Source organism: Camelus ferus, chromosome X (genome assembly GCF_009834535.1).
Source record: "Camelus ferus isolate YT-003-E chromosome X, BCGSAC_Cfer_1.0, whole genome shotgun sequence".
In the NCBI taxonomy this organism is placed as follows: Eukaryota; Metazoa; Chordata; class Mammalia; order Artiodactyla; family Camelidae; genus Camelus; species Camelus ferus.
Window position 1 is genome coordinate 9,581,818 of NC_045732.1, and position 144,179 is coordinate 9,725,996.

At 42.9% G+C, this 144,179-nt stretch overlaps 2 long non-coding RNA genes across 2 annotated transcripts; both read left to right on the plus strand.

Moving 5' to 3' along the window:
- Positions 1-4,834: 4,834 nt before the first annotated feature.
- On the plus strand, positions 4,835-12,536 carry LOC116662071. Its single transcript, XR_004318065.1, has 3 exons — positions 4,835-4,847; positions 6,983-6,984; positions 12,317-12,536. It is a non-coding gene; the product is annotated as an uncharacterized LOC116662071 (long non-coding RNA).
- Positions 12,537-28,541: 16,005 nt separating this feature from the next.
- Positions 28,542-61,264, plus strand: LOC116662069. Its single transcript, XR_004318063.1, has 3 exons — positions 28,542-28,754; positions 29,593-29,680; positions 61,184-61,264. It is a non-coding gene; the product is annotated as an uncharacterized LOC116662069 (long non-coding RNA).
- The last annotated feature ends 82,915 nt before the right edge of the window (positions 61,265-144,179 follow it).

The following is a 144,179-nucleotide window of genomic DNA, read 5'->3' on the forward strand; positions in this document are numbered from 1 at the left end:
CGCCCAGCCAGGCACAGTGTGGTGACAATATTTTTTGCAGGCAGTGTCTCTTACTTACATCGTGTATAGTTGGGTAGAATCTTCAGCGCCAGCTGGAATGAAGCTGCGTGCACATTTGCAGAACCTTCCTATGACATGTCTGCCAGTGCTGGTTTTCTGACTTAAAGTATTAAGACTTTAATTCCCTGTAAATGTCAACGTGGTATCAATGATACAGGGAAAGGTTTACAGTTGTGAAGTTTTCAAAACCTTCAGTTACAAGGCTCAAGGAAACAGTTACAAGTGAAGATATTTCTTCCTAGGGAAAGGGAAAAAAAAAAAAAAGAACACATTTAGTTAGGAGGTTCTCCTGATACCCAAGAATTATTTTATTGACCCCACTTCTAATACTTAAGAGGTGCGTGTGCATTTTTGTGTTTGTACTTCCTGTCCCAGATTGTGAGCAAAAATGTCTTCTAATTCAGTCTCTTGTTAAAAGCTTAATGTCCCATTTTTTTAAAGTCATCGGGCGGGACTCATTGGCTTCCGATGCGGTAAATAAACTGCTGGTCCTGGAAAATGTTCCCATGAATGTGGTCTCAGGAACGGTCTTGAAAACGGGAGTCCTTAGAAGCTGTGGACAGAAAGGTCTTTTAGTTCCATGTTAGTTCCTTCCTAACACATTCTCGCTCTTTTTTTTTTTTTTTTGGTAGGGGACGTATTTAGGTTTATTTGTTTATTCTTAGAGGAGGTGCTGGGGATTGAACCCAGGACCTCATGCATGCTAAGCACACGCCCTACCACTTGAGCTGTACTCTCCCCACCCCCCAACACATTCTTTTATTGAGAATATGGACGCGATGTATATAGAATGGAGCTGGAGGTATTTATTTGTTCTACAGTGTGTCTTTCTTCCATTGCTGTTTCTACTGGACACCTTTGACTTCCCTCTTCTCTGGGCAGAGGTATCATTTTCATTCGCAGTCCCTCTCCCCTCCTCTCCAGCAATACACACCCAAGGAAGAAGCCAGGTAGGGCAGCCGGTGATGCAAACTTGTGGGAGATCTCAGGAAGGTGACCCTCTACTGCAAAATGTCAGAGACGTGCACAGATGGGCAACCCAACCCTCGTTAGGCAGACGTCAAGAAAGAGACCAAAAGGCAGGAAGCATTAGCAACTTTGAGCATAGAAATCTCTCAAAAGGCCATGAAATAAATCACCTCTAAGGCCAATGGGATGAAACAAGAGTGTTCCGTGTGTCAGGCCACCACAGCCAAACCCCTTCCTGCGTTTCTCCAAATCGCATGGCATCCTAACCACTGCAGGATTCAAACATGGACACGTGGCATCCGTCTATGCAGGGATGTAAAATGCAACACACATAGTATGGGATACATTTACCTGCTGCTGTGAACTGTGGGGCAACTTCTCAGGGATGCAGGAGAACCTTTCCCTCTTGTGGCGGCTCTTGAAAACAGAGAGGTCACGTCCTCTGCTCTCTGCCCGACTTCTGCTATTCTTAAAAATTCAGGACATGAATTTTCCAGGAATTTTTTTTTTCCAGAATTCCAAGACATGAAATAATGCGACAAAGGGGAAAACATTCTATGGGAATTAATGAATGTCTTTTTATTAAACTTTATAGTGAAATGTTCCAGTTTTATGTCAGCAGATTCCGTGTTATGCACGGTTTATTTGCCAGCGATTTATAAGCATTGCATAGCTTAACGGCAAAACTAAATGGCTGTTATTAAGTAAACGGATTGGAGGCAGGACTTTTTCTTACCTCCCTTTGCATGATTTTGATTCTCAAGTTTAAACCGGATCTTTGGGTGCAACTGACATAATGAGAACTTTGGAGTGTTTGGGTTTCCTGTGTAAAGACACACGTGTTCCCATTACTGAGATTTTCCCTCTGTCCTTCTTTATCTATTCAAATTCCAGCTGTACTTGAAGGCATTCATTTCTTGGCTGTTCCTGTCTGCTGGTATTTCTCTCATGTGTGCTAACAGAATTCTCACTCCTTGGAACCTGCTCTGCTTTTTGACTTTTTACAAATCTGTTTTGCATTTATACTGTAAGATCTTGAGCTTTTAAGGTGGGCCCCCTGTCTTATTTATTGATTTTTTTTTAATCCTCCTACGACCCAAAGAATGCATAACGTTGACTGAATTGTAACATTACCCAACCATGTGGTGCCTAGCTTCTTGGGACCTTAGGATAAAAATGAAATCTGGATAAATAAATATATTTATTTATTCATTCTTTTTCTTTTTTTGGCCCTTTTATAGTTGCTTTCTAGATTTGAAAATGATAACATGATTATACATTTTAACAACAGGATTACGGTACGTGTTTCTTACATTGAAAAATGACATTTAATTAACAGTTATAAGAATGTGTATCATTCATGGAATTTAAGATTTCAACTCATACTAATAATTCTAATTGCTGAAACTAGAAAAAATATTAATATTAAAATTAAATATTAATCAGTAAAGGGCATCGATAGAAAACTACCTGTATTGTAATTCCAGGCATTTGCAATTAAATCCCATTTTTTAAATACGCCAGGAAAACGGAATACAGAGGGTAGTGAGTGTTGACTGATGTGCTATTCATCATGATAAGCTACTTAAGTCTAAGATTCATGTTGCCATACAGATGTAACTCACTGGAAGATGTATTACTGAGATTAAAATTCAGTCTTTCCCTTGCCTTCCCAAAAAATGAAGAAGAAATCAAACTCAATTGCACCTTGGACGTTTAATAACAAATAGCAATAACAAATATTTATTTTAACTAGGCAGTAATCCATCTGGGAAAATGAGTATGAACACTGATAAAGAAGAATATGAATTACAGAAACAAAAGAAGACAAGACACCCCCCCCCCCACTTTGAGATGTATCATTTGCCATGATTTATGCACACTTGCTGTTCACGTAAGGTTGACAGCTCCTCAGACCCCACAAGGCATAAGTAGGGAGTGAACATGCGTGAGAAACTCACCAGACATCTGTGATTATCCAGCAAGAATACGCTCGCTAACAATGCGGTTCAGAGACCCTTCCAGGAAGGATCAACTTTATTTTTTTTAATTCAAGTACAGTCAGTTACAATGTGTCAATTTCTAGTGTACAGCATAGTGTCCCAGTCATGCATATACGTACAGATATTAGTTTTCATATTCTTTTTCATGAAAGGGGTTTTTGTTTGTTTTTTAAATTTTTATTTATTTACTTTTATTATTTTAGGGGGGTAGTCAATTCGTTTTATTTATTTATTTATCTTTGGAGAGGGTACTGGGGATTGAACCCAGAACCTTGTGCATGCTAAACATGTGCTCTACCACTTCAGCTGTACCCTTTCACCAAAGGTCATTATGAAATATTGAATACAGTTCCCCGTGCTATACAGAAGAAATTTGTTCATTTTTGAAAATCTGTTTTTATATATAATGGCTAACATTTGCAAATCTGAAACTCCCAAATTTATCCCTTCCCACCCCTTTTCCCCTGTAACCATAAGATTGTTTACTGTGTCTGGGAGTCTGTTTCTATTTTGTAGATGAGTTCATAGTGTCCTTTTTTTTTCTTTTTTCTTTTCTTTAGATTCCACATATGAGTAATATCATATGGTATTTTTCTTTTTCTTTCTGGCTTACTTCACTTAGAATAACAATCTCTAGGTCCATTCGTGTTGCTGCATGTGGCATTATTTTATTCTTTTTTATGGCTGAGTAGTATTCCATCGTATAAATATACAGCAGCTTCTTTATCCAGTCGTCTGTCAGTGGACATTTATGTTGTTTCCATGTCTTGGCTATTGTAAATAGTGCTGCTATGAACATTGGGGTGCAGTAGGACTTTTTGAAGTAGGATCCCTTCTGGATATATGCCCAGGAGCATGATTCTTGGGTCGTATGGTAGCTCTACTTTTGGTTTTTTGAGGAATCTCCAGAAGGATCAACTTTAGATGGTGTTCATGACGGACAGGAAATCCATGTATAGGAATTTATGGAAATCATGCAAGAGTATATACCAGTGTGGTAAGAAGCTCCATTCTTGCCAGCCTGTTCTCATGATGATTTTTGAAAACAAACTGATCTATCCCATTGAGTGCCGGTAATTATTCATTGTCAGACAGTTAATATGCTTCTCTAATATTGAGAGTACAAATACTATGAGAATAATTGATATATTGTATTTGTTTTCCGTTAGGAAAGAGGAGGGAACTTAGGAAAAACTGATTTTTATCCACAGCTCTGAGTATATTGAGTCATTTTAAGAAATGGGTTTATTTCTTGAAAGCTATTACAATGCAGATAAGGGCAGGAACCTATCCTTTGGCCATAGCCATTGGAAAACTGGGAGAGGAAATTGAAAGTTTCTTCAGTGGGGCAATAAAATTGATAAGAACTCGGGGGGAGAGTACAGTTCAGTGGTAGAGCACATGCTTAGCATGCACGAGGTCATGGGTTCAATCCCCAGTACCTCCGTTAAAGAAGAAATAATAGTGATAATAAATAAAAGTAAATAAATATTACCCTACCCCCCAAAATGGATGAGAACTAAGAAAAGATAATTGCGCCTCTTTAGATTTGCATACTCGATCAGGAAGATCGTTTTTAATCTTATAAAAGGGTGTTTTACAGTAAGGTCAGTCACTGACCATATGCATTACTGAGTCCAAACTCTTACTGCTCACCGCACAACAGGCCAGTATGTCGAGAGACCAAGTGTTGGGGAAAGGAATAGCGATTGTGTTAGGAAAGCCAGCAGACCGAGAAGATGGTGGACTAGTGTCCCAAAGAACCATCTTCCCCAATTTAGAATTCAGGTTTCCTTTATACTAAAAGGGGAGGGAGTAAAGTAAAACATTTCCTGGTTCCAGTCAGCCTCCACAGGGGATGTGTTAACGTCTTCCTTCCTGCAGTCATTTACAGGTGGGCGGGGTCAGGATGCTTTAAAATACACAAATATTTTAGCTTAGCACTCATTACCTGGGAGGCAGGGTTCCCAGAGATGGACCATTATGTATAATTTAAGCTTATAGGCAACATACCTTTAGTGATTAATTTGTAGCAAAAGCAATAGACTACAAAGGTGGAAGTAAAAGAAACAGGTCCAATGTGGAGTCAGATTTGTTCTTCCTGTTACATCTATACTCAGAAATACATACAAAAGATAATATTTTGGCACTACGGTCAATGAATTAGCACATACACTCAGAAATGTGTTCAATTAAGAAAATGGCTGAAAGACATAAATGTATTGACTGAAAAGAGACTGGGAGTTGGAGAAATATTTCAAAAGTTACCCAGTCTTAAATGATTAAAAGACACATGAAAAAATGCTCAATATCACTAATTATCAGAGAAATGCAAATCAAAACTACAATGAGGTATCACCTCACACCAGTCAGAATGGCCATCATTCAAAAGTCCACAAATGACAAATGCTGGAGAGGCTGTGGAGAAAAGGGAACCCTCCTTCACTCCTGGTGGGAATGCAGTTTGGTGCAGCCACTGTGGAAAATAGTATGGAGATTCCTCAAAAGACTAGGAGTAGACTTACCGTATGACTCAGGAATCCTGCTCCTGAGCATATATCCAGAAGGAACCCTACTTCAAAAAGACACCTGCACCCCAATGTTCAGAGCAGCACTATTTACAATAGCCAAGACATGGAAACAGCCTAAATGTCCATCAACAGATGACTGGATAAAGAAGAGGTGGTATATTTATACAATGGAATACTACTCAGCCATAAAAACTGACAGCATAACGCCATTTGCAGCAGCATGCATGTTCCTGGAGAATGTCACTCTAAGTGAAGCAAGCCAGAAAGAGAATGAAAAATACCATATGAGATCACTCATATGTGGAATCTAAAAAAAAAAAAAAAAAAAGGAACATAAATACAAAACAGAAACAGACTCATAGACATAGAATACAAACTTGTGGTCGCCAAGGGGGCGGGGGTGGGAAGGGACAGAGTGGGAGTCTGAAATTTGTAGATACTGACAGGCATATGCAGAATAGATAAACAAGATTATACTGTATAGCACAGGGAAATATATACAAGATCTTGTGGTAGCTCACAGCGAAAAAAAATGTGACAATGAATATATGTATGTTCATGTATAACTGAAAAATTGTGCTCTACACTGGAATTTGACACAACATTGTAAAATGACTGTAACTCAATAAAAAAAAAATATTGAAAAAAAAAAGTTCCCCAGTCTTTGAAACAATATTATCTCAGAAAGGCTACAGTAAAAAGTGTTTGTTCTAAGTATTTCTCTCCTTGCCTGAGTATATGCATGGCTTCAGCTTTTGGAAAACAAGAGATGACAGGAACCATAAGACAGGCATGCACATGATTTTAGAAATGTCCACTGGACTGAGTCATTAGGGGACATTGGTCTGTTCATGTAAATGTGATGGAGACCCAATTCACTACTGAGCGATTCATCACCTAAAAGGTGTTGGAAAACATGCCCAGTTTATGAGTGGCATACCATTAACCCTTTTGAGTTAGCTGTGTCCTTTATGTTTGCGACTAGGAATGACATCCAAGGAGTTTTGACTCCTCTTACTACTTCGTAAGTAAAATGATGCTCTGTATTAATAAATTAAAAATCAACATTTAAATCCACCCGTGTGCCAAGTATGAACATTAGTCTACAGGCTCAGGAAGGCAGAGGCAGGAAGATGGAAGTAGGTAACTGTCCACATTTCCATCTGCCATTCCTGACAACTAAAGTGAATATAGTGGCTTCCTTTTTCCATCCGCTTATTATATTTTTGTTTCTCTTTAATATCTCCAAAAGCATCTACTTGGTAACCCTAGCCATATGCCCTTACCTACGTGAAAAACCTACGTAACAAGCCTGTGAATTTATGCGTCTTTGGGGGTTTGTGCTACAAACTGTGAAATTGTAATATATCAACCGTGAACACCACCTTGGACCCTCAGCATCAAAAACCACACCAGAAGATGTTGGCCTTTTAGACTAAAGATTTATAAATACCTGGAGGATGAACTGGACGATCTGATTTACATTGACTGGTCACAATGTCACGATCTGTGCAAAATGACTGTGTTTTGAATGTGAACGTCTTCATCTCAAAATACTGACATCGAGAGTAGAGTAAAACTGAACCTTGCCTAACATCTTTTGCTACTTTTTTCTTTTGGTTTTGTTTGTTTGTTTATTTGTTTTTTGGTTTCAGTAACAATGCTAGGATTAGACGGTGTTAAAAATAAACAACGTGGGGGAGGGTGTAGCTCAGTGGCAGAGTGCACGCTTAGCTTGCATGAGGTTCTGGGTTCAATCCCCAGTAACTCCATTAAAAAGTAAGTAAATAAACAAACCTAATTACCTCCCCCTTCAAAAAATAAGTGAAATAAAGATAAAGTAAATACATCTATTTTTAAAACAAACAAACAAACAACGCAGTTGTTATTATAATTTGGAAAACTTTGGAAATGTTTAGTGCTGTACTTTTGAAAGAGGATTATGTGACGGTCAAGACACATTTTATTCTTTGGAAACAGGTCCTGTAATCTGTGTCCAGTCGCGCTTCGTTTTTCCCTGGAGGGATCTTGCCCGCGTCTGTATCCCAGAAGCGTAGTTGGTTCAGTCACCGTGATAGCCAGTGTCCTCATAACTGGGCAGGAAAAAACATCCCGTTAGGATAGAGCTTTCTGCTTGAAACATAGCAGATGGTATGCGCTCTCCAAGAGGTGAAGTGGGGTGGGGGAGGGATTGGAGAGGAAAGCAGAAATAAAGACCAGAGATTACAGGAGCATCAGATAGCAACGTGCTTCTGGATTTTGCTTCTCTCCTCTCACTTTCCTGGGGTCATACAATGTGCTTTTCTTAAAACAAATATAATAAAGAAACGCACTGTGCCCCAAGGAGATGGAGAACGGAGATGATCGTTCTCAACTTTCTCCTGGCGGCTCCCTTGTAAAGTTGCCGTTGGCGCACTGCGGCCGTCCCAGCACGCAGTACAGATCAGAGTCATTTAATCAGTGAAGTCTGCTTTAGACACATCTCTGTCATCCCCTAAATATTATTTGGGGAGGGGACGGTAGAACATGGTCAGCATTCAGCCATGGCCATTTTGTACAGCTCATTGTGTCTCTCTACAAGTAAGTTGAGTTAATTCTGAGAAATACATGAATGGTCTTTTTTAAAAAACGGACTAGGGGACTTCAGGGCAGTTGCGTTTTGCTCACCGTCGTGGTCCAGGCATGCTCGCTGTTCCTTGCCCTGGCTGATTTGCATCATTAATAGCCCTACCTCTGCTTCTCCTCTTCTTCTGGGAACATGGAAGGAAAAGTCCATGCCTCTGAAGGCACACTTGCTCAGGTGACTCCCTCGGACTTTTCGTGATGAAACACAACGGGAAGTGACGGGCATCACTTCTGGGCTGACGTAATCACCGTTCCTTGCCTCTCTGGTCGTCTGCCACTGCAACGCCTGGTGCTTCATGCTGAGATGCAGCATCGTAAGATGGTAACACCTCCTCAGTCAGGCCTGTGAGTGGTAAGGATGAGCAGACTCTTTCTGCCCGCCACACTGGGGACGGAGTCTCAGCAAGAAAGAAACCTTTGTTTTACACCAGTGAGATTGCAGAGTGGTTAGACACTGTCGTGTGACCTGGCTAATTGTGGCTAAGAGAATCTTTGCAGAAAATTATGAAAGAAGGCGATACTCGATAATGCTTTCCACTGATGATAAGTTTAGGGTAGGGATTTCTCTACGTAAAATTTGCGGGGTATAAATTGGCATTCCAAAATCTCTGGCTGGTCCCGGAGATTACTACCCACTAGGAATCCTATTTGGAAATACCTTTTCCTGGGAGGTTATCAAAACTCCCGACATGAACTCTGAAGTTGTTGGCCCCTTCCTGGCTGAATACATGGCTGTGGTGCTTTTCATGAAGTCAGAAAACCTGAGACGGTAGGGTCTAGGTCTTTGCGGTGATACACAGTTCCTGGCTACGTCTGAGCCATCAGATGCCGCAGTAAAAACATCTTGAGCATTTATAAGCACTCCCAGGACCGCTAGCAATTAATAATAAATGACACCCAGAACTGACTATCCAAAGTCAATACACAGAAATGTCATCTCTTTGGAGTGAAGCTGTTTTGATATGTTAAGTCTCAGTATTAAACACAGCTGTCATTTAAGTACGCGTGGCTGAGGACGCAGGTAAAGTCAGAATGTCGACCAAAAGGGGGAAATTAAGACAGGCTTGATGCAAAGAGTTGATCTCAGTAGGAAAATAGGAGAAAGGGTGAATTGATGCAGAGAATACCCTCCACGTCATGCCTTTTATCCGCCAGGGGAGAATACAGCTTTCAACGACTATGTTTATAGGTACAATTATAAATGTCATTTAATCCTCTTGAATTTTAAGAAATCCAGGAGACGAAATCTGTCGCAAACACAGCGACAATAAGCCGAAGCTGCATCGTTTAGGGCAGATAAAAGGCTTTTGCACAGAACAACCAGAAAGAAACAACATAAGCTTTGGTACTTTTTTTAAGCCAAGCTGTAGATCTCACAGGCAACTTTTGCTAAAGTTCCCGTTTTGTGATAATAACGTTTATTGATGACATTTATTTTGATGTTGCACTAATCTCGTTTTAAATTAAGTAACAGTAATTCTAAAAGAAGAAAAGAAGAACAGGGCATACAGTGAGTTAGAACTGTTTCATCCGTACCTGGCTTTCTTTTTCAAGAAATCTGATTTTGTATGAAGAGAATTATTTGCTGCTTTGAACAGAAGTAGTGGATGGACATGCTTTAGTCATTTGCGTCAAATTTAAAGAAATAGTTTAGTGGATTCAAAACTTTAGTTCATGAAAATCAAGTGACCGCGTGACCTTGGAGAGAGAGACAGTTTGGTGATCTATAAAGAATGTCAAGGTCATGACACCGGCAGAATTTGTCTTTTCTTTCATTCCCCTTCATTTCTCCACCCAGCGTCTGTGCCTTAAGTCCTGTCCCTAAACACCCCAAGCTGTGTTTCCCTGCCCTGGAATCTGACTTTTTCTCTGGTCTCCAGCCCCTTCCTACCTCCCCTCAGGGTCCTGTTTGAACGAGGATGACGCCAGGGTGAGGTGAGACATAAGCACTGCGATGAGTGCTCTGCTGACCTCAGGGCAGTGAGGCTTCTCCCTGATGGAATTTGCCAGTCTTTGGGGCTCTGAGGTTTTAACAGCATTTCTGGCTTCTGACAAGGAACTGGGACCCACCTTGTCCCCTGGAGAGCAATGCTCTACCTATCTCCCCATCGCTGCGAAGTAGATCTTAGGGGCGCCGGCTGGAGGGGCAGGGGAATTGCACTAAAGGCACTTGTCTTGTGCCTCAGGCTCTGGTCTGTGTAACCCCGGAGGGAGAGAAATGAGCAAGATGATGAGGAAACAGAGGAAGACGAGAGATAGAACGTGTAGACAAGGGCCACGACCGAGAATGGAGGGCGTGTTCATTAGAGCGGTGCTTTGCCATTCCCAGGGAACGGGGTGGGTGCCACGTGGGAAGAGGCAAGGAGGAAGAGCATGACACCTTGCAAACGGGTGGGCGGAAACCATGGAAACATGCACCTTCAGTGCCCTGAAGCTGTCTGGCGTCTCATCCACGCGGCCTTGCCTGGGCTTACAAGCTATGATGAAGGGCTTGATGTAAGCAGTATGGATATGAGTCTAACTCATTTCAGTGCCAAGTGGATTCCAATCAGCTGCCTCCTCCATCTTTCTTAGTTTACTCAAAATGCCACTGCCTTTCACTGCAACTTTTTTTCTCTGTCTGCAAATGAGACAGTCTCTCTTTTCAAACTCCTAACTGTCGGCCCTCCAAGCATCCCATTTTCCCCTCCTCCTTGGTTCCTATCAAAGCTGACGCTGCTACTTTATCCAAATCGACTGCACTGAGCACCTGATAAAGGTCTCACATTGTCCTGCACAACAACACAGCGACAAAAATCTTAAGACCTGGTTAGGTTTTTTTTTCTTCCTTCTTCCAGATTTACGTTAATCATTACTTTACACAGCCTTTATTTACTCTTAATAAGGATTCCGGCATGAAATCAATATGATATGATAGACTTGAAGTCAAGTGGGTTTTGAATATGTTCCAAATTGTGAATGTGATGGCTGTCTGAGGTGACAGCTGGTTGGTTTGTTTGTTTTTGTTTTTGTGTTTTTTATGGGGGGGGGAGTAATGAGGTTTATTTATTTATTTATTTTTAATGGAGGCACTGGGGATTGAACCCAGGACCTCGTGTATGCTAGGCATGTGCGCTACCACTGAGCTCTACCCTGCCCCAAGTGGCCGCTGGTTTGGACAGCTGGTTAGTGCCCCCTTCTAAAATAACAAGGTTGAGGGTCAAACACGGTGCGTGCTGGTGGGTGTCTCTACCCACAATCCCAACCCTAACCCTGGAATCTGTCTCCTTTTTTTTTTTTTTTTTTGTAATTTTTGTTGGGGAGGAGGTAATTAGGTTTGTTTATTTATTTATGTATTTATTTTTGATGGAGGTGCTGGGGATCCAACCCAGGACCTCGTGCATGCTAGGCATACACTCTACCACAGAGCTATACCCTCCCCACTGGAATCTGTCTTTAAACACACAGCAGGTCTCACTCAAGGGCCCAAACTCTCATGCCAGTTTGATTCCACTGTGGGGGCAAGGGCTCAGAGCCCTGGCCTCATGCCTGGTGGGTGTGCAGCCTCCTTCAGAGGAAGGACAGAACCAATCCAGGCGGCTGACACAGAACCTAAGATCCATGTCTGTGATTATGCAAATCCATCCGATGTTGACACAAACAGAAGCTACAGACTATTGCTGTAGGACTTTGCATTTGAATACTTGAGAGTCCTCTTCTCTGTTTACGGCTACCTTTGTTCCTCTGCTTCCTCCGAAGCCCTTTCCAGCTAATTGGCTTTCCTTGTACTGTAATCTGACATCAGAGAGTAACTCGAGTACAAATTGCCCCACTTCTCAAGAAACGCGTGCTACCATATAATTGAAACTGTTTCAAGTCTTTTGCAAAGCTATTATGAAGCACTCGGTCTGAGTCTATTTTTATTTATTGCAGGGACTGGCTTGTCTCTTTAAGAGCCTCCCTGTGTCCCCAGCAGGGGGAGGGGGTCCTTTTGCAGGAGGAAAGAGCAGAGATACCTGCAGTGTGACTGAGGCTGGAAAAGCCTTCCTTCCTTGATGCAAATGGGAGTGCGGCTTTAAAGACAGTTTCGCTGGTGCCTAGAATTGGTCACAAGCAGTCTATAATGAGTGATGGGAGGGGGGAAGTTAGAGCTCAAGTGTTAGAGCTCATGCTCAGCATACACAAGGTCCTGGGTTCAATCCCCAGTACCTCCTCTAAAAATTAATTAATTAATTATCTCCCCTCACCAAAAAAAAAAAAAAGAGTGATGGGGACAAGGTCACTGACAAGGCCCTTCCTCTATGGTACCAGCTGAGTTATATCTCCCTAAAATTCATCAGGACCGCAGAATAATAAGATTGTATTTGGAGATGGGGTCCCTAAAAAGGTAATGAAGTCCTAGCCCTAATGCTGGGTGTCCTTAGGAGAAGAGGACACTGGGACACAGACATGCACAGAAGTGATGAAAAAAATGTCCGTAAGGAAATAAACGTCTGTTGGTTAAATCCTTCAGCCCGTGACATCTGGATGTGGCAGCTGAAGCAAAGTGATGCCCTGTGAAAGGGCACATGTCATGTGTGCGGGCACCCGTGTGCGCGTGCGTGCATGCTGCGTCTGCGTGTCTTTCGGGTAAACCCAGAGAACTGGCACACACCTGCCCGCTGATGAAGTGAGGAGAAGGACCTCAAGGTGGTCATGGTGTGGCACCGTGAGGCACGGTGGAAGGCAGAAGGACGGCTGCCCAGTGAGTCCCACGCCCTCATTCCCAGCACCAGGGAAGACGTTGCATCCCACGGCAAAAGGGACTTTGCAGATGTGATTAAAGCCACGGGCCTTCAAGTAGGGAGATTATCCTGGATTATCTGAATGGGCTCTGTTGAATCTCTTGATCTCTTTAAAGTCCGGACGGGAAGGCAGAAATGTCAGTCGGAGAGATACAGCAGCAGAAGAAGAGGAAGAAATACAGAGGCGTGAGAAGGAAGCCAGGCGTCCTTGGTGCTTCTGAGATGCAGGCGACTTCATTCCAGGACCCAAGAGGTGCCTCTAGGTGGGAAGTGTGGCCAGAAAGACAACAGGGATCTCCGTCCTGCAACTGCAGGGGACTGGATTCTGCCAACCAGCGGAGTGAGCTCGGATAGGGACCCTCCCCCAGAGGCTCCAGATAAGAACCCAGCCCGGTGTGCACCTTAATGTCACCCTTGGGAGACCCTGAGCAGAGAACTTCATGGAGCCTCCTGGACTTGTGACCCTCAAAGCCATCAACTAGTACATGGGCCCTGTTTCAGTGAAGCTGCTCAATCTTCAGTGATCTGTTACAGCCGTGGTAGGGAACTAATACAGCTGCATGTCACTGTGAATTCGGATCTCTGCCTGCTGACCCCCGGTGACTCTGAGCCTTATCCCACAGGATGGGGTCTTTGGAGCAGCACCATGGACATCCCTGGGGGCTTGTGGGGAGCACAGAACTTGGACCTGCGGGATCACCACCCGCATTTGGACAAGACGCTCTGGGAGTCTGTGGGCCACGCAGCTCCGACCTCTGCCCGTTCAGAGATCCGACCACAATGACAGGACTTACTTCTTAGGGTACGTTGTTTTCTATTTAACGACATTGTGAGAGGTTTCCAGCATTCTGTAGAGAAAATAAATCTTTCAGCTTCACCCCGGTTGTAGACTGTCTCTGAAACCTCACCTATTTGAAGCCCTGTTTGAATAGATGTAATTCACGTGATCTGTTTCACGGATGGCAGGTTTGTTCCTGCGGGAGTGACAGGAACCTTCCTGTGATCCAAACCGACTTCAGCCCGACTCTTGGCATTTTCTGTTTCAAGCTCTCTTCTCGGTGAGCGTTAATCCAGGCAGAGCCGGCCAGCAGCTGTTCCACAGGAGTGATGCCAAGATGAGAACTTGGAGAGTATTAGACATTTATAAAACTGCCTCAATATCCTCCGTTTCATCATGGAAACCTGTCCTCTTCCTGAAGTCTCTCTCTCTGTCTCTTCCTCTTGTCAGCTGGTGGAGTTTATTATCCTCTGAATCCAGCCAGCATCTCTCTTCTCCCTTTGCCAACTTCTTAAACCCGGAGTGATGGCCACTCATTGACAGCTGCTCTGGGGAACTGGTGGGCATGTTAATCATTGCAGCTTCTTTTCTCTCCTCTGCCTTCTGTCGCCTTTAGAACAGTCTCTGCCGTGCTTTTCCCACCCAGATCCTTGATGTCACCAGCAGCAGTAGTCACCGTAATAGTAGTGTGGTCAGTCCCTGTTCTTATCCTGTGCGAGATGTTAGCAGCTCAGATTTCCCCACCCTTCAGTTTCGTCTTCTCCATTCACTACTGCACCAACTGGGCAGTTTAGCTTTTAACTATGCTCTCAAGCATCCTGATTGTGAAAGGTTCGGTGAAAAATGCTGCCTTTACCTAGCATTTCAAGAGCTAGCATATTCCTAATGGTAGTTTCCTAGGGGCAAACCCAGATAGATGTCTTGAATAAAAGCAAACTGACTGCAGCTCAATGAGTAAATGTGATGAGTAATTCGGGTAAATTTGGGATTAATCTATTGAACAAAAAATGACCGCTAGTGCATCGAGAGGAAACTCATTTGATATGAAATTATCCTATGATTTCAAATATTGTAAACTTCCTGCTGAATTTTTTTTTTGTACTAAACAACTGGTGTTGCTTAAATCGTCACGTTTATTAAGAATAGAAACCAAGAGTTACTAACATTTACTAAAAGTAGAAACCAGAGAGTTACTATGATGTTACTACTATGATGAAGAAGACGGTCCTTTCCAGGTAGAGGTCCTGTTCTATGTATGATGATTGAAATAGACAAATATACAAGGTGCAACTTGTTGGAAACGCATCTTGGATGCGTTCAGTGAAGACTGTGGCTGAAATGAGTGCTTCTGAGTACCTGTGGGTGGGAAGTGGAGTCACCAAGCAGATTTAGGTTATACCACAATCAAAGATAAAAATATTTACGACTTGTCTTCATCACAACACAACAGTAAATGAGTGAGAAGGCCAGTTAGAGAGTTGGAGAAAGTTGTTGCAACGTGTATCTGAGATATATATATATATATACACACATATAGATAGATAGATAGACAGATAGATAGATAGATAGATAGATAGAATATATAAAAACTATATAAGTCAATATCAAAAATGCAGAAAACCCAATTGTAAGGCGGATGGAATAGGCACTTTAAAAAGAGAGTTCAGGGGTATAGCTCAGTGGTAAAGTGTGTGCTTGGCATACACAAGTTCCTGGGTTCAATCCTCTGTTAAGGCAGGAAAAAAAGGAGATTGTCTAAATAACCAGTAAACATACTAAAAGCTTCCCAGGTTTATCAGTCATCAGGGAAAGGCAAATTGAAACCACAGCGTGATCCCACTATGCAACCGCCAGCATCTGCTAAAATGAAAAAAGACAACTTCAAGTGTTGGTGAAGCCATGGACCAATGGGAACTCCGTCAGGGGGTATGAACTGGTCGTCGGGGAAATTGCTTGTCGGTCCGCACTTAAGTGGAATGTTCACCCTAAAAACTGAGCAGTCCCACGCTTGGAAGTCCACGTATTTTCTCACTATCAACATGGAAAAGAAAAAAAACATTTTTAACAGTACTGTTTATAAGCCCCTCAAAGAAGCAGCAGCCCAAATGTTCCTCCATAGTAAAGAAGAGAAGGGAGCGTTCGGGAAGCCTTGACGAAGGCAGAGTCTTGTGGACCAGGTGGTGATGAGCTGAGTTTCATCCGTGGAGGGGTCTGAGTTGGCTTCTGCTCACGTCGGCACCATGCATACTCCTTTAGTGTCACGTGCCTCTTGGCGCCCTGAGCTTGCCCGGCCGTGTCTCTGGTTAATCACTGGTCCGCTTCCCCCTGCCAAACCCAGTGCCCCGCACAGACTGGATGCCTGTGAAGCTGCCCACGTGCATGTCTACCGGCAGGAAAGTAAAACTGCTTCTCGGACCGTGGAAACACGGCCTGCTGTTTCTCCCCCTGAGGTTTATTCAAAGGGTCCTTTCACGTCTTGAAAAAAGGAGATTTAATTACAAGAGAGCATATCTTCCCTGTGAAATCTCTAACACTTTTGTGGGCTAATTGGATTTGGCCGCTGAGAAGGATGAATGGGCTTTGGAGAATGAGAATTGTAGGCCCCACCCCCATGTTAAAAGGCTGGTGGTGAGAGGCACCTTGGACAGCGAAGTCCTTGGCCATGATCCTTGACCTCTGTTTACTTCTTCTAAGAGACAGACTCTTCAACATAGGACCCTCATTTCTGAAAACTTCTATTATTCCTCACAGTCTGTACGAAAGCCAGCTTTCTTTTAGAGGAAGAGGTGATAATGATCACTGTTTGTTAAATAATAACGGTAATAATGAAGACCCTTGAGCTGTCTACTCTGGAGATACAGAATTCACAGCCCTGGCATGAAAAACACACACACACACACATACATTTATAAAGAAATCCTTTCAGAGAATACTTGTGCTTAATTTGAGGCATAAAAAAGCCTTTTTAAAAAAAGAAATCCTTACATAGAATCCTTGTGTTTAATCTGCAGCTACAACCACAAGAACAGGGAATGAGGACATATATCTTGTCATGGGGTGAGCCCTTGTTCTCACATTTCCAGTCTCTGCACCCACCCTCTTCTCCGATGTGGTCGGCAGCGGTTTTATGACTTCTCCTCAATGTCCTACCCTTGAAAATACATTTCAAGACCTCACGTGCAGGGGGAGACCCTTTGTGGTTCTCCTGATCTGCTCTCAGTGGAAAGCAGGTGCAAGCTTAGCCCTGATTCTGGCTTGTTTCTGGAGTTGTTGGTTTGACGTGTGAGCCCAGGCAAGCGGGTGAATCCTTGTGACCACTCGTGTAAGGAAGGTCCTTAACTAAAGGGTGTGACTCCATTCTCTTGACATTGGGCTGCGGACTACTACCAAGGCCACCTGTCCCCTTTCGCCTTCTGTCCACACCCGGGCAAGCTGGTGGGGCGCCCAGGTGTCCCCTCCTTGCTCATGGTGGGAGGTTTAAACGGTGCAAGCTCCAGCCCCTGTGGAGAAACCCTCACCCCGGGCTCATGCCCTAACCTCATAAAGGCTCTCATCTCCTTTCCCTGCTCTCTCGAGCCTTTTTGTACCATACCAGAAAGCCTCATCATGCGAGTGATAAACCTTTCCAAGCATTCTTGACGTTCGTGGCATCAACCATCTTGATCTCTAAACCAAACTGTGGGTGGGAGGAGGGGGTCCAGCCACCCTTGTGGAATGATTCTAACAGATGCTCAGTCCCAGCCCCGAGCGATGCCATGGATGAGTCCAGGATCATTTTGCAAAACAAGCAGAACTTTACTCCTTTGTGCCAAATAATGCGTTCACCCATCGATATTTGAATAACTTGCTTTTTATGGACTTTCCAATAGTGATGTGTTTCATTTACTGTCCTCTCCTGAGATGCTGCCTCCGTGGAACTTTCAGCCTCAAGTGATTCTCTTGCCCTGTGAACTGCCAAAGTGCCTTGGTCATCAATCTCTGAATGGATTACGGTTTTCCCTCTGTTACAGTTACGGGACACACTGCAGTGCTTGGGGCACGGCGGTTCCCTGCTCTCTGTGGGACAGAACCTCACACTGCGTGGAAGAGTGATTCTGCTTTGAGCCCCCACAGCAAAGACGTGATAGGAGCTCACTGCTGTTCATTTTACACCAAGCGTTTTAGAGGACACGTTTAAGAAGGCCCCTTAGCTCCGTCCGCCACAGCCTCCTACACCCCCGTGTACAAGAATGCATGTTCTCTTGTCCGCGAACACTGGACAGGCAAGAGAATGGGCCCTGAATATGGCATAACCAAGTGTCTTCCAGAAATAACGGCCGTGCTAACTTCTTATTTATGGGAACTGGCCATTTGGCCAAGCTCACCGCAAGTAGTGGTTCCAATGTCCGTCACAACAACTTTATAAAGTGTATACCATTTTTAACCCGGTTGGGCAGATCTGTAGGCTGAGGATCCGTGGAGCTCAGGAGAGGTCAGGGTTATTATGTTGGTGAGCTGGGATGAGCCCTGGTGTTCTGACAGTTCTGAAGAAGGCAGCTGCCACATCTCAGGGGCCCACGTGGCGAGGAACTGAGGGCCGTCTTCAGCCAACAGCCAGCAAGAAGCTGAGGCCTTCAGTCCTCTGCTTCACAAGGAGCTGGATTCCGCCGGCCACCATGTGAGCTTAGAAGAGAATGCTCCCCCATGTGACCCTCGGATGAGAACACAGCTGTGGCCGACACCTTGATTTCAGGCTTAGAGCAGAAGGCCCAGCCAAGCCACGCCCAGATTCCGGATCCACAGGAACTCTGAGATGATGGACGTGAGCTGCTTGACGCCACTAAGCTTATGGTAATTTGTTGCACAAATATAGATAATTAATGCAAGAGGGTTAGTGTGTTTAGAGAACAGCTTGACTCTCAGAGAGTCTTTTATCGCTGGCAGCTTCATGGCTGATCACTTTTTTTCCTGCTTCTTCCCTCTCCATTCGTCTTAAAGTAGTGCTTCCTACATGCTCCTCATCTTAAGGATAACCTTGGGGTGCTTGTGAAATGTGCAGAATTCTAACCTTTTAGGACTCAGTTAATTCGGTGCAGCGCCTTGAATTTCAGTCAGAGGCTTGTGGTTTCCTGTTGCGCAGGCAAGGCTGCAAAAAGCAGAGATTGATGCGGTTGGACTTGACCTTGGTTGTAGTTTGGGCGCCTGTAGCATTTGGAGTGCCTCGTCTGGGGTGAGGTCTGCCGCCTGGTAATTTTTTTTAAGAGCTTACTCAGGTGATTTTAATATGTAAACTCTGTATCAACAACCGCCAAGAGCTCTATCGAACATCCATGCTGCTTGTCTAATGGAGAAGAGGGATGGAGGCAGGTAATATTCTAGCAAATGTCTACTTTCCTACAAGACTGACTTCCTCAAAACAAGATGGCCTGCTCCTCTTTCAAGTCCATCTTGTTAGTGACTCCTTCTGAAATTTCCCGGCAGGTCAGCGTCATCGCACAGTGTTTGCTTGCGTGATTTTCCAAGTGACGAAATAAAAGCCACCAATGACAAGAACTGAAGGATTTCTTTTTATGTATATATATATATATTTTTTTTTTTAATTGAAGAACAGTCAGTTTACAATGTTGTGCCAATTTCTGGTGTACAGCACAATGCTTCAGTCATACATGAACATACATATGTTCGTTTTCACATTCTTTTTCACCATAAGTTACTACAAGATATTGAATATGTCCTGTACAGTAGGACCTTGTTGTTTATCTGTTTTATATGCAGTAGTTGGTATCTGCAAATCTCAAACTGCCAATTTATCCCTTCCCACCCCCTTCCCCCCTGGTAACCATAAGTTTATTTTCTATGTCTGAGTCTGTTTCTGTTTTGTAAGTAAATTTGTTTGCCTTTTTTTTTTTTTTTTTAGATTCCACATATGAGCAATCTCATACGGTATTTTTCTTTCTCTTTCTGGCTTACTTCACTGAGAATGACATTCTCCAGGAGCATCCCTGTTGCTGCAAATGGCATTATGTTGTCGGTTTTTGTGGCTGGAATAGTATTCCATTGTATAAATATACCACATCTTCTTTATCCAGTCATCTGTCGGTGGACATTTAGGCTGTTTCCATGTCTTGGCTCTTGTAAATAGTGCTGCTATGAACGTTGGGGTGCAGGTGTCTTTTTGAAGTAGGGCTCCTTCTGGATATATGCCCAGGAGTAGGATTGCTGGATCATAGGGTAAGTCTATGTTTAGTCTTTTGAGGAATCTCCATGTGGTCGAGCTGAGATCTTACTATTGTAATGAGGTGGTAATGAGCTGCAGGGCAACCTTCGTCCACTTTTGGAGCTGAACCGACTTGCACAGTTTATCTTTGGTTAGACTCTCCTTGTCCTGCGGTGTAAACGCAGCTGGAAGACGTGGTTGGTTTCCGTTTTCTGCAAGTTTACCTGGAGGCAGGGGCAGAAGTCTGGTTCCGGGGCAGGAGCCTTGGTAACAATACCTGGGAGGCTTGCCCGTGTCTGGCACTGGATAAAGAAACAGTCCACTACCTTCCTTTTCCTTCTTACCTTCAGAGCCCTGCCGATCCTGGGACTATCATCAATTTTTTTTTTTTTTTTTTGAAACAGTGCTCTCCCCTCGAGCAGCACACCCATCTAGGGATCCTGCCTGACCTTGGCCCATACGTCCAGCTTAACAGACCGTGGACCATTTGTCCTGCGAGGCTCTGCTCTGCAGGTGCATTTGTGGTCGGTCACGGACGTGCTTCCCGCAGGAAGCCTTGAGGCAACCGCAGTGGGGAACACAGCACAGCGATGACAGGTCCTCCCCCTGTCCAAAGGTGGAGCATTCCTGAGACACCATTTGTAAGCCAAAACGCTGTGAAGTGGGGAAGCAGTTACCTTAGGACACGTCTTGCCAATGGAGGCACTAAGTAAGCACAAAGTATAGGTGCTCACAGACTCAGCCCACAGCCCTGGCGGCAGGATGCTCAGATGCTGAGTGTGGTTCCAGGGGAAGGAGCTCGGGGGGGCCACGCTCTCTCCACTGGGCGTGCGAGCTGCCTCTGTGACGGCTGCAGCCAAGCACATGCTGGACACATCTTAGCTTTTCAAAAGTAAAATCGAGAATCCTGTTAGGATTTCTTCCGGTTGGTGAAAACAGGTAGCAGTCTCAGGTCTCTCGCGAAAGCAGAGCGAACTTTGGAAAGGGCGGCGGGGGCGGAGCAGACCGTTATCTAATGAACACGTCCTTCTAGTCAAATACTTTAAACCCATTAAATACTGACTCTAAGCTCTTAAAACCGTATCGTGTCTCTAATGTACTGACGCTTATGAAGAGTAAATTTGCTTAAGAGTAAACTCAGCTTGAGGCTTTTTTTTTGAAGGAACTGTTGGCAGTCCTGTGAGCTCCATTTACAGATATAACCCCAGTCTTATTGCCTTGTCTTGAAAAACTCAGGCCGCTGTATCCCATTAGCAATTATCTTGCACTCGTAATAATTAGATTTAGTTCATTAACCTGGATGTCTTAGGTTTTTTTTTTTTTTTTTTTAATCACAAATTTTGCATTTACTGATGCCCAGAAAAGAAAATGGAAACCTCAAAAAAAAAAAACAAAAAAAAAACACCCTCAAGCTGCTCTCATGCAGGGCCCCTCGGTTTAATTTTCTTTCCCTGTTTTCAAATTTGGGGAAGAAAAACTTTTCCTCTCTCATTTTAGGTTCGTAAACTGGGAGGGTGTGCATTAAACATAACAGAAGAAAGAGGGACAGGAGAAAAGACACACCATTTTTATTAGTATTTATGTGCACAGAAAAGTAGTGAGACACAAAGAAATGGTTAGACTCCAGGCCTTATACACTGGTTTTTGTTGTTGTTGTTTGTTTGTTTTTTGTTTTAACTGGAGATGGTTTGGGCTCCAAGGGACGGTCAGTTGTGGGAACCAGGAAATGGGTGATGAGCTAATGCAAGATGCAGGCTGTTTTATGGGGAGGGTATAGCTCGCATGCACAGGGTGCTGGGTTCAATCCCTAGTACCTCTCTAAAAGTAAGTAAATAACCCTAATTAACCTCCTCCCCCCAAAAAGAAAAAGATACAGGCTGTTTTAGTAAGTTCTGTTTACACAAACTCATCTTGTTTTTCTTGATACGAGACACTCTCTCCCTGACGTGCGCCTGCTTCTAGGCAGGTAACTCTCCCTGCATCTCATGGTTCTCAAGTGCCTGTGGCTCAAAGAGGTCTTTCGGTGAACGGGGCATATTTGGGAGAGCTGTATTCTGACTCCCCTCCCGTTTTTCCCTCTGTACACAGTTGGTAGCTGCACACTCTGTTTTTAATCTTTCAGTCAACATGTTTAGCTATAAAAATCTACTATGAATTAAAATCTTTCCTACCATTGGACTCTCTTAACTGTTCAGCTCCATGCTTTAAACAGAACATCTTCTCCCCACTCCGCAAACAGCAGTGACACCTTTGCCCCAGACCAAGCAGGGGTCTCTTTCTGGACTCCCCAGTCTTTTGTGTTTGTCCGTTCTTGACCCAGAGCCACACGCTCCTAATTCCTGGGGCTTTACCCTGAGAGTTTGAGTATCACGTGGACAATGCCCAGCTCACATACAAAAACAGAGCTTGAACCAACCCAGAAGTCAAGCCAGAGTTTCTGCAGAAATTGACCCAGAATGGTCAGGACCTGGTCAGTGTCTGCCAGTTTCCCTAACGTCTCCCTTCTTCCAACTCAGAACCAACTGGAGAAAGTCAAACAGGCTCTGTCTCCAAGTTCCTCATACAAGAGCCTCCAATCAGAGCTCACCTGAAGCCTTCCCTGCAGTCCCTGGAAAGCTTTCCCACTTCCCTGCTTGCTCTGGGGAGGAGGGGGTCCTCAGCTAAATGCAGATATTGGCGGCTGACTCCCTTTTGCCGTAGCAACCTGTCAATAAACAGCCTCTGCTGGTTCTCATTTAGAATTAGAGGATGTTTATTTCCACAGTTTTAATCCCAAATTGGGATAGTAAGTCTTCCATCTTTATTCTTCAAGAATGTCTCGATTCTGCGAGGTCCTTTGAATTTCCACATACATTTTAAAACCAGCTTATCCGTCTCCACAAAAGTCTGCTTGTTGTTTTGATTGGGATTTAATTCAGTTTATACACCAACTTGGGGGGGGGGACAGCAGAAGTCTTAGTAATACTGAGTCTTCCAATCCATGAAAATGGTATATATTTCCATCCGTGTGTATCTTCTTAAATTTCTCTCAGTGGTATTTTGGAAGTTTTGGTGTAGAAATTTTATATATCTTCTCTTAAATTTATTTGAAGATATTTGATGGTTTTTTTGATGCTCTTATGAAGTGCACTTGAAAATTTAGAAAGTTCTCTGATTTTCTAGATTTCTTGTGTATTTCATAATTATGTGTGTGAACGAGAGACAATTCATATGCATTGGAACTGGAATATGATTTGCAGAAAGTCTGCATTTTTAAATGATTTCTTCAGTGATGGTCTGTGTTTGCGTCCACCAGGCACCTCCTGACACTTACAGATTTGTGGACGTTGTAAAGAAATTGTGACTTGGCCACACGGGTGGTGTAATTCCCAGTGACGAACTTACCACGGAGGCTGTGATGGTTAGGGAGAGTTGGCTTTTTGCAAGAATTTCAAACGGCCCTTTCATTTTTCACACCGAATCCTTGGACTTCTGTCCTCAGCACAGAGACCCCTGGCATGACAGATTTGCGGCAGCTGGAGGGAGACTGGAAGACATCTTCGGGGCAAGCAGGCTTCCTCGTGTTAGTGCAGTCATTTGTGGGCTTCCATAGTATTTGATTCTTAGTCACCAGCTCAGATTTGCTTTAAGGAAAAAAACATTTAAAAAGGATGCTTACATTTCATCTGTCATTTTATAGTTTCTATACTGGGAGAGGTTGTTACAATGGACAGTTGGACCTAATGCTGGAAATGGAGACTCTAGACTGTTAAAAATGTTCTTTAATTAATGCTGCTAAGTTTTGCAGTCAATTAGGTAACCCTGTACCACATCATTACTGGATTTCCCCCCTCTAATTTCTTCTTCTTTCTTTAATACTGGGTCTCTAAGTGAAAAGAAATGGTTGTACCCGGAACTAAAAAAAGATATTTATAAAACTGAAGAAAAATTATTGACAGAATTTTCTTCTATAAAGAAGTTTGCTTGGATTTACATTTAGTAGTGTATATTACCAAAAAAAAAAAAATATATATATATATTTTTTCTTACCTATGTGAGTAAAGGTAATTAGAAAAAGTTTTCACAAAATTATTTTTGTAGAAAGAGCTACACACCTCTAACAAATTAAGATGTGTAGAGTCTTTTGGACTTTAAAATTACATTGCAAATACGGAGAGATAGACACATGTTGTTAATTTGACGTTTTATAAAAATTTAGCAGCATTCTTCTTTATAGACAAAGATATCTTTATAGCCCTCTGAGTTTTCTCTTTCTGGGTTCCAATAACAGTGGTGATTAATCCGACAGCTCAGAACATTACCTCTTCAATGAGTAATATCAGTGTTATAAATCATATTTTCATATTTTTATTTTCCGTTCACTGACTTTTCAAATATTTCTGGCCTAGAATACGTTCTTTCCGTGTATTTCTTTCAGCGTCTCTGTGAAATGTTCGCCACGGCTTGTAAATCCTGACAAATGGTGGAGAAGTTGGCTTTGCCTCTGGTGTCATGATGGGCAATGTGTGCATACTAGCATTTATATTATTCTGTTTCCTCCCTCCCCTCCCTCCCTCCCTTCCTTCCTCCTTCCACCCTCTCTCCCTTTTCCATCATCACAACAAGAGGGTCGTTCACTGAGTAGCTCTAAGTCCATTGTGGTTTGGGTACCATATTCAGGAGGCTGAGCCTTGCAGACAGTTCATTATGCTCTGTCGTGTGGTTAAAGCCTCCATCTACATCGTGGTTAGTGACCGTGGTCTCTGTTTCATTGGCTGTAAAGTGCTTTTGTTGTATCAGTACACCACGGGCACAAATCACGCTTCTCCATCATGTACCAAGGTGACGCACCTCCTCCAAAGGGAAAGCACACAGGAGTGCACACTCTCTGCAGTTACGCACACGGCACCTGCTAGGTGCTCAAATATCTGTGTCGTGGGTGCATGGGACGTTGACTAGCCAAGGATTTCCGGCCCTCACATAAACTTTTCTTTTCTTCCTAACTGGGGAAAAGAGGGGGCACTTCTCCGTGCCTGGTGTGTCCTGCCAACGGCTGATGTAGCACTGCCAACTTCTGTTGCCTCTCACCTACTGCTGGCCTCCCTCCCACCCCCGTGAGAAGTGGACTGACTTGCCTGAGTCCTCAGGGCCAGCATCGTCTTTTCTTCTTTCTCCTGGGAGCCAGCAGCCAAGAGGAAGCAGTCATGCTTCTCTGTTTTTACATGTTGTGGGTCGTGGAAGGGAAACCTAGCTCAGACCAGTGTTGCCTGGAGCTGAATGGGTGGGTCGGTACGGAGGGGTCATTCCTAAATTGCCCCCGACCCTGACAAGACCCGCGTGGTCTGTCATATCTATGTTAATAAGGGTGACATTTTGGTCTCCATATACCTCATTTTTTTTTCTTAGTTACTTCAGTGCGTGGGTGGAAAAGTGGGGGGCTGTTAACTGGTCCCCTTTGACACCCAAAGAGGGAGCCTGGTTTCATGTGACTTTTTTCTTGAGAATCTTCTGGTAGGTGCCCTGTAAGCATAACAAAGTGTAATTTTCATCCACGTGTGTATGACACCATGAAGTTATGTGTTAGTATGTGTGTGTGCACACGGAAGACTGGGTATCCGTGTATCTCATTGCTACGATTCGAATGCTCACGTTATAAAGCGTACCCAACAAAACAATGCATTGATAGTGGTGCCGAGACAGGAAACAGCTCACCTGTGCCTTATGTAGAGTGGCAGATCTCTGATTCTTCTTCCTTCCATGGAATATAGGCAGCCAAGCCATAACCTGGCAGTGGCTTGCTTTCTTTTCATTTTGTTTCATTTATTATGTATAAGTCACATCTTTAAGATTCAATAAGCCTTCGAGTAAATTATATACACTTTCATGAGTGACAAAAAGCATTGTGTATCTTGGTCAAAATGTCAGTTATCTAAATAAAACATGACACTCAAATTATGTTTACGCAGAGGGCCGTGGGCCAGTAGGTTAGGGTGGAAACGCACTTGGTTTAATAGAATCAACTGTGATTATGAATAAAGTTTATAATCTGCAGCTCCTTGCTGTTTTGTTTAAAGTAACTTTTTGGAAATGTTTAAAATCAGGCAAGTATGGGTTCAAAAATAACGAACTGTTATAACTCTGGAATATTCGCTACCAGATTAATAGCTCCATGACTGTTGATGAGATGGGTAGGATGTGATTTCTCTTAAAACCTGAAAGTTAACTGACGTTCTCATTAAGATCCCTGAAAATAATTTGCAAACACTTTCTTACAGAGCAGAAAGTTAATTGCTTCCTCTCTTTTGAAAATCGCTCAGTACATTTTGTCCACTACAAATATCCTTCAAGTTTGTACTTCCTTTAATGGAAATGCTGTAGGACTTCAGTTGTTTGAAATGACCTTGTGAAACAAAAGAGAAAACCAAATAGTGACCTAGCTTGCAGTGATTGCCTTCACATCCCAGATCACATGTCTGAAAATCAATTCCTGGAAGCTGAATTCTAAGTGGATCCCTCAACTCTCTTAAACCTATGCTAATGAAGAGGTGAAATGCTAATGAGGATTCAGAGGGAAATGGTGGCCTTGGTTTCATGGGGATTTTATGTTTAACTTGGGTTTTACAACCAACTTCCCAGTGATGTTCAGCTTAAAGTGACATGAAATGAATTTTTCACCACCAAGAACATATTTAATTGGGCAGAAGTGGAGCAAAATCCAGGAGTTAGTGGACATTGCATTGGAGCAAATCCAGGGTCATCTTCTGTACGTGTCATTTGCTTTGGAGAAAATGAAGTGGCTTAATTATTTTCGCTAGATAAGTGTTTTTCTGGCATACAGGTATTCATTGTGACTGTCCCATCAATAGTGACTAGCTCTTCTCAGAAAATTAGAAGTGAACTAGTATCAATTCTCTATCTATCAACCTATCCATCTGTCCATCTATCCATCCATCATCCATCCATCCATCTCTGAGGATCTGTCATCTTTGACAGTAGAAAGTTCCAAACACAATTGCCATATTTTTTTCTATCTTTTCTCCATTCATTCCCATCTTGCCTCCCCCCCTCCCCCAGAAAAATCTGAATCCCACGTTTGGTATTTATTTGTCACCTGTTTGTCTTTAAAATGTCGCTATGGGTCAAGCATTCACAAACAATATGCAGACTTGTTTTGCATGATGTAAAACTTTACGTAAATGGTACTATATTCTGCACATCCTTCTGGTACTTACCATTCCCTGCCTCCCTTCCTCCAGTTTTGTTCGAGATTTTTGTACGTTAATGTATGTTTAGTTGATTTCCTTTGATCTGCTACCCAAGTCTTTGAATGTCCAATACATGGTTTTATTTTTCTACTGATGGAAAATTAAGTTGGCTTCAGTTTTCTGCTGTTATAGGAGATGCTTCACGGAGCCTTCCTGTACATGTCATTTTTTTCTTCCTTTTCTTTTCTTTTTTTTATTAAAGTATAGTTGATTTATAATGTTGTGCTAGTTTCAGATGTACGGCCAAAGTGATTCAGTTACATGTGTGTATATATATATATACAATATTCTTTTCATATTCCCTTCCATTACAGGGGTTTTTCTGGTGCATGTCACTTTGAACACAGATATGAGTGCTTTATTTTAAACACAGATACGTATTATTGATACAAAATATTTTATATACTATGTATTTATACAACAGGTGTCCTATAATGTATCTTTCTATGTGCCTTAATTATATATTACTGCTACAAAACTTTCATCAGTTTTATAGACAAAAATTTAGAATCAACCATGGTTTATATTTACATGTTTTGTTTCTTATGACCAAAGAATTTATTTTGTAAGTTTGAGGTTATTAATGCATCAATCATTTCCTTGTTGATTTGCATTCTTTGTCCTGGTAAGGAAAACTTTTGCTACTCAAAGCCATGACAACATTTTAACATATTTTCTTCTAGATGTTTTAAAGTGTTGTTTTTCACATTTGGGTACAATGGATTTTATTTTCCTTCAAAACCATCTGGCTTCTGAACTCTTTAATTGTCCTCCAGTCAGATAATTAATATGCAAGAAGCCTTATCAGAGTTGGAGAATGGAAAATAAAATGTAGATAACAGCCTCAGGCTTCATCGCTAATACAAGGAAAGATAGTCACTGTTAACTGTGAAGTGTCCTTAACAACCTGAACAGAAGCAGGCAGAGACGTGAGACTAAGTTGAGGACAAGGAAAGCATTTTGATATGAGTTACCTGCCGTTTGCAAGCAGTCAGCACTCCAAAGCAGTGAGCTTGGAGGCAGGCACATTTCCTGCTAATTCCACATGCAAATCCCTCCTGTTGAAGCTTCTCGGACGTTTATGCTGAAGCCTTCTAGGAACTTTCTTTTTTTTTTTATGTTACTAGTATTTTTTTAAATTGAAGTAGTCAGTTACAGTGTGTCAATCTCTGGTGTACAGCACAGTGTCCCAGTCATGCACATACATGCAAATACTCATTTTCATATTCTTTTTCATTAAAGGTTATTGTAAGATATTGAGTATAGTTCCCTGTGCTCTACAGAAGAAATTTGTTTTTTAATCTATTTTTGTATATAGTGGCTAACATTTGCAAATTTCAAACTGCCAAATTTATCCCTTCCTACCCTCTTTTTCCCCAGTAACCATGAGATTGTTGACCATGTCTGTGAGTCTGTTTCTGTTTTGTAGATGAGTTCATCAGTGCTCCTAGGGCCTTTCTTAAGCCTCTCAAGCCAACAGAAGGGACCAATGATGTCTCGGTACATCCTAATACCAAGATAATGCATCTCCCTTCCCCAGCCCATCATAACCGGCGGAGGTGGGCTGAGCTGAACACACGCCACGGTAACTAAGCTTGGTTTCATTCTCTTCGCTGTTACGTACACCGACATGTTGTTTCACAGATTATTCTGTGTCATCGTTCTGAATCAGTTTACCAGGGTCTGATCAATGCTGGTGAATAGATACAAATTGTATTTTTGAGCCCGTCCACACTGTGCTGATCCAAGAGCAGAGGTGACTGTATTAAACAATGGAGATGCTACCCTTTTTTGCCACCTCGGCCACTGATCAGAACCAGATGGAAGTATCGAGAGGTGGGCACGCAGAACGGGCCAGAGGGGTCTGCTGGGAACACGCAAGCAGCGATAGCATTGTCTGGAATGGTCACTCAGTGTTCCTTGGACTGAAGATGCGTTTGCGTAGGGACCTTTCAATGATGTGAGCTGTGGCAAATTGAAGACTTCAAACAGAAGGAAGGGAGGTGGGGAGGAAGAGAGGAAGGAAGGAAGGAGGAAAGAGAGAAGAAGGAAGGAAAGAGGGAAGGAGGGAGTGAGAGAAGGAAGGAAGGAAGGAAGGAGGGAAGACAGACCAGAAACCCATCTCCATCCCAAATATACCTTGCAAAGAAAATAACATTATTGTTGAGGGTTTTCTCAGCAATCATCCTTAAAGAAAATTGCCTAGTCACAGAAGGTCCTTTTAAAAGCAGATTCCATCAGCCATGTGTGGCTGATCAAAGCTGGCGTTTGTAGGAAGGAAGGAGGCTGATCAGAAAAGACAGAGGGGACTTGATTTGGGGGAAGTTATTGAAGAGATTTATGCCGTGGCAGAAATGGTTATAACTTGGGAAGCAGCCAGAAAACGCTGAATCGGAGAGATTATAATATAATCAATACTCCAGGGAACAGGTTGCCGCAGAAGAAAACTACATTTTGTGAAGCGTGGTGCAAAAGCAGTGACAGCGTTTCAATTGGAGAAGAATTCAGAAGGTCAGTATTTTTCCCCAGTAAAGAGTTTTCACAATTGATTGTTCACTCACGTACTTGGATGGATTTTTACCTTGATGATCTTTAATATTATTATTATTACAGAATAGACACTGTTCTAGCAATTAGATACAAGGGCTGTTTCATTTCTGCAGTGTTCTTAACTAGTCAGTCCTTGTCAGCGTTTGGCACGGCAGGGCAGGAAGTGGAAAATTACAGCTCGTGGGCGAAATCCTGTCCACCACCTGCTTCTGTAAATAAAGTTTTATTGAACACGAGGGTGCCCGTTTCCTTTATGTATTGTCCATGCGTGCGTGCTTTTGTGCACCAGAGCAGAGATGTGTACTCGCAGCAGAGACCTTATGACCCACTAAGGATAAATTATTTACTATCTGGCCCTTTGTAAAGAAAGTTTGCTGCCCCCTGTATTAGGGTGTGGGGGAGTTCCACGATCTTCAGCACCCCTTCCTTCCTCAACTGCTTTTTCCAGACTTCTGGGAAAGTATAAAAGGTCAGAATTGATTTCAAGAAAGACAGCATTTTCTATTTTCTAATCTTTTCTTTAAAAGTCTCCAAATTGCGTAGTGAAAAAAGAAAGAATAAAAACCACATGCAACTCTAAATAGTGATTTATCTCTGGGTGATAAAGTGATAGATGAATTTTATTTTATTTTATTTTATTCTTGCTACATGTATACAGTTTCCAAGCATTTTAGCAATAAACTTGGGAGAATACCGTCTGTAATAAAAAAGTTTTTTATTTTTATTTTATCTATTTTTTTAATTGAAGTATAGTTGGTTTACAATGTTGTGTTAATTTCTGGTGTGCAGCATAGTGATTCTGATATATATATCAGTGATTCTGATATATATATATATATATATATATATCTGATATATATATCACAGATATATATATATATTCTGATATATATATATATCATAGTGATTCTGATATATATATATATATATATTTCTTTTCATATTCTTTTTCATTGTAGATTATTACAAGGTATTGAATGTAGTTCCCAGTGCTATACAGTAGGACCTTGTTGTTTATCTATTTTGTATAAAGTAGTTTGTATCAGCCAATCCCACACTCCTAATTTGTCCCTCCCCCACACCGCTTTCCCCGTTGGTAGCCCTAAATTTGTTTGCTATGTCTGTGAGTCTGTTTCTGTTTGGTAGATAAATTCATTTGTGCCTTTTTTTTTTTTTAAGATTTCACTTATAAGTGATAACATATGGTATTTGTCTTTGACTTACGTCACTTAATATGACAGTCTCTTGGTCCATCCGTGTTGCTGCAAATGGCATAATACTATATATTTTTAGAACCTACAAACTTACGGAAATCTCAGACAATTCATTTTACCCAGTCAGTAGGTGCTGGGGTTGGGTCTTGGACAGAAACCGACGTTTAGTGAGCATCTTCAGTGTTAAGAAAAAGTCACGTATCATCCTGCAAGCATGTTTTTTTTAAAATTTAATTTATTTTTTGAATTTTGTTGGGGGGGTGAGTAATTTGGTTCATTTTTTTTTTTTTAATGGAGGTACTGGGGATTGAACCCAGGACCTCTTGAGTGCTAGGCATGCATTCTACCATTGAACTATACCTTTCCTCCCCCTACCCCGCAAGCATGCTTTGATACTGATTTGCAGTGAGAAATATATTTCTGGTCTTTGCTGTGACTGAGCTCCGGAAACCTTTGGAATTTCCTAAGTGATGAGAGCAATCAAGGTGTTTTCATGTAAATGATGTGACTTTGGAAATGCACCTAGGGATGGGGGCTGGTAGCCAACCCTGAATAATAATAATAATAATAATAATAATAGAGGGAACTTTCAGTCCCACCCCTGGACCTGTGGGAGGGGAGAGGGGCTGGAGGCTGAATTAGTTCTCTGTGGCCAGTGATTTCGTCAGTCAGGCCTATGTAATGAATCCTCCGTAAAAAACCAAAAAGGAGGGGCTTTGGAGAATTTCTGGGTTGGTGAACACATGGCGAACTGGGGAGAATGGCGACCTGGAGAGAGCCTGGAAGGTCCGAGCCCTCTGCGTCTCTTCCATCTGGCTGTTCCCGAGATATCGCCTTTCATCATGAGCCTGTGATCTCGTAAGTAAATGTTCCTCTGACTTCTGTGGGCTGCTCTGGCCAATTAATCAAACCCAGGGGAGGGGATTGTTGGAACCTCTGGTCTGTAGCCAGTTTGTCGGAACCACAGGTGACACCCTGGACTTGCAGTCTGTCCTCTGAAGTTTCGAGTGGGTAGGGTGGGGGACAGTGTAGCAGAATTGAGCCCTGAACCTCCTATGCGACCGTATCTCCCGTGGATAGTATCAGAACTCAGTTGAATTGTAGGACACCCAGCTGGGGGTCTGAGAGTTGCTTGGTAGCTTGGAGAAACCCCCACACAGCTTAGAATTGGTGAGCAGAATATTCCGATAGTTTCCTGGGTTAAGTGCTCGTACTTCAGAAGGCTTGCATAAGGTTTCCAGCACAGCTGTGTTTGTGAGGGAAGGAGTGTGGTTTGGATACAAAACTAGCTTTAAAGCCCATGGTCTTTTCAATATTTCACCTGTAAAACTTACCAAGGTCTAAGTGCATGGGAAACATTAAGAAGTGCATACAGATAAGGGGGACCGTACAGCTCAAGCAATAAAAGCGCATGCTTCGCGTGCACAAGGTCCTGGGGTCAGTCCCCAGGTCCTCCATCGAAAAACTAAATAAATAAATATAACTACATCCCTCTTGCAAAAAAAAAAGAAAAAGGAAAAAGCAGTGTATACAAATAATACGTCGCCAACACAAGAGCACAGCAGTGTGCTGTTGGGGCGCTATATATGGTAAGAAAAAATGTATTTCCAGATAAAATATACTGGCACGTAAGAAGTCATAGGGTAAGTGAAGTCATTTTAGGGTGGTAATCTCCATTACAAATGTGTCTCGTAGGTGACCATCCATATTCAAAAGTAAATAATTGAAGATTTTTTTAATACACATTTGATGATGGGCTCTATTTTCACAAGTGCCTGAATTAGGTCAGGTGCTGGCCTCATGTACTTAAAATAACACGAATAGGATGATTTCCTGGAATAGCTGTTACCTCATTTTCTTCTGTTCGAGGCTAGCCCTGTGAGATTGTGTCCTCTGGCCGAAGGCTAAGTGCATTGGAACTTGCAGGCGATCTGATTTTCATGCCCCAGACCCTTTCCCAGATGGTGGTTCTCTGTGAACATTGAGGAGAGGTGTTACCGCATGGCTTTTCGGGGGACGCTGTTTGGCAAGGTGTGATGAACTCATTTTTGGTTGTTACCATTGGAGGGAGGTGGTGGTACTGTCACCCGGTGGGTCAAGGGCAAGGGTGTTGCCCAGAGTGCCCAGGACAGCCCCCACCCCACACGAAAGAATTATCCAGCCCCAAAGTGCTAGCGGCTGGAAAGTGCCAAGGCTGGGAAAGCCTGGACTGGGAAGGGAGGGGTTTGAAGAAGCCGTAGCTTTGTCTAGTTTAAGTCAAGTCTATGACGTGGCCTTGAGGCGTGTTAGTGCCGTCTAAGGCTCTAAGCAGTGCTCCCTGAGGAAATGAGCCGATGGGGTGGGGCTCAGAGTCCTGGAGGTTCAGGCGTGCCGCTGTCTGTGTGATGAGTCTGTGATGTGGTGACGCAGGTGTGCATGAGCATTGACGATACCCCTGTGAAGTGACATCTGATCACTGCCTGGAGGCAGGCGTTTCTGGGGATATCTGGTCAACCAGGAAGGCTCCGGGCTAATCCACCTGCCCTCAGCAGAGAAGGTGCCTGGAAAAAGCACTCACCCCATTAACGCTGACGGTAGGACAGAAGCCACTATTCTGTGATTCGTATCCAGACAGGAGCGTCAAACTTAAAAGGAGACGGTATCTGGGTGATATGTGCTCCAAGGGAAGATCGTAATGGTTGTGAAGGTTTCATAAAGGGATGTTCAGGTTTCTTGCGTGTTTCTCCTCGTGGTCAGTGACTGTGAAGTGTGAAAGCAGCACTTCACCAAAACAGGAAATGCATTTGGGAACAAACAAGGCAGTGTCGGGATCCCGTGACCGTACTTCACTCCAAGATAGCAGGTCCCTTCTCCCACCCACCTTCCAGCTCCTAGGGCTGCAGTCCCCTGCACTAGGGAGGTTTCAGGTGTGGTCTGGACGCCTCCGGTGGTTCCTGGCAGTCAGTTGGAGACATCAGGGCGAGTCGGGAACGAGAAGTGCCACTTCCGCGTCTGGCAGAGATAGGGCGGACTGCAGCACTGTGCTGGCTGCAGTGTGCTTCTGTCACTTTTCCCAAGAGGTGATCTCCTGGCCCTCCTAGCAAAGCAGGCTGAGTGACTCAGGTGCAGGAAGCAGACCAGGAAAGCCTAGGTCATTGCTGTTGGAGTGGAATCTCAGTTTGACTCTTAGGAGCATGAGACCATGGGAATTCAGCTGAGGTTTGGATTAAATCCAATATGGACAAATAAAAGAATAAACTGGAGAGAAAGAAAAAACCTGAAAAGTTATAGAGCTTCAGAAAATGTCTGAATGACCCAGAGGGAGTAACTTCTTATCTGGCAGGATGTGCGCAGATAAAGTAAACGTAGTTACAGAAATATCACATGGCTTTTCGTAAAAGAATATGCATGCGGCTCCTTTCTCTTTGCCACCTCCATCCTGTCCCTCCCAGCTCTCTTCATCCATGTGTGTTAATTGAGCACCTACTGTGTTCTGCATACTGTGCTCCAACTTGGGACCATAAAATGCTTCTTTACCCTCTGAAGGTCACAATACTTAGTGGAGGACAGACGTGTGCAGTGACAGGCAACATCATGGTGGCTACTTTGTCCGGGTGGACACCGTGCTTTAACACGGACAGCAATGTGATGATTTCTGATTATATTGAGGGAGTAAATTGTGGCTCAATTGGGCTTTATCGGACAGTGGAGATTGATAAGAGTATTCTATTCAAAGAGAGTAGAGAAAGCCAATCGTAAAGTTACTAACGTACACTGCGGATTTTAGCTACCTGCGAGAAGTTTTGTGGGGCCAGCGTGGTTGAGCAGGATTAGGCAGAAGTGGTAGGTGGGGCTGGAAGTGTAAGTTGGGGCCGTATTATCAAAGGCCTCCAGCGCCATGCACGGGAGGGTGGATCTTCAAGATACACGAGTGACACTTTGTGTTTTGCCCTCACGTTTTAATTTCATCTTGACCAACATGGATTATGTTTACATATGTATTTTTAGAATTTTTCTTTAATAAATGAAAGTGTAATTTGGGGGCAACAGATTTTATTTATTTATATTTATAAAATATTTTTAAAATACATAAATATGATTTTCTTTTCAATTTAGGTCGAAAAACATTTCTTCTTTCATTCCCAATTTCTTTACATTTTCTGTTGACAAAGAAATGAACCCATTTCCAGGTGTGAAATACAGCTGAACGCGTGCAAATAAATAAAAGCCCAACCTCTGTGTTCTGATTTCCACTGGGGAGCAAGGCAGTGTTTCAGAAGGACCTCAGTTGCTTGCAGCCCCCATTGCCTTGGATCTGGTTTCCCCTCTACTCAGAATGTAAATATACTTCTCTTCCAAGGGATCCCACAAAGAAAGTGGTGGCTTCCCTGACCCCTTGGCGGTCACACAACACTCCAGCGTTCACGTTGCTTTGGTTCCTTATTTCCACCTGTGAGCAGGGTACACTCACACTTTCATCACCCCCCCAACTCAGAGGGGACAAGCTGACATGGCTTTTCAAAGTCAGAACAGTCCTTGCCCTCGACAGGTAGAGAACTTAACCAAGTCTCAGGATGTCAGGCTCCTTTGTCTGGAATTCCTGAGGTGTGTTATCTGGCCTCGCCACACACAGCCCTGGAATTTGCTAATGACTGATTTCACACTGAATAGGAAAAGGGGAAGCTGTATTTAATATAAGCACAGCATTTTCAGAATACCCATCATCTTTTGAGTTGCATCATTCGGAAAGTGGTTAAATTTCTCTATCCAGTAGCTCAGGGGAGTGGGATTTATTGAGAGGTGTAAGGTGAGGTCCATGTGGACAAGGGGTAAAAAAGAACGTGCTTCTGTCAGCTTTCCGTACCCTCGAGGTCCTAGGCCAAGGAGGTACTAGGAATATTGTTCTGGATAGGAGAATGGGATGGTGCCTATAATCTGGAAAAGGGAGTTTGTGTTCGTCAAACAAATTATGCGTATTTTAATTAATTATAAACTAACTATACATAATACATGAAACACTATATAAGTATAGTAGGAAAATATGTCTGTGTATCTGTGAAGATACATGTATATGTATTTATATTCATATTTATTTTTTCATAGCCTAGAGGCTGGCCTGTTTGCCCCCACGAGAGTTCAGCATGATAGCAAATTATCCAGAATATTTTCCAGAAGGAATAGTCTCTGTTGATGGATCGGATAACACGATTAAATTGAATGCATTTTAGAGAAGTTTTACTGTGGTTATAGAACTATTAATTTCTTTTAAAACTATTTTATTGTTGTATTATTTTATTGTTTTCTCTTAGCAGTGGGGAGGTAATTAGGTTTGTTTATTCCTGGAGGAGGTACTGGGGCTTGAACCCAGGATCTCATGCATGCTAAGTGTGTGCTCTGCCACGGAGCTGTACCCTTCCCCCCTCCCAGGGCAGTAGTACCGAAGTCATAATAAGTTGGTCGTAGGTCTGAGTTGCAGAATGAGAGATGCTCAGTTTTATCCTGTTGTCGTGTATCTGGTTTTACTCCAAAACTGTCTGATCAGGTTTCCCCGGCAGCAAGTTTTGCAACTGTTGAACAAACGCAATTTGACATTATAGGGAAAAACTCATGTTACTAATCCATCTGTTCACTGAGAGAAGAGAGAGAGAAAAAAAATCACTGTAAAGAGAGCACTGAGTAAGATATTTGCAGCACACAGCGCAGGCCAGTGACCCACACTGGTAACTTCTCTGTTTTGTGTAGCATCCTGTAAGTTCCAGTGCTGATAAAACGCAGATGCAGACCTGCATGTGCAAACAGTTGTGACGAGAGAGGAGAGTGGGTTCCCTGGCCTTGTTCTCCTGAGGCTTGTTGCTTGGGTTAGGTGGAACACAAATTTACTGAGCTGGCTCCAAGCCAGGCATGGGAGAGAGCAAAGGGGACGATGCCACCACCTTCTGCTTTATCAAGCTCAGATCTACTTGTGAATTATGTGGAGAACCCATCATCGAGAGAGGATGAATTAGGTGAGTCCAAGGACCAATAGGAATCTGGCTCCACCTGACTTTCTCCGGAATGGTAGACACTTTGCAGCTCCAAATCCCGATGACAGTTACTAGTTGAGAAATCAGGTGATCCTCACATTAAAAATGTAACTCATGATTTTTGCCATGCTCACAGGCTGCTCTAATGAGTATAAAACTTGAGTTTTTGTTTCTTCCCCTATGAGAATAGATCAAGGATGAGTCAATCAATGGCAGTTTTTCTCTATGTATATCTATCTATCTGTCTATCTATCTATCTATCTACCTACCTACCTATCTATCCATCCATCTTATCTATCTATCCATCCTATCTGTGTCTATCTACCTATCCATCCATCCATCCATCCATCCAATTATCTATCTATCTGTCTGTCTATCCATCCATCCATCCATCTAATCTATCTATCCATCCATCATCCATCCATCCATCTATCCATCTTGTCTTTCTTATCATTTTAAGTAGGTCCTTGGTATCTTGTTGATAAACGGTACGATAATTTGTTTAGCCAGCCCTGTTGATGGATATTTGGAGTGTCTCTAAACTTCTTTCTATTTCACACAGAAATAGGAGGAGGATGTTTGCGTGTCTCTGAACGTTTGTCTGACTGTCCCCCTGGGACCCGTTTCTAAGGTGCATTTGCTGAGTGGATGGGCAAGCACACTGAAGATTGCTGGTACTGTTTCCAACTGTTCTTCGATGCATTTGTTGACAGTGCATACTGATACTAGGTAGTGCCAGGCTTTTTCATCTTTGTCAGTCTAGTTGTGGAAACAGACATTTTTTGGATTCAGATTCATGACGAAGATGTTTGTTTGTTTGTTTTTTGGGGGGTAGGTAATTAAGTTTATTTATGTATTTTTAATAAAATTTTTTTTAAGTGGAGGTACTGGGGATTGAACCCAGGACCTTGTGCATGCTAAGCATGTGCTCTACCCCTGAGCTATACCCTCCTCTAGGAAACTGTTTTTTAAAACTCAACCCTTACAAGAAAAACAATTTTTTAATGTATTTTTATTGAAGTGCAGTCAGTTTACCATGTGTGTCAATTTCTGGTGTACAGTACAGTGCTTCAGTCACATAGGAACACACGTACATTCATTCTCGTATTCTTCACCGTAGATTACTATGAGATATGGAATATGGTTCCCCGTGCTACACAGTATAAACTTGTTCTTGTAGGAAAAAAATTTGTAAGATTTTCCCTCTTTGCCATATATGGACTTTTTTCTTTTCCTTAATATTACAGTGATTCCTGGTGAGTCTGTCTTGACCATACTGAAACTAAGTTTTTTGTTAAATTTTACTTGCAAAAAAGGGCTCATAACTAAGGAAAAGTAAAAGTTTCGAAGGCCATACAGTTATTTATTTGTTGGGAAACTCCCAGCTCTGAGTCTAGGAAACTGAACAGGAGTGTTAACACTGCTCAGACGTGGAGACCTTTTGTTCAACATTCCCTATTGAGCTCCTTGTTATGGAGAAGATATAAAAATCAGGGTCACTTAAGCACTTATAATTCTCTTAACAAAAACCCATTTCATCTGCTTTAGTCTCGTTAATTTTCATCTAGCGTGTGTATGAGAAAAGAATAAAGGTAGCTAAATCATTCTTTGAAAGCAAATGAATTATTAGTAAGAAATGAGAAACCAAGAGCACTCTGAAGCAAAATGAAATTAACAGACGTTTAAAATTTGAAATCCGTGGTAAAAAGGAAGTGTTCTACAGGCAGTAGGGTGAGAAATGGCATTTTATCTGGAGCTTGGGTAGAAATCTCTTTCCATGGTATGGTGAAAATGGATTTTTCTTTTTTTCCATACAACGGCAGTGACTTTGATGGACAGATTGAGTCTGAATGACAGTTTGTGTACTATAATCTCATGGGAGTTTGTTGGGTCCCATACATCCACAAAACAAGGTCATCTCTGAGGGATCCTAGCGACTGTGACGAAGTTCCCATGTAGGGCCCAGAGTCATTCCAGGTGAAATAAAGACAAAAGAATATCGATTTTAGCTGGAAAAGGAGTAGCAGATATCCTGGGCCAGGCTGGGCTCCTAGGAGGTAAGCTGGAAGGGAGTGAGGGTTTTCCTGCAGGCCAGACCCTGGGGCTGGGGGTAGAGGCTGGGTTGGACACTGATGCCTTTGGGGGGCAGGTAGAGAGCCCTCCAGGATGGAACTGACAGGGTGGGAATGCCAGGTGGGGTGGGGCAGATGCTCCCTGCATGTACATCCATGGTTGCTGAGTAGAAATGCTGGCTATGTGTTACCAGACCCTCTGCTTTTCAATAAGAGAGTCCCTTGTCATGATGAGGATGATATGATCCCAGCCACTTGTTCCAAGGACAGTCATCCAAGACCACTGCCTTCTTTCCACTATTTATTTTATTGTGTGTTTTTTCTGGACCACATGCCAGCATCAGGGTGTTTGAGAAGTGTGTGGACATATGTGGCTGTCTCTATCCAGGGGACCCTAGGTCTTGCTTTGACCAAAACAATCTTGAAAAAGGAAACAAATCAAGGGTTCAGAGTTTCAGCAGCAAATTTTAGCTTTCTTCCCCCACCCCCACCCAAGGGCATGAATGTTGTCTTATCAAAGGCACTTTTGTTTGCAAACAATAGAATTCCTCTTACACAGGCTCAACAAAATGAACAGAATTTATTGCAAGGATACCACAGCATTCTTCAAACACTTGGAGGGGGATGTGGAGCAGGGCCTCTGGAGGAATGAAAAGATGGAGTGCCCACCAAAGATATGAGAAAACACACATTAGGTTTTCCTCCCTCTCCCTGCGTGGTCTTGTAGGGGAAAAAAAAATTTGCACTTTAATGAAAACCTGCATTATAGCTGCCCTGCTCCCCTCCAGGCCGCTGTTCATTGTCTTTGAGCTATTTTCCACCTCTTTGTAAATTGGAGGTAACTGATTGATTTGCAAAATACCTCCTCTCCAAAAAGTACTTTCCTTCATTTGCAATTCAATGCCTTTGCTCTGTAAGAAGTTTTGCTTTTTCCCTGCCAAGGGGCAGGGCTGGTTTCCAAAGAGATGCCATACAGGGGAACAACTTGTTGCAAAGTTGTCCTTGGTTTTGTGGATGCAACGGTCCCCTTCCTTCTGGGTGTGATGTCCACCTCTGGCTTTGGAACTCTTCTGATATTCTTGTGCCTAGAACAAAGGTGCTTAGGAAAGGGGTCTGCAGAAAAGGGCTCTAGAGAAAAACGTGTGCAGTTTAAAGTCAGGTTGATAAATGCTTCTGGCATTTTAAGCAGGCTGAGACCTTCCTGAGACCTCTTGCTTCGGTGGTTGCACAGGCTGGGACAACAGAATGCGAAGAAATCATAAGGGGCTAAAACTTACTGCAGACATGCGCAGTTGGCAAGTGGTGAACAAGATGCACAAAACATCTGACTGCTGTCTCTGAGGTGCTGGGAGCCAAGTGGGGGGGGGTGTGTGCAGATCACCCAAATTTCCCCTCCTCTCCAGCCCAATCCCGGTCAGCAAAAGCATGAGAAAAGCCATTTAAACTATTACACAGTTAAGAAGTTACAAATACCGTATGGTCGCCGATGACAATACGGTCCTGCTCGGTTACAGTGTCCATTATGTAAACCCGTTGCTATAGACTTGGTGTAGACCGAAAGGATACAAAAGTAGACTTCACGAGTCATGTGATTCAAATTACTGCGTGGTAAGTACGGCAGAGAATTTCAGATAGACGTCTGTGGGGCTGTGGAAGGGGTCAGAATGCCTTCCTGGTTGAGGGGATCAAATAAGGCTGCATGAATCAGTGGCATTCAGTGTGGATCCCACATAAGAGGTCAGATTGAAACGTGTAGGATTCAGGGGTGTCAGGGAGGAAGACATATTTCGTCTGCCCTTCGAAGGTCTTTGGGCTGGTCTAAGAGTTAAATGGACATGAGGCAGATGAACAGGAGGAAAGCACACAGAACTAGTCACCTGTGTATGTGGGTGAGATTCAGGAAAACTTGAGTCACTCAGCAGACTGACGGGACCCTCATCTTCAGCTATAAAGACAAAAGAGCATGTTGGTGGTAGCGGTTTGAGACTTCAAAGGAGAGGAAGGCCGTTGATATGCAGATAGAAAGCAAATGTTTGTAAACACATGTTGCAGGGCCAGTGCAGAGAGTGGGACACTCGGTGGATTCTGATCTCCAGACCCTGCTGTGTTTCCCCCACCACACCCGGTCCATATTCTTTGCAGACATCTCTGCGGATGCTCTATTTGAGGAACAAGCCCTCTGTGTAAATTCTTTAGGCGGCTAAGGGGAGGTAAAAAGGAAAGACTTCCTGAATCTTCTGTTTCTTAAAAATAATCAGCCTAAATTAATCCTCATGCCAAAGAGACACTTTTTTTTTGGCGGGCGGGGGCAAATTGTGCTCCGTCCAGAAGGAGGGTGGTGATGTGTTAAAATGTAGAAGGATACCAGATGTACTTCCATAAAAATCCCTGCATTTCCTGTAGCCCTCAGAATAGGCTGATGTCTAGCACCCCTGTTTATTGTCCTTTAGATGTTTTGTGTCTGTGTTTAAATTGCAGCTAACGGATGGATATGCAGACTCTGTAGACTGGGGTAGACTTCCCTCCTCCCAATGAAAGAAAAGTTTGCTTCATTTGAAATTCAGTTCTTTTTAGTTCATATGCATTGTTGATTTTCCCTTTCCACAGATGGTAACATCTGCCTGTATGTCTCATGTCAAATGAATAAAATGAAATCTAACATATATTCATTTTGTATCTGCAAGAATCACAATTTTACCTTTTCTTGAAAACTTTACCTTTTCCCAGGACTACATTCTTACTTTGCTGCAGTTTGTCGTGCTCCATTTAGCTGCCAGGTTAATGTCACCTGTGTCAAGAAACCTTTTCAGATTCCACGGGATACTTTCATTTTTAAAATTTTTAAAGCTTAATTTTTTTTTTTTTTTTACTGACATATAGTTGATTTGCAATGTTGTGTTAGTTTCCGAAGCACAGTAGAGTGATTCAGTCATACATCTATATATTCTTTTTCATATTCATTCATTCATTCATTCATTCATTCATTCATTCATTTATTTATATCAAAGTACAGTCAGTTACAATGTGTCAATTTCTGGTGTACAAGCACAATGTCCCGGACATGCCTATACATACATACCTTCACTTTCATATTCTTTTCCATTAAAGGTTATTGCAAGATACTGAATATTCTTTTCATTGTCGAAAGCAAGTTCGTGCCAGTGTGTGATGATGCACTGTGAGACCAAACAAACTGAAACGTCAGACTTTGGAGCAGACACGTGTTTATTGCGGGGCTGAGCAAGGAGAAAGGCGTGGCTGAGGCTCAAGGAAGCCCTGAACTCCCTGGTGGGTTTCGGCAAAGCATATTTAAAGGCCAGGTGAGGGGCTGGGGGTGGGGGCTGTCTCAGGATATGTGATCAGTTCGTGCACAATTTTCTGATTGGTTGATGGTTGATGTGGAGGTAAGAGGGTGGTCAAAACCGTCAACCTCTAGGCACCCGAAGGTCTTGGGGCCACGTGTTCTCCATTATTCAAGTACTTAATTCCTTCCCTTTGGTGGTGATTTTTAGCATCTGGAAAACTCAGGAGATATAAACTCAGGAGATAATAAACTCAGGAGCTACAGCAGAGGATATGAGGAAGGAGTCTGTCCCTGGAAGGCCCCCCAGGGTCCTGCTCAGTTATAATTTCATTATAGGTTATTGCAAGATATTGAATGTAGTTCCCTGTGCTATACAGTAGGACCTTGTTTTTTATTTTGTATCTAGTAGTTTATATCTGCTAATCCCAAACTCCTAGTTTATCCATTCCCCACTCCTCCCCCTTGGTAAACATAAGTTTGCTTTCTACGTCTGTGAGTCTGTTTCTGTTTTGTAAATAAGTTCATTCATGTCATTTTTTTTAGATCCATGTGTGAGTGATATCATATGATCTTTGTCTTCCTCTGACTTATTTCACTTAGTATGATGATCTCTAGGTCCATCCTTCTTGCTGCAAATGGCAAAAATTTCATCCTTTTTAATGGCTGAGTAGTATTCCACCATATATTGGTATATAATTCCACTGTATGTTTTATATATATATATACACACACACATACACACACACTGCAAGACATCTTCTTTATCCAGTCATCTGTCAGTGGACACCTAGATTGTTTCCATGTCTTGGCTGTTGTAAATAGTGCTGCTGTGAACACTGGAGTGCATGTGTCTTTTACAATTAGAATTTTCTCCGGATATAGGCCCAGGAGTGGGATTGCTGGCTCATAGGGTAACTATTTTGTTTTTAAGGAACCTCCATACTGTTTTCATAGTGTCTGCACCAAATTACATGGATGGGGTACTTTCAGATCCAGACTCCTGTCCTCAGAAGGAGGAATCTAATTGGCCCAATTTTAGTCGCAGTATTCACCCCGATCTAATTTATTGGAAGGGCAAGGGCCCATTTCATTGTGTGAGGGAAGAAGTTTTAAGACAAAAGGTGATCATCTGCATGTGTTCTCTCTTACAGTGAGGAGTTGTGGTCTTAACAGTCACTTCAACTTAATAAGCTTTTTTTTTTCCCTTTTTGCCAAAGGAAGTATCACTTGATATTCTTCTTCATTAAAGGTTATTGCAAGATACTGAATAACCTAGTCAGCTCTTGATTAAGCATTATGCATCTGGAAGGTCTGATTTTTTTTTTTTTTAATTGAAGTACTGCCATTTACAGTGTGTTCATTTCTGGTGCACAACACAATGTCCCAGTCATGCACATAGATGCATATATTCATTTTCATAATTTTTTCATTAAAGGTTATTACAAGATACTGAACATAGTTCCCTGTGCTATACAGAAGAAACTGTTTTTTAAAATCTATTTTTATATATAGTAGCTAATATTTGTAAATCTCAAACTCCCAAATTTATCCCTTCCCTGGAAGGTCTGATTTTTTCCAGTGGTCTGATTTACTGCGTTAATGTTGATGGAACCCTATATAATAAAAATGCAAGATAAAAGCATGAATGTTTAGACTCAATTTACAAAATGTTAGCAGTCCTTTTAATTTATGGTGTTATATTTTTCCTCCAAGGAAGCCTCAAACCTGTGAATCTTCTTTGTAAGATATTGTGAAGTAGAATGAGGTAAATTTTAGGAGAAACATATTTAGGACCTGTTATATCTCCAAAGCCACATTCTTTAAACTATAGGAATTCTTCTGTGTCAAGTTTGGTATGATAAAAATTATTTCCCATTTCTACTGGCTGTCTCAGCCTCTTGGCACTACAAAACCATTTATTGTGTATTTATTCCTTTGCAATTCTTGAATTGAGGCAGCAGTGTAAGAGCGTTTTCTATCCAACTCGGGAGACAACTTGATTGCCCTGTTCCTACGGAGGCATCTTCACATTCAATCTGGATCCCGAGGGCATGGAAGATTGAAAGGCGCCCTAGCAGAGGAAAATCTCACAGCCACGTTTCAGTGATGTGCTGGGAAGTCAGGACACAACAAATACAACACCGAGGTACGTGCTGCATCATGACTAAACTTTCACAAGACAGACTCGCAAAAGCAAAACAAGACAATGGATTTGAATTCAAATAATTCTCGAATCCACAGCACCGTGGTGTTGGTGATGAAAAAGGGGCCGAGGAGGAAGAATGAGAAAGGATAAGTCAGAGATAATCTCCTAAACATGACGTGTGGCTGGTGAATCCCTGGGCAGAGAGCTTAAGTTAAAAGAAAAACTTTGGCGGCGTTGTTTTTTTTCTAACCTCGGAATATTTTTGTTTCAAGTGGGTATCAGTGCTTGTGAAACACAGATGGTCTGCAAATCTCTATTCACTGGACCACTTGAGTACAGAAACTGGAAGAACTGGTCAAAACTGGGAAGCCAGAATTCAGATATTTAGATTTCACAGAATCAATACTGTATTACATCCTTTTGGTCCCTTTTTATGTGAGCATGTGTCCACTGCAAATATATATATATTTTTAAAGTGAAAGTGAAAATTAGGTGTTGGGGACTAAGAGACACACATTACTATAAATAAAATAAACCGAATTACCCCCTTTACCTCCGTTTATTGAACCCAGGACTTCATGCATGCTAAGCACACACTCTGCTCCTGTGCACATTTTATATACATTCACCAGTTGTGTACAGTTGGCTCAGTTTTTATTTTCCCCTCTCTCTCTCCTCCACTTTTTTCCCTGATCATTTGAGAGTAAGTTACATGATCTTTGACCCCTAAATATTTCAGTGTGTATTTTTTTTTGAAGAACAGAGACATCTTTCTGCCTAACTAGGATACAACGGTCAAAGTCAAGAAACTTGACTGTGAGACAACACTATGATCTTGTCCACATTCTGTATTCAAGTGTTGTCAATTTCCCTGACCTTATGTATGGTTCCCAGTCACGGCTCTCGTCCGTTATCACACCTTACAGTTAGGTTTCCTTTCATCTGGAAGTCCGTTAGCCAGTTACTCGTAGACTGGCCCCCAGTGTCATTTGGTACGTTGGTCAACACTTAATTGAGATACTCAGTTGATTCCTCTCTGAGCTAGTGACATAGGTGTTGTAGCAAGTCTACCTGTAGGGCCAGCTGGAAGATAACAAACCAAAATTCGGTAGTCTGGGTCCTCAGAGTGGGTCTTGGGATTGGTCATACGTTGACAGAGTTATCCTGTCCCACAAGCGTCTTCTTCCAGGGGAGTCGGAAACTCGATTTTGTTCCTGCATCCAGAGTTTAACAGAGAGAGCAAACATTAACCCCTGGGGAGCCAGGTAGGTGGAGGCTAGTTAACGAGCTTTTGTAGTTTGTTCACACCTTACCTTGCTCTCACTATTTGCAGACTCCCAACGAACGTTAGGGATGTTACCCGATGTGATGAGATTGGCTGTGAGACGCATGGGTGCTCGGATACATAGTGCCCAAGTACTGAATATTATGAACGGTGCAACAAAAGGAGCACGTTTTACAGGTGGAAACAGTTCTTGTTCAGGTTTCATGAGATACTAAACTGTAACTCCAGGGCACTTGGACACTGTCTTTCGACAGTAATTTGCGTCGTCATCTGTATACCATCTCACCTTAGCCCCCAGACAGAAAACTCATGTGACCAAGGTCTCTGGACCAAGTCCCAGGAACACCCATGTGGAGACATAACCCTGGTTACGAGGGACTGATAGTTTCCTTGAGATGTGGCTGTGTATTTGCTATTAAAGTTTCAGTGTGAGACTAGTGCCTACTGTGTATTTCATGGGTTCACTGCTTCTGCAGGTGTTCTGTCTTCTTTTTTCCCCCCCCAAAATTTCCTTTGTTAAGATTCTTCTTTTTTTTCATTTATTAAATCCATTAATTTTACTTTATTTTTTTTTAATTTAAGTATAAAATATTTGATCTACAGTGTTGTGTTAATTTCTGGTGCACGGCCAAGTGATTCAGTTGTACATAAATATATTATTTTTCATATTCTTTTCCACTATGGTTTATTACAGGATATTGAATATAGGTCCCTGTGCTGTACAGTAGGACCCTGTGGTTTATCTGTTTTATAGGTAGTGATGTGTATCTTTAAGATTCTGTTAGTAAGCTGAGATAACCCAAAAGCCTTACAAAAACTCTCCTGGTTCTCAAATATTATATGCCAGGTGACTGGGGTTCATAGAATTGTTGGCCCAAAGGGTGGCCATTTCCTCCTTGACCAAGTTATGAAAATGAAAGAATCTCTTAAGACCGACAGAGCCCCTGGGAGGGGTGACAATCCCAGTGTCGCCCATCCTAGGTAAGCAAGTCGATTCAACAAACGGGTATTGGATGCTGCTGTAGTTTGGTTAGCAGTGGATGAAGGCGAACGTGGGAAGCATGATGGAGTGGGTCATCATCCGTGAGGTCACGGGTACTGGTTTATGAGGGTCCGTGGAGGTCGTGGTATGGAGCTTGAATTTTATTCTAAGTCAGCTGACAATCTGCTATAGAAATAAGACACATATGTTTAATCCGTATCTCTCCAGCTCATATATATTTATCTCAAATACTTCTGTTGCGTTCACAGAAGTGTAGAAGAAATGAAGGCAGAAGGAATAAAGCGAGAGATGCCCAGACAAGGAAATTGCTGGGTTATGATTCACTTGGAAGACCAGCATAAAAATTCATAGCAGAATCTATCAATTTTGGGAAATATCAAGGACAGAGGGGCTAAGGAGACAAGATGATGGAGTGTGAGGTTTTAATCTTAATCGTGACGGAAGGAAGCAAGATAGCAAGTGAAGTTAGAAATTTCCATGTTTTTTCCCCCCTGTTTGCAAACATTTAACCGAAGGGGTTGGGCTTAGGCAATGGAGAATGTGGGAGAAGGGACATGCTTGGGGATGAGGAGATGAATACAGGGGGGTGCTGGATGTTTTGGCAAAGATGAAGAGGTGAGAGCTGAGTACCAGGAGCCCTCAAGTTGTCTGTCTCAGTATCCAGGTGTGGGTCGTAGAAGCACCCCAAACTTCTGCTTCTGATTTGCTTACATTTTGTGTCTGGTTTCTACTGCTGCCGTCATATAACAGATGACCACAAATCCAGCAGCCTCAGCTGATTATCCCATAGCTCTGAAGTTCAGAAGTCCCGGTGGGCTCGGCTGGGTCTCACACATCTGAAGTCAAGGTGTTAGGCGGGCTTCCCTGCGGGCACTAGGCGAGCTTCTGCTGCTCATCTCATGCAGGTTTTATTGGTAGAATTCATGTCCATGGGAGAGTAGGGCTGAGGCCCCTGGTACTTTGTGGGCTTCCTGTCAGGGGTCAGTGTCTTCTACAGGGTACCTACAGTCCTCGGCTCAAGCTCCGTCATCGTCAAAGCTAGCAGTGCCATACCAAATCCTTCCTGTACTTTGAATGTCTCTGACTTCCTCTTCTATCTCTGCTTGTAAGGACTTGTGTGACCGCATTGAACCTACCTGGAGACTACCTTGATCAGCTCCCTATTTTAGTTAGGGTCGACTCATTAGTAATCTTAATTATTTCTGCAGAGTCCCTGTTGCCATATTCACAGGCTCAGGGGTGAAGGCATGGAAAGTTCTTGGGACTCTCAGTTCTCCAGATCACAGATGTCAACTCTCCTGTGGCCCTCGCCTAGATGTGTGACTTGGGGCGAGTCTTTGCATTCTTGCTCTTAAGTGTCTTCAAATGTGAACTGGTGGTGCTGCATCCTGGGGGGTGTTTGAAGGATAAAAGCAGCTAATAGCTGTAAAGCAGTTAGAATAATGCTTGGCACATGGACAGTGGTAGTTATTTAAAAAAAGTTCTATTGAAATATAGTTGATTTACAATGTGTTAGTTTCAGGTGTACAGCAAATTATTCAGCTTTATATATATATATTCTTTTTCAGGTTTTTTTTTCCATCATGGGTTATTACAAGATATTGAATATAATTCCCTGTGCTGTACAGTAGGTCCTTATTTTTCACCTAGTTTTATATTTAGTAGTGTTTATCTGCTAATCCCAAACTCCTAATTTATCCCTCCCTCTCCTTCCCCTTTGGTAACCATAGTTTGTTTTCTATATCTGAGAGTCTATTTCTGGTTTGTAGATAAGTTCATTTGTATCCTTTTTTTTTTTTTTTTAGATTCCACATGTAAGTGATATCAGATGGTTTTTGTCTTTGTCTGACTTGCTTCACTTAGTATGATAATCTCGAGGTCCATCCATGTTGCTGCAAATGGCATTATTTCATTCTTTTTTATGGCTGTGTAGTATTCCATTGTACAAATATACCATAACTTCTTTATCCAGTCATCTGTTGATGTGCATTTAGGTTGCTCCCATGTCTTGGCTATTGTAAGTAGTGCAAATGTTAGTTATGTTGGAAAATATAAAAGCAGCAAGCATCAGAATCTAGAGGTGAGTTGCTAATCAGAAAAAAATGGGAATCAAATGCTGAGGTCACTTGTTGGGTGGAGGGTCAGGCTAGGTCATGGAAACAAAAACAAATTCCTCCTGCAGGGGAGATGAGCTGAGTCGACTGGCAGGCAAACAAGCAAATAGGATGATTTCAGGTACAGTTGAATGTTAATGAAAAAAGTAAAAGAAAGATGCTTCAGGGGGAATTTCCTATTCAAAACCTGCTAATTTTCTGATTTTCCTCCTTGGAAAAGGCTAAACCAGGTCTGAATTGGGGGTGGGGGAGTGATGGACGTACAGCCACTCCCACGTCTTTTCTTATCGACACCCATGCTTAGGATGCAGGCTTCAGCTGGAGTGAATTTGTGAGTGTGAGAAAACCAGTCTGACAGCCACGTCTTGGCCCTGCCTTTCCATGGAAACTTACTCTCTAGGCATTTCTCAGTTTACAAAGGACTAGCCATAAATCCTACCAGTGAAGGGCTTCAGAGATGGGCTGTGAACCTAGGAGGAAGGAAAGAGATGTTTTCTCCCCTACCTGCCAAAGAGACCTTCAGAATGTGTTGTGCATTAATCCAGACTGTTCATTCACTGTGCCTGAATTTTAACAGATATTTACATAATTTTATGACATTGGTGGCTTGCAGTTCCTTCTCTCCCCACTTAAAATACATCTCCTTCATTCTGTCATGGGAAGAGCTTCCTCAAGGATATATGAATTTTTTAAACTTATCTACAGAGTCATTGAATGTCCTTAGAACAAGGAGGGTGAATACACTGCCCTTTTTTTTTTTTTTTTTTTGGTGCAAAGTATCAACTCTGCTTGTTCAGAACCCAAAAAAGAAGACATCGTAGGGACGTGAAGTCAGGGAAGGCCACTGCAAGACCTTTCTTAAGCTTCAGAGAGGATTTAAAGTTTTCTACACTGTAGAACTACTAAAAATAAAATACGGCATTTTTATTAGAATTTTTTCCTTTCATTTCTGTGACTCCCATTAGCTAAAGTGCTGAGAAAAAGATACTGGTTCTGCGTAGGGAGAAAAATGGAGGATAATTCAGTTACATACGAAAATTGTCAAAGTTAAGAAGCTCTTGGCCAAGGTATTAAGAGTTGAGGTTCGCACTGAAATACACGTGTATTAAAATATAAACTGAAATGTAGGGTATATATCATGTGATATTCGTACGTTACAATGTATGATATATTAATATATTTTTTAAATATAGAGATTTTGAGTGTTACAAGTTACTATATATTATTATTGTATAACGATGCATATATAGAACATTATATTGCTTTTTGATGTAATGTGTGTTTTCTGTATGGTATGCAATGCTTTGCATGCGTACAGGTGCATAGGTGGATGTATGATTTAGGTACGTACACTGTGAACAACAGCAGTGCCTTTTCCAGTTTTCGATGTTCACTGTTGGGAGTAATCCAGGGTCTAAACGGGTCATCCTTAAAGCCACTTCTGTACCAGTTACATACCTGTGTCATTTTCCAAGAAATGGGCGTTGAGGACATTGATTTTTGTTTGTTTTGTAACTCTAGCTTTAAATTCTGAGTTGACAGCAAAGAGGAGAGTTACTGAGATCTTCCCTGAAGATGAGCTTAGTGTTAGACCTCGTATGTCTACATGCCACGTCTTTCTACATTTTCCACACAGAATGCATATGTACCCAGAAAAAAGTCTGAAAATTGCCAACTTCCTTCTCTCTCTGAACTGCATGCTGGCAGTCATTTTCTGGTTATTCTTTTGTGGAACTCCCAGGTAGACAGCCCAGGGTCGCACCGGGCAGCCTGGGACAGTCAGGCAGTGGGGCAGGTGTTGCCTGGGGTCCTGGCATCCCGTGGGGAGGTGTGTTGGGCCGGCAGTGACTGGTGCTCTGGGGAAGGGGCACGGGGTACCCGAGGGAGGGTCGCAGTGTTTGTGGAGGCTCAGTGTGGGGCGCGCCCTCTTGCACTGGGTGCTGGCCTCCAGTGGACGCTGTGTGTCGTTGCTGGTCACAGCGTGGCTCCTTGGCCTTGTGGGTGGGAAGTTACACCCGTGCAGGGCCCTCCTGGTCCCAGGAAAGAGAAAACAAGCTGCCTCTGGCTCTGTCATCCCATACACAGCCCATTTGTCTCTCCACTTCAACTTTCATACTAAAAGGACGTAAAGTCAGTATCTGCTATTACTGCCTTTAAAAATATTCGTCCACGCCATACCACGCCCCCCGACCCCCCATCCCATAGCCTCCTTCATTGGGTTTATTCCTAAGTATTTTATTTGGGATTTCGGGATTTGCAGGTACACACTACTATACAGAAAACAGATAAACAACAGGGTCCTCCTGTAGAGCACAGGGAACTACATTCAATATCTTGTCATAACCTATAATGAAAACGAATAGGAAAAAGAATATATATATACGTATAACTGAATCACTATGCCGTGTACCAGAAATGAACCCATCATATACTAAGATGAAACAGACAAATAAACCCAGGCCATACTGGCCCTAAACCAAAAAAAAAAAAAAAAAAAAAAAAAAATATCCTCATTCCCAGCAGTAATTACCTCCCATGTTACCTGCAAAAGAGGCGGACGTCCAGCCTGGCTTTCTCACTTGTGCAGAAACACTAGTTCCTAGTAAAATGCACTGACCGGACAGAGTTCTCCTCATTTCACTTACTGTTGAAACTCAACATGTAAGTGAATAACCTTGATGCAAGAATTATACACCTTTATGCATCTGAGTATGAACGTTAAATTCACCTTCTCGTCCAGACTAGAATGTGGGCCCGCTCTGGAGACAGCCAGAGCAGTCTCTAAGTTTTCCCTTCATGGGAAAACTTGTTTTCCCCTAATACGCAGAACTATTTCTTTTTCCTTCCATGTTTACATCATTCTGAGCTGACTGTTGTCCTCTGTTTCCTTTTTTGGCTCCTCTGAGCCAAGGAAGTCAAAATTTGCTCCATCAGAAGTACGGTTTCTCGTGCGGTATACCAGAAATAATCACTCATGGTAAACTGACAGTACTTCAATAAAAAGTAAAAAAAAACCAAAAAAACTAAAACACACACAAGATAACAAAGTTGCAACCAGCAGTAAATAAGCCCTAGAGATCGAATGCACCGTGTCATGAATATAGACGACAAAACTGTATGACAAGCACCAAACTTGCTGAGAAATTGCAACTCGATTATTCTAACCACTAAAAAGAAGGGATTAATTTACGGAACATAATAGAGGTGCCAGTTTTTGCTACAATGGCAATCAGATAATATACAAATGTATCAAATTAACATGTTACAGACCCTACGTTTATACAATGTTAAATGTTTGGAATACTTCAGTTAAAAATAGGTAAATAAATAAATGAAACCAGCAAGAAAATAAAGATACTAAAAATATATATAGTTTTTTGCCCCTGCCCCCATTCCCTCCTCCCCCCACTCCCTCCTCCCCTTCCCTTTCCCCATCCACCCCCCCCTTCCTCTTCATTGTTAGTATTATCCTCATGCTACGGTTTCCTTTTTACTCTTTGGTTCCCCAATCTAAAGCCATCCTCTCTGGAAAACATGTGGCAAATGCGATGTATTTGGCAGGGTGACTGTGTCTTCGCAAGCTGGTCCTGCCGCCTCTTGGTTTAAAAAGCCTTCATCAAAGGCATCATCCTTATGGAGGGGAGGAGGGGGAGGGAAATGTGTGGCAGTAAGGGTCCTCCTTATGCAGATAAGGGTCTCTTGGGTGGTCAGAATTGTCTCTGGGAGTAGCTCTCTTCCTGGCTTGGAGACGTCTCTGCAAATGGGAAACTGCTGTGTAAGTATAAGTTTCCTTTACGAAGAGGAAACTTGTATGTTCGATGAGCAGGCCGGTAGGGAAGGCAGAGAGCTTTCCGTGAGTCTGCTGTTCCTGATTGCCTTTAGCTCAGAGGAACTTGCACAGCAAACAGGCATATTTTGGGGTGGCAGTGTTCTAGATCCCTTCAACTCAAGCTATGGGGGTTTGTCTGTAGGAGAACTTAGGAGTTGCCTGGATGGGAAATACAGCATTAGCTGAGAATCCGATGTGCCTCATTCCTCGAACACGTGTTGGTGGAGCCCCTGCTGTGTGAACACAGCTGCCTAGGTGGGAGGGATTGTCCAGCATTACAAATCCCTGCCCCCCCAGCGCTGACGTCACCATGTGTGTCGGGGGCAGTGGTCTTATTCACGGACGTATCAATTTTCATCACAAAGGGCTACATTTTTTGTGTGTATCCTTGCAGCTCTGCCCTGCCCTGCGGTGGGTAAGGATGCTCTCAGGACACCTTTGCTTTCAAGCGCTCATCTCTTTTCTTGGGAGCCTGGTCCTGCTTGATAATCTGTCTTGAATCTTCATGCTCCCCTCAGCTGTCTTTTTTCCTCTGCAGTTTTCTTAGCTGCAGATTTCTCTAGCTCCCTGGGATTAGTAAATACCTTAAAGGATAGTGTGTGTAAAAGAGAAATGCAGCCTCTTTGTTTCAAAATGGGATGAGCAAACGTCTGCTCGCAACTACCTCAGAGGTACCTATCGAAGCACACCACATTATAATTTATTATGTTTAGATCGGAGGAGTCTTTGCGGGTGGCCAGGGACAGATGCCTCTCTCAAGCCAGCTTAATCAGAAAAGGAAATATCATTTTCCCTCTACCCTTCTGAGTGTGTTCTCAGCTGAGTCCCGTTGTCATGGAAGACAGCAAGTAGTTTATTAACATGACTACCTCACGTGTACGTGGGAGATAACCAGCAAAAATGAGTAATTCACTGATAAAGACTAAGCCGCCAGCTTAAATACTGTCTTCAACTAAAGGTAAGGAAGGAGAAATGTGTGTGTGTGTGTGTGTGTGTGTGTGTGTGTGTGTGTCTGTGTGTCTGTGTGTGTGGTGGGGAAGCTATGGTGGGGTTACTGTGGAAACTACAGTAAACAAAGGCAAGGTTCATTATGCAGATTTGACTTGGTGCCTTTTTGCCTGATAAGATTTCTTTGTGATGTAGGGACCTCCTTCTCCTGGCACAGAGAGGGAGACACCCTGACAAAAGGAGATTTCCTTTATAAACTGTAAGCTTCCCTTTCAAAAGGGTAACTTCTTCTGTCCTCAGGGCTTCTCCCCTGTCTGCTGTTTCTCAAAATAATGAGCTCAAAAAAAATCCAAATGCCAGATAAGAATATTTGGGGTGCACACAGTCTGGTACTTTACATCACTCTCTGCTTCTACACACAGAACTTCTCCGAAGGACACGTACTAGACCTGCCGAGGTGCTGGACCCCCTGTGGGACAGGTGAACGTGTCAGAGGAATGAGCCATTGTGATTAGCCAGGGCGAGCTCTCAGGAGCTTCCTTTTGGCTGGGAGACAGGTGGACACCTGTAGCTGAGAGTCCTAACAGGGCTTGTGGACGGTGATGGGAGGTACGTGGGGGCCTACACCTGCCGGTCCCACCAGAGCCGTTTAGATTAGAGGCAGGGCCGTTGTTCTGCGGGAAGAGCATGCCACGAGCCCCTTCCTCTCCCCGCACCCAGAGCCAGGGCTGTCAGTCATCCTTCTGCACTGCTTTGTTGGGTATCCGTTGCACTGTTCTTTGAATGTTTTATCTCTCCCTGCACTGAAATTGTTTTGTTGGAACACATCCCAAAGGATATGCTTTTATGAGAGGAAGTGTATGTGCAGTAAACATGATGAGAACCTTGATTGCTGGGGGAAAGTTCTGATACTGTTTAATAGTTTGGATATAAAACCGTGGTGCAGACACATTTCCCTTCAGAACTTTGAAGTCGTAGGCTCTCTGAGTTCACGTCCCCAAGGATGTGATGAGATGTGTTTCTAAGAAACATTATCTCCTTCTCTTTCTCTAAGCTTTTGGACTTTGGACTCTTCATCCTTCTCATTCGGGTCTCTCACTCATCAGAATGTGTGTGTGTGTGGCTGTTTTTGTTTTGTTTTGTTTTGTTTTGTTTTGTTTTTTAAGCTGCTTTGTTCCCATTCAACCCCAAGTCACGATCATCGCTTTCCAAATGTTGGAGTTGTTCTCTGATTTAATTTATCGTCGTTCCCCCTAGTTTCTCAATTCCCTCCTCGGGAAATCCTATGAGCTTCTTAACGCTCCTTCCTTGATCTCGCCTCTGCGCCCCTTCAGTTTACTTTCTCTTTCTTTGTAATTTTTGCTGTAGGTTCTGGAATATTTACTCAGTTTTATCCTGCAGATCATAAATTTGTTCTTTGGGCATGTTCATTCTGTAATGTGACTTTCTGTGAACTACCTAGTAACTATCATTCATGTTCCATTTTTAAAATAACATGTCACTTTTCTACGAACATCCTTAGGAATCCCCCCGAAGGTACGAATCAGGCTCCTAGAGGACTTTCTTTATTTCTTCTGTTACACCTGTTTTGTATATTTTTACGTTGTTCCTTACTGTCTTGATCATGACTTAAGCGTATTTTTTTTATCCTGCTCACTCGTTTGTTTTTCTACCAGCTGGTCTTTTTTGTTTAACTGTGCATATTACTGAACAAGAGACTGAGTTCGTGGCGGGGCTACAGTGTCTGCTTTCCCACTGTGTGGCTTTGTTTTGTTTTTTCTTTTTTTTTTTTAAGTATAGTCAGTTACAATGTGTCAATTTCTGGTGTGCAACACAATGTCCCACTCATGCGTATACATACATATATTCGTTTTCATATTCTTTTTTATTAAAAGTTATTACAAGGTACTGAACATAGTTCCTTGTGCTATACAGAAGAAATTTTATTTTTGTATGGCTCTGCTTCTAATGGATTTCTTTCATAAATGTGGAGATGCCAGGTTCTGTCAGCAGACAGATTTTTCTAAAAGGGCACAAGGGGGTCACACGGGCACTCTTAGGATCCCAACAAAAACAAAAGAAACGTCGACTTCGTTCTGGGAGGGGAGGACCCCGTGCGTTGTGCTCCTTGGTAAGTCTTCCTTTCAGTTCACTTTCTGTGTCCACAGAGTGATCTCCAGTCACCTTGGTTTTCTTCTTCTTCTGTTCTTGCATCCACAGCTGAATGAAGGGCTCCTCTGTGAAAATCTGTCATAATTTAGGAAGCGGGTCTGGGGCTTTGGCTGGGGACAGAAGCTGGCAGGCACTCCATGGCCACCTCGAGGTGTGGGGGCCTGTGTGGTAGACCTCCACACATAGGTCCCCATGAATCCAGCTGCGTGATCTCTCTGGGTCCTACACACATCACTTGCTAAGGTTCAGTTGTCATTTATCTACCTGTGTAGTCTCATTTCTCTTTAAAAATGTTGTGGGAAGTTGGCGATACCCTTCGATCTTTTTGATCCTACCGTGAAGTTGGCATTTATCTTCTATAATGTCACTTATTTCAGAAGCCTACCACGGGGAAGGTAGGCAAATGTGTGGCTGCTGTCCCTGGACTGAACCAGAAGTTCCATCGTGAGTTAGTATCTGAATTCCAGACTGGCCACATGGATAATATATATCGCTTCTAAAATCTCCCTTGCAGACTATTCGTCCTTAACTAGATGATCAGAACTTACTTTATATCCCAGACTTACATGGACTCTGTCGTGATTTTTACATTTTCCATTTAGTCAAAAAATATTTGTATTTGTTGGCCTCAAAACAAAAATAGGTTGATCACATTGGAAAATGACCTTCTTTCTCAAGTTTGACCTTCATGCTGTTTTATGTTGAGTTGTATTTTAGAATCAGTCCTTCCACCTGTTGACCTTGAGATGGGACTTCCAACTATTTTCCCCCACCTCACTTTTTTTTTTTTTTAATTTTTTAGCTTTTTGCTTTTCTGTTTTACCAGCCCAACTGTGTACACAGGCTATGACTGATGATTATTTAGCAGCAGAAGATTGACCTCATCTTCATCAGGAAGCCTCAGTGTTGCGTTTAGGCAGATTCTGTTTCCAGTAATGAGGATACAGGAAACATCGCTTCCTTTGCAAGTTCTTACCCTTCCTCACGCTTAAAGAAAGACATGCTTTGTCGTATTCGGCTATTTCTCACCGTTGGATTTCCTGGTTTTGCTAGGAAACGTTCAAACAGAGCAAAGAGCAAGATTTTTCAGTAAAAAGTCATTTTCCTGTTGCATTGATGAGGTTGTGTAATGCCCGGAGCAAGTTAATCTTTATAAAAAGGCTTTAAGACGACATCTTATTTTATACGATACGGCCACTTGTGAGAGCATTCCACCAAGAATAGCAAACCTAAGACTCCGTTGCAATGATGGTGGTTTATTACAAGTGGGGCTGTTTCAGTAAGAGAAGCGCTTTATTGACTATTCCATTCTTGATGTAGATTCTAAATCAGTTTGATGCGGGATCTCAGCACTTGAAGAGTTGTTCACCAGTGGTTTTTCTACATCTGAAAGTAGCCTTTGCCAGTGAAGAGTGCTGGCAAAAAAAGCAGTTCACCCCAATTATGAGTTCCTTGAATTAGCTCAGTATACCTCGTCTAGCAAAGAAGAGAACGAATCTATCTTGCACCGAAATGAGAGCGTAATTTGGGTCAGACACTAACGAGTTAGGGTCCTACCTGATTCTGAGTTCAGCTGGGCGGTGAGCAGAGATGGTGGTGAGACCCCCGTGACCAGTAATGAAATGTTTTATGCTGTCGGGAGGGGAGCAAAGCAACCCGTGAAAGCTCAGGGTGGAAGAAGGTTCCAAACCTGGTTGACTAACCTCTGCTGGAATTAATGACGGTACCTCTCTTACCTCCGAAAAGCTCATAGATTCTCCTGTAAGTTGGATTCTCATTGAAAAGCCGCTATTCCTCCTTAGAGCCTCAGGCAAAACAGTTTCCTGAGCTTGAGTGCTTATTTGTAAAATTAGGGCTTGCAAAATTCCAAGTGATTTTTTTTTCCTCCCCCTTAAACTCTGAATTGAGGAAAATTTGCCTAATAGAAACACGTTTGCATGGCAAGATGCTAGGCTCGGGGGACCCATTTAGGATCTGCTGTCCCTATTTTAAGCAACCCCATAAATAATTAGTTAAAAATCATGCTTTGTCAGTTTTTGGAATCAGTCATTTTATGTTATTCTAGTACACGGGCCAGTTTGTAGTCAAGGGTCGAATTGAACTTTTGGAATTTTACATGAAATAATATTTTTTTGAACCTTAATGTTGAAAGGAGATTGCTGAAAGCACACTGTTACAAATCCAGTTGCTGGATGACCTGGAATTTATTACTCAATGTTCAATTGATATTTCGTGTCTGAATACATCTTTCCATGGAAAGAAATACTGAGAGTGCTGAAGAGTGTTAAACTTTCCAGAAACTACAGTTGTATGGAAGAAAACTGAAACAGCCCCCCGCATTTTTCTGTTAATAAACATGTGACTTGTCAGTGTAACAAACAGCACAGTGTATTAAATGAGGAAAACTTATGTTCCCTGTATTAGAAAGTGGTTCGTGCACATTCTCAGGAGAAGTTCAAAATGTTTTCCCTTTACATGCAGATAAGGGAAAAAAACACAAAGACTTCGCAGAAAAGGGCACTGTAACCAAACCGTTTAGTTATTCACGCAAAGAAGAGATAACATATTGTCAGGATTGCTAAAGTCACTTGACCCAGTTGAGGAGGAATTTATTCAGGTGGCTTTAATGATGGAGCTACTTTTGGTCGGCAAACCTGTGTTAAAAGGACTTTATAGAAAACTGTCGTTAATCCTTATGCCCCAGTTCCTGCATGGTGAAGCTTACTGTGCGCATTTTACAAATGGGAAGATGGATTTTCATGATGTAAAAGGTATTTGCTGGAGCTCTGGTAAGTCCTGGGAGCTGCATCCAAGACGCCCCTCTCAGTATTAAGCACCCTTTGTCAGGAGAATAGGATTGCGGGAATGGAAGTTGGGGATTTGTACCACACAGGACCCTGAAAGTGTGTGGAAGAATTTTAAATTTTTGCTGAAAAATATAATCAGTGCAGACACCCCTTCCTTCTTCGCCCAGAGGATTCTGGAAGGGAATTCATTGAACTGCCTTTATTTATCTTTTCCCAGTTTTCACAGTCGCCCTTCATACAGGCAGACATTCTTTCATTCGCTTTTAGTATTCTTTTTTGTTTGTTTGTTTTTTAATTTTTTATCGACGTGTAGTTGATTCACAACGTGGGTTGCAGGCTCACTTTAATTATTTCGACAGATACCATGATGTACCTACCAGGAGTTAGGGTGCTGCCCTTTCTTTTCCTGCACTGCAGCTGGAACAAACATTTGTTTTTATTTCTGTGCATTAATTTTTAATTGAAGTACAGTCAGTTACTAGTGTGTCAGTTTCTGGTGCACAGCACAGTGTCCCTAGTCATGCATATACATACATGTATTTGTTTTCATATTCTTTTTCACACACACATATTGGTTTTTATATTCTTTTTCATGAACGGTTATTATAAAATATTGAATATCATTTCCCGTGTTATACAGAAGAAATTAAGCATTTATTTTTAAAAGGGATTTTTTTTTTTTAAAATGACAAACCACCCATCCTGGCCACAGTGGTTTCACTTTTACCACATTTAGCTAATGTTAGTGTCTCAGTTCTTAAATCACATGCCCCATTGTTTACACTATTACGTTGGGTCAGTTTGTTCCTCCTGAGTGTGAGATAGACCTTTTGGTCTTTTCTTTACCTAACAAAGCATTACGCTCATAATATGCACTCTTCTACTGGCATCTTACCTTGTAATTATTTCAAAATTATTTTCTCAAAACACTGCCTTGAGTGTTTTGAGGATTCTGACTTCAGTCAGACAGTGTGGATTTGGAAAGTTAACACACGCAGCGGTGGGTTAGAAAAGGTATATTCTGGTGAGGGGAAGGGGTAGAAATCAAATGAGGACACAGGTGATTTTTCTCTTCACATCACAGACCCTTTGTGCTGGTTTCATGCGCCTTCTTGTCTTGCCGTCATCCATCGAGAGATCCTGGCTTGCAGTTTCATAAAGGAAAGAGGAGTTGATGGAGATTTATTTACACAGAGGTGGGGTCACTGCTCATTTGGGCTGCAGGATGTGGCCTGATTCCAGAGTTGCAGACCAGGGGTTGAAGGCAGTGCAGTCGCTGGGCTGGAAGCCAGGGCTCCGAGTCATTGTAATTGTAGATGAAATAATAATTATTCGAGATTGTTTGCTAATCAGCAGAACCTTGGAAGTGGCTGCTGACTCTCGAGGTGATTAAGGTGAAACGCCAAATTTGCATGCATTTTAGAATTCCACCATAGCTTGCAAGAGCCCCTCTCTAAAAATAGACTTTGCTTCTTTCAAGATGTGCGCGAAATCAAGGACCCAGAAGGAGTAATTGCAGTGCATCGATAATGCCTAAAACAAAAACACCACAGAATCTCCCTCCCATAGACAATTATCTGAAGATGCTCTTGTCTTTAATTATATGACAGGCTCACCTTGTGTTTTTAGATTATTAGCCATAGCGAATTAGTAGCTGCTCTTTGCCGTCTTCGATAAATACTGAAGCTGGGAGCTTTGCAAATGCATTCGAGATGCCTGCCCAGATGCTCTGTGACTCACTGGTCTCTGCCCATTTATTGAGTGGCCCAGCGTTGTCCGTTTTTGTTCTTTTCCCCGCCCCCTGGCTCTGGTATATCTGAAAAGCCGAACAGAAACGTCAGTCAGCGAGGCAGAGACATGGGTGCAGAACACTGGGCTTCAGAGGTGACTTTGTATAGACACAAGTTCTGAGGGTGACCTCTAATACCTGTCCCAGGGAGATTCTTGTAGCAATTGGAAGACATTTATCAGATGGTTTCAGAGATGCAGGGAAAATCCATGCAGCGGAATAGAAGCTTTTGCTCTGCAATTTGCTACATCTAAGTGGTGCCCAGTGAACACCCGTGTATTTAAAACCCCAGGAGTTCTTTGTGTGGGGTTGTTTTGTCTGGGTTTTGATCCTCCTGCCTCATGTGATCCTAGACACACACCGCTGAAGGCTCTCTCCCTTGTAATGTGGTTTTCTTACCTATGGGCATCTGTAAGAAAGGGAACAGAAGATGAAGCAGTCTGGGTAGACACGTGTGATGTCGCTGTGCCTGTCCAGGTCTCCCTGAGAAACTGTGAAGGCCCTTTGTTTGGTATCGTCTGTTCTAAGAGACACGCCTTGGTCTCTCCAGAAATTACACCCGCGCGGGGTCTGGGTGCTTTGAAGTAGCAAGGCATTGTGCAGTTTCATTCTGAGGCCGTTTAAGCAAAGAGAGACTGAAGCGCACGTTGGGAATTTGACCCCTCGGAAAGGAGAGGACAGACAGCGTTTCTGAAAATAAACGCTTTTTGAACATAAAACAGAGAAATTGCACGAAAGCAATCTCCTGTGTTTGACAGCAATTTCTGTTTCTGTTCCAGCTGCTTCTGCAGATAAAATTACAGTGGAACTGGCTTTCCTATTTAACTGGCCTCCAGATAGAGTCACCCCAAATCTCCAGCTATTGACTTTTGAAACACCGCTTACAGAACAGGTACCTGGAAAAACATGCTTCTGTTGAATTTCTTTATAAAAAGAAAGGCCAGGAGGGCATTGAGTCTGTACCCATTTAGCCAAGCACGCTACCGCTAACATTAAAGGTCAGCCTCTTACAAAAAGCCATTGAGATTAGACATTTTTGGTAAAATCTTTTGGTAAAGAAGCATATGAACTGGGGGAGTGGGGTGATTATCCACTGATTCCTATATCCTGTTGCTTTGAGGGCGGTCCCCAGGATGTTAACTTGCTGGCATGAGCCCCCTGTGGTCTTAAACTGTGCTGAGAACCGTGAGGCTGGCGAGACAGGATCAAAGGTGGGGCGTGGAGCTGTCCCCTCCCGCAGTGCTGAAACCGGAGGGGAAGACAGGCATTCCACATTGGGCTCCTGTGAGTGACAAGGCTCATTCAGTTGTTACATTCTGTTGATGAGATAAACGTATTCTGTGTCTGAGAAGGCCAGAAAGGAGGGCATTAAGGCATGGTCTATTCTGAGGGGAGTTTGTTATCTGTTTTGTCAGCTAGGGTGCCTGAGAGTAAAATTCAAGACCTACGGTTGGAAAAGTGAGCCTCTGGTGGGCTTGGGTTTCAATGTCATAAAGTCTGGACTTTGTACGTGAGGGAGGCTTGAAGTAGGAGACCTCTGTGTTTCCCAGTAAATAACACATTTTACTAATGAGCATTTTACTAATGAGAGAATGAGCATTTTGGTAATCATTAAAATGGGGAATCAGCTTCAGCTACACCACTCTGCTGACACAAGCCGGAGAAAGAGTAGAAACCATGGCACAGAGAAGACAGTGTCTGGAGAAAGAGGGATTCTGGTTTGGTGGGAGTTTGTGTTACGGCCGAATCCGATTACGGAGGGTGAGAATGGCCTCAACGAGAAAATTGAAATTCACAAGTTCTCGAGCTCCAAGGTGAAGTGAATCCATTTTGACTGAGACGGTTTTGTCAGTGACTTTGTGAAAAGAAAGTGCTGGCTTTTAGTTATTCACCAATAAAAAATGCATGAACCCTGCTCACTTCCTGGATCAAAGGCATTTTCTACAAAGTCAGCCCTTTGGTCTTTGCAGGGTGATAGTACAGAGAACCTCTCCCCAGTGCCCTTGTCCAACTCTCTCTGTACCACAGACATTTTGACGATCTGTTGGTTGGAGTGACTGTGTCTGTAAAGTCGCCTTTAGCACGTGTATGGGGTGAGCCATGCAGGTCAGCTAGACGTGAGGGCTACCAAGTCCTGCGTCATCCATTGCCTGTCCAGGGAGGCGAGACGTTGACCAAGCGGTGTAATCTTGAAGGCACCTCCATCAGAAGTGTGGGAATGGAACAACACAGTGTAACACACGTCTGTGGAATAGTGTGGAAGGGAAACCAGCTTTCAAGATGACAGTCACTACCCTGGAATGCAATGCTCGTATCTTCTATGTTAGTGTACTGACTTAAAAGACTCGACCGTCAGTTTCTTATTAGAGCTTAATTTGCCCTTTAAGTGATATCCCCGTGTTGTATTTTTCATAAATATGTCAGGTTCTGTGTTTGTGGCTCTCAGTCAAAAGCTTGACGTATTTTGCACTCGTTCTGTTAACATTTCATCTATTTCTTTTCATTGTTTACTGACATAACCTGCTCCCTAAACTACACAAAGCATTCGGTAAGAAACCGCACCGTTGTTTCCCCGAAATGAGGTCCACTTACTTAGCCGCTGGACTCGTCTGAGGGTCAGTTAAGTGTGCTGTCCCCGTTAGCTGTCAATACTGTCTTCTGTATGGATTTCCACTTCATGTGGTACTTTCTGCAGGGCGGGAATGCATCTTGGCTCTTAACCTGAACTCCCTTCTCGTTCACTTCTCATTTACAGCGTGTCGGTGGGGTGCTCGGCTCTGCAGCACAGCTTACACGTGCTCCTTCAACGTTTTCAAGATCCCTCCCTTGTGGCATAATGAATCGGTTTTGTGGTTATTCCTGTCGGCCGGCCTGTGAAGTCTGTTAGGGGGGTTAACCCTATGGTATTTATTCCTGCATTTTTATCCTCCCATCCATCTTTCCCTGAGCCCCCCATGCACAAATCCACCTACATACCCAGTGCATTTCTGAACTAGGAGAAGACACCCGGTAAGCATTTGTCAAATGAACTGAATAACGGCACCAAATACAGAATAATCCGTTTCCTCAGGCTGTTTGTAATCTGAGGTAAGAGTGGTGGACAATACCGTGTCCCGTTAGGGCCGTAAGTATGCCTTTCCTCTTAGTGTGCACCGGCTGTGGAAGAGGTGTATTTGCAAGAAAAATCCTGAGCTTGTAGAGAAATTCATTGCCCGTCTGTTTATAGCATATATCTTCTTGTGTTTTTCATGTTGAGTTTCCTGTGACCACCATCAGAATGCTTCCTGCTTTGGGGAGAAAAAAAAAGAAGCCATACATCCTTGATACATTGAGCTAATTCTCTGTGGTCCTCAGATGGTGTGTCCATGCACTCTTCCAGGAATGGACACAACTCTCCTGAAAGAACCAGATGTAGAAATGAGCCAGTGACCTCACTCTGCCTTGGATCATTTAGCCTAGACCCCGTTTCTGGAAGGGAGTGATGCACCTGTCTTCAAACTCTGCAGCATCTGCGGCTGATAGTCCACAAGTCAGCAGTTTCATGGAGTCTTCTCCTCTTTACCAACCCCTTCTACCGAGAGCCTTGAATGATTCTTGAGTGTGCTCAGTGCCATGGATGGAGAGGGCTGGGTAGAGCCCTGCCTACGTGGCAGTGTCTTTAGATAAACAGTCCTCGAGGGACAGCCTGCAGGGCGTGAATGATGAGATCTCGCAGAAGGCAAGGTTTCATTTGCATAATTATAAGCTGTAGACTGACGGGGGAGGGGGGCGCTGAGCTAGTTCAGGGTTGCTTTGCCTGCTCCGTTTTGTGCTTAAAGCATCATCCACGTGAACTCAAGTTGAGTATCCCAGGGTTCAAATTTTCAGAAAATAACTCCTAAGTATTGTTACGTCAGGAGCTAATATGAACATCCTAGTCTGGGATTGGCAGACACAAACTACTACGTATAAAACAGATGAACGACAAGGTCCTACTGTACAGCACAGGGAACTGTATTCAGTATCTTGTAAAAACCTATAATGACAAAGAATATGTGTATGTATAACTGAATCACTGTGCTGTACACCAGAAACGAACACAACACTGTAAATCAGCTATGCTGCAGTTAAAAAAAAAGAGCTCTAATACACTCAGGGCTGGGCTAGGAGGGAGTTCTGGGGACATCCAACTTTGGAATAAACATCAACCTCATATCCGTCATCTAGAGATTCTTAACTTGGCATCATGGATAAGCTTCAGAGGGTCTAAGAATCCCCTATATATAAAATTATGTATTTGCATTTCTGCATTTAAAGGAGCCGTATACTTCGTCACATTCTCGAAGGCATTTGTTTTAATCGTACGCAGAAGAAAGCGCCCAGGTTTGTTCCAAAGAGACCCGTTTCTTCTCTGGGCTGATTCTAGAGATAAAGAGAAAGCCACCATGGTTTGTTTAGTCTGGGCGGAGGGCCATCTGGAGCAGACCTGATCTCCAAGGTTGTTTAAAATCCAGCTTCTCCGTGGTTCATCTAAGCTTTCACGTCGTAGGGATGCGCAAGGTTGGAACAGTTCCTCGAGGTCTCTGTGTGCTCTGAAGTCAAGAGAGCAGGAACGTGACGGGGGTGTAGGCTGGTGATGCATTTGTGCGGGGATGGCAAAACAGGAAACAGCCTTTTCCGCATTCGTTGCCACTAGCAAAAACCTCCCTATTGTGCAAGCTGTCAGTTGGCTGCGCTGACCTGTGAGTCCACACAAGGGAGGCCGTGGGGGCTTCTAAGAGCTTTGCCTTCACTCTTTTCTGAACCTGTTCAACTTTCCCCTTTGAATTCATCATTAGAACTCGGTTCTAAGAGTTCTCCTGGAACCACCAGCCTCCCTGAAGACACTGAGTGATGGAGTGGCTTGCACGCTGCCTGTTCATTCTGCTCTTTCCTGAGCCCGCCTTGATTCAGTTTCACCGGGCAAGCAACTCGTCTGCCGCCACCTCCCCCAGATCGGTCTTTGTGTGATAAATAACGAGCGTGTAGTTCAGAAGAGCTTAACGCTGTTCGTTCTGGTCGTGGTGCATTGCGGTGATGGTGCACTCCCTGGTTTGCTTTCTTGAGATGCTTCCTGGCCTGGAGGGACTGTGGCAAATTTTGCAGATGGAGACCAGGCATAAATCAAGACAACCTTCCAGACATCAGACATGCGCTTTTAAAAATCTGTCAAATGAGAGAGCAGTTATGAGGCAATAATTTCACACCTCACATAGTCAAAAATATTAATGGGAACTGGGCAGTCCCAAGAGATTAAGCTGAGGGTTCTTACTGAGTGTCATTCATGGGCCCCTGGGAGTCCTCACACCTTCTTAGGGTGTTTGGCTAATCACGCTAAGGTAATATTTGCCTTTTCTTGCTGGATGGATTTTGTACTGATGGTGTAAAATCGCAGGAACCTCAGCACAGATCAATTTGCTGATGCTAAAACTGGGCTAGTGGTCGTTTCTGTTCTTCCCTGCTTATGTAGGGAGCTTGCCACAAGCCTGTTCCACTTACGAATGGCCTCAGTGCAGTAAAAAACAGTCTTAATCGTCCGCCCTGGGGCATATATGTCTTCTGAACATCCGCGTGACCAAAGGGGAGGGGGTGTCAAGTCCTGACAGCCGAATAGCGTGGTTGTGGTTTTCCCGAGGGGAGGCACTTGGACCACGATTTGAGTTGTGTGCCAGACTGGACAGTCTTTTCTCCCACTGGATTCCACTTTGAGTTGACTGCTCAGTGAACGTCAGGCTTGAGGGTTTGGGATGGGAGACATGCTTTTGGAAGTGACCAGAGTGAGCTGGGCACTCCGAGGATCACAACTGACCGGAACTGTCTCTGGCGATGATGTTTGACAGCCTTCCAGTACCGACAAGACTCTTCTGAGAAGATTCCTGGTGACTTTAACAAGTGAGATGTTGAATGTTATGTGATACAATGAGTGAACATTCCTTAGAGGAGCTGCATAGCATTCTGAAGCAGGATTTTGTACCTGAATGATGCACCCTGTTACAGAATCGTGGACGGTTAGAAGATCCACTTAAAACGCAAGACAGACGCATGGATTTTAATAGAACAGGATAGGAAAACATCATTAATACTGACTGCAGATTCCAAATTTCAAGTCACCCCTAAGAAACTATTCATTTTCAGAGTTTGGGTGCAGTGTCAAAGAAGAGTGTCCACTGTACTCTGAAAAAAAAGCTATTACAACACTCCGCTCTTTTCCGGCTGCATAGCTGTACAAGACTAGGTTTTATTCATAGCCTACAACCAAAACAACATATGACAAAGGAATGAGAGCAGGAACACATATTGGAATCAAGGCGTCTGATAGGCAGCCAGGTATTAAGGAGATTGGCAAGAGCATGAAACAGTCACTCTTGTTGCTTCTTCATTTTGTTTTGTAAAATCTGTTCATTTCCCACAAATATGCTATTTGTGTCTGACATAAATAGTATAGGAATGTCTTCATTTTCATTTCTGCTGTCGTGACATCACACGAGATCCACTCTCCCAAGCGCTCTCAGATCCTCAGTTGCCTGTAAGGATGTGAAGAATCCTGAGACGCTAACGGTTTGAGATCTGATGCTCTGATAGTGTTCTTGAAACAGAGGTGATTCCGAAGCTCGGCTGGGGAGTTTGACACATACAGAGTCTTTGGCTCCACCTGAAAATTCTAATTCTGGGATGTGCTTTGGGCCAGGTGCCCTCACCCCGGCTATGGTCAGCGGAGTCACTGTGGGGCTGAGAGGTGTGACTGGCGTCACAAGCTTTGCAAACACAGTTGAAAGTACAGACTGTGCCCTGCATTTTGTGTTTTTAAAACCTCAAAGTAAATGCCAATTTATGGTTTCTACACCTCCTGGTTTTTGGAGGTACTAAATGTAAGTGGTTATTATAGTTATTATTTTGGGAAGCTGTAAGTGACCTTTCATTGTTCTTTCGTTGGTCTTGATTGCTAAGTTACCTGTCCAAGTGGGGAAATCAGTCTCTTGTGTTATGATGTGTGTGTTCTGTGGGCTTGGCAGCATGTTGCTTGGATCTTATGCTCAGAATATAAAAAAATTTTTTTTTGTCTCCATTCAGTTTATTCCGCCAGGCATAAAACACAAATGTTCTTATTTACCAAACTAGTTATGAGTAAACAAGAACAGCTTGTTAAAAACCATCATTTCAATTAAAGAAAACACAGAGTACCGTTTAAAAGACATAATTTCTTTATAATTCTTGTGTTGTTCATCTTTGTCGTGAAACTATAGCAACTGAGAAAAGGATATGTCCAAATTTATTTCATCATCTAGAAAGAGACTAAAATAATTGTGAACAGAGGTAGGGTAGGATTGATAATATGATTCAGGGAGAATTTCCAGAAGGAAAGATTTATAATGAGAATCTTGGAGAAGCAAATACATCCTGGAAAAAGAAAAAAATCCACCAAGATTCAATACGATTCAAAAAATGTTGAGTACCTACGATGTGTTCTACCCTGTGATTATGACATAGGAATGTGCATAAAACAGGGGCGTTTTCTTTCTTTCTCTTTTCTTTGTTTCTTTCTTTGAGAATTTCAAGTCTAGAGCAAGAATTGGGAAGCTGGAGAGAGTCAGACACAGTTTGAAGTATCTAAGAAGTTTTTACAAAACTTGACCAAAAAGTAGCATTGTACCATGGAGGGAAGATTAAAGGAAGCTAGACAGGAAACTGTTAATAGCAGCAAAAAAAATTAAGAGATAGAAATTCAGAGTCATAAAAACTGTAGCGCAAATTGAATAGCAAAAGAAAACTAAGGTGCGGCGAGGAAGATCATCTCAGCAGATCTGGGGGATTTTAGTTCCAAAAGGAAGGGAAAGTAGGTGGAATTGGCACTGGATTTTTAGGAGAGGCCACAATTAGCATCGAACCAAAAAGACCTCTCTGAGATGTCGCTGTAGAGACAGAAACAGAAGCAGAGATAATTGGGTCTTGGGGTGGATGTAGAAAGAAAACGACTCTTTAAAGCTACAATGTAGAAATTCTCAAACATTTCTTGAACCCACATTTGTATTTCTTACAATTCAGATCCATCTCCAGTTACAAGCAAACAAAGCAATTCCGTTCTGGTGGTTTTCACAAACCAAACAGGAGGTGCAATTCCAGGTGGTCACCTGTCGGAGGCTGATAGTAATGGGTGACTGCCAAAGTCTTCTTTGGAAATGCTCTGTGTTTTCATGGTGACCCCCTTAGAGACCCTCCCCATAGTCGTGTGTGCTGTTGTATCACAGAGGAGTCCTTCACTGAACACCCACAGGGTGAGATGCTGATAAGATTCACAGGAACAATTTGCATCCACTTGTAACCTGGAAGAATTTAATGGGATACGGTTCATTACGATGGGTCCAGAAAATCCATCCGTCGTTGCCAAGTTAAACTGGTCCGTTTCAGATTCAGAGCGAGAGTTTTTCTGAGCGCCATGACTGCAGAGGACCATCATACTGAAACTCTCTGCAGGTTGTTAGGACCATCCTAGTGAAAATCTCTCCCAGAGTTTAGGTTGTAGGTTCTGCCAATGGAGATGATTTTGACGGCTCATGAGGCTCAGGATTTCTTAGTGTGCCTGTCAGTGTATCTACACGTGGGATTCCAGACCGGACTAACCCTAGTAGGAGATAACTTATGGAATTGTTTTTTCTAGTTTACGGTAATGCTGGGTTTCACAAATCTGTTTTTATGTATCTTGTCATTCTTGGGACAGAAAACATGCTTTGTGAAAATAATGGGTCACTTTTCATTAATTAACTGAGGAACATCTCCCTGACTCTTGGATTTGGGATATATTCAAATAATAATAATAATTCTACAATACTGAATGATTTAATGGTTTGGGAGAGATAGCCTTTGTCATTGAAATATGCAGAACCAAACAAAATAAAACAAAAATTACTCTGAACCATCTGAAGTATCACAGACCTTCCAAAATATTTAGAAATTCAAACTATTTAGAAATACATTCATATTTACAATTCTCATGTAGAGATTGAAAATCCTCTCGAAGTGTAGCTGGAAGGAAACTGCAGACGGGGGTGCAGGGGTCGGGGAGGGGAGGGGTCTGCCATCTCGAAGGCTCTCCAGGCGAGCCTTACGTGTGCCGAAGTGTGAGAGCTCTGGTTTAAAATATTCCAGACAGTAGTGTAAGGGAGGAAAAATAACTTTCCCTTCTGAGTTGTTGGCTGGCAGCCCTGTAACGAAAGACAGATCAACAAGAGAGATCTCAACAGGAGTTTGCTAACCTGTCTACCTCGTGTCTACACGGGAGACGCCCCAGGGAGACGGGCAACTCCTGCAGGGGCTGAACACTCCAGCTGGTGCTGCATCTTCAGCAAAGAACAGACTTTGTGGGGCAGTGGCAGGAGGAAGGACAGAGGTGGTAGCCTTGAAGGCTGGAGGTCGAGGCTGCTTGGTAGCGTTTGTTACGTAGAGTCTTCCCCTGTCTTCTCCAGGCTCAGCGGGTCTCACGCTGTCTCTGGGTTAACCTTTGTTCCCCCAGAGAGAGCTGGAAATGTATGTCCTGCTTTTAGGCAAAGGGGCGGAGGACAGAGAGTTTTTCTTGTCTTCTTTTCAGTTGCCTTCAGATTAAATTAATCCGTTCGCCAAAGTGGCCTTTTTTTTTATATTGAAGTATAGTTGATTTACAATGTTGTATTAGTTTCTGGTGTACAGCACAGTGATTCAGTTACACATACGTGTGTGTGTGTGTGTGTGTGTGTGTTCGTGTGTGTGTGTGTGTGTGTGTTCTTTTTCCAATTCTTTTCCATTATAGGCTATTACAAGCTATTGAATATAGTTCCCTGTGCTGTACAGTAGGGGCTTGTTGTTTATCTGTTTTATATATAGTCACGTGTATGTGTTAATCCTAAACTCCTAATTTACAAAGTGGCATGTTTGGGGCTGGCATACTCTGTCCCCCTTCAATAGAAAATACACAGGTTGTCTAAATTCATTTTATACATTAGTATAACATTAATTTAAAAATTGGATGGTAAAATTGAAAACAGAATAGAGTAGTGTTCTTTATGAACACAGATGAAAAATTCTTAAAATGTTGGCAGGTGTCACAGAGGTCTAGCCACACCCCCAATAATGTAATCAAGTCGGTTTTATTTCATGAATAAAAAAAGTTTCAATTTCAGTTATTGTATCAATACAATTAATGATAAAAAGAACTGAGAGAAAAATCTACGTAACTGTATCAGTGGATGTTATATTGATATTCGATGAATGAAAGACTTCTTACAAATAACAAATAATATTAAGTGAAACAGATATTGAAACAAACTGCTTAAATATGACATTATTTACTTAAAATAACAATCATCAGTCAAATAGATTCTGGAGAATTTCTATCGCAGTTGGGTACGGAAGCATGACACCAGTTTTAATTGCTATTGTTAAACATTCTCTGTTTAGTTTTAATAAAGTGCAAAAGAAGACAATAAAGTTTACTTTAATGTTAGATCAAGAGACAAAATTGTCTCTGTTTGCAGACTCTGTGGAGACTAGTGAAAACAAACCAGAATTAAGCAAGTCTTACCAGGGTAAATTAACAGTACAAGTTACACGCACAAATCAATAGATTATTTTTTCCTCTGGAGTTGATAATAATCCCTTAGGAAAATAATGAAAAAAATGTACCAACTCATAATTACGCTGAAATGATTAGTTCATAGACATAAATGTAATAAGAAAGACTTAGAATTTATAAGAATGTATAATTTATTTTTGCAGAAATCTGTAAAATCTTGTTAAGTACAAAATACAAAACCTGACTATATGTAGAGATAATCCATCGTCCTGGAGTTGAATACTTAATTTTATAAAAACACAAATACATAAATTGAATGCATACCAGTAAAATCCCAATGCACATAGGGGAGCGGAGGAAAAGGATTAAATATTCTTCACATTCCAGTAATAGCCAAGGATATTGTGAAAAAATTTACCATAACGTTCCTGTTAATTAACATAGACAATATTGGTGAAGAACTAGGTAAATACATTCATTAACTAGAAGAGATTACAGATACGTGTGTAAATACACATACATTCAATATATAACAAATAATACATATTAAATACGTATGTAATCAATCCAACAGTTTAATTCAGCAGGAACAAACTGATTAATTTCTTTGATAAATGGTTCTGTCATCATTGTCTATATGGAATAAAAAATGAATAAAAACCTTTCATTCCTATGTCCAACCGTATTTATAAGCAAATCCCACATGAGTTTACCAATTAGTGAAAAATATACGCTGTTAGAAGAAAATTGAATAGACTGACTTACTGATCCTGGAGTCACCTTATTACTGGCTTTTTTTTTTTTTAACAGTAATATGTTTTTCTTATTTTTGAGTTATTTTGTTTTGGGTCTTCTGGTGTTAATTGAAAATATCTTTATTGCTACATTGGACAAGAAGAAACATCTCCCAAGCCTAAATTCTGTCGTCAACAAGCTGTAGATTATATTTTAAGAAGTTATAAATGCAAGGCGTTCACATGTAATTGAATACATACTCATTTAAGGACAAAAACAGGAGACAACACTTCAAGTCCGTTGATACACAGAAATCACAAAAGAACATTCAACTTTTCTTGCCATCTGGGAAGGTCTCAGCCGTGTGATTTGTGCTGTTAGCATGAAATAGTACAAAATAGAAAAGTGATATGTGAGGGATGGTAATAAAAGATTTGTGAGTCAGTGCAGAGGAGAAAAAAAAAAGCAGCAGGAAACATAGTTTGCAGCTTTACATAATTCAGAAAAGAGTTTGAATACCCACCCAAAACGCAGCAGACAATAGATGTGTTGGCAGGGGAAAGGAACACGAATAAAAGGATGTGTTTGTTTTTGTTTTTTCAAACCAAGCTGGATTAGTGACAAGTAAATTAATGGCCTTGAAATAGGTCTCAGCAGTTCAGCAGAATTTCCTGAATCTCCAGAAGGCAGGGCTGAGGTCTGCGGTGATACAGATGCACACTGAACAGGCACCAGGGGTAAAGATGCGTATTTATTGGGTTTTGGGGGAAGAACGTAGGACTTCAAGATGGATTATGCCATCCTTGAAGACTATGACAACCTCGTGGTCATATTACTTTCAGACTAGCAGGTCTTGGTCCCTGATAGTTTGCATTTGTAACAGAAAGAGGAACATCGTGAAGGAATTATGGAAACTTTTGCTTTAGCTCGTGAAGAATACACCACTGTGGGAATTGCCTCCTCGTTGTAAACAATTGGAAAACTCGGAAGATGTGAAACCACGGTTTTCAGACTTTGGACAATGGGCAACACGACTGTGATCCTTGCGATGAGGGCAGCTAACGAAGCAAGCAGTCAGTGGCCCCTGCAGCTTACTGTCCAAGCCAGTTTCTAGACCTTAGCTGAAGTAGGAGGAAGCTAAACTGGGCTCTGTGTGCTGAATCGAGGTCACAGGGACCTGAGTTCAGAGTGTGAGGAGGCTGAGGGTGCCTGGTTACACGAGGCAACGTGGTGGAGAGGAAGGGCCGGCACACAGAGGGAGTTCGGGAGACCTACGTCGGGGTCTCTGCCTCACTTTGGTGTCTACGCCGGGAGTAGAGACCCAGCAGAACTCACCCAAGGATGGGAGCTGTTCACGTCCACACCAGCCAGCGTGGAGACACCTGATGGTACACAGAGCTTATCACCGTGAGCACCGACCAGAAAGCCAACGGGCGAGACAAAAGCCTGGGAGAAAACATTCACGAAACAAGGCTCTGACAAAGGACTGAGGCCCACAGTATACGAAGGGAATGTGCTGCTCAGTGATAAAAAGACACACCGGGCGGCTTTTCCAAAGGACAGGGACTTGGACAGATGATTCTGCAGAAACACAAGTAAATGGCCAGTAAACACACAAAAACCAATTATATCCCAACGGTATTTGTTAGGAGTCTGTGGGGAGATTCCAGTAGATACCAGACACGAACACTGAGCAGACTGACAACGTCCGATGTTCACAATGACGTGGGGCAACTGGAAAGTTGGTACGTATTTAGGGCAAGTGTGAAATGGCCGTGATTTTGGAAAGACTGCTGGACGTTGAATAAAATACTAGATGACACAGTGACTTAGCCATCCCACTGCTCTTTACCTAAGATAATGAAGACTGATGTTCTGAAAGACTTGACAAGAAAATGAAGAGCAACTTAATGTATTTGAGGTTAAGAAAGAAGAAAAAAGGAGGAGGTGGTCCAAGTATTAATGGACAGAAGAAAGAACAAAGCACTCTTTTGCAGCGCTCGGCAGTGAAGATCATACAACAGTGATAATTCTATGGAAAATGTTGGAGGGAATGAAAGGATCCTCAGCTAAATGAGCATCCACCATAGGACCCGATTGTCTTGAAGCTCCAGAACAGACAAAGCCCTTATTTGTTGGAGAAAGTGCGAGCTCCGCGTGGCCTTGGTCTGGCAGGTGCGGAGCTGGACTGAAACTTGTCAGGAGGGGACCGCCTGGGAGGCCTGTGCTCGGGATCCTGATGCGGTTTGGGCCCTGCACGTGTGCGCTGCTGTCTCCTCGTCCATGGCATCCTTGACACTGACGTATCTCGGGCATCGGACCATCTGATCGTCAGGCCATCGGGGTGGTCTCCCCTGGCCTGGGGTGGTCACTGCTGGCTATCTGATCGCCAGGTTCTCGGGACAGACTTCGGGTATCGGGTGTGTCCCCTGGCCGGGGCGCTCGCTGTCCTCTGGTCTCGATTGCGTCCCCCAGGCCCAGTCCACCTCCTGCTGGGGTCCATCACTGACTCGGTTATCGACTCCTCTTCCTGGAGCAGCTTCACAGCGGCTTGTGCTCCCTGGAGCGACTGTGCTGGCAACTGTCTTCCCTGGACTGAGGGAATTACTTCCTGTCGCCTCCTCACTGACTGTTGACCTCGGACTGACACAGTCATTCATTACTTTCCCTGTTCTGATGGAACTGGTCATCTCATCCTCAGTGTTTTCCCTGGACTTTCTCCATCATCGACTCGTTTCCCTAGACTGACTCGGTCATCGACTTGTTTCCCTGGAGTGACTCAGTCATCGACTCATTTCCCTAGAGCGACTCGGTCATCAACTATTTTGCCTGAACTGACTCGGTCATCGACTCGTTTCCCTGGAGTAACTCGGTCATCAACTATTTTGCCTGGACTGACTCGGTCAACAACTCATTTCCCTGGACTACCTGAACTCGTTTCTCTGGGCTGACTCAGTCGTCCACTCTTTCCCTGAATTGAGTGATCATCTGTTTACCCTGGATTGAGTTTTCATTGACTTTTGCCTGGAGTGAGTAGGTCACTGATTCGTTTCCCTGGAGTGACTCGATCATTGACTCCTTTCCCTGCAGTGACTCGGTCATCAACTCGTTTCCCTGGAACGGCTCGGTCATCAACTATTTTGCCTGGACTGACTCGGTCATCGACTCATTTCCCTGGAGTAACTCGATCATCAACTTGTTTCCCTGGAGTGACTTGGTCATTGACTCTTTTCCCTAGACTTATTTGGTCATCGACTTGTTTCCCTGAACTACCTGAACTCGTTTCTCTGGGCTGACTCAGTCGTCCACTCTTCCCTGGACTGAGTGATCAACTGTTTACCCTGGATTGAGTTTTCATTGACTTTTGCCTGGAGTGAGTCGGTCATTGACTTGTTTCCCTGGACTGACTCGGTCAACAGCTGTTTTGCCTGGACTGATTCGGTCATCGACTCGTTTACCTGGGCCGACTAGTCCTTGACTGTTTCCCTTGTAGTGACTGGATCTTCATCTGTGTTTCCACAGACTGAGGGAATCACTCATTGCCTGCCATCTCATCCTCAACTGTTTACCTTGGAGTGATTCGATCATAGGCTGTTTTCCCTCAGCTTAGGAGATTCTGTCCTCGCCATCATCAGCTGTTTTCCCTGTACTGACTCGGTCATCGACTATTTACGTCTCGAATGACTCTCATCGACTGCTTTTCCTGGACTGCGGCAGATGACGAGTCGCCATCTTGGTTCTAGTTCTTAAAAGTGAGGTTCTTGGAAATTAAAAATATGTATTTGTATATTCATGCGTGTAGAAGCACACCGGTGTACCTGAGTGTCCCTCGAGGAGAGCCACGCCTCTGTGCGTCCCAGTGGAGAGTGTTGGAGGGTCTCTCCATGCGTTAAACTCCCCGCGTGACAGGTGAGGCCCGGGCCCGAGCGTCTTGCGTGTTTTCCTCAGTTTTTCAGTCAGTGTACTTGGACTTGTTCTCCGGGAAGGGTTTCACTTTGCTTTCCTCAGACTTACTAAGAATTTAGTGTTAAGAATGTGGGCCCTCTCTTTGTTATGTTGCAAATATTTATCTTCACTTTGCCTGAGTTCTTGTGACTTTACGGCTTTTTTTTGTTTGTTTTTTTGGTTCTGCAAATATGTGTATTTTAAATTATAGAGACAAATTTATCAATCTTTCTTTGTGTCTGGATTTTGAATGACCTTTAGAAAACAGTACCGCACACCAAGTTTCTGGGAGAGTTAATTTACTTTCCCCCCAGAAGGTGTGTATTGTTTCCGGGAAAATTAATTCACTTTCCTCGAGAAGATGTGTGTGGTTTATGGGAGAATTAATTCACTTTTCTTCAGAAGGTGTGTGTTGTTTCTGGGAGGATTAATTCACTTTTCCCCCAGGTGTGTGTAGTTTGCGGGAGAATTAATTCACTTTCCCCTCAGAAGGTGTGCTGCTTCTGGGGGAATTAGTTAACCCCCCCTTCCCCCCCACCGCCCCCAGAAGGTGTGTGTGGTTTCTGGGAGGATTAATTCACTTTCCCCCAGAAGACGGGTGTTGTTTCTGGGGGAAAGTGAATTAACCAAATTCACTTTCCCGCAGAAGGTGTGCGTTGTGTGGACGCAGCGGTGAGCGCGCGCACGTGCGTTCAGACGCCGGCTTCAGGGGAAGCTGGTCCTTGTGCAGGACTGAGATGCGCCTCCCGGTGCCGTTTTCCACGTGGTTCCCGGGCGCCCGTCACCGTTTGGCAAAAGTCCGCCTTCGCCGGGGTCGGAGGGGCCGCGCTCCCCACGGCTGCACCCCTGTGTCCGTGTGTGTTTCCAGGGGCGCAGGTCTGTCCAGGGCCCGCAGCGCGGCTCCGCGCAGACGCGGTGTCACGTGTGTGGAATCGGGGAGGACTGCGCCTCCTCCAGCATCTGTGGCCGCCTCGGGGCTGGTTCTTCCGCGCGAACTTCCCTGTCGATTCATTTGACTCTCTACGTTGGCTAACACTCTTCTTTTTACTGTCATAACACTAATTTTATGTTACCCAGAATTGACAGCTTTATGATTTCAAGTCATCCTATTCAAGGATTTTTTTTTTCCATTTCTTCAATCTACTTTTCTTTCCGTTTTCTTTTTTTTTTCCCCCTTTTAATTTTTTTATTATAGATTTATTTGGCGTATTTTGTTTTAATTTGATTCCTGGGTATGTTAACTTCTTTGGTGCTATTGTATAGAGAGTTTTCCGTAATATTTACTACAAATGTTTATTTGGGGTGTATATTAATGCTTTCTGAGTGTTAATTTTTATGGTTAATTTACTCAATTATTTTGTCGTTTGAATTAATTATATCATTGATTTTCTAAGGTTTTCCAGGTATCAGCTGCACAACAATTTGAATGTTTATTTTTCTAATTCTTATACCTCTAATTGGTTTATTTTGTCTCCTTCAATTAGCAAACATTTCCAGCATAATGTTGAATGTTTTGGGTCTTTTCTGGCATTTTTTTCTAACTCTTTTTTTTTTAATTGAAATATCGTGCATTTTCAATATTGTGTTAGTTTCTGGTGTACAGCAAAGTGATACGGATGTGTATATATGCACATGTTTCAGATGGTATTAGGCCCTTTTTGCTTGGTCTTAGACTGGCACATGCCTGGATATTCTGTAAACCGGCAGTACATTTGATTTTAAAGATCAGGGGTCTTCATCTTTTTAAATGACTCTTTTACATCGGTTGGATTTTTTTCCTTGAAATACAGTTGATTTACAGTGTCATGTTAGCTTCAAATGTACAGCAAAGTGATTCAGTTATACATGTGTATGTATATATATTCTTTTTCATATTCTCTTTTATTATAGGTTATTACAAGAAAATGAATGTAGTTCTCTGTGCTGTACAGAGGGACCTTGTTGTTTATTTTATATATATATATATATGTATATATATGTTAGTTGGTATCTGCTAATTTATCTCTTCCTACACCCTTGCCCCATTGGTAACCATAAGTTTATTTTTTATGTCAGTGAGTCTGTTTCTGGATTGTAAATAAGTTCATTTGTGTCTTTTTTGTAAGATCCCACATATAAGTGATATCATATGGTATTTTTCTTTCTCTTTCTGGCTTACTTCACTTAGAATGACAATCTCTAGGTCCATCCATGTTGCTGCAAATGACATTATTTTATTCCTATTTATGGCTGAGTAGTATTCCACTCTATAAATATACCACAACTTTATCCAGTCATCTTTTGATGGACATTTAGGTTGTTTCCATGTCTTGGCTATTGTAAATAGTGCTGCTATGAACAGTGGGATGCAGGTGTCATTTTGAAGTAGGGTGAACATTGGGGTGAGTGTATCTTTTTCAATTAAGGTTCCTTCTGGATATATGCCCAGGAGTGGGATTCCTGAGTCATAGGGTAAGTCTATTTTTAGTCTTTTGTGGACTCTCCATACTGTTTTCCACAGTGGCTGCACCAAACTGCATTCCCACCAGCAGTGTAGGAGGGTTCCCTTTTCTCCACAGCTTCTCCATCATTTGTTATTTGTGGACTTTTGAATGATGGCCATTCTGACTGGTGTGAGGTGATACCTCATTGTAGTTTTGATTTGCATTTCTCTGATAATTAGTGATACTGAGCGTTTTCTCATGTGCCTACTGATCATTTGTATTTATTCCTTGGAGAATTGCTTGTTTAGGTCTTCTGTCCACTTTTTTATTGGGTTGTTAGGTTTTTTTGTTACTGAGTTGTGTGAGCTATTTATATATTCCGGACATTAAGCCCTCGTCACTTGCATTGTTTGCAATTATTTTCTCCCGTTCCATAGGTTGTCTTTTCATTTTATTTGTGTTTTCCTTTGCTGTGCAAAAGCTTATAAGTTTAATTAGGCCCCATTTGTTTATTTTTGCTTTTATTTCTATTGCCTGGGTAGACTGATCTCAGAGAACATTGCTGTGATTTAAATCAGAGAATGTTTTGCCTGTGTTCTGGTCTAGATTTGTGATGTCTTAAATTTAAATCTTTAAACCATTTTGAGTTTATGTTTGTGTATGGTGTGAGGGAGTGTTCTAACTTCACTGATTTACATACGGCTATTCCCTATTGGCATTTTTTTCATGACTCCCGCTTGATTGTGGCATCTTTTCATTGTTATGTTAGATTCTGTTTGATAATATTTTGTTTAGTATTGAAGCATCAATATTCATAGTTGACATTAGTCTGAAATACCCTTTCATTATTGACCAGAGTACTTTCTAGTTACAATGGACAGTCTTTCATTATGAATGCACACATTTGGAAATAAGATAGTTTTCGGTTGTGTGTAATCTTGACATATTAAAATAATCTGTGACACTCTTAGAAGTGTATTCAGCTTTATCCTGGTATTGTAGCGATTTGACAGCTACAGGTGACCTTGAACAGCGTGGATTTGAACTCCCAGGACTCACTCGCACATGGATTCTTTTCACTAAACACGTGCTAAGCACTACAGGCAGGATCCACAGCTGGTGACTCCACAAATGTGAGAGCACAGAGCAGGAGGCCCCTGTGCAGTTACCCCTGGGTTTCGCCTGTTTTGGGGGAGGGCACCCCTGACCCTCACGGCATTCCAGAGTCTCTTTTAGCAGTTGGACATTTTACATTCTTATTCTTTAGTCCATAAATTCATTTTTGTATTTCATCCTTGCCAGAGAATTTTAACGGCAACAGACAGACTTTTTGGAAACATTTTGATTGTATGTCTGTTTCCCTTTCATCAGAGATGTTTATGAGCTGAAAACTAAATTTCCCTAATTCCCAAGACAGCTGTGACTCAGGTGTTAATGCTGCCCTCCGGATTGAGCTGTCATTGCGTTTTTGTTAATGATAATTTATCAAAACGGAATTACACAGCACATTTGTATGACATAAGTTTTCACGGGGGACATCTGGGGACAGTCGGGCAACAGGAAATTGTACATAGATTCCAGTGTTCTCTTGGCCCCCACCCTCCCAAGTGGACCTTACCAGTTGGGCGGCAATAGTTCTGTCCGTCCTGGAACCAGCAAGTCACTGGACTCAGAACCGCCACCCCAGTTACCTACTCTGGAGCAGGTCAGCACCACCTGGTCAGGGACACCACCATCAGAAGTGAGAGACTTCTTGGTCCTTTTCCTGAAGCCTGGACTACAGGCTGCTCACACTTGCCTGAAACATTGTTTAAGCTCTGAGTAACATGTTCACCCCACACCTCATTCGTGCATTTTTTAGAAATATAATTGCATGAGAGTGGGGTTTTATTGTCTACCATGAATCACTGTTGTAGCCACAGTATCTCATACTGAAGTGCAGATTTAGGGTGGAATTTAAAACGTGCATACATGCCTTATTTGTGTGTCTGTGTGTGCAGGAAATAAAGATCTGAAACATTAGAATATAGAGCTGAAATGATGGGAAATGATGTTTTAGATGATTGTTACCACTCTCAGGAAAAAGATGCTTTAAGGCCAATATGATAAATCGAGACAAAGGACAACACGTAACATATACAACAGAGGCAGGTGATTCACCAGTAAAAGATTCCAGATTCTGAGCTTGTACGTAACTGACAATATTGCTCAAAACAAGAAAATAAAAACTGCAAGGAAATGTTGACAGAAACTAAGGAAATACAGAAAGAAACAAGGACGGTGGAATTTGAGTCTTGCACGTGTTCTCCGTAGGAATGTGTTTTCTGTTGTTTGTCCTTGTGGGAACTTGCGGGGACAGAAGATGGTCGTGACCCTAGACCCTGAAGACAGAGTTTGTGCCTTTAATCTGTACGCTGTTGGGGAGGGTGGGGGCGGAGGCCCCTCGCCGGCTGAGTCCAAATCAGGCTGGAACAGAAAAGGGGAAGTTTCTCATCAGATGCTGGCTGTCTCCCTCCTGTGGCTCTAGGTTCTGAGAAGCCCGGGTGGCAGCTGGGGGCGTCAGGGCGACTCCCGGGAGGGGCGTGCGGCTCGTGAAGCCGCAGGGCCGCCTGGACTGTCCGCCCCCAGCAGGGTCACCTTGAGGGCCCGGGGCTGGAGCGTGTCAGGGTCCTTTCTGCAGGGCTCCCGGGGACCCACGCAGAGGGGTCTGCGTGTAGATCAGCCAGAGCCGGGGCCGCCGCCGCCGCCGCCGCCGCCGCCGGGAGAGACCCGGCGGGGCGCCCTCTGCGGAGCAGCCCCCCCGCCGGGAGCCGTCAGCTGTGACAGTGATGTCACAGGCGGGGCGGGACTGGACCAGACTGAGCAGCGGCAGCGGCAGCGGCAGCAGCAGCGGCAGCGGCGGGACCCCTGGCCCAGGGCTTCCGGGAGGGTGCAGAGGGCGAAGTGATGAGGGCCGGGTGTGCACGTGGCTCGTCGTGGGCAGGGCGTGTGGTCGTGAGTGAGGCAGGGAGGCCCTGATGCAAAGACAAAGGGCTGAGGCGGGGGACGCAGTGGCGGGGACGTGGGGACGTCACACACTAGCGTAAACCCAGAGGGGGCTTTGCGCGGGGAAGGCCTGACCGCAAGCCCCACTGACACGTGAGTCCAGCAGCTTCTCTGGAACCAAGGACGCTGTGAGCGGGAACGTCAACGTGGGTTTGTGGACACGCGCGGGATGTCTGTCGTTGCAGGGAGCTGCAGGAGGCAGCAGTGGGGCTCTGCAACCCAGACGTGAAACAAAAATAAAAAACATTTTTCTCTGCTGTTAAAAAAGGAATTAAAGCAGAGCATCCATGATGAATAGAATATTGAAATTTGAAATAAAGACAACATCAGTATCACTGATTTCCTTTTGCCGTAAGCTCCAGTCTGGCCAGGCGCCACGCGTTACCCGCCCTGTAGTTATAATTTTGAGGCTCTATTCTTTATGGACCCTGGCCCAGGGGTAAATTCGGAGCCAAGGACACCCTTCTAGCCTGGAGCCAACCTTCCAAGTCAGCTCAGAATATTCATCCTATTTTACCAAATAGAACATGGGGAAATGCATTATTAAAACACATAGAACTTACGAGGTGTTCCACCTCAAGTGTTTACTGACTTAATGAGAGTAAAGGGTTTGATGAACGTCAAATGCACAACTTTGGCTTACTATGTATTTTCCAGCGACAAAGTCTCAGTAGTTCAGCATTTGAATGTTACATGATTCATGAGATTTGGGTTTTTTTTTCCCTTCTCATCTACAATATGTGACTCTCATTTTCTCATCCTGACAATCACGCCCAGAAAGTCAATCTGCTGTTTTTATATTCCTTTCGACTGCCAAGAAGAGAAAAAAAAATTTTACCTTCTGTTAAAAAGCTGTGAAATTCTCACACACAGTGGTTTTTCAAATTCCAATTCCATACAATTCCTAAGAGAATGATTTGTGCATTAACCAGGAGGAAAGGAAACAAATATTGTAATGCATGGCTTTTAATTTCACATTCTGGGGGTTCTCAATTTAAAAATAAATAGGAATGTTTAAAAGATCATATACTAATGTTACAGTAAACACCTTAATGCTTTATATTAAAACTGAGATATGTTGGCTATAAAAGCTCTTAAACCTTTTAATTCACAAAGTGCTTGAAAATTGGAGCATCCAGGCCCGCACGTGTGAAACAGCAGTTATGCCTTAAAGACTCTAAACGCTGTAAGATTTAGAGACGGAGTTAATGTGAGCTGCAGGCACGATCGTTGTGAGGGGAGTGGTTTTAGTGGCAGCAGTGATGGTCTGGGGGTCCACTCACACACACACACAGACACACAGGAAACCAAGGGCACGTCACAGCCTGTGCAGGAGTGTGCGTCTCGGTCAGCTTTGGGTTAGACAGTTTGCAAATTGCAGCATTTTCAAAATTCACAAAAACCAGTGCAAAGTGAAATTTCCGCTAAACTCCGGTTGCCCTGTTTTGGAAGATTATTAAACATTAACATAGGTTCCCAGAAGACTGGATTCTGCTTCTTCAAGTGCATTATTCTCAGATGAGAATTTCTCCCATCTGAGCGTGTAAACTGCTTCCTCAGCTGACCCCGGGCATGCAGCCTGCTTTGGCAAGTCCTACTTTAATGGATTATTCAAGGCAGATCCTTGTAAAAATACTTACTCAGGTTTTAACTTAGTTAATGATGATTTAAACTCCAAGATTCTTTGGGGGATAAAATACATCATTAAGGTATACTGTGACACATTCCATGTTTACGGTGTTTGCTTTTTCAAGAAGGAGTATTTTCTTGGAGTATTGAATTTCTTTCTAAATGTACTGGAAAATTTTGGAGGAATTACTGTTGCTTGTGACAGGATATTCGTCACGGGGGTTGGGGACAGGGCTGGATTAGGATGAGGGAAAGGAAGTGAACACTTTTTAACAGGGCATTTGTCTCATGCAAAGTTTAAGTTCGTAATCAAGGTGACTTTTAATGCATTTTCAAATGAAAATTCATGCAGAACACCCATAAAGAATAAAACATCGAAATTATAAATTCAGGATGGATAATGTGTGACGTGTGGCCAAATTGGAGCTTAAAGCAAAAGGAAAATCAGTGTTACTGATGTTGTCTTTATCTCAAATTTCAATATTCTATTCATCACGGATGCTTTGCTTTAATTTTTTTTTTAATAGTAGAGAAATTTTTTTTTTTATTTTTGTTATCTATCATTTTGGTAGAGAACCGGGTTTAAATTTTCTTTTTTTTTTTTTTTAACTGGAGTATGCTTCTCATTCATTCTTATTTTAAAAAATATTTCATTAAATATTTATCTCAATGACTGAGTTTTTTATGCACTTTAAATTTTATGCCCAAGCGTGGGCCTCACCGTCCTTACCCTCTTCCCCCGGCCCATGTTTGGGGGAGGGCTGGTGTCCCCTCTCCTCGCCCCTTTTGGATGCTACTTCTGTACTGAGTGGGACTCACGGAGTGATAAGCATTCCTGGTGCCATACGCGGTGACCAAGTTTGGCAAGGAAACATCCGTGGTGTTTGCATGTTCACAAGCCGATTTGGAATTGCGTTGCCCTTGTGAGATTTCTTATGATTAGGGGGACCAAAGGGGGCAACAAGATAACAGGGCCCTCTTGGCTGTGGGATGATAGGTGGAGAGAAGAGGCCCCTGGGGTCCTGGAGGACCTCTGATCAGTCTCATTCGATAGCAGTGTTCCAAGCATTTACTCTGAGAATTAAAGTGATTTTATTAGTCGCAGCTCCTATTTACTCATTCCACATACAAATGTCAAACAGCATGTGCCAGACAGTGTTCTTGGTGATAAATGTGATAGGAAAATTGCATAGACATACGAAAAATTCCCTACAGTATGTGTGTGCACACTTAAGTAGGTACACGTTTGTGCACACTTGTGCACACGTATGTGTGCTTACCTGCGGCCAGGCCCCATGAGTGTAATGGCTGAGATTACAAAAGGGAGAAAGGGACAGATCTGCTTCCTGTCCTCTGGAAGCTTGGTCTAGTTGGGAGAGGACGGTTGGGCAGTTCTTCCAGGCAGTGGGAACTTCATGTGCAAAGGCGCTAGGGCAGCACCTGGGGTGGGGTGGGGTGGGGCAGCAGTTAGGGATTTCTATCTTTATCCTAAAAGGATAAGAAGTTACTAAAGGCTCTTACAAATGGAAGAGGGACATGACATATTAGTGGTTTTAATTATGGACAAGATAGGGGTGGATCTGGGGTGATGGGTCCAGGAACAGAGGACTTGGTCCGTAAGGCTAGGAGGTGTGGACCATGGATGTAAAATATAGGTGTGTGTGTGTGTGTGTGTGTGTGTGTGTGTGTGTGTTTCCTTAAATCTTAGCTTTTGAGTGAAGAAATACAAGAAATGGAAACAAATCGACTGTGAGTCTTGCTATAATAATTTGGAACCAGATGAAGGACGTCTGGGTGATTTTTTTATGTCTAAGTCCTAGATTCTGATGTGAACAGCAACGTTCCCATGGGGTAGAGATGGGGGGGTCTTGGGAGAAAGTATCTCAAGTGTGGATGAGAAAATTCAGGAAGGTCTTCTGGTCCAAACTGGAGAAAATCTAGTTTTACGTAATGGTGGTTGATTTGGTGTGTAATCAGTAATCCCTGCTGCTAAAGGCTGTTACACGTTTATAATTTAGAGGTTTTCTGGTCCTTCCCAATGGTATTTGTTGTTTTGGTAGCTGCTAAACTGCTCAACCAAGGAGGAAAATGGCAGGAAATTTTTCAAAATATGGAAGTTCTGGAATTAAGTAAGAATTTCAAAATGCAGCTACACCTGCATAATGATTACCTCATGGCCCATTCTTCGAGCAAAGGCAGCCTATGAGAATATGGGAAAACCCACGCTGAAATCTGACCTGTAGGAAGAAGCAAACTGTCTCTGTGTTTATGTGACTGCGGATCAGACAGGTCTGGGGGCTCAGAGCCAACAATCTCCAGGGCTCCCAGGACTGCAGGCTTTGAGCAGACCCCAGCGAGGCTTAGAAATAATCAAGGAAACTATTGCCTCCTTGCCAAGGGGCCGTGTTTGTTTCTTATTAGCAATGCATGAAATTGATCGGCCCTGCAGCCGGCTGCCAATACGTCAGATAAAGTAGATCTCTCCCGCGGTGTACATCACAGTGAGTGACAACTGTAAGCCAGTCTTTAAAAAATGATTTCGGAGGACAGACTTGGCTTCCATACAGCTTGCAAATGGTCTCCTAACACAGGCAAGAAATTAATTACTTGCCGATGGAATTCCCAGGGTGCCCGATATTGTGTGCATTAATTCTTTCAGTAGTGCCATGAATGATGTCTTCAGAAAAGAAAATAGGTTCCCTGATAAATTGTGCCCAGTCCCCCTCGCCCTACAGATGCCACATAGACACAGAAACATTGCGTTATTTTCAACGGCTCTTTTGCACACGTCTGCCTAAGTCTGTGGGCTTTTTTAAAAAATTATTATTATAATCTTCAATTCCAGCCAGGACCTAGAAGAAAGAATGTACCCGTCCAAGATCAAAGGCATGTAGTGTCAGCAGCACTGTTTATTTAAAATGTAAATGCTTTAGTGATTTACTCGCTGTAACACACACTTCAGCGTGACACTCTTGCAGGCTGCGTGCTTGGGAAGGATATACGTAATTTGGTTCCCTGAGGAGAAATCTGGCACTGTCATCTGAAAAAAAAAAAAAATAGTATCTAATCTTGTATTGTCAATGTGTCTTCTGATTTTTTTTTTAAAGAGTTCAGTCTTTCTAAAAAAAAAAAAATCATAAAAATGAAATTAGGTATTTGTTGAACGTGGGAGAGCATTTTTGCAGGAGGAAATTGTGTGAATTAGATGCAGGCAGATGGTAAGATGCTGGAGGCTGCTGGCCCTCTCCATCGCTGGGGAAGGAGTCGTGGCAAGGTGATGGGGCAGTGGACACAGGCGTGCCCTGCACCGCCCTTAGCCAGAGAAGCCAAAGGGTGAATCTGACTCTCCTCCTCAGTTTGAAGGAAGGGTCTTTCTTGGAGGGATATTGTAATGACTTTAACACAAAAAAGAAAAAAAAACCCTATTCATTCTTTCTGTTTTTAGATACAACAGAGTAATACTAAGATGAAGGATTTTTTTCTAGGACTTTATATCTAGAGAACAGATCTTTCAAATGCAAGAGGGCAGTCTTGCCCCCTCTTGGGGACCCTTGTCAATACCTGGAGACGTTTTTGGTTGATGTATTTGGCAGGAGGAGGAGCTGGGTGCTACTGCCATCTAGTCATTGGAAGCCAGGGATGTTGCCAAAACATCGTACCTGCCACAGGGCGCCGCTCCCAATCCCCCAAGCACAGCAAAGAAATAGCCAGCCCAAACCTGCTCTGCTTTGGTTAAATAAAAAGTAAACGCAAAGGACTAGTGACGGCTGGAGACTAGTCAGCGCTGCCGAGGGGGAGAAACCCTGATCAGAACAGAGTTTCATCCGCCACGTAGCCCCAGTTTAGAGCAGCCACGGTCTAGGGCAGGTGGGGGAAGATTTCAGGCTTTCTTAAGATTTGCTCACAGAAGATCCTTCCTGGCTTCTACTGACTGCATGCTTTATAAATATATGTGAAAACAAAGAAGTTTGCATCCACAATTTTGAAAAAAAGAAGTACCTTACATAACCAAAACGAACTGTTTTCTTTTGAACACTCACCTCTGTATTTTCCCTAAAGAAATAAACTACTTTCTCTTCCTCCTCCTTTTCTTCTCATTTCTTGGCTCTCTTTGTCGTAGGAAAGCTTTGGTCACCCCCATTAAGTTTATTAATACTCCCAATGCAAACGTCTTAAATTCCTCTCTGTCTTGTAAAGTCTTTTTAAGTTTCAGAGCATAGCTTAATTGCCTGCACAGCAATTAAGATTTCAGCTATCAATCTAGCGGTTTTCTCTCAAGGGCAAGTACCAAACACCGAGTCCACAGAATTCCCGGGGGTACGTAATTTACCCAAGAAGGATACAAATGAGAATCGTCCTCACAATCATCCCAGACAGTCATTTTTCTTCGAAAGTTCCCCGAGGAAAACACACCATTGTTCATCTTTAAATCTGCAGCCTTAAAGTTAATGGCCGTGAGTGATTGATTGTTAGCAATATTAATACCTGTGTGCTGGTTGTGGCTGCTTAAAATCTTTGAGGCATCCTCTCTTCCTTTTATACATCCTCCCATTGTCAGTTGACTTTGCCCCACAGACTGTAACAAGCGACTAATATAGTGAACACCCACTTCTAGCCTCTTGTGGTTAAGGTGCAAGCGTGGTGTTCTGTTGACTGCGGCAGCATGGTTCACGAGTTGCTTACTGATGGAGCAGTGTAGCTGCTCCTTTATCAAACCAGTTCCTCACCGTGGTTCTAGGAGATTGTCTTGGAAATGTATCTTCAGGTCTCCTTTTGCATCCCTTCCAGAGACTGTCCGCTCGCTCTCTCCCCACAAATAGACCCTTCTCTACGTAAATTCTCTAAAACGGATAGTGTCACCTGCAGCCAACTGTTGTGAACACCCCAAGCTGCCATGACATGAACAGTAGCACTGACAGCAACAGTAAGGTCTGTCGAATGCTTTGTGAAGAAGCAAATACCCACGTCTTCCCTCTTCGCTGTTAAACCTTCTGTTTGGGCATATGAACTGTCCATTGTAGGAATCAGACAATTTCTTGAGAGGAGGCGCCTGGCAGGTCTGACACCGATGGCATGAACTCTCCAGTCTGCTACAAGCTCCACCACTCCCTGTCACCTTACACTCATTTCTACCACCTGCTTGAACACTGTAGGCAGCCTTAAGAATTTGCACCTCTTAAATATTCTGGTCCAATACCGCTTTTTTATTTTCAGAGGAAGAACAAAATCCCAGAGGGGGCAAACGCGTTGCTTGAAGTCTCAGAGTTTGCTGGTGGCATGAATGCATACACTTTTCTACTGTTCTGTGTATGCATTATTGACGGGCAGAATGCAAATCTAAAGATAGCTTTGTGTACGTGTGGGCAGGACAGGTTTTTCTTAACCCCCAGATGTGTTCATGATGGAGCAGTTCATTGAAGCAGATGAGTATTTTATGTTCTTTTTCAACACTGACAAATTAAGACATCGTTTTCTAGGAAGATATTTTCTAAAATCTGCGTATTTGGAGGAACATTTGTCTTTGATTGCCTTGTATGTTTTTATTATCCCTCCTACCGATTTCCTCTCTCACCAACAAAGTAAGAGTTTAGTCGGTATTCTGTCCACATCCCACTTGTCGGCCTTACACGGAACCACCAACCAAGTGCCCAGCTTTGGTTTCCTAAGATGCAAAGGACATATTTCCATTAGGAGATGAGCATCCCACGGAATAAGCCAAGAGGCCAGTGAGGAACGAGGTGCTGAGGGTTTACAAGTCAGATCTGCATCAGCCTCTTGTAAGTTGGCAGCTACTCAGCTTTGTTCTGCTTCCCGGCACCAGCAGCCTCTCTCTACTTGGAAAGACTTCCGTTTTGTTTTGTTTTGTCTTAATTAGGATGTGAATTTGGCCTCCATGAGCAGTGCTCCCACTTGGTAAATTCCTTAGTGCTTCCATGCTCGTTTGTTTCTGCTCTGCCCACAGGAGGAGCCGAGTGTCCTCCTTGGCCCCCCAGTGGGCCTCCTTTGCCTAGGCAGGGCCCGCAGGGCAGAGGAGGCACCTTCCTGGCTTGCCGCACGTGCTAATGGAGTAAACCTGCAGGGCGAAGCACTTTTACCCTCAGTGTTTCTGGAATGCAGGTGCCCGCGTGACTTAGGAGACCTTAAATTTTTCAGAGGAATTACTTGATGGGGAGATTCACTCTTCACAAGGAACCTGCTTTGAGATGAGCTAGGTTGGAATATTACTTTGAATAACCAATTCTCTTTTCGTATATACCCTTTGATATAATGCTTGAAAATATGGTTTGTGTTCAGGTCTTTGTGTCTACCAGCCTTCACTGAATAGGGCATCTCCTCAGTGCGAGGGCGGGACCACACCTGGGGGGTGCTGAGACGACTTGGAACCCTTCTAGACAATGGTGCCAGGACTTGAAGCCTGAGAAGAAATCTTCTTTGAGCTGAGCAGGGGGAAGGCATTCCAGAAACAAGGAGTGCCTATGAGCGGGCAAAGAGGCATAAGCAGACGTTCTGTTTAGACAGGTAGCAGCTGCAACGGAGTGGTTGATGAATCACTGGGCTCAGATGGGAACCCGAGAGGAGGTGAGGAGAGAGGAAAGGTGGGGAGACGTGATGCAAGGCGCTGGTGAACCATGCTAAGAGGTTGCCTTTTACAAAGTAGGAAATGCAGGGTCATTGAGGGGTCTTGTGCAGAGCAGTGCATGCTAACGTTTGTGTTTTAAAAAGATACAAACATAGGCATGTGAGCATCTTATACTGAATAGAATGGAGAAGGCCTGAATGTCCCTCATGAGAGATGCAGTGGAGTTTGGACGTTTCCAAGTGGTCCATCTTGAGTGAGAAAGAAGATAAGCCAGCTGGGTCTGCACTAGGGGAAAAGCAAATGAGTTTCGTGTTGGAGATAGTGAACTTGGGATTCCTATGGGGTAGAGGGGAGAAGATGCCAGGAATTAGAGAGATGATTGAAACGTTTTGGGATTCTCATGGTAATTATAGCCCTGAAATTAGATGCCATCTGTAAGGAATGTTTAGTAGAAAAAAAGAATGGATAGGAGAAATCATAATTTTCGCAGGGGGTACATCTTTATGATAATAGATCAGTAATTGTTGTTGTTGTTGTTTTTTCAATGAAATCTGGGAACGGGGCATTACCTGCATGGTTGTAATTTGCATGAAGTGGGAGGGTGTTGTCTCTTTTTGCCTCATTTTGTCTATTGCTGCATTTCTAGCTTGTGGAATGATTGCCCCTCATGTAAGAAATACTTTTTAAAAATGCTTATTGAATAAATGAATGAACAGAAGATTTTCTTCCATTATCAGCAAAGAGGGAAGCTTTCATTAAAAGTAAGTTTTCTAGATAATGCATGTTGAATTTCCAAGGTGATCTTGCCAGCAAACTACAGAAATTTAACCTTTTTTCAAAATGTTTATGTTCTAGACTATCTCCTGAGGTGTTTGAGACTTGCTTCTACTCAGCCCGGCGCCTTCAAAGCACCATGGCAGTCGCAGGCGCTTCTCAGTTGTAAGTGTGGTTTCTTATTTCGTAAGCTTTACATCGACGTGAGGTTGGTGTTTCTTCTCTTTCCTGTCACGCTTAGCCAAACCTGTGTGACTTGGCGAAGTGCTAACTGGAGAAATGAGATTATCGGCATCATTAATCAGTGACTTCATACACGTTCCCCTGATGGTGGGCTGTGGGTTGGGTCAGAGTTAGGCCCCCCTTTTAGAGAAAGTCTTGCAAAGCCGATATTTCTTTCCATGTCTCCCCAAAATTTCACAACCTGTAGCACATTGCCGATGGCTGAGGTGCCAGAAGATGGGGCCGCTGGGAAGGTGGGAACGTTACTGGAGGAAGAAACATTAGTACATGGAGATGTTTTCCCATCCCAGTTGGCATATTCCTTCCTCTCTAGGAACATCTCAGGGGCTCACCTTCTGTTGCCATCTCATCTTTTAAGTGAGTCTCAAAAAACTTCTGTAGTTGAACACTGCATCCTTTGAATATGTATTTTGACTCCTTATGCAAAAATATGAAAATACGCAGGATCTGGGAGACACAATGTCATCAGCTTCCGAGGGAGAAGAACCATTTACTGCCTGCTGTTTGGGATTTTGTTTGAAGCACATCACTCATTACTCAGTACTTCACAGTTTATATAAGCCTTTTTTAAAATACATTTCTCTTGAAGTAGAGTCAGTTTACAACGTTGCGTCCATTTCTGGTGCACATCACAATGGTTCAGTCATACGTGAACATACGTATGTTCATTTTCATATTCATAAAACCTTTTTAAAATTAGTTTTTATTTTCTGCTTACAACCTCTTGTAAAGAAATGTGGGGCAGACATCGCTACTCGCACTTGACAAGCAAGCACGTGGAGACGGTTGAAAACCATCTGTGTTTGTCCTAATCAGTGACCCTAATATCCCACATTGCTGTGCTCTGAGACGATCCAGGGTGATGAGTGGAGATCTGAGAGCAAAATAAACACAGAAAAGCAAATTCCCTTTCCTCATCTCTTTTAGAATCCCATGGTTAGACCCTCTGCTCAGGGAATAATTCAGAGGACAAATCTACTTCTGAACTCTTCCTCCAGTATTTATTCTGCACTGAGATCTCTTCAGCATGGAGTTGATACATCCAAGAATGTAAAGCTTGTCTCTCTGGTAGGTGGGGCGGGGGTGGGCTGTGAGCCCCCCTGCTCATTTCTCCCCTGCACTTTCTGACTCTCCTACATTCCTGCTCCTCTACCCACCCTAGAAACACAGTCAGAAATTCACTCTCTCATAAAGGAGTTTCCGTGTGTCCTTGGAAATGCCCAAAGTGAGGGTAAGTTGTAGTAAATCACGTCGTCTTTCTGAAATACAAAAAGAACGTGAGTTCGTCAGTCAGAACAAAAGTGTTTGCTTTGGAACCCACTGTGAAGGGGGAGGAAACATTAACGTTCAAAAATGATCTGCACGTTAGGAATTCACAACTGAGCTAAACAGAGCGCTGTCATCAGTGACTGCTTACTTTGTCGCTGAGAGTCACACTTTTTTTTTTTCGTCTAGTAACAGTATGAGAACAGGAGTGAACCATCAAACCAGAACCCTGAACATGGGATCCCGTCCTGTGGAGATGGCTGCGTGTCTTTATCCCTCATTATCGTCCTTAACCCTCTGACAATAGACAGTCTACTTGATTTTGTTTTAATCTAGTGTCAGATTTCATGTCTCTGTCACCTAGGTTCCTCAGCTTTGGTCCAAGCCGGTGGGGGAAGGATGGGATTGTCCTTCCGAGAGTTGGCCTTGTTTCTGAGACGCTGAGCAAACACAGCGCTGGAAGCCGGCATTGCTCTGGTCTCCTGGGTTCAAGGCAGACAGAGGAATCGTCCCTTTCAGACATGTTAAAGCCAGCAAAATGCTGCAGACGCATAAATGAAGGGTGCATCTCCTGTTGATGTCTTAGGTTGGATGGGGAGATCGATGAGGTCCAGTGTGTTTTGAAGCTGCCTTGTTGCAAGATCAGGTACCCTCATATTGCTCTGCCCTCTCCCCTCCCGTGCGTTCACAATAGACCCAGAGTTTTTATAGGGAGAGAATTCAGGGCGCAAAATCTCTTCCTTGGATCTCCCAGGCAACAGCAAGGATGCAAATATAAATACTGAGAGGTAGAGCGGGATAGGAGAAAGAATTTCATTAGGATTTTCACTTATATATGCTCTTCCATCTAAGTGTCCCCCCGTCCAGTAAAAGCGGAAGGGCCACTTCTCTTTTGGATTCTCCGTGTTGATGTGTTTTCATGGTGGTTCTATGGGACCAGCTGCTTTTTTGCAGCCTTACAGTGGCCTCCACATTGCTTTATTCTGCCTGGCGTCTGTCCTGACTCCAAATAAATCTCTACATAATTGGTGGGAGCCACTTTCTGTGGCACACATCTGACCTCGGGCGATGGTTCTCCTGTTTGAGAACCTCCAGTATTTCCCGTTTTCTAGAGGATGGCATTCGAATTTCCTGTGGTAGATACAGGGGCCTTCACCGTGAGCCTCAGTCTCCCTGGGGAACCTCACCAGTTCAGCTCCCTTTCCCATGAGGGCGTGCTCCCAACCCCTTCAAAAGACTCGCACAGCTGCCTTGTTCCTTCTCCTGGGATTAGCTCTTTCCTCCTGATCCGCTTGGAGAAACCCTATTTTACAGCGCAGCCCAAATATCACACTCCTGATATGTTTTCTGCCAACCCCAGAAGAGTTCTCTTCTGCTTCTCTAAGCATCTTGCCGTGTCTGCCTTACATCTTTACATCCTATTCCATTGTATTCACGTGATTCGTGCAGCACAGGGGTTCTCCCCTGGAGATGACGGTGCTCCCTGGCGGATGGGTGACAATATCTGGACACTGCTGGTTGTCACTACTTGGGGGAGCTGGTGTCTGTTAGGTGGAGGCCAGCTTCCTCCAGTGCGTAGGACTGTGCCCCCACTCCAAAGCACCGGCACGCACAAAATGTCAATTTCGTACCACGATGGGGAGACCCTGCTTTATAGCGTGAGCCACGTCCTGGTCGTTTTGGGAGTCTTCCTCTCCCCTCTTCCTCCTCCCATCAAAGAGCCTGGTACCAAGCAGGTACTCAGGAACCGAAGAATGACATGAAAATGTGGCTTTCTCTCCAACATTCAATGTAAAATAGCCGTGTCCAGCATTGACCTTAGGATTACCCCCGTTATTTTGGGGCCTCAGAAGATTCATCAAGGCAGGCAACCTAAAACGTAGAACGTATGTTTCATACGTTGCAACAAGACAGCAGCATACTGAATGTGTGATAAACAACACGGGTGTTTATTAGAGTGTGATGTGTCATGGTCAGAACCGGAAAGTAGCCAACGCCTTATGACCGAGGAATGTTAACAACCACATGATGCAATACGGTCATCTTTAGGAGGCATAATGCGGAAGACTAGAAACGGCATGACCAAATGTTCGCACTCATAATCACGGGGAAAAGTGGCTAAAAACGCGACGTGGACTTCCACACAGACACGGATGCTCGCACGTACAGGGATACGTACTGGCACCCACAGACACGACAGCGAGGAGCCAGCTATGAGTTTATCTCGCTAGTAGGCATTTCTGCATCTGCTTTTAAAATTCCTCTTAGTAGTGATGCTTAAAATACGTACAATAGAGTGCAAACCTTTTAGTTGTCCATTTCAGTGAGCTTTGTCTCATGAAAACTCTGCATGACATCCACCCAGATGAAGAAATGATCTCGCCCGCGTTCCTTTCTTGCCCAAATCCCCGGGTAGCCCCTGTTGTAACTTCTCTCCTGTTGCTTAAGTCCGAAGTGTATGTTCTTTTACTTTTGATGTTATCACAGTTGCCTTTTTATATGTTCAAAGGTTCTGTAATGCCTGTGTGTCTTACAGAAATTCTGTAGTTACAATTATGCCATTAGAATGAGAAAAGAAAATGAGGGAAGGAAGGAGAGGTGAGGGAAGGAGGGAGGGAGGGAAGGAAGGAAGGAAGGATGGATGGATTGATTTTTTTTTTAACATTTTTTATTGATTTATAATCATTTTACAATGTTGTGTCAAATTCCAGTGTTCAGCACAATTTTTCAGTTATTCATGGACATATACACACTCATTGTCACATTTTTTTCTCTGTGAGTTACATAACATTTTGTGTATATTTCCCTGTGCTATACAGTGTAGTCTATTCTACAATTTTGAAATCCCAGTCTATCCCTTCCCACGATGGATTGATTCTTAAATCCTCCACTCTATTCGATTCTGTGTCTTAGCTATCTCCTTTGAAGGATCTTTGGGCGTATAAACTATTTTGATTCCTTTTGAAGAATAACTTGGAACAAACTCACAGCGGCATCATATCCTACAAGAGAATTCTTGTACACCTATTCCCTGCAAAAAATGAGGTCCTGCTAGTGCCTGACACAACGTCTATTTCTTGGCTCTGCCACAGCAGGCGAGAGCATTAAATGTTTTCCTCCTTTGTTGGCTTATTTACTGAGAAAATCTTTGTGACCAGCTCCCTGCTCTGTCCCCTTAAATTCTTCAGGGTCACCAAAACACTAGTAAATACCAACAGTTTGTGATCTCGTGAGCACACACAGGGCAGTCTTTCTCAGTTATGGCTGGAGGTAGGGTCCAAAATGGAAGCGGTTTGGGAAGAGGCTATATTTTTCCTTACGTGGAAGTGTGAACTGTCAAGACAGCTATTAACAGAAAAGGTGGGCGTGGCTGAGGTTTAAGCACTTGCCTGATGTATTGGTGTGATTTTGAACAGCCTGCGTTTAAGTGGATATCCCAAATTCAGTCATTTCCATTAAATTAAAACGTGGTCCTGCTAAGTTAAGTTAAATTATGCGTGATCTTGCAAACATACCCCACTGGGTTCCTTTCAGTCAGCACCCAGATGACCCTCTGGCTGGAGCATGTGTGTGGATTTCCGTTTCCCGAGACTCTCCCGTTCAGCGGTGTCTGCCTGCTGTGCAAACCCAAGTCGTGGATGTCAGTCTCCAGGGGGCGGATCCTGGGTTTACATCTAGCTTCCTGGGTCTGGATGGACAGGAGCAGTGAGCAGAGGAAGGCAGGGTCTGGGGCTCCATCAAGTGAGAATTATTTCAGATGTTGAAACACTGCTTTTTAGATTCCTGGAGATGCAAACCAAATGGTCACGTGACCCAAGCGCGTCAGCTCTTTGGTCACGTTCTCGTCTTTCTGATTAAGGAGGAGAGCAGTGCCAGGGCAGACTCGTTGTGTCAGCATTTTCTTTAGATGCTCCTTTTCGTTGTATTTCATGTTTTCTCCCCCACAGGGCTTCTGTAGGACGTCATTAGAATTAATTTCTCTGCGAATGCTGTCAGTGAACGTCAGGCATGCCCCCAGATCCCGCTTTACTTACGTAGTTGCACGCTGCTGCTTTGGGTGCGTGCAGAGCACGGGTTCCCTGGGAATTCCCTGGGCAGCCTCTGCCCAATGACGGACGGTGCATAAATAGAAATAGCTCAGCTCCCCTGACCCTGCTGCGGGCACCTCCCGTCTTCATTGTTCTTCTGTAGGATTGAGTCCGAACAGAAGTATCACTGCTTCATCGCAAGGGCTTCTTCTGGGGAACCCAGGCTGCAGGAGCCTCCCAGTTGACCTTTTGTCTGTTAACTAGAAGAAATGGAGAACTTTCATTGCCAGTTATCCCACAGGAGAGATTAAAAATGCTGACATTTTAAAAACTCAGTGCTGCAAATGCAAGAATTTTTATGAACCGGATACTTCTTAGAAGTAAGTCTTTTGTTCTTCTTCCTTGGTGTGACATAGTGCAGTCATTTGAATAAGGATAGCACTTGTATATTGTAAGGCTGCTTTTGGTGGGGGCCTGATAATGCACAGTCAGGGAACTAGTCTTAAAAGTACTCCTTACTGATGACGGTTGATCTGGAGAGCAGACAAGGGAAGACTCGTTGGTGAGTGGCATGGGAGGTGGTGGGGGCACTGGAGATTAGGGAGGACTGAGGGTGTAGTCTGAGGGTTCTTTGGGAGGCACCACGGCGAGACTCCTTCGCTCGGAGACTCCAGCACTTAGCCTTATATCTGGCATATGCTAGTTCATGGAGCCTCAGCCCTAAATCAGACTGAGTGGAACCGAACACTGAAATGGGCGTGGTTTATCCGTGGACTTGTGACATACCCGGCAGACAGAAGACGGATATTCTACATCAGAGACAAATTCTTACATGCTGAAGATGGCGGTGGCAGGGGGGTGACATATGGACCTGAGCTCTTTACTCACGGTAGCCACTAGCCACATGTGGCTATTTGCATTTAAATTAACTAAAAATAAGTTAAACTTATAAGCAAGTTCTGTGATTGCACTGGCCGTCTTTCACCTGCTCAGCAGCCACATGCCGTCAGTAGCTGGATCTAGAATATCTCCTCATGTCAGAATGCCTTCTGGGACAGAGCTGATGTGGTGTTGCAGCGTTTAAAATCCTGGGGGTCCTTCTCTGTTCTGAGTGGCTTCCAAGCCAAGGATCCATAAATTCAATTGCTTCTTGGCTCTCTTTTTAAATGCTTAATTTATTTATTTTTTTAAACGTGGAATAGTTCAACAATGCAGAAAATTCCTTTAAAGCTGTAGGATCTCCTTCTATGTCTTTGGCTGTCCCACACCCTGGCCCCCAGCAGAATGCAGAATGGAGTTGCCCCGGAAACCTTTTTTTCCTTCATAAAGCACTGTGTTTTTAAAGGTTTTCCTATTTGACACTAGGGGAAAATCATGGAATGGTAATTTTAAAAAATAACAAACATAAATGCGTTAGAAAAGTTTGCTAAATCTCAGCTTCATTCATCTTCAGTGAAAAACCTGCCTCTTCGCCCTGCTGTATTTCCCTCCACAGTGTTGATCGCGCTCTAATGCACCGTGCAACCTGCTTATTTATCATGTTCTGTGACCTCCTTCCCTGACCAGAACCCAGCTCCACGAGGGTAAGGGTTTTGTCCTTTTTGGTCACCGCTGTTTAGTCAACAAGCAGGAAAGCCTCTGGCACGTGGACGGACTGGATGAATATTTACTGAGTGGAGGAATCGAATCCCACTGGCGTTCCCTGGTGGCTGTTTGGCTTTCCTTACACATTTTGATTGGCTGGGGAGCTCTCCTTTTACCCTCTGTCATTCCACATTCACCACTTATTTCTGAGGGTGGACGGCATTATCTGCTCTCCAGTCTTGGGCAATAGCTAGTCAATATTAAGTGGGAGGAGGGAGGTTTGTGTGTGTGTGTGTGTGTGTGTGTGTGTGTGTGTGTGTGTACCAGGGGGTCAGGAGAGCTGGAGAAAACCACTGATAGCTAGTCAATATGAAGTGGGAGGAGAGGGGTGTGTGTGTGTGTGTGTGTACCAGGGGGTCAGGAGAGCTGGAGAAAACCACTGATAGCTAGTCAATATGAAGTGGGAGGAGAGAGGGGTGTGTGTGTGTGTGTGTACCGGGGGGTCAGGAGAGCTGGAGAAAACCACTGATAGCTAGTCAGTATGAAGTGGGAGGAGAGAGGTGTGTGTGTGTGTGCGTGCGTGTGTGTGTGTGTGTACCGGGGGGTCAGGAGAGCTGGAGAAAACCACTGAATGCACGATACGTTGCGTGAGGGAGGGGTCCTGCAGATACGTGAGTTTTAAGAAGCATATTCAATAAAGTAGATAATTTAGGCTGAAAGGCACTTACGTTTTCATAATGCAAATCACTAGAAGCAAGAAGTAAAACTGGGCAAAAATCTTGCCTGAGTGAAATTCATAGAAGTCGGAGCATTTCTCCTGAATAAGGCACTTTGTCGGTATCTTCTCGCCGACTGAAGTGTGCCTGGTAAGAGCTTTCCATGAGGATCAAAGGGAGTTGGAAAAAAGCAGTAACACTGGGGACATCGAACGTGGGTGCTGGTAGTGATTAAGGTTTTCCGGCCGATTGAGAGATTGAAATTCAGTGTTCTTTGCAGGACATTATGGGATATTTTAATCCCATGAGAGTTATTTAAGAGAAATTATGTCATCAGAAAATATACTATGTTCTCTATGCAGTGTCAGACCTCAGCTACGGGCACGCTTATCTGTAAGAGGCTAGTCCTGAATTCTTCTAAGGCTATTTATTTGCTTCTGTTAGAATGATTTGTCTTTTATGAGCAGACTTGTAGTAGCAGATTTCTGTGACTTGAGAAAAGCTTTTGGGAGAAACTCTTAGAATGGACTTTTTTTTTTTAATTGGAGCATAGCTGATTTACAGTATTGTGTTAGTTTTCAGGTGTACAGCAAAGTGATTCAGTTATACATACATATATCTCTATTCTTTAATCGTCTGTTTTTGTTTGTTTTAATGGAGGTACTGGGGATTGAACTGAGGACCTCGTGCATGCTCAGCATGCACTCTACCACTGAGCTACACCCCCCACCTCCCATATATCTCTATTTTTTTCAGTCTCTTCCATTATAGTTTATTATAAGATACTGAGTATAGTTCCCTGTGCTGTACAGTAAATCCTCGTTGCTTATCTATTTTATATATAGTAGTTTGTATCTGTTAATCCCAAAGTCCTAATTTTTCACTCCTCCATTTTCCTTTCCCTTTTGGTAACCTTGTAAGTTTGTCTTCTATGTCTGTGAGCCTGTTTCTGTTTGGTACATAGATTCATTTGCATTATTTTTTAGATTCCACATATGAGTCTTATCATACATTTGTCTTTCTCTTTCTGACTTACTTCACTTAGCATGATAATCTCCAGGTCCATCCATGTTGCTGCAAAGGCAATGTCCTGTGACCTGGGGAAGGACATCATTTTCCATTGTGGCCGCACATTCTGTTACTTCAGTTTCAGACTGGGCAGATCTGTAGGAGAAGGTCTGCCTGCCATGGAGATGCAATCAGAACAGAATGCCAGCCCTTAAACAGAGTCTGCCCTGGGGTCTCATGGTCTCACATGGACATTTCTGAATACCAGGTAGCTATGTTTTTGAACTTCGGAGATAGGCAAGCGCTGTTCTTCTGAGTCCTAGGGATACAGGAGAGAGAAGGCACAGTGCCCTCCGGGGTATGAAAGGGAAGGATACGTGGTGAGCAAGCAAGTAAATCCAGCCTCGTGCTGGGCTCCGTGCCCCGTCAAGGCAGGCTCTCCCTGGGGACGGTCTCAGTTAAAAACGGCAGAGTGGAGTGGACCATCACCGCGTCTAGTAGAAGTGACTCCCACCAGCCTCCAGGGATGCTTGACTATTGCTCTGAACATTCTCCGTTTGAGGCTTCTCCCAGCAGCTCCGGCCCTGCTCTGGGCTCTGGGTGGCTGCACAAACAGATCCCTTTGTGCTTTGCTTTGTCGGTTAGGCTATTGGCGGGGCATCCAAACGAGGTGAAGGAATGAGCTCAGGCTGTGAACCAACGTGCTCTTTCCCTATGAGACCACACCAGCTGGTGCAGGGGGCTCCCTGTTTCCGGATTCTGGCACCTGCTCCCTCAGACCCAGGATGGGGATGGCTTCAGCTTTGCCTAAACTCACGGTGCTTCCCCACGGCCCCATGCATTCCCTTACCTGTCAGAAGCTGGTGTTCTGCACAGTCGTGAGTAGTTCTTCACTGCGTCTCAATGACTTGTCTCGGAGGATGCCGTCTTCTGCTGGGTGCAGTCTCAAATTTATAAATAACGTGCACGGAGTAGAAAATTCTCATAGAACGTTCTGTTACCCATTGCACTGTTCCCCTCACCTTTGCACATATATGCCCTCCTGCCCTCTTTTATCCTCTCCTTCCTTCCTTCCTTCGCTCTGTGTTTTTAGAATAAAGCAGCCAAAAGGTGACACTAGAGAATGCAGAGTATTTCGGTTCCTTCAATATACAAATGGCATTTCCACATGTAAAAAAGATTTATCAGAGACACTGTTCTCTCAGTAAGCCATTTTTATTTCAACCCCCTCAAGTACATGATAATCAAATTATTCCAGTCATTTGCACATTGAAAAAAGAAAGAAGGTATAGGTTTAATCTGTCTAGGCTGAAAAATGTTTTCCTTTGTTTCAACTCAAATACTTAGTGGGGGGAATAAGGAAGCCTGCAGTCCAGTGATTAAATAAATGGGAAAACAGCAGGAATGCAACTTCTCCCCCAACTGCTCCGTGAAATAGTGTATTTTAAGTCTTGTTTCCCACCGACTTGTGAATTGTGTATTAGTCCTGCTTAAACTCACTGCATCAAGCTTAAATTAAAAATAGTTCCAATTCTCCAGCTCTTGATGGAATGTGAACTTAAAACCCGACTTCTGCTCACTTTTACTAACAGAAACTTTCGTGCCGCTGTAGGCATTTTAATTTGCAGCCGTATATTAAGTGAACCTCCTGTATACCCCTCCTGGACCACATCCCTCTCCTGTCCTCCCCCAGAGATGTGCCCTGTCTAGACCAGTTGTTTGCCACCCTTACTCACGTCTTCATTCTTTTACAAGAGACGTGCATTCTGAACTGATTTTTGTTTCACGTATTTAAAATGTTTATGAGCAAGAGGTGTACCATGTAGTTTTCTGCAGCTCAGGCATGGAATTTTGTCCTTAAGGCAGTGGGGTGTCCCTGTCGAGATTTCAGCAGGCAAAGCGATTTATCAGGCTGCGTTTCCTGAGGACGCCATGAAATACGTTGGCCTAGTGTGAAGATGAGATGATGGAGATGAGCAGACGTTGAGGAATCTCCTCAAAGGCATGCTTTAAGAGACTGAGACTGGGAAGGGAACCAAGCTCCAAGGCTTTTGCGGGGTCTCGAGGGGAAGGGCAGGCTTGAGGAGAAAAGCAGAGAGGAAGAGCTGTCTGAGGCTCAGCATCCTGGATGTCTTCATTCACCGCTGCTTGGGCGTGGCTTAGAGCCAGGGAGCCCCATTCCTCTGCATGTGTCTGAGTTACTCAGCGAGAGTCTGCCCTGGGCGGGCGAGGGCTGGTGGAAGGGACCCTGTGCATCCTTGAAGCCACGTACATCAGGAACAGGTCCTGGAATCGGGAGTTTTTGTCCTTCCATCTAGGCCGTCCTGATGCTGGAGCCAGTCTGTGTTGGAGTACCTGCCAGATGAGGCATTCTGCTCCCTTTGCTGTTGGGAAGCCCACTGTCTGTGGCTTGCATCCTCTCCGGGGTTGGGCTGTCCGCTGTGAAGGGGCTGGTGTTTTTGCCACGAGGTTTCCTAGCTCAGAGTTCATGGTGGCCGGCACTCGGCATGGTCAGCCCGATGTACTTCCCCCTGCAGCGCTTCCTTGGTTAGGAGCCCCTGCTCAGAAATTCCGAAAGAATGTTGATGGTGTTGCAGTCGTGACACCACCACCACCAAAAAAGATCCCTCTGACAAGTATGAGGATGGAAGAATCGTTGAAAATGCATGTGCTTACATAAACCGGAGTACATCCTGACAGTGAAACACAGAGCGCTGGCAAAAAGAATGACAGAGTGCTTTCTTTGTGCGCTGATACATAAGAGCTCCAGAAAGCTGTGAAGTAAAAAAAAGTGAGGAACAGGAAAGTTTATATAGCATGCTACTTTTTGTGTAAGAATGCGGAGTAATAATACATATCTATACTTAAATAGAGAAACGTTAGGAGGGTACGGAAGGGGTGGCCAGGAGTGGAGGACACAGCTAAGTAGGCACAAGACTATGATGTATGTGTTTTAGTATAAGTTTTGTTTCGAACCATATACGTTCTTACCTGTTAGAATACATTTCAACAAATAAGATCGACTCGATTTTGTTTTTAAGATCTACTTGAGCTGCTGTGTAATTGATATTAATTTCCTGTGGTTGATAATTATGCTGTGGTTATGTAAAATGTTACCATTAGGGAGTGTAGGGTGAGAGCAATAAGGAAACTATTATTTTTGCAACTTTTCAGTAAGCCTAACATTAGTTCAAAATAAAAACCTTTTTTTTTTTTTTAAGAGATGATACACAAGCAGCTGGTAAGCACATGAAAATGTGTTCAGCACCACTGGTCCTGTGAGAAACGCAAATTAAAAGCACAGTGAGACACTATTTATATACCAAATAGAATGGCTAAAATTATAAAAAAAAAAAAAAAGACGACAATTTTATGGGAGAAACCAACTCTTATGTCCAACAACATTGGCATAAGGTTGGTCAGGTTCTTCTCAAATGAAATATGCGTCTATCTTTTGACCCAGAAAGCCTCTTCTTAGGTGTTTATCCGTGAAAGATGATGGTGCCACGCCGGCTTTAGCTGCAGTTGCCCCAGAGTGGAAACAAGCCAGATGTGCAACAGAGAATGGGCGAACAAGGCGTGTGCCTCCTTGTGCATCCGTGCTCTGCAGTCCCGCTCGGCTGTCCACAGGAACAGACTGTTGTCCCGACAGCAGGGGTGAAGCCCAGACTTACTAACGAGTAAAGGAAACTTGATGCTAAAGAATTCCTGCCGCATTTCCATGAGCTGCTAGAGCAGGCAAAAGTAATCTAAGGGGAAAAGAAATACCAGAACAGTGGGTGTCTCCAGTTGGAGGACTGACTGGGGAGAGACGAGAGCTTTCTGAAGAGGTGCAGACGTTCTATCTGGGGTTGGTGCTCTGGATTTTGGAGGTGTGTCTGTTGCTCAAAATGGTGCACTTAATTTTTGTGTATTTCAACGTATGCACATTTTATCTCAGAGAAAGGACTGCAAAAATGGTAACTACTTGGGAGTTGGGGATGGACAGAAATACAGATAACAGACAGCAAAATACTGATAATGGTTCAAGGGGGGAGATAGATTGTTGGGGTTCACCACATTGTTCTCTTTACTTTTTTATGCATTCTGTATTTTCTACGGTGAAAGTTAAAAATAATTTAAAAAAGGAAAAGAAACACAAGTTTTTCTTTGAAGGGAAGCAGTAGTTTGGACCAGTAACTGGAGTTTTTGGGTTTTTTTCCCCCGTCTTAATAAGATGGGAGTTTTATGATGTGTTTTATGCTGACAGGAGTAATAGCGTTCTGGGGGCTGAGGAGAGCATTTGGCAACACAAGATGTCCCCTGATGACGCTGAAAATTAAAAGAACATCTCAAAATGTGCAGCAAAAAGATCATAATAACAGAACGTCAAGAGCATTGAATCGCACGCTCATGGAAAATGCTAAGGACATCTAAAACGCATTTCGGAGGTAGCTCTCGGGTAGGAAGACCCAGTAGATCCAAGCCCATTGCCGAGAGCAGATGGTGTGTCAACGGATGTAAAGGGAGACGGGGACCACTTGAAATACTGGCTTTCCTTTGCCTTTCCTACACAAGAAAATGGTATTCAAGCTTTAAAGGTTAAAGCAAACAGAGTTGGGAGGGATGTAAGCCTTTGATAAGTGAGGGAACAGCTTTATAAAACAAATTCAAACTCAGGGACAAAGGCCATTAGCTAGTTTAGTCCTTGAGTAATCATGGTTCACAGGAGAATGTGGAAAAGTAGGAGATGGGTAAATGTTGACCCAGTTTTTTTCTCTCTCTTTTGAGGTGAGAATGGCATTCTGGAAATTGCAGACTGGTAAGGCAGACAGTAACCCTTACTGCTCTGGAAGAGGCTCTCTAACAGATGTCTTGAGAGCCCATGATAAACGAAACCGTGATTTCTTAAGCTCCCTGGGTTGATTTGCCCAGAGCCAGACCCTGCGCTGGTAGGTTTAGGAAAACCTGTGGGTATAACTTGTCTAGTCTCGTCAACGTGAGACTTGACGATTTCCCTCTTGCTCTTCTGGAGGAGAAGACGCGTGTGTCAGTGAATGGGGGTGAAACCGGAGAGCTCTGCCCCTGTCTGTCTACAGGCGTTTGAAGCGTGCTGGTGACTTCACCGCCCACTGCAAGGCTGCGTGTCTGCTTCTCACGTGGAAGACAAGATCCTGAGGCTAGTGTGTGCAAAAGACGTGTTTCCGTCTGCGTCCGTGCCTGCGTCCGCATACCCATCCATACCTCTGAGGGGCCTGTCTACCTGCCAACGTAACGTAACACTAACCCACCGTCTTCCTTCCTTACTCATTAAACATGAACCATTTGCTGTGCTCAGGGAGTGGCGTGGCCCCATTATTTGCATGCTCTGTTTAAGGCTATTGGAAACACTTTCTACTCTGGCTCTTGCAAATAATCTAAGATTGTATCAGCGACACCTTCCAGTCTTATTAAAAGGAGAACAAAACTTAGCACGTGCTTGGCGATTCATCATCTTGCAAAGTATCTGGGAGGTTTGAACTTCAGTTATTTGCAGGGAGGGGCAGAGGAGGAAGAGGGGGCTGGAGACGGGACAGAATTAACAGGGGCAACTTGGGGTTGCTACTAGGATTAGAATTTAAATGATAGCTTGTGCTTTGCCTTCTTGGCTGTCCCCAAAGTGAAATTCTAAATCATTATTAGATACTTGTAGATATTTGTCTTCAGAGCCACCTGTCTTTTAATAAAAGTATTTGTGATGGGTTTTAAAAACATTGGTTAATGGAGGTGCTATTCTAAAGGGCTATTGTACTGTATGGAGGAAAGAGAAGCAGTGAAATGGAATCCTCTGTTCGCATAGTGTCACGCTTCAGATTCGCACTGCTGTGTGCACATGGCCCCTTAACTCATGATCACCCATCAGTCAGAAAACAGGAGATTCCTGACGGCACGTCCAACCCTCGGCACCGTTAGTGAGCGTTCCCGACGGCTCTGCAGATGTGAGATCAGAGCAGGTTGCTGAGGAAATACTGACATACCCGTAGCCTTCTCGTAGTTTTTTTCATTAACATTGTGCTCCAGTTTTAAGAACCGTCTCTCTTTCGTCATTAAACATTTAGTGAGGAAAATCAATTCTGGTTGTAAGACATCTTCCCACTTCCTGCTCAGCTCCCTTCTGACTTGCACTGATTAGTTTTGGGGGTGTGGTGGTACTGGCAGCCTTAAAAAAGAGACGATAACTTAGCACATAATTAGACGGCGTTCTCTAAAGTTCTCCTTGCTTGTGGCAACTGTCATCTGTTGGGGAGAAGGGATGGTGTCTTGAACTGGTTTGGTAATCTCAGTCTGAAATATACTTATGACTGAGCTGACTCCACTGGACAGTTGATGCTAACTACCTCAGTCGTTGATGTGCTGGGGGAGAGAGCGTGAGACTAGGGTCAGAAAGTCCGGGCATTCACCAGTTCTGGGACCCTGAGGAGGTCACCGTCTTCTGCCAGCTTCTGGTTTCTTCCTCTTCGGAGGTGGGAGAATGATGATCACTGTGCAGGACTGGAGCAAGGCCTGGCCGAGGTGAGGCCTGGGCCAGCTCCGCGGAACGTATACAGAGGGACTTCTTAGCCTCCCTTCATGTTTCATTGTCTCCTTTCCTTCCCGTGTCCTTTACTTTTCAAATACCTTGCGGGACAGTTACATCCTTAAGACATTTAGTCCATCGCTTTTGGTCCTTGGTAGTTGGTTATATTTGGTCCTGTACAAAACGTCCATGGAGATAATTGGTCCACAGCAAAAGATCTTTGATGTTTGGTTCTGTCTAGAACTGTTTGGCATGGACCAAAGCTCCAAAGATGCTCATGGGTGTTTTGGACAGGACCAAATATCAAGGATGTTTCGGCGTGGACCAAATGTCTTATGGACTGAATGTCTTAATGGATGTTTGGGACAGGACCAAATGCCTGCTAACGTCTAAGTAAGTTTCTTTTCTCTTGCTGCTCTGAGGACAAAAATTTTCTTAGTTTGCTTTCTAGGCAGTCTTTCAGAATTCAAATCCTGACTGCATAATTGGAAAATGTATGCTCCTTTTGACCTAGCATGTGTAATTCGGTGTTCTTAAGTATCAGAAAAGCAAGTTAAAGCCAGATACTTCAAAGACATGGAACTCAACAGTTTGATTCTGATTTGCTGAGTCGGGTTCAGGTGGAAAGTCCCAGGAAGCAGAAATAATGAGGAGAGTTAGGATAGTAGAAAAATTAAAATAAAGAATGAATACCGAAATGTAAATGTAGGGAAGTTAACAGAGAAGACGTGTTTTTTAAATGGCAGAATCAGTATTAGAAGTAACATCGCCACAGACTTCTTGCCTAAGATCTCTGGGCGTCCTGCAATCAAATTCTTACAAAATTTCACTTTCACACCTTTATTAGCAGATTTATTACCTGAATAAAGTATAAATTGAAATTTTTCTTAACCGTAAGCAGAGGATGAAATACTTTCGAAAAATGAGATAGGCTTATTTGTTTCGTGGCTTTAACCAATAACAGAAATAATGATTTCTGGGCGTTGGTGTTTACTTCTGACACACTCTAGCAGGCTTGAGACCATGAGTGACTTTATGTGTATTAAGCTAGGAAACTGCCATGGCCTCCCGTCAAGCCTGTTGGAGTTGCTGATTAGAATTGCTGAATTTCCTTTTTTTTCCTTTATTGAAGTACAGTTGATTTACAGTGTTGTGTTAGTTTCTGGTGTACAGCATACTGATTCAGTTTTATATATATACAAAGTATATATATACATGTACAGTATATATATAGTATACATATATATACTTTTTAATATTCTTTTCCATTACAGTTTATTATAAGATATTGAAGATAGTTCCCTGTTTTGTACAGCAGGTCGTTTTTGTTTCTGTGTTTTATATATAGTGGTGTGTATCTGCTAATCCAAAACTCCTCATTTATCCTTCCCCTTTGGTGACTATAAGTTTATGTTCTGTCTTTGAGTCTATTTCTGGTTTGTAAATAAGTTCTTTTGTCTCTCTCTCTTTTTTTTTTTTTTTTAGATTCCACCTATAAGTGATAACATATGATTTTTGTCTTTTTCTGTCTGACTTAAAACTTCATTTAGTATGATCATCTCTAGGTCCATCCATGTTGCTGCAAATGGCATTATTGCATTTTCTTTTATGGCTGAGTAGTATTCCATTGTATAAATACACCACATCTTTTTTATCTGGTCTTCTGTTGATGGACATTTAGGTTGTTTCCATGTCTTGGCTATTGTAAATACTGCTGCTATGAACATTGGGGTATATGTATCTTTTTAAATTGAGTTTTCTCTGGATATATGCCCAGGAGTGGGATTGCTGGATCATAGGGTAAGTCTATTTTTAGTTTTTTAAGGAATCTCCTTACTGTTTTCCATAATGGCTGCACCAAATTACATTCCATCGGCGGTGCAGGAGGGTTCCCTTTTCTCCACATCCTCTGTAGCATTTACCATTTGTGGACTTTTTGTTGATGGCCATTCTGACCAGTGTGAGGTGATATCTGATTGTAGTTTTGAATTGCATTTCTCTGATAATTAGCAATATTGAGCATTTTTTCATGTGACTATTGGCCATCTGTCTGTCTTCACGGGAGAAATGTCTGTTTAGGTCTTCTGCCCATTTTTTGATTGGGTTGTTTGTATTTTGTCTTGAGTTGTATGATCTGAATTTCTAAGTTTAGAGAAAATCTGTTGCATAAACTTTGTACCCTTGGATACTGAACTGTGAATCATTAGACAGTGTTCCTGTGATAGTTAGTAGTATATATTGACTTGAGGGGAGCACGAGGTGCCTAGATATTTGATCAAACGTTATTCTGGGTGTTTCTGTGAGGGTGTCCTGGATGAGATGAACATTTAAATTGGTGTACTGAATAAAGCAAGGTGCCCTCCTTGTTGTGGTGGGCCTCGTCCAGTCAGTTGAAGGCCTGAGTAGAACAAAAGCCTGACCTTCCCCGGAGTAAGAGGATTTCGTGCTTGACAGTGTTCAGACTGGTACATCAACTCTTCTTGGTTCTACAGCAGCTTCTGTCTTTGCATCTGAGCTGCGAAATCAGCTCTGCAGATTTTGGATTTCCAGTCTGCATAATCATCAGGCAATTGCATACTTATATGTCTCTAGAGAACCCTATTTAGTCTCTGGAACCACCCTGTCAACTTACACAGACATCATAAAAATGGGCTGAAGCCATTCCCGAAAGCCCTCAGATCACTGGTCGGGACAGCAGCATTCCATTGGTTTAAGACCTCGTTTGGAATGAAGTGGCAAAATTCAGACTTCCTGCCTATGAACAAAGATTATGTCATTGCTTATCTTCCCTTTGTGCTCATATCCTTTCATTTAAATCAACAAACTGAAGCTCATACACAACAGCCATGATAGACAGGTTCTGATCAGAAAAGGTTCTTGCATAATCACATTGAGTTGTGTGAAGAAAAATAATTCTCTGGGACACTTGGAGAGAGAGTCTGACCTGGAAATGTATGGGAATCACGGTTAGAAACATACCATTATTTGAGAAGCTGCTGAGTTCTGAAGTTACACTTTCATAATGGGAACAAAACAGAGCCTTTCTGTTTATTTTTGTGTTCAGTCAGAGCCCCATCAGTGCCAAGCAAGGCACAGATGGACAGACTCCAGGAGACGTATCAGAGCTTCTGTATCCGGGGTCGGAGAACTTCTTCTCCAAAGAGCCAGTGAACGTTAGGCTTTGCTGGCCAGCGTTTGTCCCAGAGAATTGAGCTCTACCATTTGAGTGGGAAAGTTACCACAGACATTTCATGCACAGTGACGTGGCTGTGCTTCAATAACTCTGTATTTATGGACCCTCAGATTTGAATTTTGTATGTTTCACATGTGACAAGATCATCATTTGCTTTTGGGGGAAAACTATGTAACAATGTAAGGACCATCCCTAGTGTGTAGACTGCACGTAACCTGGGTTTGGCCCATGGGGTGCCGTTTGCCAAGCCCTGTTCTATAGAATCAGCTTCAGTAGAGCTTTCAATGTGCCGTGTGCACCAAGGGAAGGAAAAATGCCTTTGCACCCCTAGACCAAATACTACAGAAAGCACTTAATTAAACGAACATCCCTACTAACCTTTACCCACTTCTGCATTTATCTAATTAATGTGGCATAACAGTAACTAAAAAACAGTGGAAGGAGCCTTATTGTATGTGTATATGTATTAATATCTATGTATATTTATATGAGTATCAGTATTTCAGTCTTCCTCCTCTCTGAAAGGCGCCAATCAAAGTTAGTTATTCTACAAAATACTGTAGTTTTAGCCAGACCTCGTCGTGAGAAATGTTACAAAGATGATCTTGGAAGTTTCTCAGGGGATTTTCCCCCTGGTCTCAGGTGGGTCCCTGAATTGATGTGGGCGTCTGTCTCTTCATCACGAGAAGGGGACATTGGTCTAGTTCACCTGGAGGCAAACTTCTTCCTAAAAGGCCAGACAGCAGATACTTCATGGACCGTACCATTTCTGTTGGAACTATACCCGTCTGCTGGGATGGCACTTAAAAAGGCTGTCACAGGAGGGACAATATGTCAGCAAAAGGTAGAGGCTGGGTCCCAGTATAATGCGTATTTACACACATAGGCAGGGGCCCAGATTTGGGCCACAGTTTTGTGATCTCTAGTCTAGTTGGTCTTAAAATACTTTCGCGGACCTGGAAATCAGATGACTGTTGCTTCACTGAAGCGGACCACCGGGTGAGGGTTGGCCATGCTTTCTTCCTTTAACTTTTCAAGAAGTCAGTCTTATCTTCATTTTACAAATAGAAAAACTGATATGTAAGGAGTGCTAGTTGCATGTGGTAACTATATTTTTCCTTAACTAAATTCTTCCATAAGAGAAATCATGAGCTCAAAAAAATCACTATGTTTTCATAAAGAGCAGTGACTCACTTGGAGGTAAGTTACGGAGAAGCAATACCTACAATTATACCATTTCTTATTTGTTGGTTATAGAGAATTTATGCGTGTTACACATTGTCAGCAACAAACTTCATTTGCAGCGTTTTCTGTCTCCATCTCCAAGGTAAGTGAAGTGTTAAATTTCAATTAAGCAAACTAGCGTATACCTCTGGTGGAACTCTCATTTCTTATTTAATTATTTCTTACATGTACTATTCAAGGGGAAGCAGCTTAGAAGTATATAAACTCAGCATACCTTAAGCAAAATATCTAATCATGAAAATCTCTGGAAATGTGTTTGAAGTCTCCCCAGCAGGGGCTTGAGTTCCTTGGAAGGGCAAAGGGCCATTCCTGAGCTCATTCACCTTCACTTACGGATTCTGAGTACTGTCTCCTACACAGTGACTGACTTCATGGGAAGGCTTGGAGCCTCTGTGAACACACATGTGGGTTTGGTGTAAATGGTTTGCTGGATGGAATGGTGTCTGAATGACTTCCATGGGTCATGTATTCCAAGGGAATGCCCTGTGAGGGAGGGGGGATGCGCTTGTGAAAAACACACGGCAAAATGGCTCCCAGAACCTGCTGAATTAACAAAAATTAAGCCAGTGAAGAAGGAAACTTTTCCATAAATGAGCCCCAGTGGCTGACAACGGTAATTCTGTACCCACTTGGCACACTGCGATGCAGAATACTTCATGGATGCCTTTTCTTTATGAAACAGCTCAGTGAGAATGTCTTCAGGTGTTTTAGGCTGAGGGTTTTGGGAAATCTTTTCTCGATTTAGCTTCTCAAGAAAATGGAGCTCGTTAAGAGTTGCAGCAAACCAGTTAGCAACCTCTATGTGAAGCTGACTCTTCATGTCAAGTTTTCATCCAAAATGCGGCACGTCTTGGTGGACGATAGACTAAATGCTGACATTTGAAATTCCTGATTTGGGATTACTTTTTCTAATGATCCATTGAAATGTTTAATTTAAAATCTTATAAAATCAATGAGCGGTTTGAGTTACATTTTAATGATCTCCGATTTCTAGTGTATAACCAAGTGGCCTGAAGGCATAATTAACTTATGTTAAATAGTCGGTTACTTGCTTTAATTTCGGTCTCCTCCACTAGATAAACGTTCATTGAAGGCTGAGACTTTGTTGCCCCAGCATATGTGGTAGGTTCTCAATAAATATTTGTGGAATGAATGTAAAAATGGATGAATGTTACATATGAATATTACATTAAGCTTTCTCTTACCTTTGTAAAATAATCAGTAAATATTTATTTTAAAGATTTCAATGGAAACACCTTGAGTTCATTTCTTTCATTCTACAGTGCTAATCAGAGGGACTGTATTACCTGAAAAAGTCTAAGGTCCTTTTAGCTACACTAACATGTGCATATATAAGTCAAGTGCATATCAGCTCAGTGTTCCCGTGTTTGGTTCAGGGTCTGTAAGCATGCCAAAGGCACTTAAAACACCAGGGTTCTTTTGTATGGGACTTCGTGAGACCCGAGGTTTGTTTTGGGAGCTCTATGTCTCCTGGTGTTTTTTTGTTTTGTTTGTTTGTTTTTTAACACCAAGAGGATGGGCTCCCTGAGATCATTCAGGGAGAGTATGTAGAGCAAAAACAGAAGAGGAGCAACTGCAGAAAGTGTGTATCTACCTTAAACACCGAAACATGCATATAAACAAATATCTGTCGAGGTCCCAAACATCTGGGAATAAAATGAGAGAAAAGTGGGGCAGGCTTAGTAAGGCTGAAGGGTGGTATGATCTGGAGCATTGGATGGAAATTGTAACCAGGTCCTAAGTCCAGTGAAAAGCAACGTAAGCCTTGAACATTGTTTTTTTGTCATTTTAACTAATATGAGAGATCATCTGTAATGTCAAGCCAGAGTATTTAATTCATATTTCACAAGATTTCTTCAATTTGAGAAATACAGAAAAAACTCAGTATTGTAACATAACCTTCATGGAACCAAATATGCGTCAAAACTATGATATTTTAACCTATGCATCAAAAATACACTATTTTAACCTACCAGACTGGATAAAGTGAAAACAAAGAAAATGCCAAGTATTGGTGAGAAAGGAAGCAACTCTCATGCATAATTGGTGGGGTTTATACATTGTTATAAAAAAATCATTGGGTAGTATCAATTTCAGCTGAAAACGTGCCCACTCTGCAAGTCAGGAACTCTAGGTTTGTGTCCATGGGAAGTGAAGGCATGTTCCCACCAAAGGACTCAGACGGAACCGTTTACAGGAACTTTGTTCATTGTGCCCCCAAACTGGAGAGACCCCAAATGTCCAGCATTGGATAATTGAACTGTTCTGTATTTTTTAACTGGAATATTACCTATTAAAAAAGGGAATAACTGCTTCATGCAAGAATCTGAATGAATATCACAAATATAATATTGCACAATAGAAGCAAGACACAGATGAGGACACGTCTGTTTCCGTCGTCAGGAATTTCCAAAACATTCAGAATGTCTGATAGGAACCTCCAGAGCAGTGGTGGACTTTGAGGAGATGCTGATTGGAAAGGAAAATACAGGAGCTTTTAGGTGGTGAGGGAAACGTTTTGTATATTAATCTTGGATTTGGTTGCAGGGACGTATCTATGCAGAAAAAATGATCAAGCTATGCTGACTTACCTTTTAATGGAAGCTACAGTGTAAATAATATGCACTATATTATATATTTTTTAGAATCCGTTATTTTTTAAATTTTTTATGTATTTTTACTGAAGTACAGTCAGTTTACAATATTGTGGCAGTTTCTGGTGTACAGCATAATGTTTCAGTCATGTAGGAACATACATACATTTGTTCTCATAGTCTTCCTCACTGTAGGTGACTACAAGATTCTGAATATAGTTTCCTGTGCTGTACAGTAGAAACTTGTTGTTTATTGGATTTTGTGAGAATCCTCCTGTATTTGAGAACGAGAGACAGCCTCCCAGAGTTCAGTAGGTGTTCTGTGCGATTCGATGTGTTTGTAGGCGTCATTCTTGGTGTATTTGTGGGAGAGGGTGAGCTGTGAGTCTCTCTACTCCGCCGTCTTGGCTCCGTCCCCAGAATCCATCCTTTAAAGTTGAGTGTTTTGATACAAATCTGTTCTTTCCTTCTTCATTTCCAAATTGGAAATCTCACCATCTTAACTTCATGCATGTCAGCAGCATCTCTCGATGAAGAACTTGAATTAAAACATGTAGATTTTATAAGAGAGAGAAGTCTTCTAGATATCTCACTGCCCCTGTCAGTTTTCCTGGATTTCTGGAGAAGAAGTCGTTGTTTCTGGATGATTGAAAGTGGGGCAGCGTGTTTGCTTCCCACAGCCCGAGTTATGGTTCCTGCAAGAGTCGAGCAGTCGTGCAGTTACCGAGCAGTGTTTGTCAAGGCCACTCCATGTCCATCGCTGCTGGACGACTGTGCCCTTCCTTGTGTAGGTTTTTGCCGGGGGAAAGGCTGCTATAATCATGCAGGACCAGGAGCAGTTACAGCGCTCTCTGGACTCTCCTTTTCCTAATGAGTACACACCTTCATCATCAGGGACTGACCTTTAAATACTAATGTAAATCTTTCGGCCAGTCGTTTTATTAATTGCTAGAACCTAGCTCTCTGGGGTTGTTAATTCACCCTACACAAGGACCACCTGCAATTAATCTTTCTCTAATTCTTGACACCGTGGTTTACAATTATTGATTTCTTTTTAAAAACCAATTAGATATTTTAGTCTTTTACAAACTGACACAAAACTGCAGGTCCCTAAAATGATTTGAGTGTCCACAGAGAAGAGCCCTGAGCAACTGATCAAGGTTTGGTCTATAAAGCTTAAATTCACTGACATGTAAAAGTAGATTACCTGTTTAAGCGGAGAACACCCTTTGCAAGGGACGAATGAATCCAGATACTCCATCCACAGGGCTGTGTTTGACCTGCCCCATGTTGTCAGATGCTCGGTCGGTGACTGACAAGGACAATTCAGACCTGTCTTGTACCTTATAAATCAGAGCTGACAGGTACAGATTTGGCCCTCTCTGACTCTCTCTGTCCCTACGTGTTCAGGACCAGGAACAGCAGAGAAAGCACACAGACACCTTTACCCAATAGCTGTTTCTATTCTGAACTACCCTCTGAAGCAAAATGGTACCTGTTCGTGGTCCAAGCCAACTGAAATATGATACGTGTCTCATGATTACAGGATGCATTCATTTCATGTTTTCCTTTTCTCAGTTCACTTTTCTCCTGTGTAAAGGAACCTTGGAGAAAAAAACTAACCTAAGGTAATTGACAGTAATTGACAGTCCTGACTGAGAGGAGCACAGAGACAGAAACACAGTGTTTGCAGGATTCATTCTGCTCTGTCTTGAACTCTCAACCTCTTCTTCTGTCTCTGCTTAGTTTCTGCTAACCCTTAAATTTATCTCTCGGACCTCCTGTGTGCTCCATCTCCGCAGCCTGATTGACTTACTCCTACAGCTCTCTGCCCTTTGACTTGGTACCTTGGATTTCTTGTCTTCTGTTGCCTGTGTTGGCACTTCTGGGTACATCAACCTTTTTTGTGACTAAAATCTTCCGCAAGGCTGCCAAATCCCCTTTTACTGAAATATCCTCATAGGAAGATTTATCAGTTCTTTCCTCATCTGGATCCGACTGTGAATGAACTTGGTCCTCAGTGCTGGCAGATAAATATTTTGCCTTTGAGTATGTCTTCTCTGTTACCTGAAGATTTAGGGGAAATTTATCCTGTGGAACAATACCTTTGGCCTTACAACTTTGTTTTTCTCAAAGATTAAAAATCTGTCCCAGTTAGCTTAAAATGCCAATTAATATTTCTTTATCTTTACTAGAAAACATGGCATCCATATATAGTTGATTTGAACAAACAACACAGAGGTTACAGGTACTGACACCTGGCATAGTCGAAAATCACTGTATAATTTGACTTCCCCAGAACGTAACTGTTAATAGCCAGCTGTTGCCTGGAAGCCTTACTGATTCCATAAAGATGATTAATACTTACTGTGTGTGTAATATGTCTACCTACACATATTTTATGCATTCATGATAGACCTCTTTTGTAATCTTTTCGATATTTCTATGCTACACAGTTCATCTGCGAGTTTTTTCAAATTTCTGTGAATCTCTGCACATTTTTTCCGATATATTTATTGAAAATGAATCTGCATACTGGTGGACCCACCTACTTTAAACTCTTGTTGTTCAAGGGTCAGCTGAATTAAAATATAAAGCATTTGCATTTATGTGATTTATTTTTAAATGCCTGTTCACTCTTGAACCCGTTCTAGTTGAATTTTTCCCAGTATCAACAAAACTCGCCCTGTCAAGATTGCCAGTGATCTTCCTCATAGTAAATCTAATGGACAGTCCTTCACCCTCATTTTATCTGATCCATTAACACTGTTGGACATTGTTAAATACTCCCTCCTACTTGATAAAATTCTCCTTTACTTGGATTCCAAGGAAACATACTTTGCTGATTGTCTTCTGTCTGCTCTGGTCAGTTGTTATCAGTCTCCTTAAGTGGTTTGTCCTCTCCTGATCCTGAAAGTCAGCATGTGCCCCCGTGTTCCTGCTTTGGACAGTTTCTTTCCATCCCCGTTCACTCCCCTGATGATTTAACCTCATCTCAAGTTTACAGGTTTACTCCGTGATTTTGACTCTCACACCATAATACCTTCACCCTGAAATCCAGGCTCATAGAACTTTTCCTCTCAACATTTCTGCTGTAAGGTCTTACAGGCGCCTCTCCCTTAACATGTTCTGTATTAAACTCTCGAGCTTCCTCCTGAGACCTGTTGATGGTCTTCACCAACCGAGGAAAAGACAGTTCTTTCCTGCCAGTAACTCATACCTTTGGTTCTGAGTGCCTCTCCTCCGATTTCGTGCGCTTCTGTTCTGACACTCCCATTTGCAATCTTCTTTTGGAGAACTGTCTGCTGAGACCATAGTCAGGCTATTGGAAGCACATTCTCTGCAGTTTTCAAGTGCTGGGAGACTTGCTCTTATTTTCAAGATGGCTTGGAGGATCTAAGTTCTTTGCATTTTCATATAAATCTTAGAATCTGCTTAAGAATTCCTACAAAGAAGCTCCTAATGGCTTATACTTGGATAACATTGAATCTATGCGTCATTTGGGGGCGGGGAAATTGACATCTCAAAAATAAGAAGAAATCTCACAATCCGTGAAAATGATAAGTCTCCCCATTAATTTATGTCTCTGTTAATTTCTCTCAGCAGTATTTTGTAGTTTTCAGTAGAGAGATCCTGGGCAACTTTTATTAAATTTATACCTAAGCATTTTTGGTGGGTGATAACAGTGTAAATGATGGTGGTTTTTTCAATGTCCTTTTCCAATTGTATGCTACTAGCATATAGAAATACACACGATTTCTTTAAATTAAAAAACATTTTTTAAAAATGGAGGTAGTGGGGATTGAACCCAGGACCTCATGCATGCTAAGCATGTGCTCTACCACTGAGCTATTACCCTCCCCCTGACAAATGATTTTTGAGTATTGACTTTATATTCCTAAGATCTTGATAAATGACATATTGTAGTGTTTGTTTGATGGATTATTTAGTAAATTTCATGAAAGAAATAATTTTAAATATAATTTGACTTCTTCCTTTCCATTTTTATGCCTTTTATCTCTCTCTCTCTCGCCTTAGAACCTCCAGTATGGCGTTGATTAGAGATACTTACAGTAGACTTCTTTTGTTCCCAGTCTTTGAGAAAGATCATAATGTTTAACAATTAAGTACGATTTTATCTGTAGATATTCTTTATTTGATTGAGAAGTTCTCTTTCCTGGCTACTTTCTTAAACAATCCCTTTTATATATATCTTGTTCTTAGAGGCCATTTCTGGAGACCTGGCTTGAGACGAGTAGGCTTAGGAGATTGTTGTAAGTCTGATGTGTCCAACATTGTTATGTAAAAATAATAAAGAACACGTCTCCGTGTAGAGATTTGTTCTTTTATCTGTCATGCTGTTGAGACAGGTGCAGTGTATACAGCTAATGAAATCTCATAAGGCCAAAATAAATTTCAGAGTGTTTGCTCAGGCAGTTTTGGCTGTCCTACTTCTGTGTGCTTTGGCAGATTAAATCATTTATTATTTAATAAATGACCAGTAATGACAAATAATAATTCGAAATATATTTTCTGTTGTTAGAGAGATAGGAGAAGACATCTACTCCATGCCTGTAGGGGGTTGCAGTCCATAAGTCAGGGAGACTAGCAAAACAGGCTTTCTCTCATCCACAAAGGGTGATGAGTAGGTTACAGATGGAGGAGAAATCTTGTCCTTCAAGGATTCTGGCTGCTACATCTTGCTTAGGTGTCTACAGATGGTCTCCACTCCAAACATGATGAGCTTGAAGAGAGATTCTCTCTTGTTCTTCTAATTAATTGGGTTATGAGTCAGTTTCTGTCTCTTTTGACCAACAGGCAAGCTGAAACACTCCAACTAAAGAGAAAAAATTGATTTTAAGAAAACTGTGAACAGTTAGACATTACTCATCCCGTGAGGTAAATTCTCATTGCTTCATGAACATCCCCAGGGAAATAGCACCGTTTCACGGTGACACAAATGTGGTACCCACGACAAGAAGTACAGCTTGTTTTTCGTGCGCACACAGCTCTGTGATTTATGCTAACGTTAGAAACAGGAACAAGAGTAAATGAAATCTCCCAAGTAGTCAGAGCCTTAATTTTATTCAGTAGTCTTAAACCCTTCCATCTCAGTATTTGTGCAAACATTGTTACCAGGTAACCAGTTTCACTAGATTCAGTGCTGGCTGCTTTAATTTCCATTTTGCTCTGGCCCGTAGCATTATCCATAATTGATGAAATGGCCCCGAAGGAGGCAGACATCAGAATGATGGCTTAGATTACGTACCGATGAGCGTCCAGAAATGAAAGGTGCTTGGATTTTCAACACGGTTAAGATACAAGTGGGAGCAAGCTGTGAGCTATCTAAGGAATGGATAAGTCAGTCTTGAGTGAGAAACTGAAGGAGTTTGGAGACATTAGATGAATATTTTATGCTTGTCACTTGAGTAAGACAGCTTAACGGAGGTAACTAGTCGCTTAGCAGGCACACTGTAATAGTTTTCTGGCAAGGTGGCCAACTTCACAGTAGTGCCAAACGTCTCTGAGTCTCTTCTCCATTTCTCCATCTTACAACATGAAGCCGCAGTCAAGTGCTCATCCTTTTGCACCTGTAGAGTGTCATGGTCAGTACGTGGCTCCGTTCAGCCGCCATAACCTGGATCAGGCAGCAGACGCCATTTGCCTGGGCAGAAACCTGCAGTGGCGCCATGCTGTTTCCCGGAATGTGGATCTGTCGGGGTGAAATCAGCGCCCTCGTGGCAAGTTAAATACTGGAATTTCAGACCTGGCTTCTCCCCTTTCCTATGGCCAGTCGTCTTATTGTGCCTGGCTTATGTATAACACACCACTCACCCGACTGTCATGGCCTTTCTCGTGCTGTCTCCCCTTCTGGAATGCATTTTGCCACCTCACGACGTTGCTTAGAGAGTTCTGCTGTGGCTGGTTCAAATATCACCTGTCACCCAAAAGCCCTGTCCACCCCCAGCACTCACAAGCCACATCTGTTGTCCCCACAGAGCTTCGTTTATGGTCCCTGTCCCTGCCATAACTGGAAATTCATTCCTGGTTTCAAACATTTTGAGTGTTTAGTGATGGCGGAACATTGATGAGGATTCATGGTTAAGTGAGGACTCTGGAAGTAGAGCTCAGTGGAGTAGTTAGGGAAAAGATAAACTTGAATTCATACACTTTGATGGTCTCTCTGCTTCAGTTTTCAGCCTCTAATCATCAATTTCTTCTATAAACTACCGTATTAAAGTGCTGGACAAACATCATGAAAATATCAAGTACACAGTGAAACCATGATTTCTAAAAATTTGAGGTATATGTACCTCAACTAAAGTGTTGATTTTTCAGCCTCAATATCAGAGATTCTTAAGCAGCAATCCTTGTGTAGTGTCAGGGAATCTGATTTTATAAAATAGCCTTATGTTATTATGATAAAGGTTAAATACACACTTCTAGAATCACTAAAATTAATAGGCTTGATTTTAAATTGGTCCAACAATAAGGGTATGATTATGCAAATAATGGCATATATGAAATGCAGTGTTGTACAGTCATAAATATACGTAGTTTTAAAAAAATACAGCAACCTGTTAATACACTTGCAAAATTGAAAACACAGCATAGTATGTTTGCTTTCCATAGCAGCAAGTGTTAGTGGAAACATACTTGAAGAGACAAGTGGTAGTCGGCCATTTCGTATTTTAAGCACAGTTTTACTCTGTAGCCAATCAGTGTCTAAGAGTAGCTCTAAAAACTAGCTGGGAACCTTGCACAGCTCCCCACCGCTTGTCTTTGCAAAGGAAAGAGGCTGTTCATTGGAAGAGGTCTTGAGCTGGGAGTAAGTGCGTGGTCTTTGCATTGAAAGGGGTTGAGCGGATCACACTTGTTTATCTTATCCGTCCCCTTAATGACAGGAAGAGCATGAAAGTGGTCAAGATAATAGTAGAGTATAGGTTTGAGGAAAACTCAGGAATTCTGCACATAGAAAACGAGTCGGACAGGTAGTAGCTGGTGTGGAAGAGAGGACCCTTTTATTAGATGCTCGTTGAGGGCTATTACGGCAAAGAGTTAGTGGTTCAACCCCGAGAGGCTTGTGAATCGATGAAGCAAGGCACGTGACTGTTATGAGACATGGGATGAGAGCATTATATACGTGTCAAATTGTTGAACCGCCCCCCCTTTTCTCTGTCCACTGCATAGGATGCTAGTTCAGTGCCTGGGACATAAGTGAAAGAAAGTAAAGAAAGTAAGTACCTAAAGAAAGTAAATGTGACTGTGTCTAAATGATACCCGTCTGCATTCAAAGGACATCATAAATGCAACCAGCAAACACGCAGGCGGGTGATATATATTTGCAACAGATGCAAGTGACTAAGGATTTGGATCTGAGATCTGTAAGGAATTCCTCCACGTCAATATGAAAGGCCAGCCACCCCGTCTAAAAGTGGGGAGAGGGGACAGACCGACTTGTGGAGAAGAATGAGCCTGATGAGTGTTTACCAAAATGTAAATTCACATCATAATGCGCTGTCACATGACTGCCGCTATAAAACACAGCGGGAAAGCTACACACCAACCTTACAAACTTGGTTATCTCTAGGAAGAAAACAGAGGCACTGAGCAGAAGGAAAAGAGACCAGAGTGGGTGTCAGCTGTATCTGCAGCATTAAGAAATAAGAATGGAAAGGGGGTGAGGGGGTGGCAGTAAGGAAATCAGGAAAAACCGCTCAGGTGATTATAAAGGTGCTCTTACATCATACGACTTTGTACTTTGTCTTCTGCCTCTTCCTACATTAAAAAAAAAGAGACTTTGCAGAATGAAATCATACGTTTATTAAGGTTGTTTCCCATCAAACATGCCAAGAGGTGTGTTTAACAAATACCCTGTGATTTGAACCTACCTTTAAAGGGTAATTTTCTGTAAACATAGAGATAGCTGAGGAAATGACTGCCTTCAAGCCTAGTTGAATATTTCCATAAAAGCTAACATTACCTCTGTATTGACAGAAGTAAATTCTGTGGTATTCCGGGGGGCTTGCTTTTGCTCCCGGAGCTCTGTAATGCAGCCGTGCGAATCGCACCATGCAAAAAAGTTGAAAGTAAGCCAGAAAACATTCCTTCTCAAAACTTGCTACAGTTCTTCTCAGAAGCAAGGTGTTTGGACAGAATGTTTCATCTTCCTTGGGCCATGATTATTTGTGAGGAACAACTTTGAATGATTTGAAGTGTGCTTATCCATAAGGTATGTACAGAGGCGCCCAGCTCACCTGGACTCTGTCTGGTGTCCAGGCTAAATACTCTGTGTACCAAGAATTACCTGTAATGCTCATAGCAACGGCCTAAAGCCCAGTGAGGAATTTGGAGGGTTTAGGTGTGATGATTCCCACGGAAATGAAAGAAAATATAGGCGGACGTGAAAAATGGTCTCGGTGAACAGCTTTGAAACTAGCTACCTTTGTTAATAGAAACATCTTTGCAGAGACAAAAACCTGAAGATGATGCCCCTAGTTTAAGATTCTGTTTTTAAACATCCAAGTATACCATGGCATCTCTTTTGTAGGCAGTGTTTTTAATTATTATCCACCCAGGGAACCAAAACCAATTTTCCTGAAGAAGAAGAGAAATAGTATTGTTTTAAGAAGAGCTGCTTCATCTATCTTGGAAGGAAGGAAATTAACTTGCGCCCCCCCCTCCCCATTACTTCTTGCTTCATTGGGCTTCCCGGGGGCACCCTGCATTGACGGTCTGCTAAGCTCTACAATAATGCTGCTCTTCTAGAGCACTGCCCTGCTGTCTGGCTGCATTTTGGCGACTGCTTATGTTTATTTATGAGTCTTGCTTGGGAAAAGATTTGTGAAGTCTGGCTGGGAGTCCTCAGATGTATGTTTCCTCTTTCCCCGGGGTGGGCATTCCCAGGAGTGGCCAGAATGTACCAGCCTCCGGCATGAATTAACAGCAGGGCGTGTCATTGATAAGCAGGCTGGACGCTCCCCCAACATCTCATATTCGAGGGCAGCGTGGGAAGAGGGGCATTGGAAAGTCTCCAGGTGCCCTGAACCCACTGGACTGAAGCAACCTTGAGAAGCAAGTCTTTGGCTGTTCTCGCAGAGGAGGGGTAATTATCGGGGGTAGAGCCGAATTACTTGTCCCCTGGAGAGATGATGAGGACACAAGATAGTGCTGGTAGTTACTCTCTCTGTAACTGAGGTTTTTGCTTCCTGAGACTAGCTTTCTTGCTTAGGTGAAGGACTACATCAGTTGGGGTTCTGCAAAACAATAGGAGGTATATGCATATATATTATACACACACACACACAGAGACACATATCTATTACTTTATATATATGCACACACATATATATGAGAGAGAGGTTTATTTTAAGGAATTGGATTCATGCAGTTGCAGGACTTGGCAAATTCAAATTCCAAAGGATAGGATGGCTGGCTGGAGACTCAGGCAGGAGTTGATGTTACAATCTGAGTCTCCTTGAGTCTAAGTTCTGTCTTTAGGGCTGACGCTCAGGCTGGAAACTCACATAGGGAATTGGTGTTGTGTTCTTGAGTCTGAAATCTATTGGGCAGGCTGGAAAATCAGGCAGGATTTCTATGTTACAGTCTTAAGACAGAATTCCTTCTTCTCCAGGAACGTTCAGTTTTGAGCAGGTATAGCCTTCAGCAGATTGGATAAGGTCCACTCGTATTAAGGAGGGTAGTCTTGTTTGCCTAAAGTCAACTGATGGTAGATGTCAACACATCTTCAAAGTTCCTTCTTAGCAACCTCTAGGCTAATGTTTGACCAGCCAGCCAGGCACCATAGTCTAGCCAAGTTGGCATAAAATTTAACCTTCAGAAGAAGCCATGGCATCATAAAAACAAGCATTTCCAAAAAGGCAGCTCTTGAACAGGAGCCAAATCAATTTTTTTTTCCTCTCTCTCCTCTCTTTTTTTTCTTTCTATGTTTGTATTCATTCTTTTTTTGTTTTTGTTTTTAACAGTTACAGTGTGTCACTTTATGGTGTAGAGCACAATGTCCCAGTCATGCATGTACATACATATATTCATTTTCATATTTGTCATTAAAGTTTATTAAAAGATACTGAATCTAGTTCCCTATGTTATAGAAAAGAAACTTTTTTTTAGCCTACTTTTATATGTAGTGGCTAACGTTTACAAATCTCAAACTCCCAAATTTATCCCTTCCCACCCCCTTTCCCCGGTAACCATAGGATTGTTCACTATGTCTGTGAGTCTGTTTCTGTTTTGTGGATGAAAACCACTTCTTCTTGAACAGAGCAGGGCATGACCTTCTGTTCATCGGCAGGTCAGTTCGAATGTCTGCTCTTGCAGCCGCCTGACTCTGAACACACGTCATCTGTGGCATCCGCAGCTGGCAACACTTGTGAAATGTAGGTGATGAAGTACCTCCAGATAAATATTGGAGAGTCTCCTAGGAGTGATAGTCCGCCCCTGACATTTAAAAAAAAAAAATTTTTTTTTTCAGGGGAGAGGTAATTAGGTTTATTTATTTGGTTTTTCAGTGGAGGTACATGGGGATGGAACCCAGGACCTCACGCCTGCTCAGCATGTGCTCTGCCGCTTGAGCTTTGCCCTCCCCCCTGTTCCTGACATTTGAATTCAGCTACTTTAAATGCTGTAAGAAAAGGGAATTAGCTATGGGATCGGCTTTTAATTAGAGACCAGGCATCCATACAGTACTGGGTATCCATGCGATACTTAACTTTTGTTGAATCTCTCAGTGAATGACCAGCGGTTGAACAGATGCAAGAAGACCCAGCAGGAGAGGAGAGCCTTTTAGGATTCTTCTTCTTGATTCTGAGGTCTGGGAGGGAGGTCTTGGTGGGCTGGGTAGCAGCTGTCCTTCAGTGTCCAGTTGTGAGTCAGCACGGCAAGGAACGGAGATTTCTCTACCAGATTGTGGTAAGAAATGCCTTCCATCTAGGCAGTGCGTGGTTCCTCAGTTTGGTCTATCTGCTCCCTGTGCTGTCAGTTCAGACAGCTCTCCGAAGTTTGCTTTGTTGTTGTTGTTGGCTTTCAGCTGGTGTTGCCTGAATACACGTGTCAGGAGGGGCACCCCACACGACCCAGTGTGGTCTGGCCACGGAGCAGGACCCTGCTTTGCTGTTTCTCAGTGTGCATGTTTATCCTTTCTGTTTCTGTAATAAGCCAAACCCAGGCACGTCTGTATTCTGTCAGTAGGCAGTGAGTTAAGTCCCTCGGTGGGAAGGTAGAGGGTACTGAGCATACAATGCTCACTGAGGAAGGAATCTAAAGAAATTCAGGGTCTCTGGGCTGGTTTCTTAGCCTGTATGTCTCAGTTGCAAACCCACCGTCTCTGTTCTCCATGGGGATGACGGCACCTTTCTTCTTAACAGGCACCTTTCTTTATCAGCTGGCTCCCTATTCAGTGCCACCCATGGGGGCACCAGAAGATGCAGGAAGGCAGCAGGAGGGGAGAGAGGATTTACTCTTTCCTGTTGTCCCCTGTTGCTGTCTCTATCACCGCAGCCATGGTTCTTGCCTTGGTGGGCTCTGGTTTCCGTGTTTCCCCTTACACACTGAGTGACTTCTCAGTGCAGTTTTCCAGCCCCAGTCTCCTTGCTCTATCCCATAATGGGAGCCCAGGACCACTCTGGTAAGCTCTTCCTGAGCCCACATCCTAGAAGAGCTAAGTCGGGTTATATACGACTGTGTTTACATTTTGTGTTGTGACGTCTACATGTTATGACGTAACCACCTGGAATTTTTCATTGTTTCCTAGACATTCATCTTGCATATCTACCTGGGGAAAATGAACAGGACATCTTTCTTTTTAGCTTCCCAGCGTTTCTAAAAGTGCTTGATCAGTATTTGCTGAGGGCACAAAACAATCTGTTATCTTAGGAAATTTCTTTGTAAATGTTAGCTTTCAGAAACTGAAATATTCATTCAATCCTCAGATAAATAGAAACTCTATCCTTTACCACCCACCCCTCCAGCCCCATCCATTTCTATCATCAGTGAAAACAGCTGCTAGCAAACATAAAAGTTCAATGCTGATTTTAATGGAAAACTTGTTGGCTAATCACCGTAGTTTACAATCAGCACACTGCCGTTCAAAACCAGGACTGGTGAAGGGGGCTTCAGACATTTCACATCGGCTCCCGACATTTCTGTCTGGCTAAGAAACACTTCATAAAAATAGAGCAGCTACGTGAGTAGTCCATTTATTGTGTTTGATGAAAACAGTCCCATTTACATTTTTAGGTCGACACACAAGACATTTTACCTATGACTTACAAGTTTTGGATTGAAAGCAAACAGAACAGTGCAAATTCTTGATGTTAAGAAACTATTCTTAAATTAAAAATTTTAAAAATTGTGGTAAAATATACGTAACATATTTAATGCACCATCTTAGCCATTTAAAAATCTACAGTTCACTAGTGTTAAGTATATTCACGTGGTTGTGCTGCCAAGCTCCAGAACTTCATTCATTTTGCAAAACTGAAATTGTGTATTCATTATATAACAATTCCCCACACTCCTCTCCCCCCAGCCTCTGGCAGCCACCATTCTGTTTTCTTTCTCTATGAATTGACGACTCTAGATAGCTCACGTAAGTGGACTTATACAGTATTTCTTTCATGACTGGCTTATCTCACTAGTATCAGGTCCTCATAGTTCATGCATATTGTAGCAGATTTCAGAATTCCCTTCCTTTTTAAGGCTTGTAATATTCCATGGTATGTGTAGACCACATGCATCTGTTGATAAGATACTTGGGTTGCTTTCATCTATTGGCTATTGTGAAAACCACTGCTCTGAACACGTATATACAAGCGTCTCTTCAAGACCCTGCTTTTCATTTCTTTTGGGTATGTACCCAGAAGGAGAATTGCCAGATCGTATGGTAATGCTACTTTGAACTTTTTTTGTAGAATCCCTGTAATATTTTCCATAGTGGCCACACTATTTACATTATAGTAAGTGCACAAGGGTTCTAATTTGTCCACCTCCTTGTCAGCGTTTGTTACTTTCTATTTTTTGATAGTCACCATCCTAATGGGTATGAGGTGGTATCACGCTGTGGTTTCGATTTGCATTTCCCTTCTGATTAGTGATGTGGAGTCTCTGTTCATGTGCTTGTCGGCCATTTGTATATCCTTTTTGGAGAAATATATATATTCAGGTACTTTGCTCATATTTTAATTGAGTTATTCACGTTTGTTGTTGTTGTTGAGTTGTAGGAGTTCTTTATCTATGCTGGATATTAACCCCTTGTCAGGTATAAGATTTGCCATTATTTCCTCCCATTTTGTAGGTTACATTTCACTCTAGTGATTGTGTCCTAAGATGCTCAGTTTTTAATTTTGATGTAATTCCATTTATCTTTTTGTACTTGTATTGCCCGGGGGAAACTATTTTAAATAAATCAAAAATATTTCAGAATGTAGCCATTAGCCTACCTCTTGACAACATTATTAGCCGAATGATGATGAGAAGTCTAACCACTGATTGGAGTGCATAACCCATTACAGTCTTACTCCTAATAGATGGGCATTGTGAGTACTGATGTTCCCATGTCCTCAAACTAGATTCAGAAGATACCCAATAAATCACATTTTTCTAGCCTCTTGTCTCGAGCAAACAAGACATTTTTGTGGCTGATTCAGCTCAGGCAACGTTACATTGTCCAATTGGATCTAACACCTGTGTATAAGAAAAACTGTAACCCATGTGCCCTAGACTTTTGTTTTGTGTGCCACGGTTTCAGTTTAAAAATAAAACTCCTTTTACTCTGGGTCAAGTTCTTACAATAAGCAAGAAAACTAAATCAGCCATCCCTCACCCTAAATCAAAGTAGCAGAGATGATTAAGGTAATGACTTTTAAAGTGAATATCACTCTATCATAGTACATAACCGTGCCAGAAGGTCCATTTGGAAGTGGCCCAGATGAAATAGGCAATAAAGCCAGAAATTATAATTCAAAAGATCTCAGTGAAAACCCTCGGGTGTCATTTAGGCAAGTGGCTTTGGATTCGTAGTTGGAATACAAATGTCTGTTTGTGCCCCTCAGCCTTAAGCCAGAGTTTTGTCTCTGATGGGTCTGGTGTCACCTCTGGAAAACTCTGTGGCTACAAAAGCTCCAGTTGGAGCCTTTGAGTTTGTTATGGAAGGATGCTGGCTGAGGTATTTTGTATTTTGAATTGCTCTTTCTATCTGGGGTCTGCAGAAATTTATTAAAAAATCTAGTTTTTTAGCTACTGGATAAAATGATTTCCATACTGTCTATTCCTAATTAATTTACCAGGCCTTACTAATTTGCCATAAGAAACCAGTTGCCCCAGTCTTTCCTAGACCGGGACCATGAACTTTGTGTCGTCGTCTTTTCATCTGTAGATTGCTCCTTTCTTGTGTCAGTTCTTTAGGATCTGTGTCTGTTCTGTCCCTTGTGGTTCCAGGTGAACTGTCAGTCCAGTAGGTAAATGAATGGGTATGACTGTGCTTCCACAATGCTTTATTTCCTAAAGCAGGTGGTGACAGGATTTGGCCCCTGGATCACAGTGCATAGATTCCTCCTCTAAAATTATCGATGTGTTTCTCTGTTTGTATCCAATGAGTGATTTAAAGGATTTAAAATCCAGGTTTCATGACCTATCTCTGATGCAGAGATTCAAAGAGGGCTACTCAGACATGTATATATATCTCCTTTTTCTAATGGAATTTTATGCTTTCTGAGGGTACAGATGGCATTTTACTGTTCCTTGTACCCTTTTCAGAGACAAGCACAGTTCCTTAGAGGCGGTTGGGGTGGTGGAGGCAGGGCATCCTCCCTAGACAGTCCTGCAGGACAGAGGTGTCTCTCCCCCCACCTTCTGAGAGTGTTGTGTTGACAGATCTCAGTTGAATCTCTTCCGGAATCGATCTCATTTGAAGACAGCTGCCTCACCCAGGGTAGTGCCCTCACTCAGCTGGCAGCCTGCCTTTAATACCCGGTCCTAGCAGGGGCGTAAATGCTGATCCTCCACCTCACTTCACGGTTGGGTCACCTTCAGGGGCCGTCCCAGTCCCAGAGACCTCCGTCAAATCAGCTGAGGTCTTTGATGATGATTTTTGCGTCAAATCTTTCTCTGCCTGACCCTATATCCTTCATGTCAAGAGTGCTACTTAATTGGGGGATTTGAGTATGAATTTTGGTGGGACAGGTCATTGAGGGGAGTGGACAAGAAGTGATATGAAGGAGAGAGGTCAGGAGTGTCATAGTGGGGGGGCAGTCCCACAAATTGACATAGGAGGGAGGGGACAGGAAGTGACACAGAAGTAAGGAGGGAGGACAGGAAGTGACACAGAAGTAGAGGAGGGGACAGGGAGTGACATAGAAGTAGGGAGAGGGGACAGGGAGTGACACAGAAGTAGGGGAGGGGACAGGAAGTGACATAGAAGTAGGGGAGGGGACAGGGAGTGACAGAAGTAGAGGAGGGGACAGGAAGTGACAAAGAAGTAGGGGAGGGGACAGGGAGTGACAGAAGGAGAGGGGACAAAGTGACATAGAAGTAGAGGAGGGGACAGAGAGTGACACAGAAATAGAGGAGGGGATAGGGAGTGACAGAGGGAGAGGAGACAAAGTGACACAGAAGTAGGGGAGGGGACAGGAAGTGACACAGAAGTAGGGGGGGACAGGAAGTGACATAGAAGTAGGGGAGGGTACAGGGAGTGACACACAAGTAGAGGAGGGAACAAGGAGTGACATAGAAGTAGGGAGAGGGGACGGAAGGAGAGGAGAGAGGACAGGAAGTGACAGAAGGAGAGGGGACAAAGTGACATAGAAGTAGAGGAGAGGACAGGGAGTGACACAGAAGTAGAGGAGGGGACAGGGAGTGACACAGAAGTAGGGGAGGGGACAGGAAGTGACATAGAAGTAGGGGAGGGGACAGGGAGTGACACATAAGTAGAGGAGGGGACAGGAAGTGACAAAGAAGTAGGGGAGGGGACAGGGAGTGACAGAAGGAGAGGGGACAAAGTGACATAGAAGTAGAGGAGGGGACAGAGAGTGACACAGAAGTAGAGGAGGGGATAGGGAGTGACACAGAAGTAGGAAGAGGGGATAGGAAGTGACAACTAGGGGAAAGAACAGGAAGTGACAGAATTAGGGAGGGGGACAGAAAGTGACATAGAAGTAAGGAGAGGATTGGAAGTGACATAGAAGTAGGGAGGGGACAGGAAATGACAGAAGTAGAGAGAGGGGACAGGAAGTGGCAGAAAGAGAGGCAGGGCCTTGGAGGGAGGTACGGGATCAGAGAGGGAAGGTGGGGTTAGGGTTAAGGATAACAAAATTACAGTGATTTTAAAGGGTTACCCTTTGGATGATTATAAAACATTTTAATGGAAAGGTCTATATTTATACCACCAGAGTTTAAAAAAAATATATGTTTGGCCATGAGAGTTAATATACCTTGATCACCATTATTAAAAGGTACAAGTGCAGCCAGCAGACATTTGCCAGCATTTTAAGAGTAAATCATGAGAAGTACTAAATTACATCCTTATGTCCAAAAGCGCCCATTGGTGTAAAAAGGTAGCAATTATCTGCTATAGCACTATACTCACTCATGGTATTTTTGCCATGAATTTGGAATACTGCACAGAAATGCATTAGAAACTAACTTCAGAGGCATTAAATTCTCAGCTGGCCAGTGCTGGCCTTTTTAAAAGAATTCTACAATGAAAAATAAACAAATGGGACCTAATCAAACTTACAAGCTTTTGCATAGCAAAAGAAACCATCAACAAAATGAAAAGACAACCTATGGAATGGGAGAAATTATTTGTAAACCATGTGACTGACAAGAAATTAATTTCCAAAATATTCAAAAAGCTCATACAGTTGAATATCCAAAAACAAAGAACCCAATCGAAAAATGGGCAGAACACCTAAACAGACATTTCTCCAAAGAAGACATACCAATGACCAACAAGCACATGAAAAGATAATTGGAAAAAAAAATTGGCATTGCTAATTATCAGAGAAATGCAAATCAAAACTAAAATGAAGTATCACCTCTCACCAGTCAGAATGGCCATCATCAAAAAGTCTACAAATAATAAATGTTGGGAGAGTATGGAAAAAGGGGAACCCTCCTGTACTGCTGGTGGGAATGTAAATTGGTGTAGCCACTATGGAAAACAGTATGGAATTTCCTTAAAAAACTAAAAGTAGAGTTATCATATGGTCCTAGCAATCCAACTCCTAAGCATTTATCCAGAGAAAACTCTAATTTGAAAAAATACATAAACCCCAGTGTTCATAGCAGCCCTTTTTACAGTAGGGAAGACATGGAACTAACATAAATGTCTATCGACAGATAAATGGAGAAAGAAGTGGTGTATACACACACACACACACACGCACACACACACACAGTGGAATACTACTCAGCCATAAAAAAGAATGAAATGTCATTTCCAGCAACATGTATTGGCCTAGATACGATCATACTAAGTGAAGTAAATCAGACAGAGAAAGACAAGTACCATATGGTTGAACTTATATGTGGAATGTAAAATAGGATACAAGTGAAGTTATTTATAAAATAGAAATAGACTCACAGACATAGGAAACAAACTTATGGTTGCCCAAGAGGAAGGGCAGCAGGGATAAATCAGGAGTTTGGGATTAGCAGATGCAAACTACTATATGTATAACAGATAAACACCAAGGACCTACTGTAGAGCACAGGGAACTATGTTCAATGTCAGTTGTGGTCTAGACTCCAGTTCCCAGTGGTGCCAGTGGCCATTTTTACTGCTCTCACCAGAATGTGCTAAGACACACTTCAGAACTGATTTATAGAAGCTCACTACTTGTAAAAAATTGTATTGCATGACGTTCATGCATAATCCATGTTAATGTTTAATCAGTTGAGTACAATTATTGCTATTTGGGAATAGGATTGTTTCCAAAGCCTGAGAGCCCTTTTCTAGTCGGAAGAGTTTCTAGAAAAGTTGAGAATTTATGATGGTCTTCATAACAACCAGAAGCCACATTTACTTGCTTTCGACTGCAAACATGTAGAAAGAACAGTTTTGTGGAGCTGGACTTTTCAAAGTAACTGTATTTAATCTGTGAGCATCCAGGGATTGAATCAGTGGCTCTTGTGATTTATATTCCTGCTCTGGTAACAGAATGTCTCCGTATCCCCTGAAACTGCCTGCACTACATCTTAACACTAGTGGGTCTGTTTCATGTCTGGAGGAGATTTGAAAAGTGAGGTCATTTAAGAATTTCAGTGTCGGGCTCCGTCGTATCTAAATTTAGTAGTTTACCAGAGCCTCCTCTCCTTGTTCAGAATCCGTAATGGTCTTCTCTGTGTGGGCAATTCCATAAAAACAGCGCTTGGGCTGATAGAAAATACATCTAACAGCAAAAGTAGTTTGCAAGAAACCACAAACATAGTTTGCAACTAACAAGAAGAGGCAAGGCAGGGGTAGTTTTCCACGCTGCAGAGCTCCCAAGGATGTGTGTGCAATGCCATTGTTACAGAGATTCAAAATCTGGACATATTTCTAATTGTCAGCCGTTCATCTGTGGACACTTTTTAAACCTCTTTAATTTTTTAGGCACCATTTTAGCTCCCTTAATAGAACTGTCATGTGTGAATTTTTCTAGTACTCATTGGAAGCTTTTTTTTTAAATATTTGCCGTTGGCCTCTGGTCTTCTAGGTCATGATTTCCGCACATTGGGTCCTTGCTACCTGCTCTGTTTTGTTAAATTATCCTTTCTCTGTTTATCCTAAATTTTCTTCCTTCTGGTTGTGAGGGGAAGCGTGTCAGCATGGTATACTGGGATTTGGCGAACAAGTCTGTGTTCATCTCAGTTCTACCTTTTACGAGTTTATAGACCTCAGTCATCTCCCCTGCCAGCTCTGGCTTTCACAGATGGAATCACATTAATCCTTCAAGGCTTTCTGCATAGAGCAGCAGCTCTGGACTTCTGCTCATTCTGGCTTCCCTTCCCTGGACCTTTTCCTGCTCTGTTATGACTTTATTGAAAAGCAGAGCTATAAGCAGGCACAGTGTTCTTACTACAGTGGGTTTTTTTTAACATTAAAAAAATTCATAATGTCCAAGGTTTCCCAGGAGAGGGATGGGATCATCTCCCTCCCAGGCAGCAGGAACATGAAGGAAATTCATGAAAGCATTTTAGGAGCCAGGCTCAGAGTGTTACACATCACTTCTGCTTATAAATGATCGGCTAGAACGTTGTCAAACCTACACATTTATATATGTTTCCTATCAACTTTGTGGGGAATTTTCTCAGAGTGTTTAATATTTCGCCAATGCTTTATCACATTCCAGCATGGTGAATGCTCAGAAGGTGTGAGGGACGAGCCCTCAAACACATGAATTTACGTGGAACAGGGTCTTGAGGGAGTGGAAGAATCTGAGGCTTTATACCAGGGTCGTCTATGCCTCCGTAAGCAATGGATTGAAATTCCTTCCACCTGTGTGTTCTTGAGAGTCAGCTGGTGCTATAGAAAACACATTCAGCGGAAGAGAGGAAACCTTGTTCATCTGGATACCCCTCCCAGGGAGCAGATGCTTTGGACTTTCCCAGAGGGTCAGGACCATTCCGATAGCTAGATTTGCTGAATTCGTTTGAGTATGCCGAACTGCTGTAACACCAGTCAAACAGAAATGATCAATGGCTCCTCTAGTCCGACAGAAGTTATCTTCTCACTAGTGGTCCAAGGTGGGTACACCGAGTGAGCAGGCTTGGATGGAAGGGGATTGTCTGCTGCAAGCAGTCTTCCAGGGACCTGTCTTCGATTTTCGGTGTCCAGGGTTTTACTGCAAGGTCACCCCTCCCCCAGCAGCAGAAAGGGGGAACGCATGACGGGGACTCACAGGTGATGTTTCTGAGCCCGGCTTGGAAGGGGCACACTTCTGCTGGCCAGCCACCGGGTAGGACGTCACGAAGGTGGCAGCACCCAGCTGAGAACAGGCCCCGAGGAAGTGGCGTTTGGTGCATTGCCAAAGAAGAGGCCAAATGAAGAAGGGCAAGAGGATTTGGTGAACAGCTGGCAGCCTTCATCACACCCTCATTGTAGAGAGGAGGGTTATATTATAGCTCAGTGGTAGAGCGTGTGCTTAGCATGCACGAAGTCCTGGGTTCAATCCCCAGCACCTCCATTAAAAGTAAGTACATAATAAATAAACCTAATTGCCTCCAGAAAAACCCAAACAAATTTTTTTAAAGATTAAAAGAAACTGAAAAAAAATTTAAAACAGAAAAACACCTTCATTGTAGACTTTGTAGACCCTTCAGCATGGAAATGGAAAAAGAAAACTCCCATTTGGGAGGATCTGAGTGAAATCCAGGGTGATTGTGGAACAAGCTGAAGGTCGGTGCCCAGGAGAACACAAGGGTGCGGAAGTAAGTACCACCTCTTCTTGTTCGTGCCAGTATCAGGCGGCTCCGTTGGCCAAGGAGAGAGTGAGGGGCGGGCCAAAAATTCAGAAATGTCACACATGAAGCACAAAGCTTCCTGAGTGAGGATGGGGACACTGAGTCCAAGAACAGCGGATGGAGCAGAACTGTGAATTCCCCGGCGGGAGAAGGGAAGATTTTAATAGGGCAAAAGTGGTGAGAAAGTCAGCAGGTGGGAGAACTCATACAAGCCGTGTTCTCGTTCCAGGGTTTTATTTCTATAAACTGTACTCTGAATGTTACAGTACAAACATAAGTCCATGTTTCAGAGATCACCATGTAGCCCCCCGACTGTGGGAACCAAGGAACGAGCCTTGGGCCGGAATGGGAAACAAGTTGTAAAAAGCTGCAGACTCAGAGGTGAGAAGGCTGGTTAGCCAAGGACGGGTAAGGTCCCCAGAGGGGGGAACCTAAGACACACACAGCCGCCTGAGTCCAGGAAGAATGTTGTGAAGCAGCCGTTTCTCATACGTTCCGCCCTGATAAGCTGTAAGGCTCGCTGGTGCCAACACGAACATGATTTACCAACATAAAGGGTCTTCTGACCTTGAGCCAGACGCTGCCTGTTAACCATTTCCCTTCTCATTCTTCTTTGCTGTATAAGACTGTGCAACTTAATAAAGCTTCAGAGTAGCCATCAGCTCTCTCCACATACGGTATGTATGTGAACATCATATCGTGACACCAACACACTATTTATACATATTCTTGCACCTCCTTCACTTGGTCTTAAGTGTCATCTCTATGCACAGATACCAGTACCTCTACTTACTTTCTGGTTCCTAATTCCCAAGTCTGGCTGAATAGCTTGACCTTGAGATACCACTGGGTCCCCCGTATTTTCCTTTGGAATAAGTTCAAATGGTCATGTTTAAAGAACAATGAATATATGTCCAGGGTGATACTAAATGCTCTACCTGGATCAATTTAAAATTGAACTGGGAAATACCCATAGTTTACAAAAATGAAATTGAAGGTTAGAGGTTAAATAACCTTGTCTAGGTCACAGAGGCAGCCAGGGATGCAGCTAGAATGTGAAACTCAAGCCATATTTTTAAAATGTAATTTTTTTATTAAAGTGTAGTTGATTTACAAAGTTAGTTTCATGTGTACAGCAAAGCAATTCAGTTATACATATACACACATATTTTTTCATATTCTTTTACATTATGGTATATTATACGATATTGAATGTTATCACTCCCCTGCCTTTCCCCATTGGTAACCAAAATTTGTCTTCTATGTCTGAGTCTGTTTCTATTTTGTAAATAAGTTCATTTGTATTATATTTTAGATTCCACATATAAGTGATATCATATGATATTTGTCTTTCTATGTCTGAATTACTTCAATTAGCATGATAATCTCTAGGTCCATCCATGTTGCTGCAAATGACATTACTTCATTCTTTTTAATGGCTGAGTAGTATTCCATCATATATATACACTACATCTTCTTTATTCATTCATCTGTCAATGGACATTGAGGTTGTTTCCATGTCTTGGCGACTGCAAATAGTGCTACTGTGAACACTGGGGTGCATGTGTCTTTTCAAATTAGAGTTTTCTCTTGATATGTGCCCAGGAGTGGCATTGCTGGATTATAGACTTGCTGTATGATCCAAGCCCTATTTTTATTGGGCTATAAAAATAGTTGCAATTTATTTCAGTTGTAGGGGGAAGAAAAACAAAACCCTGTCACTCATTTGTGGGACACTTGATAGGAGGCTCCATCTGACATTACCTGGCCTGAGCCTTCTTACCTGATCTGATCCTTCTTAACCTCCAGGGCAGGCATGTCTTGAAACAACTTTATCCGTTCTTTCTATTTTTTGTTTATTTTTATTTCTAAACAGTTTTGTTGGTGTATAATTTACATACAAAACTGCACATACTTAATATGTATAATCTGATGAGTTTGCACATAATCCACGTACCTATACACCAAGGTACCATGACCACGATCAAAGTAATAGACCTCTCAAAGTTTCCTTGTGCTTCTTCCGTTTTTGTTTTTGTTGATTCGTGGCTGTTGTAGGAACACTTAACGTGAGATCCACCCTCTTGACCACTTCTTAAATTCACAGTTGTGTAGTGCTAGCTGCTGGCGTTATGTTGTACAGCAGATCTGGAGGATCTGTTCGTGTCGCATAACTGAACGTGTAGACCATTGAACAACGTCTCCCCCTTTTCCCTTCCCCTCACTTCCTGGCAACTGTCACTCTCTTATTCTATGAGTTTGACTGTTCTAGACATCACACGTCAGTGGAATCACGCCGTAATTTTTCCTTCAGTGTCTGGCTTATTTCACTCAGCATCATGTCCTCCAAGTTACTCCATGTTGTTCCAAATTGGAGGATTTCCTTCTTTAAAAAAGACTGAACAATATTCCTGTATGAATACACCACAAAAGCCCTGATTTTTGAACTAGCAGTTGTAGTGACCCGTGTTATCACTGAGGGTCTGTGGGTCTCTCAGGCAGGTTGGTCTGGGGAGAATGGTCAAGAACTACCAGTCTAAAGTCTGTGTACCATTCACTCACCTCTACATCAAGTCAAGTAGACATAAGTGATACTCCATTGGTGCATGGTATTTGGTTCTCTGCCATGTGTTACATTCTGAGTTTTCATTCTTTCTTGTTATTTTCTTATTTCCTGCCTTTTACTTAATTGTTCAAATTTTCCTTCTCTTTTTTCCCCTGGGTATTTGAAAATTCTCCAAAAGAAAAAATACTTGGATATTTCGTTCTAAAATAACATCATTTCTCTTCCCCTTAGTAATGATTTTGCATGATTTTTAGCATCATTTAACTTTCCTCTGCTTAGATTTTGGTTGAAATGAATTGATTTTTTTAGATCAAGATTATTGCAGCCATATTAGTTACAAAATAATGTGAAATGGGCAAACAGGAACGGGGCAAAAGAGCTGCTTTCATGGAAACCATCCTTCCGGTTACTCCCCAGACATGTGGTGGGGTCAGGCCAGACCTGGCTCGCCTAGAAACCTCGTAATCCATGATAAAGTCAAGTAAAAGTCACCACTTTTACTCATTATTGACGAGATTGCTTATGGTCTAACACAATACGTGCTTACATGATCATTATTAAAACTGAATAATGGAAACTGGTTTGTTTTCCAGGTTGTTGCAAATAATGGCTGATAGCAAGGTGTTAACAGGGAGTGTAGGCCCCAGCAGCTGTTCAGCTCATTTTTACAAGTGATTTTTGTATACAGCTCACACAGTACCTCCATTCAGCAACAAACACAATCCTGTAGATCGTGAGCATTTAAAAACTGGGTGACAGATGGCCACTACTCCTTTCCTGATGTGTTTTGTGATGGAAATTTAGCCGAGAAGACACTAATAATAATGCTGTTAATATAGTGTCTTTTCCCTAGGAGCTTCAAACACTTGACACACATTACATAATTAATGCTTAAATAGTACACAAACATCCACAGGACGTGGGAGAGCAGAGAGGACTGTCAGCCTCACTGCCTGGGCTGCAAACCACACACACACAGTCACAGGCGGACATGCTCCTAAAAGAAGGTAACTGGTAAAGAAGTGGTTGCCCTTTGTTCCTGGACATCAGGAAAGTCAGCGGCAGGAGATTAGGAGGCAGCAAAGTAAGAAAGAGGTAGAAAATAGAGGAAGAAGCAGGAGAAAAAAAGGAGTGGAGGTGGGCAGGGGAGACTGGTGGGAGGGGAAAACCAGAGTGACCAGCCTTCTCATCTCCCCCCAGAAATACCCTCCACACCCTGATTCGTTCCGGTCTGCTGGGAGATGTGAACGTTTTCACAACCACCCCCAGGGAATTCTAATGTGATTCTGTGTCCATCCTCATGCTTAAATGTTCCACTGTGACTTGTGAAGTCAATGCCTGAACTTGAAACCCACCTGTTACTTTGTTAAACATCTCAGCTCAGGATGCCTGGTCCTTATTTGGCGAGGAGACGGGTTTTGGGTGCAAGTTTTCCAAACCATGAAGTCAAGTGGGACTTGCCTTAGCAATTTTGTGATTTTTATTGCTGGTTGTAGCTAAAGCATTGCCTTTGATGACTAATGCAAAACAGATTACCTCCTTGGCCAAAGGCGGGACCCAGGAATGCCGAGAATCATAAAAACCCTGGGTTGAAGGAGAAATGGGTTTCCCCACTCTTGGTACCTTTCATTCAAAATGCTGAAGTGAGACTTCAGAATATTGACTGATGGTTTTATGAGTGCCTCTTTGTGTGAGGATGAAGAGATAAATAAGAAGTTTATTAACTGGAAAAGTACCTTTTGTCTAGTAAACCATAAATGGCTCTCTTGAGTGTTTCAGTCTGGAATGAAGCTATAGGAAGCTGAAATTTCTCCAATAAATCAATATGTAATTGATGCTGCCAGGACAGAACAGCTTGGGGCAGCTTTATTTCTAAGTCCTTCTGTTTGAAGTACAATCGATCCACTGCTTTCAATGATCGGGCCCAGGAAATGCAGCCCCAGCACCACGGCATCCACAGCTGAGCAGTTTCTAAACATGAGCCCATAAAGAGAGTTTAATTACTGTCTCAGAGCAGAAGGGAACTTGGATATTCTGCTCCTTGATTGGATTTCACTGTTGTAGCAGCAGTTTTTTAAAAATCTGAGATTTACTTCATCATGGGGACCTTTTCCTAGAGGCTGGTTTGAATGGCTCCATGTCCAGTATATCATTTTGCACTAGACACAGTGATGGATAATGTTTAAACAGGTGAGAGTATCTGCAGTCCACGTGCAAGTGTGAATCTCCACACGGGGAGATACTGTTGCACAGTGACGGATGGTGTTTAAATGGATAACAGTATCTGTAGTCCATGTGCAAGTGTGAATCTCGGCACGGGGAGATACTGTTGCACTCTGGTGGTCTAGTGTACACAGATTACCCTTTTTCCCAAAGAGGAATTGAAATGATGCTCCTGTTTGCTGGTTTGGACTTCTGTAGAATTCTAGTAATTCTTGGTATCAAATGATACTAAGAAAATAAATAGTGCAGATCACTACTGGTTGAATGAAACTCCTAAGGTGATTATTTAATAGCACCTGAAGTTTGTGTGGCCAGGGTATAAACCAGGTGTTCTCAATCTGGGGACGACTGACATTTGAGGCTCGATGGCTTTTTGTTTTGGGGGCTGACCTGTGCACTGTGGGATGTTGAGAAGAGTCCCTGGCCTCTGCCCACTGGTTGTAAGTAGCACCCTCTTCCTTCCCCCAGTAGTGAAAACAAAAAGTGTCTTCCTACATTGCCAGTTGTGTATGTGTGTGTATGTGCATGCAAAATTGCCCCATTTGAGAATGACTGATGACATAAGTCAACTTCCGTGATGCTTTCAGTGGAAACGTATTTGCTGTGTCACTATTGATCTCCTTAAAATGAAATAGTCTTATGAGTTCTTTTCACAAATGTGGCCCCATTGTCACTGTCTTCTGCTAAATGTCTGTAACACACACTCTAGCATTAAAGGTGTTAACAAAAATGGGTTCTGTGGTTTTCATCCTGCACATCCCTGTCTCTTTTACATGGGTTCTTTCTGTCCTCTGTTAAGACCAAGTAGGCTGTTGATTCTCCTAGCTTGTCTTATATGCCCTTGAGCACGGAAAAGGTTATTTTTAGAAAAATTTAATTTTGAGAAAACAATGTATGGTAACTGAAGTGTGGTTGGCACTAATTCATTGGTGTGATAAAAATGAAATTGAGGCTATGTTTTATTTAAAGGCCATTTAGTGTTAGAGGTCTTCAGGGATGTTGCATGTGTTAGTCACAGTGCGATTGGAGACCCAGCCATGTAGGCAAGGCTCTGTGCTTTCAAAATGCAAGCTAGTACCTTTAAGCTCCGTGATGAAAGGGAACAGTAGCTTTCGCGGATTGAGTGGTGCAAAGCCCGTCAGGAACCAGACCGTCAGAAGTGATTAGCGTCTGAGAGTTCCTGGAACTGCAGAAGCTCGGTTCATAATTCAGCCCTGCCATTAATTGTCTGCTTGACCTTGGACCAAAATACTTCACCTCTCTAACCATCGGTTTCTGCATTGTCACAGTGAGGTGGGGCGTTATTTTCCAGGGTTTTATGAGAAATAGTAAAAGACTTCTGCAGACTGGCTGTGTTTGGCACACATCAGGGCCTCCTAATTGCTACTTCTCTTTCTCTGCACCGGCATGCGGGCTCTGGGACTTGTTCTGGGAGAGAGACTGCAGAGGACAGGACTTGTGCCCTGTACTTGGCTGAAACCACGGGCATTTTGAGCTCAGGTGGCCATGGAAGAGTTCACAGATGACTGATACTTGTATTCTGAAGGGCAGCTAGATTTCAGCTGAAAGAGTTGGGTCTGGAAGCCGTCGAAGGATCTTCAGTTTCCTAGAACAGGAATAAAAATACATATATGTGTTGGCCTCTGTCCTTCCTGACACAGAGCTCAGAAATCCCTTGGAGTTTTCTGAGTAATAGGGGACTCGTTTGTTCAGATGAGGGCATCCTTGTTGGGCTCCTGGTTGAGGGCTGCTCGCAAGAAACAGTAAGCCGTGAGTAGAAGCTCGGAACTTTCAGCCCCACCCTCCATTCTCCAGGAAGCGTAGGGGGCTGGAAATGCAGTTGATGATGGATCATGTCTACCTGATTAAGTCTCCATAAAAAAATCCCAAGTCTGTGGGGTTGGGGAGCATCCAGGCTGGTAGACGGGTACCCTCAGGAGAGGGCAGGGAAGCGCCCCGCCCCTTCCCTCATAGCTCGCCCTGCGGTCTCTGCCCTCCGCAGGTTCATCTGTGTCCTTCGTCACATCCTTGTACAGTAGATGGGTCAACAGTAAGTCAGGTGTCTTCCTCAGTTCTCTGAGCTGCTCTAGCAAATTCACCGATCCTGAGGGGGGACCTCCGACGTATAGCCTGTTGGTTGGAAGCACAGGGGACAACCCAGACTGGTGATGGTTGGCATCTGAAGTGTGGGTGGTCTTGTGGGGCTGAGCCCTTCACCGCTGGGATCTGACGCGCTCTCTCAGTAGGTGGTGTCAGAACCGACTTAGATTATAGGACACCCCACAGATGGCACAGAATCCTGTGGTGTGTGCAAACCCCCCACATCTGGTGACGGAAGTGCTGTGAGTGTGGTGGCTGTGGGTCACTAGAGGAGGAACACAGGAGTGTACGTTTTCTAAACCGGGAGGATGACAAACATGAAATTGTGTGGACAAGTGGATTCATGGTCCTTAAAGATAAGGTATTTCATTGTTCCTGGGCTTGGGCCATTTCGGCCATTTTTGCTTTTGCTTTTGCTTTTGCTTTTGCTTTCGCTTTCGCTTTCTCTTTCTCTTTCTCTTTCTTCTCTTTCTCTTTCTCTTTCTCTTTCTCTTTCTCTCTTTCTCTTATCTGATAGCTTTAGTGAAGTGTAATTTATATACCCTAGAGCTTGTCTGTTTAATGATTTTTCATCACATACAGAGTTGTGCAGCCATCACCACAATCCAGCTGGAGATCGTTTCCGTCATCCCAAAAAAAGAATCACCAATGTGAGTGCAGTCAGTCCCTGCCCCCTCCCTCAGCCCCCAATTTCCAATTTCTCTGGCTATAGACTTGCCTGTTCTGAACTTTTCATGTACGTGGAATCATACACCATGTAGTGGTTTTTGTCTGGCTTTTTTAAATTAGCATGTTTTGGAAGGTTTTGTAGCAGGTGTCAGTACTTTTGCATTTTGCTCTTTTTGTTTTTAATTGATGTGGTGATACTGGGTGAGTTACTATAAAACCTTATTTGGCATCTCTCTGGAGGAGGTGTTGATAGGACCAATCTCAGGTCATTTTGCTGATGATAAAAATAACACACGTAGAGGGTCTTAGTTAGGCATCTGGCTCAAATGAAGAGCTTACTGTGCATTGGTTTTGTCGTGATGATCACGGTAGTTACAGTAAGTTGTCTTCTTTACTACTGTTCCCACCACAGTCCTTTCCCATTCAGTGCACACAGCAGGGTGACCATCCCTTGCTTGTCTTGCTTATAGGACCTTTTACCAAATCTATTAGGACCATTTTTATAAAATTTACTGTACTCACTGCTAGACTCTGAAACTGGTTCCTGAAGCTGGGAGCTGTTCAAGAAATGCTTGTTGAATTGAGGAAAGAAAGGCAGGATGGTGGACTCCCAGCACTTAGCATGGGGATCTCGCGCATGGTGGTCTCCAGTAAATAGGTGTTGAATGAATTCAAAAAGAGTCCAAAAGTTAAAATAGTGCATGCCTATAACCAGGGGTTGAATGACTTAAAGGCAAATGGTCCTTACATGTTTGATGCTATGACCTGACAGTCTTTCTTTCCACTGGACTGTTATCTAGCCGTGGGGCTGGGATTTGAAGCAAAAATCAGAAATTGTTGGAAGTACTTGTTAAGTAATGTGAAATAGGCAAAATTCAGATGTCGGATCAGGTGGCTTTCCCTCGGCAAAGACAGATGCGGAATCCTGGTACTGTTACCGGTCAGGGTCCCTGGACTCCTTCCTTAATCAGTAGGAATAGATAAGAGGCCGGACGAGCAATTCAGGAGAGGCTTTATGGGAACTCGTGCAGCAGCAGGAGGGAGTGAGAACAAGAAACAAGTGTCCTTGGTCATTTCCTGAGAGGGGGATGAGGGTGGGGGCAGGCCAAGAGGGTGGCTTAGGTGGTTTGCCAGCCCCCTTGGTGGTGTGTGTGCAGGCATCATATGTGGTACCTGCTTCTGCTCCCGGCACCTCGGAAGTGGCAGCTGGGTTTCGCCCTTTTGTATCTTACTGTTCATAGTTTGCCCCAGCTGTGTGTGTACTAGTTCTTTCTAGTCCCTTATAGTTTCTTCGCATTCTGTTGCACCAGATGTCTGTCCAGGTGCAAGCACTCCAGTAAAGGGCCCCAGCCTATCTCAGTGCAAGGAGGAACAGGGGAGAAGACTTCAGTAGCAGTAACCATGTTTTCTTCTGAACACAGATTTGAGAATACTTTTCAGACTGCGGATCCGTAGCCCTCAGGGTCTGTTAAACCCCTTTGTAAGTCTTGGCGCTCACCCTCATTGGAAATCATCATGCATAAGGAGAGGTGTTAGTGACACAAGCCTGTCTGCAGGGGGACAGCAGACAGGCACCCGGGAAGACTCAGATGCCCAAACTTAAAGGGCAGGAAAAGGGTTCTCCAGACGCCTAGAAGCCTGACAAATACTGGGGCCTGGTTAGCAGTTTCAGAAAGGAACAATAGTTAAAAAAAAAAAAAAAGTCTTGGGTTTTGCGATCTAGAGGACACACTTAATAGTGGAGGGAGGAAAAATGTTTTCAAAAATCAACATTTCTCAAATTAATTTTGTGTCATTCCATTAAAGCTGTTTGTGATTTGGTAGGCCCTCAGGTGTGGGTTTAATTTTGTTTGCGTATGATGTATGTTTGCAGAAAGATGTTATTCTTGAAAAGCCATCAAAATATAATTAAAAAGTCAGCAGAGGTGATGTCTCATCGCTGGCTTTGTTTATTTTTTTAATAAAAAAGGAAACCCCAGTTGTGCTCTGTTTGGAGTTATAATGACCATAAACCAAGACAGAAAATTCACACACTTGGAAAAATCGCAGACTGGGTTTTCCTTCAAAAGGGAGGTGGGTTTCACTGTGGACTCTTTTGGGAGACTGGGATTTCTTTCTATGTCACTTGATTCTGAACTCCTGAAGTTGATGGTTAAAAGGACAATGAAAACTCTAAACTGAGCTAAGGGCAACCATGAAACTCTCCTCTGGGTGGGTCTTTGTGCAGACTGTTTGTTCTCTCATATTTTACCCGCCCCCTGTTTGCATCAGTGCCAGATAGTGACTCCTTTCAAAATCGTACTTAATATCATGACTGTGAAGCCCTTCCTCCCGGACCCCCCCTGCAGGTCATTCTCCCCTCCCTCTGTATTTTGTGTGTCCCTTTCAGATCTGTGCATGCAGGTAAGGCTTACCTGTTAACTTTCCTATTCCACTTTCAGATCCTTGAATAGAAGAACCATGTTATTCATTCTTGCACCCTGGATTCCAGGTAAATGGCCTGAAGTTGGAGATGTCAAGTTAGAATTAACTGAACTGGGTTGTATTAAATCATGTTGATTACTGTAAGACTTTTTAGAAAAGTATCTATTTACACATTTAAATTCCACTCATGTAAAATAGCTGTAGACTTTCTATCTCGAACTGTTTGCTCAAATGTTAACACTCTGTAGTTGCTAGACGTGGCTGCTTTGCTTGAAACTGCCTTCCTGGTCCCTGCCTGTCTCCAAAGAGGGGAGTTATGTTATTAAAGGAGGCACTACAGCCTATTTCATTGGAGCAAATCAACAACATAAATTTTGGTGAGAATTGAAAACGCTCGGCTTAAATCTGGGAAGTGGGTTTAGGAGAGTTTTGCTATTTTCATTATGGATTTGCATATTTCCTGTATCACTGACAATGAAGAATCATTTTAGAAAGATGAAAAATTTAGCACCTATAATTGAATGCGTGTATCTGAACACTGAGAAACTGAAAGCACTCTCAAATTTCCTTCAGTGTCATCGAGTCTTAAATAAGTCATTGTTAGAATCTCCTTGAAGGATGACAGGGCTCGTGAAAATGAGGTGTTACATCGAGTGGATGATGGGCTGTTGAAGTTTTTCTCCAAATATACGATTTGGAGGTTTTAAGAAAATCCTCATTCCATTGGTGGATGGAAACCTGGCTAGATGGTTCCGTGCAAAGCTCCTTGTTGAGAAATCCTGTGTCTGCTGAAACGTGTGATTCTATTGTATCTGGGGAGTTTGGTCAGCAAAGAGCAGTTAGGGTTGTGGCTTCTTAATGTAAATTACACTTCTTGTGCGCCCCCTGTATTTGAATGCGGGCCAGGAGTCAGTCTGCCCGCTTCTGAGAGCTCTCCTGGGCCGTGTGTCTTCTGTCCCCTTGCATTTTGGGGTGCTCAGTCTTCGGACCACTGTTTCTAGGTGACTTTATCCAGTTTCGTGATTCTAAACACTGGGTAAATTTTGACAACTCCTCCTAATGCAGACGTAAATATTCAAGTGCGTCCTCAACACGAACCTTCAATTTCATGTCTCAAATGAACAATTATTGTGATTTTCCCCCAACCTGCTCCCCACTCTGTTTCTTACCTCAGTAAATTGAATCATTCTCCAGTGAATTGGACCAAA